This window comes from Symphalangus syndactylus, chromosome 1 (assembly GCF_028878055.3).
Source record: "Symphalangus syndactylus isolate Jambi chromosome 1, NHGRI_mSymSyn1-v2.1_pri, whole genome shotgun sequence".
NCBI lineage: Eukaryota > Metazoa > Chordata > Mammalia > Primates > Hylobatidae > Symphalangus > Symphalangus syndactylus.
Genome location: NC_072423.2, coordinates 94,102,706 through 94,242,681, shown reverse-complemented (window position 1 = coordinate 94,242,681; position 139,976 = coordinate 94,102,706). Strand labels below are relative to the sequence as shown.

At 51.5% G+C, this 139,976-nt stretch overlaps 5 protein-coding genes across 23 annotated transcripts in view; 1 reads left to right on the top strand and 4 right to left on the bottom strand.

The window, feature by feature from the left end:
- Positions 1–33,313: 33,313 nt before the first annotated feature.
- On the bottom strand, positions 33,314–61,582 carry FRMD8 (FERM domain containing 8). Of its 3 annotated transcripts, XM_055254126.2 has the most exons (11): positions 61,389–61,582; positions 61,029–61,113; positions 58,494–58,661; positions 54,340–54,441; positions 53,915–53,973; positions 53,589–53,755; positions 50,605–50,826; positions 47,792–47,915; positions 46,806–46,949; positions 42,650–42,854; positions 33,314–35,610 (listed from the first exon to the last, which is right to left on the bottom strand). In XM_055254126.2, exons 2-11 carry the CDS (start codon positions 61,111–61,113, stop codon positions 35,492–35,494), a joined length of 1,395 nt encoding a protein of 464 aa, XP_055110101.1. In that variant the 5' UTR covers positions 61,389–61,582; the 3' UTR covers positions 33,314–35,491. The 3 variants fall into 3 exon arrangements, with proteins under 3 accessions (XP_055110101.1, XP_055110183.1, XP_055110266.1); XM_055254208.2 differs by lacking the exon at positions 54,340–54,441 and having other exon boundaries at positions 61,389–61,557; XM_055254291.2 differs by lacking the exon at positions 58,494–58,661 and having other exon boundaries at positions 61,389–61,557.
- A 21-nt stretch (positions 61,583–61,603) lies between these two features.
- Positions 61,604–82,161, top strand: SLC25A45 (solute carrier family 25 member 45). Of its 15 annotated transcripts, none has more exons than XM_063643138.1 (8): positions 65,639–65,997; positions 66,147–66,232; positions 66,748–66,802; positions 68,539–68,582; positions 68,776–68,847; positions 71,631–71,889; positions 72,032–72,171; positions 73,147–73,520. In XM_063643138.1, exons 3-8 carry the CDS (start codon positions 66,766–66,768, stop codon positions 73,297–73,299), a joined length of 705 nt encoding a protein of 234 aa, XP_063499208.1. In that variant the 5' UTR covers positions 65,639–65,997; positions 66,147–66,232; positions 66,748–66,765; the 3' UTR covers positions 73,300–73,520. The 15 variants fall into 15 exon arrangements, with proteins under 15 accessions (XP_055109921.2, XP_055109348.2, XP_063499186.1 ...); XM_063643119.1 differs by lacking the exon at positions 65,639–65,997 and adding an exon at positions 69,153–69,338 and having other exon boundaries at positions 66,025–66,232; XM_063643132.1 differs by lacking the exons at positions 65,639–65,997; positions 73,147–73,520 and adding exons at positions 69,153–69,338; positions 81,884–82,161 and having other exon boundaries at positions 66,029–66,232.
- Positions 82,162–91,790: 9,629 nt separating this feature from the next.
- Positions 91,791–94,674, bottom strand: TIGD3 (tigger transposable element derived 3). The gene is made up of 2 exons (XM_055253254.2): positions 94,443–94,674; positions 91,791–93,611 (listed from the first exon to the last, which is right to left on the bottom strand). The coding sequence occupies exon 2, from the start codon at positions 93,593–93,595 to the stop codon at positions 92,180–92,182; it is 1,416 nt and encodes a 471-aa protein (XP_055109229.2). The 5' UTR covers positions 93,596–93,611; positions 94,443–94,674; the 3' UTR covers positions 91,791–92,179.
- A 1,724-nt stretch (positions 94,675–96,398) lies between these two features.
- On the bottom strand, positions 96,399–116,200 carry DPF2 (double PHD fingers 2). 3 transcript variants are annotated; one of them, XM_055252965.2, is made up of 12 exons: positions 115,963–116,116; positions 109,069–109,229; positions 108,578–108,685; positions 108,089–108,252; positions 105,825–105,917; positions 105,593–105,671; positions 105,043–105,084; positions 103,859–103,996; positions 103,604–103,732; positions 103,303–103,415; positions 100,725–100,806; positions 96,399–97,680 (listed from the first exon to the last, which is right to left on the bottom strand). In XM_055252965.2, exons 1-12 carry the CDS (start codon positions 115,992–115,994, stop codon positions 97,604–97,606), a joined length of 1,218 nt encoding a protein of 405 aa, XP_055108940.1. In that variant the 5' UTR covers positions 115,995–116,116; the 3' UTR covers positions 96,399–97,603. The 3 variants fall into 3 exon arrangements, with proteins under 3 accessions (XP_055108940.1, XP_055109102.1, XP_055109011.1); XM_055253127.2 differs by lacking the exon at positions 115,963–116,116 and adding an exon at positions 115,290–115,418; XM_055253036.2 differs by lacking the exon at positions 105,043–105,084 and having other exon boundaries at positions 115,963–116,200.
- A 17,052-nt stretch (positions 116,201–133,252) lies between these two features.
- CDC42EP2 (CDC42 effector protein 2) overlaps positions 133,253–139,976 on the bottom strand; it is a 7,100-nt gene continuing 376 nt past the window's right edge. Inside the window, exon 2 of the mRNA XM_055252847.2 lies at positions 133,253–134,802. Coding sequence (XP_055108822.1) covers positions 133,814–134,446 — 633 coding nt within the window. The 5' untranslated portion in view covers positions 134,447–134,802 and the 3' untranslated portion in view covers positions 133,253–133,813. The remainder of the gene's footprint in view (positions 134,803–139,976) is intronic.

Genomic DNA, 139,976 nt, shown 5'->3' with positions numbered 1-139,976 from the left:
CCACCCATCTCCAGCCCAGGCCTCAGGATTTCTGGCCTCTCCCCCTTGGACCTCATCTTCCCTAGCCCTCCCTGAAGAGCCACACTGGTCCTCAGATGTGGAGAGGAGGGCAGCGGTGAGTTGATCCTGGGAAGAAGAGGGCATGAGGGGCGGGGTCACTCCAGGTAGGCCCCACAGCCTTGGGTGCAGAGCCCCCAAGCTGTCCCCCTCCCCCTCCCACAGGAGTGGCTAAGGGGGCTAAGTTATCAGCTGCCTGTGGCCCCAGATCCCCTGCTGTATTCCCAGGGCCCCAGGGGATGAGGGAGGGGATAGCGGGGCAGGACAGCTTCTGGGAGAGGCCTGGGGTGCCCCACCCAATGCTACCCCTCTAGGAGACAAGATATCCCTGGTGGGGTGGGAGGAGAGGCCTGGAGCAGGGAGCTGGAAGGAAGCAGTAACACTGCAGGGACTTGAACCCCGGCCCAGCCATGGCTGGACGTGCCACCACCAGCGCCTTTTGCTTTTTCCTGCTCACTCTTTCACAGATTGGAAGGTGAAAAGCAAAACCTGAGTGCGGCCCATGGCCGCACTCAGTAAAAGAAACACCTGCGGCGGCTCCGCGCCTCCCTCCCTTCCTCCCAGGCTCACCTCCTGCCTTCCTTACTCCCCTTGCAAAGGCACAGCCAGGGGACAGTGTCCCCCAGCTTCACATCCACATGTCTCCTAGCATGCCACATACATATCCTGACCGAGGAGCATGAAGTCAGAACAGCAAACTGAACACAAGGCACAGTCCTGCATGTTCTGGGACCGAGCACTGAGGGGGCCCACAGGTGAGAAGGTGCTGGCCCTTCAGCTCTCCCTCCCTCTGCCTTCACAAGCAGAGGCACAAGCTTCTGTGTGTATACAGAAATTTCCAGAAAGAGTCTAGGAAACTTGAGAGGACATCTCTGTGTAGTAGGGTGGGATAGGTGAGGGCAGGGATTTTACTTGCATTTTATACCCATTGCTTCATTTTTTGACTCTATGCAGATCACTTTTATAATTAAAGGCACAAATCTTTTCATCTGAACAGGGAATCTAAGACCTGTGGACACTTCCGGCACCCTGGCCTAGTGGAAATGGTTCTCTGGGTCTGCTGGGCCCCAAGCACCTGAGGTCACGCAGACGCCCGCCTGCCTCACCTTCCATTCTCTGATCTGTCAGCCACCGTCAGCTGTGGATTCCTTCCTGGGAACTGCCATCACTCGAAATGAAGTCGGAAGCACAGGGCCCCACCAGCCTTTCTCCTGTCACTTGACTCTAACCTGGAGTCCAAGTTCTGGGGAGGACGGGTCCAAGTCACCAGGGCCCCAGGACCCAAGGGTACACGAAGCCCACCTGGACCCTCAGCCGGTACTTGCCCCAGGCCACCCTCAGGATCCACGGTCCACAGCACCACTGCTCTTGGCCCAGGCTCTGCCTCCCCTGGGCCCACGACGGGTCCGTGGGAGCCCCCCACGAGCTGGGCTGTCCTCATTTGAGAGTCCTGTCCTGGCTGCCATGGAGGGAGGGCCCCTGGAGCCCCTCCTGCTAGTGCTAAGGAGCTCAGAAGCCCTCCCAGCAGGGTCCAGATGAGAGGCAGAGGCTCAGAGAGGGCTATAACCTGCTCAGGGACACACATGTCAGGCCAGGGTGAGAGCTGGGTGCCTTCTACTCATCCTGATGAATCCGAGCAGAATCAGCCCCCCATTTCTCCACAACTTCTCTCTTACACACACACACACACACACACACACACACACACACACACACGGTCTGAGGACTACCAGGTGGGCCCCAAGCCAGGCCTGCAGGCCTCAGACCTCTCAAAGGAGTGGGGAACCTGCTGGGCCAACTGCCTTTGCCCCCTCCCCCACTTCGCTCATGCCCCAACCCTCCTCACACGTCCATCTCCCCTCACAGCCTCGCTTCAACTTCAGCCCCCAAACACACCATGGTGCAGGCACTTACTTACTGCAGCAGCAGAGAGGAAACGTTCACGGCCATCTAAGTCCCAACCTGCCGATGAAGCAACAAAGCTCTGGCCTTACAAAGCCTCAGAAATGGGGGCAGTCAAAACACACTCTGTAAGATGAGCAAAGAATTAATTCAGCGTGTTAGCAACAGGACCCTCGGGTGTGTGCTGTGGGATGAGCGAGCTACGCGGGTAAACGTGCCACTGGCTTCCAGGAACCACTGCACTCAGCCAATGAGCAGAAGTAAAAACAGTGGTGTTGGCAGGGCCAAGGGAAAACAGCAGCCCTAGAACTATCTGGGGCGCAGGGCAGTAAGGAGAGCCAAGTGACTGGCCCTTCCCTCTGGCCAGTGGGGTTGCAAACCAAAAGCTGCCTTGAGGTATAGAAGGGGATTTGCCCAAAGATATTTGTGACTGTACAATTCGTAACCACAAAGCGCTGGTGCCGGCCCACATGGCCCAGGTGGCAGTGACAACCTCTCACCCTGGAATGCCCCAGAGGACACCAACCAGAACAGGTGGATTGTTTCAGCCCAAGTAATTGTGTCCCCACATAGTAACTACCAATCACAACAGTGTAAAATAAACACATGTACATGGGCAGAAAGCAGAAAAGATATACAAATCATTCCAAATTCAGCAGCTGAAAATAACCCTCATAGATATTTGAGTCCAGTGCAAACAAGAAGACAGCAGAGTGTGTGTGCACATGTGTGCACACCTTTAGGTTTGCACTGTCAACACCAGACACAGTGAAGCCCAAGCAGCAAGCAGTCCACAGACGGGGGCGTTAGTCTTGGGAATACCAATGGGTTACCCTGCATCAAAACACATGGAGCAGACTGCTGAGCCAGCTCAGGGGAAGCGGAGAGACCCCAGGAGTGATGGTGAGAATGCAACTCACTTGTCATTACACAGGATATGGCAGATCTGTATTTGACCAACAAAATGGGGAGGAACTGATCCAGATGTGGAATGTGACAGAGAATCCCTTCCCACTGCCATGGAACATTTATAAAAATAATCATACGTTAATCAATGAAGAAAGGGAGCCACACATTTAAAAAAGCAGAAATCATACAGGCCACTTCCTCAGATAACCATTCTAACTAGGGTCAAATTATACATCAGGACTGAAACCACAACCATATAGGAAATAAGATAAAGTCTTCTGGTTTTTTTTGTTTTTTGAGACGGAGTCTCACTCTGTCACCCAGGCTGGAGTGTAGTGGCACGATCTTGGCTCACTGCAACCTCCGCCTCCTGGGTTCAAGTGATTCTTCTGCCTCAGCCTCCGAGTAACTGGGACTACAGGCATGTGCCACCATGCCTGGCTAATTTTTGTAGTTTCAGTAGAGACGGGGTTTTACCATATTGGCCAGGCTGGTCTTGAACTCCTGACCTCGTGATCCACCCGCCTCGGCCTCCCAAAGTGCTGAGATTACAGGCGTAAAGCCACCAAGCTCGTCTGATAAAGTCTTTTCTTAAATACAGATGGAAGGCCTTCATGTGCCCTGGGGGTCACGTCCTGAATCCTCATGGTGGCCCCCAGGCCTGGAAGTTGGCCCTGTCCCTGCCAGCCCCAGCTTGCACGACTTCAGGCTCCAGCCAGTTCCTTCACAGCCTGGCAGCTTTGTTCCTGCCTTCGTGCAGACAGGAATGCTGTCCTTCCAGCTTCTCCTACCCTTCAGGTCAGAGCCCAAAGGTCCCCACCCCTGGTTAGGGCTGTTTTCATTCTGGGGGTGGGGGGAACTACACTCCTTGGTAATTGTCACCACGACTGCCCTTAACTGATGATTTGTGCATTGCCACCTGAGGCCTGTCCCCCATGAGAACGGCAGCAGTGTGAAGGCGAGGCTGTCAGCTGAATGCCTGTGTCTCTGGGGACCAGCTCAGGCTCTGGCCATGGGGGATGTTGATGGAGTGACCATAAAAAAAAAAAAAAATCAAAACTCTGTGGAATGAGGCAACAACTGTCCACAGTTTCTCTTTGCTGGGCACCCCACATGCCTGCTAGGCTCTCGCTGCCCACACGAAACCTTACGTCTTCCTCAGATGGCATCAGTAGCCTCCCTTACAGACACTGCACACCCCAGCAGTTGAGGAACCAGCATGGCCACAGCGGGCTGAGGGCATGGTGGGGCTAGAGCAAGACTGCCTCACTTGGACTACACAGCCACCCTTCACCTCCCCTCTTCCACTGTTAAAAGTAGGCAAGCATGATCATAAGTGAATCAAACACACAATGCAAGCCTTTAGAAAAAGAGTAACACAACAAAATCCAAGGCATGCAGGAGGAAAGGATTAATGAAACAAAAGTAGAAATTAATAAATGATGAAATGAAAGCAGAACTGCTTACTTTATCTAAAGCTGCTTTTTTCAAAAGGCCAATAAAATAAATTTCTTGAAAGTCTTATTAAAAACAAAGAAAAACTAGGAATAAAAAGTGAAAAACTACGCATAAGGAAGATATCAAAATATAAAATGCTACTCTACACTAATACATATAAAAAAGGTAATTAAGATAATATAACTTTGAAAAACTGACTTATAATGAAATAGAAATATTTAATAGCCCAGTAACCCTGGAAGAACCTGAAAAAGTTTTCAAGGCTGGGCACAGTGGCTCACACCTGTAATCCCAACACTTTGGGAGGTTGAGTGGGGGAGGATCACCTGAGTCCAGAAGTTTGAGACCAGTCTGGGCAACATAGAAAGACCCCACGTCTACTAAAACAAACAAACAAACAAACAAACAAACAAACAAAAGTTTTCAGAACCACTGAAGCTCCTAAAAGAAGTGCCAGCCGCAGCTGGTGTTACACGACCCTCCGTGCCATGCAGCCTGCAGTGCAGAGGGTTGGGAACTTGTCTAGATATTTCCCATCATAAAGGGACAGGAAACAGCAGCTCCCCTTGCTCACAAGTACCTGCACGATACTACTCATTTCAGTTTCACACAAACCAACAGATAGGTTTGAACACTATTTTTATCCCCATTTCATTCATCTGGAAACTTGCTTCATGAATTTAAGAAATTTGGCCAAAGTCATGCACTACCGAGTGGCAAAGTAGGGAACAGAAACCAAGTTTTTGGGCTCAAAGCCACGCTCATGACCACTGACCCCGACTGTGTCTCTGCCTCCCCTGCTATCCTACCCCAAATCTGCCTGATGATGCCCTTAAGTCCAAGCAGAAGTTCTAATTCATTCCTTTTTTTTTTTTTTTTGAGACAGAGTCTTGTTTTGTCGCCCAGCTGGAGTGCAATGGTGCGGTCTCAGCTGACTGCAACCTCTGCCTCCTGGATTCAAGATTCCCCTGCCTCAGCCTCCCAAGTAGCTGAGACTACAGGCACCCGCCACCACACCCAGCTAATTTTTTGTATTTTTAGTAAAGACGGGGTTTCACTATGTTGGCCAGGCTGGTCTCGAACTCCTGACCTCGTGATCTGCCCACCTTGGCCTCCCAATCTTATTTGCTTTACAAGTCCTGTTTCAGGGTTACCTTTCCTGACCACTGCTGCCTCCCTCCCAGCATTTGCCAGGGACTGTCGCTGCCTTAGTTTATTTTTTTCTGTTTTTTGTTTTTTGAGACAGCGTCTTAGTCTGTTGCCAAGGCTAGAGTGCAGTGGTGCAATCAAAGCTTGCTGCAGCCTTGAACTCCTGGGCTCAAGCAATCCTCTTACCTCAGCAACTAGGACTACAGGCACATGCCACCACACTTGGCCTTCTAATTTATTTCTGTGTCAACAAAATAAAACTCAGGCCTAGGAATAGCTTGGTTCAGAAATCACAGAGGGACTTAGTATTCCATTAATACAAATGGAAAAATTAAGTTTATCATCAGATGATAAAAGGAAAAAAAAACCTGATACTCATCTCAAAAGACGCAGAAAAGACATTTGAATAAATCCGGTACCTATTATTATTTCAAATTAAAAAACTTCTTCTTTTTTAAGAGACAGGGTATCACTATGTTGCCCAGGCTGATGTTGACCTCTTGGCCTCAAATGATCCTCCTGCCTCAGCCTCCCACAGTGCTGGGACTACAGGCATGAGCCACCACACCCATCATAAATTAAAACTTCTGAACAATCTAGTAACAAATGGAAATGCTTTCCCATGATCCAGCACATCTAGCAGGGGCTGTCTGCTGACATTCCACACAAAGAGACACACTGGAGTTGTGCTCCTCATCATTTCACATTAAGAACCCAACTGTACCTTTTTCTGTGCCTCTAAACACCTGTAGTCTGATAGGGGACACCCCCCACCAGACCTTAATCATTCACATAACACCTTGAGACTTTTTGCCATATCTGACTGAATAAAGGCAGTCATTTTTTCCCTTAAATCAAGTCACTTTTTTTTTTTTTTTTAAACAAAGTCTCGTTCTGTTGCCCTGGCATGATCTCAGCTCACTGCAACCTCCTCCTCCTGGGTTCAAGTGATCCTCGTGCCTCAGCCTCCCGAGGAGCTGGTATTACAGACGTGCATCACCATGCCTGGCTAATTTTTGTATTTTTAGTAGAGACAGGTTTTCATTATGCTGGCCAGGCTGATCTCGAACTCCTAGCCTCATATAATCCACCCACCTCAGCCTCCCAAAGTGCTGGGATTACAAGTGTGAGCCACCTTGCCCAGCCAAATCAAGTCACTTTTAAAATACAAATTTATTCTATGTCTAAGGACATTATCGATAAAGTGAAAACACAACCCACAGAATGGGAGAAAATATTTGCAAACCATATATCTGATAAGGGTCTAGAATCCAGAATATATAAAGAACTCTTACAATTCAGTAATAAAAAGACAAACACCTAATTAAAAAGTGGGCCAAGACTCAGTACAGACACTTCTCCAGGGAACATACACATATGGCCAACAGCACCAGCAAAGGTGCTTGATAGCATCACTCATCAGAGAAATGCAAATCCAAATGACACCAGAGGCTATTTCACACTCATTAGAATGATTATAACCAAAAAGTTAGATAATAACTAGTGTTGGCAAGAATGTGCAGAAATTGGAACCCTCTTACATACTGGTGGGAATGTGAAATGGTGCATGGACGTGGGAAAATAGTTTGGCAGTTCCTCAAAAATATACAGTTACCATGACCCAGTAATTCTACTCCTAGGTATATACTGAGAGAATTGAAAACATGTTCACACAAAAACTTGTAGGCAACTGTTCATAGCACCATTGTTCATAATAGCCAAAATCCAGAAATAATCCAAATGTCCAAATGACTGACGTGTGAATAAACAAAATGGGGTCTATCCATACAGTGGAATATTATTCAGCCAGAAAAAGGAATGCAGTACCGTTATATGCTACAACATGAATGAACCCTGAAAACCCGCTAAGTGAAATCAGACAGACCCAAAAAGACAAATATTGTATGATTACACTTATATGAGCCCCCTAGAATAGGCAAATTCACACAGACGGAAAGGACAACAAAGTTTACCAGTATAAGAAAGGTTACCAAAGACTAGGGGAAGAGACAGGTAGGAAGTTTTTTTTTATGAATACAGGGCTTCTGGTTTGGGATGACGAAAAAGTTCTAGAAATGGATAGTGTCGACGGTTGCACAACATAGCAAATACACTAAAAGCCACTGAATAGAACATTTCAAAAGCATGAATTTTATCTCAATATTTAGAAGGAAAAATAAATATTCTTAGAAGAAACAATATTACCATCATAAATAGAAAACCGGTAATAATAAAATACATACATAAATATTAAGATTTACAATGTCTATTAGCAAGTCACCCTAACTCATCTTACAGACCACCAGCAGGACAATTACCCCTTTGGTTAACATGAAAAAGGCTGCCAGGGGGCTTATGTCCAGTGCCCAGGGTCCAGCATGGCAACATATTTTGTAAAAAGTTCTAGCAGGCTGTGGACAGCAGGAATAGGCTGTTCAGGGGTTGGGCACGGGGGTCAGGTGCTGGACACTAGAACAGGACTCCACTCCGACATTCCAGGTACACAGAACTTCTCAGTGAGAAGAGCTAGCCACACAGTGGCAGAGGCTTGGAAAACAACCCATCCCAGCCCTACTCTCTCTGAATGTGACCTTGGGTGCAAGCTGGGTTTGTATGAACTTACTGGCATTTTTAACAAGACAGTGTGTATAGGAGCATTTCAACTGCCAAGACCACTGAACTGGACACTGTCGGCGTGACAGTATCAAGTAACCATTAGGCAGAGCAAAATGTAAATAAAAGTACTCTGTGATAGGGTAGTCAGTCAGATGGGGTGGGGTCGGCCAGGGGGCAGTGAGGACAACTAGACGCCGAGGTAGACAGACGAAGACCAGCTTTCTGTGTAATGCAAAGTCAAATTAAACAGACGTGAGTGTATGGAAAGACGTACCTTATTCTTGCATAAGAAGACAACGGCATGAAGACATCACAGGGAAGGTTAAGGTAAACATGCAGCCTGGAATAGCCAGGAGAATTCTGGAAAAGGAGAATAATAAGGTAGGGCTTCCCTTTTGCTATTTTGAAGTACAGATTACACTATGTAAAACCATTAGGAACTGGCACGTGAATAGACAGATCAATAGTTAATAGCTGTATTAGCCAGAAAATGGTGTAAGGACAACAGGCTAACTAACCCTGTCACTTCTTATGCTAAAATTAAGTCCAGATAGAGTCCTCCAAAATAAAAATAAAAAGAATTAGGAGAAAACATGGGGTTTAACAACAACAACAAAATCTTCAGCTGGATTAGCCTTTTCGAACTACTCATAAAATCCAGAAACCATAAAAGAAAATTAGTGTATATACATAGAAAAACTAAAGAGCAAAATATTACAATAAAACTTAAAGATTAGTGAGAAACAAGAATGTATTTGAAAAGGGTTAATTTCCTTAATATGTAAAGAGCTCTTATTAATCAGTAAGTATACAACCCAATAGAAATACAAATCAAAACTACAATTAAATACTATTTTCCACTTCTCGCATTGACAAATAACCAAGTTTAAGAGCACAGCCTGGGTGAAGGTGTGGGGAAATGTCAATGGGACCAACCTCCTGGAGGTGGAAGCTGGGGGCGTCCATCATATTTAGAAATTTACACATGCTGTGCCCAGAATTCCTCCTGAGGAAACTTTTCCCTCACAGATGTACTTGCCCATGTACATAAAAACACATGTACACAGATACGCGGTATAGCCTTATCTACAGTAAAAATTGCTGAAACAACTTAATGGTTCCCCAAAAAGGGAATGGGTAATTCAAACACGGCTACCACACAGATGTTGAAAAGACCAAGGCAGACATGAATACAAATATGCGGTGCTCACCTAGATGTACTAGGTAACTCAACAGTCCAAAGTGCAAGACAGGCTGTGTGGTGTACCCACACCTGTACAGATTTACACATACACAGGTTCTCTGGAAAGAAACTGCAGCAACTGGCCACAACGGTGGCCTCTGTGGGAAGGGAGGCTGGGGGTTAGAGAAAGATGCCACTGGATCACCCACAGGGTTTGAAGTTCGAACATGTGCAGGTATTGCTTTGAACAGTTTTCACACATCTATTCATAGGTGAAATTAACTGGAAGGAAACTAGCAAAGCATTTGCCTTTGGGGTCAGCACAGGAGCAGAGGCCCAGGTAGGGCCTTGCTTTGACACACAGAGGATGGGTCACACAGTTGTCACCTTGACAGAAGAGTAAGAGGGACAGCACACAAGTCACTCTAGGAGCTGAGGCCAGAGGAACTCAGGTATTTCCTTCTAGAGGTAGTAAGTCCACAGGGGCAGATGCCGAGCCGGGTGGTGCCTTGCTGTGTACAATGTTCAGCTCCCTGTGCCCTTATGAGTGACTCTATGAGGTAAGAGCCAGAGCCGGGCACACATCTGAGCTCCCGGCATGTGGTGGCCCCTTAGAAGACAAAGTGTGTACTTAGCTCCTGAAGCAGCCACGCTGTGCCCAGCGGAGGGCAGGTGCAGACAGCACTCCTCCCCAGACCAGGATGCCACTTAAGATTTCAACAAACTAAACAGAGAAGTGAATAAAAGATCATTAAATACCACTTTTTACAAATGTCACAGATGCTTTCCTAGAATAGTTTGTTTTTTGTTTATTTAATCTGTGTAGGGGAAAGAATACCAGGAATTACACTCTGGGACCTGCAGGATCCACTACTGTTTTGTGCTAAGCCGGGCACCATGTTACACTTGATTCTGGTATGGACAGGCAGTTGTAGCCACTAAGCAGTTTTACCCAAATTCCACAGCACACGAGGAGAGGACCAACATTATTCTATTTTGGCAGCACATGCTTTCAACCCATCTCACAAAACAGTGTCACCAACCAGATGTGCCAAGAGCCAGAGCAGGTTAAGACGCCTACAGATGCTGCCTCCTCTGGACACTGCCTCTGGGTGCCTCAGCTCTGCACCCAGAGGAATGCAAAAGAGATCACTGCAGCACTCTTTGAGATGGCTAGGAAACTGCAAATAACCTCAAAGCCATCACTAGAAAAATGGTTAAAATAACCACACCAACACGCACAATATTACATGCCATACAGCCATAAAAATAACAGTACACCTTGTATGATTCCATTTTAGGGCAGAGAATAATAGGATACATTTTAGTACATCCACAGCCAGAAAATGTCTGAAGGAATATAAATGAAGTTGTCATTAGTAGTTATCTTAGGGGTCCAGGATTATAGAGGAACTTTTATCTTCTACATGGTCTTTTTCTGTAGTGTTTGAATTTTAATTACAAGACTAGTGATTTATAAATTCATACACTCCACAGCCCCATCCATTACAATAGCACATAATATAATAACATTAGCCATGGACTTACCTAAATCTGCATAATTTTGGTCTCTTCAAGACAGTTGCTGCAATGCAGGCATAAGCAGAGGACAAAGCCACAGTGTGATCTGGGTGCAGAGCACTGGGTTGGGCATCCCCAGCAGACACATGACAAGAGCAATTTAAAAAATTATACCTTGACAAAATTATACATGATTATATGTCTTGGACCCTGGGGGCCTTATCAGCATTAAGCCCATGAATGCTAAATTCACACACAGATGACAAGAATCTACTGTACCAATTAAAGTCTTAGTAGGTCACTGCATACATGATAGATCAAAGACGGCAACTAGCAGAAATTTAAGTTTCATATATGGAGCGTCGTAGAGGATATGAACAACAGATACTCTCATACTTAGGTATGCAAAACTGGATACCCACTATGGAGGGCAACAGGGCAGAATGGAGGAAAATGTCGGACTCATGCCCTATGACCCAGGAATTTCACTTCTTGGTACCTACCCTGAGAAACACTCATGCATTGTGCACAAGGGGTTGTGTATGACGATGATTGCACCGTACTGTTTGTAATATCAAAAGATTAGAATACTGTAAATTTCCATTAATAGCAGAATGGCTAAACTCACAGACATACAGTGCAGAAGTTGAAAACAATGAGGGCAGTTCTCTGTGTACTCCCAGGCATCTCCCTACTGTTAAATGAAAAAAAGTAATCAATAATGTACAGGATACAATAGTATTTTACCACTTCTATAGAAAAGAAACAATGCAACATGTTTTTCAGATACAAATGGAAGTGAATAAGAAGAGGTGTAGCAGGAAACACAGCAAACTGGTAACACTGGTTACCCCTCTGGAGAGTGGGGGATTGGTAGTGCCAACGTTGTTGTCGTCACCTTTCAACTCTGTGTAAGGAGAAAACACCCACATATCACTTCTACAAGGACACTGAGAAACAGTGTTGTTGAGAGGCTGAGAGTCAACCTAGTCACCATGGATGGGAGAACTGATAAACTGAGGTATAGTCACATGATGAGCTCTATCCAGTAAACAAACTAAATGAACTACCCCCTGGGCAAGGGCTGAATCTTACCATCGTATTAAATGAGAATGTTCCATAAGATTACATGCAAAATAATAGCTTTTCTATAAGTTAAGAACAACCAAAATATAAATATATACTCTGAAAAACACATTTAGATCAGATTCTTTTGCAAAGTTATATGAAAAGAAGGCAAGTGAGAGATAAACCCAGGATTCAGGATGATTATTACCTTGGCCTAGGGGGTGGCAGGGGGCGGCAGGGGAGGCGGGTGGTGTGGGACCACGTAAGTGGAAGGTGCAGTAAAATCTCAGACTTCACTACTGTAGAACTCATCTATATGACCAAAAGCCATTTGTACCCCAAAAGCCATTGAAAATACACACACACACACACACACACACACACAAAGAAAAAAAAAGAAAATTATAAGAAGTTAATATTAACAGACCTGGAACAAAAAATCAAAGACAGTATTTAGTCATTAAAATTTTGCTATTTCAACTTCATCAGTGTAAATAATTAATTTAAATGGAGAGGAGTGTTCATTGTAACCATAGGAATTACTGTCTGTATTGTCCTAGTTTTTGTATTGGATAGGAGATTCAGAAATGCTTACCACATTATTAAAAAACAATTAAAGAAAGCAAATAAAAGAGAGCCATGTTATGTCCTGCATCAAAGATTAAGATTTACCCCGTTCTGTGTATTTGAGTTCCAACAGAGAGAGAATATTCTTGCCTTAGAGGAGTGTTCTAGCCTCCATTTACTAGATTTTAAAGCATAATGAAAAGTGATGATCATTACATTCCATTGCATTTTATTAAAAACAACAACAAAAACTGGAGCCTAAAATTTCCAGAAATAGATCCAGATAGAAAATGTTAAGAACCATTTGATCCAGCCATCCCACTCCGGGGTATCTACCCAAAGGAAAAGAAGTCATTATACCAGAAAGACACTTGATGGCAGCACAATTCACAATTGCAAAGATATGGAACCAACCCATCAACCAGTGAGTGGATAAATAAAATGTGGTATCTCTACACCATGGAATATGACTTAGCAATAAAAAAGAACAAAATAATGTTTTTTTTTTTTTTTTTGCAGCAATTTGGATGGAGCTGGAGGATATTATTCTAAGTGAAGCACCTCAGGAATGGAAAACCAAATACTGTGTGTTCTCACTTATAAGTGACAGCTAACTTATGGGTACAAAAAGGTATACGGAGTGACATAATGGACACTAGAGACTCAAAGTGGGGAGGGTAATAAGGGGGCGAGGTATAAAAAACCACATATTGGGTACAATGTACACTACTTGGGTGACCGGTGCAGTAAAATCTCAGACTTCACTACTGTAGAATTCATCTATATGACCAAAAGCCATTTGTACTCCAAAAGCCATTGAAATAAAAAAAAATACACACACACACACACACACACACACACACAAAAAAGAAAATTATAAGAAGTTAATATTGACAGACCTGGAACAAAAAAACCAAGACAGTATTTAGTCATTAAAATTTTGCTATTTCATCAGTGTAAATAATTAATTTAAATGGAGAGGAGTGTTCATTGTAACCATAGGAGTGCATACATGTTTAGCTACTAAAGAAAAAGTAATCAGAAGCAAATTCAATAAACTTATCAGTTATTTTTATTTTTATTTTTTTTTATTTTTTGAGATGGAGTCTTGCTATCCCCAAGGCTGGAGTGCAGTGGCGCGATCTCGGCTCACCGCAGGCTTCGCCCCCTGGGGTTCACGCCATTCTCCTGCCTCAGCCTCCCGAGTAGCTGGGACTACAGGCGCCCGCCACCTCGCCCGGCTAATTTTTTGTATTTTTAGTAGAGACGGGGTTTCACTGTGTTATCCAGGATGGTCTCGATCTCCCGACCTTGTGATCCACCCGCCTCAGCTCCCAAAGTGCTGGGATTACAGGCGTGAGCCACCACGCCTGGCCTTATCAGTGATTATTATTAGACTTATCAAAGACTTATCGGACTGATTTTTAAAGTCCTGGTATAATAGATGCTTTTTGCACCAACAATAACAGGAAAAATGGAGGATAAGGTTTACAATCATAAGTGGCAAATGTGGCCTTCCTAATGATACTAAGAGTTCATGATCATTATAAAGGTCAATATGAGAATTTCACATGGTTAGTGGTCAAAGAGGAAAAATGCAGATAGAAACTGTGGTAAAATAGAAAATTATAAAAACCATTTGATCCAGCAATCCCACTACTGGGTATCTACCCAAAGGAGAATAAATCATTATACCAAAAAGACACCTGATCACAGCACAATTCAGAATTGCAAAGATATAGAACCAGCCTACATGCCCATCAACTGATGAGTGGATAAAGAAAGGTGAGTACAGAAATATAGACTAAGACAACTAAAATACCTTAAAAATACCTTATAACGTTGGATTTGGCAAAGATTTCTTGGATATGACACCAAAAGCACAGACCACAAAAGTAAAAACAGATAAATTAGACTATTTCAAAACTAAAAACTTCTGTACATCAAAGAATACAATCAACAAAGTGAAAAAGTAACCTTATGGAATAAGAGAACATATTTGCAAATCATATATCTGATAGGGGATTAATATCCAGAATATAGAAAGAAACTCCTACAAGTCAACAACAACAATAACTCTAATAACACAATTTTTAAAATAGTCAAAGGACTTGAATAGACGTTTTTCCAAAGACGACATACAAATGACCAGTAAGCATATGAAAAGATGCTCAGCATCACTCATCATTAGGGAAATGCAAATCAAAACCACAATGAAATGTCACCTCACACCCACCATGATGGCTGCGATCTAAAAAAAGCAGAAAATAACAACTGTTGGGGAGGATGTGGGAACCTCGGAACCCTTGTGCACTCTTGTTGAGAATGTAAAATGGTGCAGTTGCTATGAAAAACATACAGTGGTTCCTCAATAAATTAAAAATAGAAATACCGTAAGATTTAGTAATACCACTTCTGGCTATATACTCAAAAGAACTGAAGGTAGGATCTGAAAAAGATGTGTGTACATTACAGCATTATACTTGCAAATACAATAATATAGATATTTGCACATAGCACCATTATTTACAATAGCCAAAAGCAAACCAAGTGTCCACTAATGGATGAATGGATAAAAAGAATGATATAAAATATTATTCGGCTCTTTTAAAAAGGAAGGAAATTCTGACACATGCTACAACATAGACGCATCTTGAGGACACTGTGCTCAGAGAAATAAGCCAGTCAGTCACAAACAGACAAATACTTCATGATTTAACTGACATGAAGTGCTTGGAATAGTCAAACTCACAGAAACAGAAAGTAGAAAGAATGGGGTTGCTGAGGCTGGAGGGAATGGAATGTTTAATGTTATTTAATGGGTACAGAGTTTCAGTTTTGCAAGATGAAAAAGTTCTGGAGATTGGTTGTACAACAATGGCGACATACTTAACACTACTGAACGTATACTTAAAAATGATTCAGATAGTAAACATATATATTTCACCACAAAAATTTCTTAAAGTAGCAAGAAGTAAATAAAATTGTAAAAACCTGATGTTAGTGGCTATGTAGGGAAATGGGTATAATATACTCACAACAGGAAGTGTAGCTTTCTGAGTCATTTGAGTCTGTGAAGAGAGTTATAAAACCATAAGTGCTCACTGCCGAGGCAGTGCCACTCCAGGGGATACGCATGTACACTAAATTTACAGAGATGCTCACAGCTGCACGATTTAAAATAGTCAAAACAGTTTAACAACTCAAGAGATGGGCTAAATATCCCTCAGTATAAGCACAATGGCATAAAATCATGCAATCATTCGTTCGTGATCTTTTTTGAGCATGAACAAGCAGATGAAAGTTATGCTTTCCACAGAAAAATACAATTTCAGAGCATTTGCAGACTTCTAGAAACCCATCCATGGGACTTCCTTTGGGAAGATTAAGAATCCTGAGAAAAAGCCTCTTCAAATATGTTTGTGAACTGCCGGTACAGGGAAATACTACTGGAAACAAAATTAAGTGTAGAAACAAACCAGACCAGAATATACACGCTGATTCCTGTTGCATGAAAGGTCCAGCGCCAGGCAGGCAGCCAGCCAGCCACAGAACAGGGAGAGGGGCCCAGGAGGAAGTGGCTAGACCTGAGGCTAGGCACCAGGGGAGGCGGGGAAGGAGGGCAGAGGCAGGAGAGTTCACTGTGAGAGCTCAACAAGGAGTAGCTGCTGCCAAACATCTACATCCATTTACCCGCATTTCATAGATACAGGCTTGGGGAGGTTAAGTAACTTGCTCCCAGACATAAAGCTGCCAAGTAGTCCAGTCAGGATTCGAACCAGCTCCAGTGCCCTATTAGGTCCAAACCCACTCAGATGGGGAAATGGAGAGTCAGGGACGAGCAACAACCAGGGGCCCATTCAGGAAACATCAGCCTGCCCTCGAGGTCTTCTGCAGTGAACCCTGCCACTGTGACAACAACCCTCACAGGACAGGGCTCTCTGGCCACAGGAGGTGGGCTCTGAGAGCACCATGCCCCTCCTCACACAAACACACAGACTCCACAACATACACCACGGGGAATAACGTTTAAATGTGAAAAACGAAACCATACAAGTTCCACAAGAAAGTATGGATTGATATTTATGTACTCTTGGGGTGGAAAAGATCTACACATAAGAAGTTCAGAAACCACAGTGATAAACTAACCTAAGAAAATCATGTAACTTTTATCTACCTGAAACACAAAATTAAAAGGCAACCTATAAACTGGAAAAAAATATTTGCATCAAATATAACAAAGGATTATTAATATCCTTAAGATGTAAATAGCTTTTGCAAAACAACCAATAGAAAAATGACTAATTAGGAATTAGAAAATCATACACACACACACACACCCACACACACACCACAAATAGCCAATCAACACATGGTAGAGATGTTCAGTCGCCAGTAGACAAAGCAATGCTCACACCCACAGGGAAAGCAGACTCGATCGTCGGAGGAGCAAAGGTTTTCAATGTGATAAAGCCCGTTCTGAGGAAGAGGGGAAGGCATCAGGTTTGCCTCACTAGTGAGAACACTAATTGAAAAAATCCCTCCCTGGTGGGCAGTTCAGCAATATGAACCTGAAGTCTTAAGAGTTTAACAGTCATTTCCTTCTCGAAATGTATGTATTTAGCATTCCCAAAGAGATAACAACAGACGTGAAAAAGTCTGAGCTACAAGGAAAGTCATCACAAGTATTATTTTCTAAGAGGAAAAAAAACTAGAAAATACCCTATATGTCCATTGAAACAAGATTGTTTAAATTGATACAGCCATGCAAGGGAACATCCTGTCATCATTAAATAAAGGTGTTCACTATATATTAAAGTCACAAAATAGAATTTATGGCATAATCTCATTTTTGTTTAAAAATGTACTTATCCCATGCATACAAAAGAAATACTCCAAAAGCAAATGTGCCCATAACAATTGTTACTGGTAAGATTACTGAGGACTTTAAAAAAAATTTCCTTATTTGCAAACTTTACAGTAGACTTTTTTTTTACATATTAGAACTGAATGAAGAATTATTATTATTATTATTTTTTGAGACGCAGTCTTGCTCTGTCGCCCAGGCTGGAGTGCAATGGCGCAATCTCGGCTCACTGCAAGCTCCGCCTCCCGGGTTCACGCCATTCTCCTGCCTCAGCCTCTCCGAGTAGCTGGGACCACAGGCGCCTGCCACCACGCCCGGCTAATTTTCTGTATTTTTAGTAGAGACGGGGTTTCACCATGGTCTCGATCTCCTGACCTCGTGATCCGCCCGCCTCGGCCTCCCAAAGTGCTGGGATTACAAGCGTGAGCCACCATGCCCGGCAATGAAGAATTATTTAAAAGAGGAAAGGCAGTGCAGGGCTGGGGGTCCTGGAGGGTGGCAGCGGGTCGTCCTAACTAGCAGGCTGAAAGGTGCTGGAGGGGATGCCCTCACTCAAAGGAAGGTCACAGCCACCTGCCTTGGAACATGTACCTGCTCATCTTTTCGTAATGTTTGTATTCATTTTGCTGTCTTCCTGTTGCCATTTCCAAACAGCATCAGTATGTTTTTGTTAAATATGAACATTTAAAACATATCATAAATATCTGTAAGCCTATTTGGGCATGTCTTCATTTCATGCCAGCACTGTACCATAATGAGTACCACACAAAGCCAGAGAATAACACTTCCCCCAGAGGCTTCACTGCACATGGAGAGGTTAGCCCTGGTATTAAGGGTCCTTGGAATCTCTTAGCAGTCATAGTCAATAAGATGCACCAAGGGCAGCTGAGTCAATCTCCTTTTTGTAACACAGTTCTCAGTGCTGCCAACCTGGGCATACTGAGGAGCCTCAACCAATACTGGCTCTCAGGGTACTTTCCTTTTTAAAAGAACTTCAAGTTCAACTTTCGCTATTCTTATGCCCCATAACTTTTAATTTGCACAAGATCGGCCATGCCCACTCACTGAATTCCATTATATTACCCACACCTCTGGAAATTCACCAAGTCTGAATTCAGTTCTATGCATAAGGATGCAAACGGATTAGCACTAATTGCTGGCACTGCCATCAACACCTCCTGTCGATCTCACCTGATCTGAGGATAAATGGAAGGCAACGAATGTGGCCCTGGCCCCTGGATTGGAGTGGAGGCAAGGAGGGTGGTGAGCTGTCTTCAGCAGTTGGCCTCACCTCTCTGCTCCTATATCAACAAGTGCTATTTCATCCCCACTTCCAATCCCCAACACTTATACCCTGTGAATCAATTATTCTTCAGCATGCCAGTTGCTGGAGACAGCACCATTTACATAGAGGCATCTATAGCTGTTATCTTCCAGGGTGGAAGCAAGAGTTTTGTAATAATCATAAAAAAACAAGAAGTTCTGAAAAGAAGACAAAGTGGTTATAGACACGCTGGGGTAAAAAGCAAAGCAAAGGGGTAAGATAGGAAAGGAGGCCTGGATTGTTTCAGGGGCATCCAGGGAAAGGAGTGGCAAGCAGGAAGAGGGCCCTGGACCCTGCACACAGCAGTGCCCCATCTTGGCGGTGCCATGAGCACAGACAGGTTTACTAGGTGAGCGGCTCAGTGACTTCTTCCCAGCACTCCACCCGTTTGTCAGTAGCGTACACGTGGAGGGGTCACCAAGATACAACGGCACAGGCAAACAAGACACAGTTGTAAGGACGGCAACCAGTCCCGCAGCTCATGGGAAGGAAAGAATCCTTCAGGTCATGATCCCCCACCATTTGTGTCGGTCCCCCTGGCTAGTCCCAGTTCAGCCCTTATCTCCCCTTCTCAGGCAAACAGGCCCAGGTGAGTAGAACAAGCCTCCCTTGCTGCTCCCTTTGAAACAAGCACCTTCCTTCTCAGCACAGAGGCTGGCAGTGGTTTCCATTCTACACCCAAAGTTTGTCTCCTGTAAGCAAAACCTTATACCCCAAGAGGTAACACAGAACAGCAGTGCAAGGACAGAACAATCCCACCCAGGACACAGAGGCAGTTTGCAAGCCAAGATGTATCCTCCAGATTTCATGTGCTTCTGCTCACACCTTTGCACAGCCTCTGCTTGCTAAGTGTAGCATGCACACAGGGAAGCCCAGACGTTTTACTCACTCACCAAAAGGAAAAAAACAAGCCAAATTCTTTAGTGAGATAAGAATTACACATATACTTAGACCCAAATCCCAGGCACATTCCAGCCTCCCAAAGACTATGGAATATACATATTATGTGTCCATTTCTGTTTTTATTCAGGCTTTCCCCTAACCAAACAAAAGTACCATTTAGAACTCTAACCAGGTAGTTTTAAAATATTATAGCAAAGTACTCCCCACCTACATGCCCACCTTCATTGGCTTGAGTGGTTTCATCACATTTCAAACAAATGATTACCAACTCCCAACAGAGAGCAGATCCCATCCCCACCCAGCAGTCTGCAGACCACTTGGGATAATACCAGTTCTATCTGCGGTTACCATGCTGTCGTACATGGCCTTAATTACTTGGAGCTAGCAAATCTAGACCTAAATCTACAATATGAAGATACATCCAACGTCGTTATGAAGGCAATGTGATAGGGGTCGAGAAATGTAACATAGCAATACAACAATTCTAATAAGTTTAGAACTCAAACCTTTATTTGTGCTGTAAAGGGGAAGAAAAGTGATTAGTAATTATGTACATGACGTAACAGAATTAGTTCTTAGCATACAGAGCAACATACCAGTACTTTCAACCATCTACTTTTACAGTTTCAATTTCACAACAGCATACCCGAGACTATTTCCCCATACATGCATGACTAATACACTCTAAATCCCAACAACAGTAATTGTTTGCATCATCCCCAAGTCACTGGTTAAGAATTGAACTACCATGTCAACATATTTTTAAACATTTAAAAAATGGAACCCAGAAGACAGAAAGATCCCAAGGATAAAAATAACCATGATTTTTAAAATTTCAAGTGAAATTTAAAGGGAAGGAGGAAACGATAAAAAGCCATTGGTATTACTTTACCAATTCAATAGATGCAGCTCAGAACCAAGTAGGGTTTTCACATCACACATGTAGTAAAGGCACCTCGCCCACTCTCTCCCCACAATCCCCATCCCCTTCCCTTTTTAGCTCTTGTTTTCCAAACTGATTTTAGGTGATAGTTTCCCCTCTAGTCTTGGATCATTTAAAAAGCACATTCAAATTAAAAATACAATAAATTATTCATTCTAACCTTAGCAAAGGTACATGGATTTTGTCTGCTACCAAATATTAATTTTACAGTGACCACAAAAGGTTATTTGGTTCTTGTTACAAAGACTACGATTTGAAGATATTAGACAGGCAAAAATTTTGCCATTATTAGTATCGACCAAACACAGAAAAGACAACAGATGTGTTTCTAAGGCACAATTTACATACTAAATTCCCTTGAAATTCACTGCAATTTCACTTAGCTCATGATTTTCAATCACAAGATATCTGTGACAAATGAGTAACAAATCCAGAAGAGCCCATCTAATCTCGTCTTAAGCGGTCCCTTAAATATGTTAAAAGCCCACAACGTAGGCATTTACAAGGCTTTTCTAAGACTTCCAGCTCCTGAAAAATCACACCTTCAGTTTCAAATCAACCACCTAAGTTGCTAAGGGGCAGCGAAGGATGCTGATCTGCTGCGTATGCAAGTCTGACACCCATCCTTCAAGTGACTAATTCACTTGGTAACACCCACACCCCAAACAAAACAACCCTCTGAAACAGGCTGCCTTGGCCACCGGGAGGAAGCTGGTAAAGACATTTCCCCCGCCTGTGAGATGGCATCACACACCCCTCCCTTTGGTTCTCGGAAAACTGGTGACTCTGTGTCATCCGTTTTCAGTTACACTTTTTCAGTCTTCCCCACCTTGTAGCAAAGCAAAACAATTTTTGTTTCTTTGTTTGCACTTAAAGTTCTAAGCACTTTGGAAAGTTTCTAAGCAACTTCTCACTTCCAAGCAACAACTTAACCAACACTAACAACTTACTATCATTAATTAGTATTTTCTTGGCTCACCCACTGCACTAAATTCCCCAAAGCCCCAGAGAATTCCCTTCAACATGCATTTCCTACCACCCCCACCACCCACACTATATATCTAACCAACCCTCTCCCCTTCTTCACCCTCATCCCTCCCAGTACCACTGCCAAGCTGCATACCCCCATCCCCCACACTGCAACTCCCACGTGACCAGTGCCAAGCTGTCCCCTTCTCTCCGTCCCCCACAACTCCCACCTCAGGGTCCTCTTATTAGAATGCCAAAAAAGTATTATGAAATCTAACGAAGTTCAAGTTTAAAAAAACGAAGCAAGAACAAAAGAGCACTACCGGTATACCCACCATTCCCTTCTTAGTAATCTGCAATGCAATCACAACGCCCAAAGTAGACCTGCCATTTCTCACACACAGATTTAGGAATAACCAACTTGCACCCTCCCAGAGTTTAGCACAACACAATAACACCCTTAATTTGACAATCTGCTTCCTCTAATATATCCCCAGTCTACGGCATTTAAAATTAAACATCTTTCCAACACCCCAAGTTATTTAATCAGGCTAAGAACTTCTCCGAGCAACGCACAGGAAGGCAGGCAAACAGGTGGGTAGGTGAGAGGTCACGGGGCTCCATCTGCAAGCTCCATCTACAAGGCATCAATCTGCGTTGTGGCATCAACGTTAAAATGTTCTACAGCTTAGGGATCTTCTTGAAGCAAGGTTCCAAGCACAAAACTAGTATGACCGGAGGCTCAATTTAGAAGATGCAGCATCTGAAAACTTTTACCCCAGGAAAGGAGGGGTGCCTGCTGGCATTCATGGACTCTGGAACAAGCATTTATTCAAAGCTGAGGGCCCCTCGAGCCGGATGCATCTGCTGTGGACTTTTTAAGATTGCCCCCCATAAGCTCATCTGAAAACTTTAAATGGTAGCCTCCTGAATACAGGGCTTCCTGAGCAAGGCCTGGAAACAACATTGGAGAACTTCCTCCTCCTAAACCTCTGGAAGTTCAATCTGAAGGCATCAATTGAGGCAGGCTCTCTCCTCCAGGGTCTCCCCTCCTGCACTGCTAGGACTCACACTGGCCAGGGGCTCCATGTCTCCCGGTTCCATCTGCTCGCCATGAGGAACACTATAGTAACAGACCACGGTCCATGAGGCATTTTTATAACTTTCAGCTGGATGGCTGCAGGCCCACTCAAGGGTGCACATTCACTCCCCACCCTCTCTGCAGGCAAGCAACACCGATCCGCCCCACCCCAGCCTCAGCGGGAAGGCCTCTCTTCCTCCACCATTACCAACAATACCGACTCCAACAGCCACTCGGCTACTGTCCCGGGCTTACCAGATGACCAGGTAATGTTTTAAGTGAATGGATAAGTTAAAGGGAGGAAGAGGAGGGGTGGAGTGAGCTCACAGGAGAGTTTAGCGCCAACCCTAGAGAAAAATCCAAAAGGAGCACTGCCACCTGGAAAATAAAGCTTTGGTCAATGTTGTCCCCAGCACCCAAGCAGCGTTCCTCGCAGTCCCCGCCTGTCAGACATGCTAGGTGCCGGACCAGTCACCGGTGAGGATGGCGCCTTAACCCCACATCACTCCTCAGACCACCCCTCACCTCCGCCCAGGGGCCTGGCTTCGCACTCAGACCTTGAGGCTCCACCAGGCTGCGCCCGGCCTGGGCCCTGTCCCAGGCCGAGCGAAAATTACATACCACCCCGGGCAAGAGCGGTCAGCCCCGTCGAGCTAAGTTCAGTTCCACAAGACCAGGCCTCATCCCCAGTCGGGTTCACAGCCCTTGGTCTGGAAAAAAAGGGGCTGCTGGCACGGACAAGTTGAAGCTTGGCCCTCCCGGCCCTCCTGCAGCCCTGCACCCACTGCCTGCCTTCCTGATCATTTCCAGGGCCGCAGCGGCCCATTCCTCCTGACTCCTCCGCCCCTTCTACCTCTCCCTGCCTTCCTCCTTCCACATAGATCAGCGCACCCGCGCTCGCTCAGCCATGCAAGAGCGGCGCCCTCCCAAAGGTCAAGTTCCCCCTCCAGCAGGCAGTAGTGACAGCCTGGCCTGGAGCGTGGCTGTCTTCCCTGGGGACTCCTGCGGGCATTTTCCACGCAGCCTGCCCCACTGTGGCCACCCTAGACCTAGTCTCCTTGCCAAGCTTCCTTCTTGCACCCCCAGCCTCCCCCTAGTCTCATTTAACTCAGTCATCTCTCCCGTCTGTCCCCTGAGGCCCTGAACTGGCCACTTCCTCCCCCACAGCTACACCCAGGAGAGTATCCCTCCCTGTCGCTAACTCCTACTGGACCGGCCACAACTTTTGCTTTTATAGCCCTCTGCCGCATCACCGGGGTTATTGCTCAACGGGACGATTCCTCCACGGCCACCGGAAAAATAGTCCCTCCCCGACCCTGCCCGGGGAGGACGACCCGAGCGGTGCGTGGTCTCCCAGGCGGCCCCCACGCAAGGACCCCAGCTTATCCCTGTTTCTCCTTAACAGTGCTTTTTGGGATCGCGGACAGCGCTCAAAGTGACATTTGGGAGGCGGATGCCATGAGGAAGAAGACTCCTTTTCTTCCTGGGTGTTGTCGGGGTAGGGCGGGAGACGCGCTTCCCCGAGACAGGGGTTGGGGGCGAGGCGGGCGGGTGCGCCCTCCTGAGTGGGCGACGGGAGCCGCCGGGGTCGCCTGAGGTCACCACATCCCGCCGAGGCCCGAAAAAAGGGCCGGTAGGACATCTGGAAAATTCCAGGTGGCGGCGGAGGGATCTCTGCAGAGGGCGCGTCCCGCCTGGAGGCTCGCGTGACTCTCGGGCGGTGGTTCCGAGTCGGGCTCGGCCGATGACGTCGGCGCCCGGGCGCGGGTTGGGGGCGGGGCGGCCCAGAAGCCCAGCGGGGTCCTGCGAGGGGACGTGGAACGGCCCGCACCCCAACAGGCGGTTTCTCTGGCCAGGGAACCCTGCTGCGGGCTGATAGCGTCCAGGAGCTAGTGAGTGACAACATGGAGCCCCATGGAGCCGCGCGGGCGCTTCAGGGGCAGGCATCGTGGTTTTGACTCTTCCCAGGGGCCTGGCGAGGGGACGTGTTTCCTGAGAACGCGCGCATCTCTGCCGGGGTAGAACATTCAAGAAGTGTGTTCAGGATGGATTAAGTGGGAAAAGGCCGTTGCAAAATAATGTAAAACCAAGATATTGTGCGGAAAGCAGTATCTGCCATAGCCGAGGGACAGGCTGTCGGCTCGTTTTACATTTGGGTGGGGTTGGGGAGAAAGGTGATTTTTATTTATTATTATTTTTATTTGCTGCATTTGCAAGCAGGCACCCCCAGCCTGGCTCTTCTGGAAGCAAACCTGGTGAACTCCTGAGCCCTCCACCAAGGCGGGCAGGGCCCGAACGTCTGGAGAGGACTTGGAACCGTGTAGCGGGCACCTCCCTTGCTAGGGGGTGCAGGGTGATGGGGAAGCTCTGGCCCCTGAGGTAGAGGATAGAAAAAGGACCCCGGTTCAAGTAACCAGAATGGAAAATGGCATCTGACAGGAACTCCTGCCAGGAACCTCTCCCTGGTTAACACCCACACCCCGTACAAAACAACCCCTTAAAAACAGGCCCCCTTGGCAACCGGGAGGAAGCTGGTGAAGACATTTCGTCTGCGTCTGTGAGGTGGCATCAGCAGGCAGGGCTGGGCCTGACATGCACCCCTCCCTGTGCTTCTCGGAAAACTGGTGACTGTGCGTCATCTGACCTTCAGCATAGAAGGTGGTGATGTGGCAAGTCCAGGCTTGCTCCCTGGCGGCTGCTTAGCCCTGTTTCTCTGCCAGGGGAAGATTCCGGCAGTGCGGCCTCCTCCAGGATCTGCCCCATCAGTCTCGTCCTGACTATGTCTCCAGGGGTGTGTTGGGGTGGGGTGATTTGGCCTGAAAGAGCCGTGTGGAAAGAGGGAATTGTTTGTCAGAATGTTCTAGAAAGCTGGGCAGCTTATGAAACCAGTGGAGTGACTCTTTGCTGCTGCTTCACAGTACTGGGCAGTGGAGTCAGCCAGCCCTTTCTTTATCTCACCAGGCATCTGAGAGGTGGGTCGTCCCCACTGTAGTGCTGTTTCCAGGCTCCAGTTGATGTCTTAGCTTGCCTTTCTTTATCTCAGGTCTCAAAATCTCTCTGATTCACACACATCATTCCCAAATCCCAGAAACAAACTGGTAGATTTTAGTTTTCAGAAAAGAGTGGGATCCAATCGCTTTTGAAGGCCAAGGTGGGAGGATTGCCTAGAGGCCAGGAGTTCGAGACCAGCCTGGGAAACACAGCGAGACCTTGTCTCTACAAAAAATGAAAAAAAAAAAAAAAAAAAAGCAAAAAAAAAAAGCCAGGTGCACATGACTGCCTGTAGTCTCAGCTACTGGGGAGACTGAGGCAGCAGGATCCCTTGAGCCTAGGAGTTTGAGGCTGCAGTGAGCTATGATTGTGCCACTGCACTCCAGGCTGGCCAAAAGAGTGAGACCCCTTCTAATATATATATATATATATAATTTTTTTTTTTAAGTAGTGAGAATTATTGACATACAAAGGATAGGATTATGTAAAGCATAGGCTTCCCTGTCACAAAGGGAACCAAGGCTCCTTTGTGCCCTTGTGTCTGGAGCTGCCCTTGCCACCCTGGGTTTTCAAGGACAAAAGGGCACTGTTTCAGAGGGTCCTTATGTAGAAGCTTTGTTGGCCTCCAAGTTCCACACAGCTCGTTTTTTTTCGGGAAAGGAATGTATTTTTGGAGAGGTGAGCTGAGGGTAGACAACCACACGGATATCTCTGTCCTGCCTTAAGGGGCCAAAGCTGTGCCCACAGTAAGGAGGGTACACATTGGGCCTGGGTTCTGCTCTCTTCCTCTATAAATAAGTCTAAAAATACCTCTGCCCTGCTGGAGGGCGAGAGCAGGAAGGCCGGTGTCAGCAGATTTCTCTAGATCAAAACAAATTGTTCCAGAAAACAGCAGCAAACAGAGGCCTTTGGATTCCGGGGTGGGGCTGGGTGGTGAAGGGCCCGCCCTGCCCGGGTGGGTGGCCACTGCCTGCTTCTTCCCAGGCAGACAGAGAAACAGGAGGGGGCTGCTTTGGCGACATCCGGATTCCAGGGTTAGGGCCCTGTCTCCAAGCCCTTTCTTTCTTTTCTTTTTTTTTTGATGGAGTCTCACTCTGTTGCCCAGGCTGGAGTGCAGTGGTGTGATCTCGGCTCACTGCACCCTCCACCTCCCGGGTTCAAGCGATTTTCCTGCCTCAGCTTCCCGAGTAGCTGGGACTACAGGCTTACACCACCATGCTAGCTAATTTTGTTGTTGTTGTTGTTGTATTTTTAGTAGAGACAGGGTTTTACCACATTGGCCAGGCTGGTCTCAAACTCCTGGCCTCAAGTGATCCACCTGACTCGACTTCCCAAATTGCTGGGATTACAAGGGTAGCCACCGTGCCTGGCCCCTGTCTCCAAGCCCTTTCTTGCGGCTTATTGCCAGTCAGGGTCACTGGTCTCCCGGGTGCCTGGCCCCCCCACATCTTGTTCTGAAGCCAGGTCAACTCCGTGATTTCCAAACGTATAGACAGACCAGTCCCAGGAAGTACCCGGGATTTCCCACAGGAGCCCCTGGAAAAGGGGAGCAGGAGCCGGGTAAGAAAGGGTGGTGCTTCAGGATTATACCAAAGGCAGGACAATGACAGTGTTGCTACTACTGCTTGAGAATGTGCAGGGCCCCAGCCCTCCATCCTCCGCGGGTCCAGTTCTGGAGCTGTGGCCTCCAGGGCCATTTTGGGCTCCCCGCTCACCAGAGATCTGAGGCCTAGGCCCTTTCTGAGCCCTGAGGCCCCTCAGCTCAGGGCCTGGGTCTGGAAACTGCACTGTCACTATGTGCTGGCCGGCAGCCCACCTTTCATGCCTTGCAGCCAGTGCAGGAAACACAAGCTGGGCCCCACCCCCAGCTCTAACCGGCCTCTTCCTATGAGGCTCCGGCCTGCCTTGCCCCCACTTCTCATGTGACCAGGGCAGGCCACCCCTCCCAGCCTTGCTTCCCCCATTTTGAGGCTCCTCTCAGCCCTAACATCTCTTGATTCTGACAATGTAGTTTTTCCTGGAACACTTTTCCCCCAATTGCTGCCTAGTCCACTCCCACTGCTCCTTCAGGCGTCTGCCCCAAGGTCGCCACTCAGCCAGCCTCCTGACCACGGCTCTAAAGTGCCGCCCCCAACTTGATCTCCTCCAGGGAGGGGTTTCCATTTGTTTTGCTCGGGATCGCTGTGCCCTGGCACGTGACTCTGCACTTTATGTTTTGTAAAGGTCACTGAGCACCGTGAGGCTCTGGGTAAATATTTGTGGACTGACTGAGGAAGGGAGTTCCCAGGTCAGCTGTGGCCCCACAAATGTGATGACAGGCCCAGCTCTGTGGGTTCCCAGGTCAGGAGGCAGGAGAGGGAAGAAGGGCAGCGGCTGCTCTCAGTGGACTGGGACTGCCTGGGGTGGCCAAGGGGAACTGGGGCGCACTCTCAGCCACATGTTGGCAGAGGCATTTGAGGGAGAGGGCATCAGAGGGAGGGGGGACTCCCACGGCCCTGGTTTACAAAGCTGAGGTGAGGTGAGGTGAGCATGCCTCGGGGATGCTGCACCTACAGGAGCTGATGGTCCCAGCCTCAGCCCCTCGGGCCCTTCCTCCTTCCCAACTGTCCTGGGCCCTCCCTCAGCACCTCCCATCCCCCCAACACATACTGAGCCCTCCCGCTATTTTTAACACTTTGACCTAATGTGGGCTGGTCCACCACCTGTGCTGGAAAGCAGGCCGCCCACCAGGAAGGTGAGGCAGGGGAGGGACCCTCAGGAGGGGGCTTCTCACTCTTGCATTTGACCCTTGTCACCTCGGGTTGTGTGGGGTCTGTGCGCGCCCTTTCCTCACTACTGCCAAGGCAGATCTAAGGGGGGCTTCCTCTGCCCAGGGCCAAGCCCCAGGCCTTGGGCTGTGCTTTACAGGAAAGAACTTTGGGGTGTCAGCACCCTGCATCCGGATCTCCTGGGACTGTCCCCTGTTCCCTGCCATGCTAGAGTGCCTGGGCACCTGCCCCTTACCCCAGGCCCTGGTCCCCAGTCCTCCTGAGCATGCATCCACTCCTTGGAGCCTTGCCTGAGCTGGCACCCCAGAACATCCTGTCCTCCTTGCCTCCTTCTGCCTCTTCACCAGCTCACTGCTACCTCTGTCTCCTGTAGCTCCATCCTGTCACCGCGCTCACGAGACCTTCCTGTTCCCACCCGGCCACGCTGAGCGCCTGTGTCCTCACTCCTGTTCCCGCAGAGGGAAGGCCTGTGGAATGCGTGGCTGGGCCCCATAGCTGTGCCTCCCCAGGCTGCCCTGCACCTCCAGTGGCCCCTAGACCTCCTCCAACCCTCCCCACCCCCCTTGGCCAAATAAGCAAGCCCAGCTTTCCTAGGCCCCACGCTTTCGCCTGTGCCAACCTTTCCAGCCTCCTCCCCAAGCCCACCCACTGGGAATCCTGGCGCCAGCTCCTCTGAGCAGGGAGCCCCGGTGCTGACATCCCACTACCTCCACCCCTAGGTTTGCAAAGCCCTCTCTCTTCAGGACTGCCAGCAGCCCCCACTGCCAGAGCCTACCACTTCCTCTTGGGTCCCTGCTGACGGGAATGGCCTGCACTGTGCTTGTCCCGGTGGCCCCATCACAGCACCAGTTGTGAGTGTCCTTGAATCTCTGGAGCCTTTTCTGCCCCAGCCCACCTTGGTCTGACTGAGTGCCCTCTGTGAGCAAGTTGGCCATAGTGCCAGGGCTTCTGCGGGGAGTAGAACCCCCCTGCCCGGGAGGCTGCTGACCTTGACGATGCTGTATGGGAGGCCTGTGCTCTCGCCGGCTGGGAGAACTTGTCAGGGTCACTGCCACCTCCACAACAAAGTGCCAAGGTCAGATGGGCACCAGACAAAGAAGTCCTTGGGAAGAGCTGGGACTATAATTATTCTCTCTTTTGCAAATTATGTCAAATAGTTAAAAATAGCAGGAGGACTTAGTGTGTGAGGTGGGGACAGGAGGTGCTGGAAGAGGGCTCAGGGCAGCTGGGAAGGAGGAAGGGCCCAGGGGCAGAGGCCAGACAGTCAACTGCCTCAGGAGGGAGGCGACCAGTGCCAGGTTGTGCTCACTCCACCTCTTAGATGTCTCCAAATAGCCCCAGTTTAAATATTTTTACTAAGTTGTCATTTCACAGAAAAGCACACATCTACAGCAGAATCTGTTTCCAGGACATGGATCCTGATCTTTGGAAAACTCAGGACCAAAGTTTTCCTCACGAAGGTGAGGAATGCCCTCCCCCCCACCACCACCAGGGAAACAAAGCCCTTACCCTGTGTTCTTGAAAGTTGGGGACCCCCATGATGGCCCCAGTGGCAGGAAGAAGCTCAGGGCAGTCAGGAGCCAGGACTCCCACTCTGAGAGGGGGTGAGCCCGCAGCGCCAGACCCAAGACCCCCAGATTCTGTCGTGGGGCACGACTCTGGTTCCAGGTTGCCTGGGCGGGCGGTGCTGTTCACTGTCCCTGCAGCCCTGCACGAGGAAAGGGTGGGCTCAGCTGCCCCCTGCTGGCCGCAGCCGAACCAGCAACCTGCAGATAGGAGTAGGCTCCGCCCCACCCACGCTGTCCGCCCAAGGGGGCGAGAGGAGCGGGGCCACCACAGGGCATTGGACTTGCTGCTTAAAACTGAAGTCCTGGCCGGGCGCGGTGGCTCACGTTTGTAATCCCAGCACTTTGGGAGGCCGAGGCAGGCGGATCATGAGGTCAGGAGATCGAGACCACGGTGAAACTCCGTCTCTACTGAAAATACAAAAATTAGCCGGGCGTGGTGGCGGGCGCCTGTAGTCCCAGCTACTTGGAGAGGCTGAGGCAGGAGAATGGCGTGAACCCGGGAGGCGGAGCTTGCAGTGAGCCGAGATCGCGCCACTGCACTCCAGCCTGGGTGACAGAGCAAGACTCCGTCTCAAAAAAAAAACAAACAAAAAAACTGAAGTCCTCAGACCCAGGCCCAGCCCTGCACCCCCGTTCTGGGTGAAGTTGGGTAGTCTGCCTACTTTCTTTGAAATGTAGGGTGGATTTCGACAAGGAGAAAATGCCAGGTAGCTCTAAAAGTCCTCTGCACAAGGGAGAAGAATGAGCGATGAGAATCTGTCCCGAGGCCTGCACTTCCTTTGGGTCAGGACTGTCAGTGTCCCTTAGGCTCAAAGTCACAGGCTTTGGTTGACTGTCCCTGCTCCATCCCATGCCCTTTCACTTTGCTACATTTACCTGTATCCTACTGAGCCTGTCAGGCCCCCTCCTCCAGGAAGCCTTCTTTGATCACCGCTCCCCCTCCCAGTCTATTGTCTGTCTTGTGTTGGGTGGTGGCCTGCACATCTGTTGGGGCATCATGTGTGTGCAAAGTGACCCATTTTCCTGGTCTTTATGTTCTTATCCCCGGTGTCGTCTGAAAAGCTGCCTGGACTCTGGGCTGATGTCTCCATGGGTAACTCAGTTGCTGATCCTGCAACCCTGTGTGCAGGGAGCAGTTGGAACTCCTGCTCCCTGACAAGTGTCAGAGGCCCCTGGCACATCCACCCCAGCCCTCTCCTTCCCAGCTTTATCTATGCTGCTTGCACCTTTGTTTTTTCAGACTGAGCATGACAGCGTCCTGGGTTGCTTTGGTCGCTGTGGCTTTTCTGAGTCCCAGCAGCACCTCTGGCCTCCTGTGGGTCTCTCCATGCACTGCCACTTGGCTGGGGGCTGGCCACATGAAGCCTCAGCTGTGGGTCTGCGCAAGCCTCTCGCTGGGCTTTGGTTGTGGCTGGAGCCTCCTGTGTCCAGCTAGCCCTGGGTTGGGAAGTCCCCAGGAATGCCCCAGCTGCTGCTGTAAGTGGAGAATGACCTAGAAACCCCAGCCTCAGAAGGGACAGTAGGATCGCATGTGTTGACTGTTCTGGTCACCTCTGCTACCTGCATTCTGAAGAGTTAGGGAGCGTCTGGGGACTGGGGACTGTGAAGCCCTTGTCGCACTGCACTGTCCTCAGGGGCAGTCTGGGCAGAGCCTCTTCAGGTCTTCGGGCCTCTGGATCCAGGTGCTGGCTAAGCCAGGCTGTGTGTGCCAGGCTGGCAGGGGGGGAAGTCATTCCTGCTGCCCCGTGCAACCCAAGTGTAGCTAGGATTTGAAAATAACAGCCTTTGCTGCATTAAAAAACCCCAAAGAAGTCCAAGACAATCATCTGTAGGGTGGTGGTAAGGGTTAAATCGTGTTCCCCCAAAAGGATATGTCAAAGTCCTAACCCTCAGTGCCTCAGAATGTGACATGATGTGGGAATAGGATCATTGCAGGTGTTATTAGTTAAGATGAGGTCATGGTGGAGTAGAGTGGGCCCCTAGTCTAATCTGACTGGTGTCCTTGTAAGAACACAGCCATGTGAAGACACACTAAGGAAGATGCCAGGTCACCACACAGGCAGAGACTGGCTGTGCAGCCACAAGCCAGTGAATGCCTGAATGACCAGCAAGGCACCCGAAGCTAGGAGCAGGCAAGGAAGGACTCCCCTATGGGTTGCAGAGGGAGCACAGCCCTGCTGAGCTGAAACCTGGATTTTGGACTTGTAGCCCCCAGAACTGTGAAACAATCAGTTTACTTTTTTTTTTGAGACAGAGTTTTAATCTGTCACCCAGGCTGGAGTGCAGTGGCGCTATCTCGGCTCACTGCAATCTCCGCCTCCCGGGTTCAAGCGATTCTCTTGCCTCAGCCTCCCGAGTAGCTGGGATTACAGGCATGCACCACCATGACTGGCTAATATTGTATTTTTAGTAGAGACAGGGCTTCTCCAGGTTGGTCAGGCTGGTCTCAAACTCCCGACCTCAGGTTATCCGCCCACCTTGGCCTCCCAAAGTGCTGGGTTTATAGGCGTGAGCCACTGCACCTGGCCGAAGTGAGTTGTTTTTTGGGGTTTTTTTTTTTTTTTTTGGAGACAGGGTCTTGCTCTGTTGCCCAGGCTGGCATGCACAGTGGTGTGAACACAGCTCACTGTATCCTCGACCTCCTGGGCCCAGGCGATCCTCTAGTCTCAGCTTCCCAAGCAGCTGGGCATGACAGGCTTGTGCCGCCATGCCTGGCTAATTTTTTTTTTTTTTTGTAGCGATGGGGTTTCGCCATGTTGCCCAGGCTAGGCTCAAGTGACCCTCCCACCTTGGCCTCCCAAAGTGCTGGGATTACAGTAGCAAGCCACTGTGCCTGGCCTGGGCACTGTTATTCCCACGAAAGGTCACAGGTGCCCATGGCCAGGGCATTGTGCTGCCTTGCCAGGCAAAGACAATCACACAGAGGACAAGGTGCCACTCGCTGTCATGGACACCCAAGGAGACGGCCCTGTTCCCAGGACTACGCTGCCACAGGGACAGGTGGCTTACTCCTCCCATCTCTGGAAGCATTGTGAACCCCAATCCCCTAGTGGCACTCATCCTGCAGGCCCAGGTCCTGGGTGGCTGCCGCAGGGCTGAGTCCTCCAGGGGGGTCTGCTACTGTCCCTTCCCTCCCAGGTAGGTGTTGACAGCAGGATCTGTGGGAAACAAACGGCCTCCTGCCAGGCCTGGAGCATGAGGTGCCCTCAGCAAGGGCATGAGCATCTGCAGTTACCCACCTTGGTCCCCACAGGAACCCGAGTCCCTCCTGGGCAACCTGGGGCTGGGAGTACTACAAGCCACCAAGATGAGACAGCTTCACTCAGGTGCTCCGTGGGCATCAACCTGGCCGGCCTGAGGGCTGCACACCTCGACGCACGTTTCATGAAAACCAAATATGCAGCCTGTAATCAACTCCTGGACTGTCACGGACACACCCTCATTATTTCATATCATGAGCCGCCCAGAGTTTGTTAGAAACTGATTTTATTAATAAGTCACATGATACAAAAGAATGAGAACATTCAAAGAATGAGTAAAATACTGCTTTGTCCCAAAGGACAAGCAGAAAATGTTAAGGCACAATGGATGCTCAGAAAACCTAAGAAGCTGAAGGGAAAACACGTCATCTGTGTACTCAGACACACACACTCCAACCCATCACACGGACACAACCCTCGCCCGCCCATCAGAGAAGAATTCACCTGGAATCAGCTGGGGGCGGTGGCTCACGCCTATAATCTCAACACTTTGGGAGGTTAAGGCGGGTGGATCATGAGGTCAGGAGTTCAAGACCAGCCTGACCAACATGGTGAAACCGTCTCTACTAAAAATACAAAAATCAGCAGGGCGTGGTGGCACGCACCTGTAATCCCAGCTACTCAGGAGGCTGAGGCAGGAGAATCACTTGAGGCAGAGGTTGCAGTGAGCCAAAACGCGCCACTGCACTCCTGCCTGGGCGACAGAGCAAGACTCCGTCTCAAAAAAAAAATAAAAAAATAAAAAAACATAAAATCCCCTGGAATCAAAGCAGCAGGGACAACCTGCGCTGATGCCACCAGAACAGGCGGGCGGGCAGCTCGGTGAGACCCAGCAACTCCAGGACGGGAGACGAGAACTGGCAGCTGGCATGACCCTGTGGCCAGGACATTCCAAAAGACTGGAGGCCCTTCCAGGCCTCTTCTTTCTGCCTATTAACAAATAAAGTCCATGCTGCCAGAAGGCAAGCCCACCTCAAAGCGCCTGGCACATCCACAAGCTACCAAAGGGAGGAGAGTGAATGGGCTCTGATACTTGGAGTAGAGGCCCCAGCTTCCTCTCCCACGGTTTTCCACCAGGAACAGAAGACAAAGCCAAGCCCTGTGCTGCCACAGGAAGTCCCAGGAGGCACCTGTGAGACCCGCACACCCACCTCGGAGGGTCCCAGGGCTGGGAAAGCCCTCCTCTCAGGGGCTCAGCTCATCTGGGACAAGACAGAGCCCCTGCTCCCCGGAGGGCAAGCTGGGACCAGAGAAGCCAAGCACCCACATCAGTCACCTTTCCAAGTGTCCTCGAGAAAGAAGAGACTGTCCCGTGTGGTCCAGGCTTTTCCAGGCATGCACCAGCCCCCAGAGGAATCCATGGTGCCGCCTGGGAAGGAGCGCGCAGCAGAGGTTACCCAGGGCACTTCCTGGCGTTGCCCTGGCACAACTCAGATGAACAAAGACCAAACTAAAACCTGAAGACCCAGACACGGGGAGGAGAGGGCAGGCCCAGTCAGTCCCCTAGGGGAGCTGCTTGGGCTCCAGGGAGTGCCCACCAGGGGATTTTCAGTTTTTCACAGACTGTGAGTGTGGGTCTGGAGGTCAGGTGGTCCACAGGACAGCCACCTCCCAGCAGTGACATCACCAAAGGCTACCAGAAAGGCATGCTCTTTCTGGTGTCTTGTGCCTGCAAAGGAGACCAGACCGAGGGGCACAGGACCCCAGGTAGGACCCTGCCTGGCTCCCTCCATTCCTGATTCAACCAGGGAGGTGTGGTGGGGGCCCTCACCGTGTTTCTGCCCCGGTTCAATCCAGGGAGGTCCCTCCCATCCTCCTCAGAGTGGTGGCCCAGCCTGGCATTGGGGGGTGGAGCACCAGCAGGAGGAAGGCGGGAAACTGGTCATCCAAGTCCAGGGAGTGGAGCACTAGCAGGAGGAAGGCGGGGACTGGTCACCCACGTCCAGGGAAGAGGCCAAAGGCACACATTGGACCTTCAGGTCCCAAAACTCAATCCTTGGTCCTCTGCCACTGGAGCTGCCACTGGGCACTTCAGAACAGGGGACACTGCCCACCTTGAGGTGGGCACAAAGGCATGTTTCCAAGTGAGGGGGGCAGCTGCAGCTTGATCCGATGGTCCTGAGATAGCAACAGGGCCCAGCGTCCAGGGGAAGTGGGGGAAGGGAGGGCAGGCTGCAGAGGGGCCCTGCGGGAGGCCCTGGTCAGCTTTGCACAGCCCGGGCATGGCCCCGGGCCCAGGAGTCACTTCTCCGTGGTCTGAGAAATCTGCTGATGCAGCCCTCCCCATGTGGTGACCCATGAGACTGTTTCAGCCGGCCCCTGCCCCTCAGGAGGACAGTGCCGAGCCAGGGCCCCCAGTTGCCCTTCTCCTGCCGGGTGCAGCGTCCTCAGCCCTGCTCCAGGCTGTCGCCAGGCTGCACCACGGTGTAGCTCCCCTGGCCCAAGGACAGCTGCCGGCTGAAGAAGGACGTGGTGCGCTTCGGCTTCACTCGCCTGATCCCCTTGCCTGCGAGGGAATGGGAGGGCACACTGAGCAGAGGCGCTGTCATTGTGTGAGGGGGCTCAGGCCCAGGAAGCCAGGTTCTGGCTCCAGCGCTATAGCTCCTTCCAGAGCCTGGTCAGACTGAGCTCCCCTCATCCAAGCCTCAGCCCCCCTCAGCATGCTACGGTATACCCCAAGCAGCACTCCCTAACACTGCCAACCTAAGGTCATCACAAACAAGGAGGGTCCTTCATAGCCAAGAGAAGCCTGGGGAGACTCGACAACTAAATGCAGTGTGGGGTCCTGGTGGGATCCTGGCATAGAGGGACGTCTGGAAAACACTGTGGAAATGTGACTAAGGTAGGCACTTTGGCTAACAGCAATACCGGGTCATTAATTACAACAAAAGTACCATATTGCTGTAAGATGTTAGTTTTTGTGTTTTTTTGAGACGGAGTCTCGCTCTGTCGCCCAGGCTGGAGTGCAGTGTCACTATCTCGGCTCACTGCAAGCTCCGCCTCCCGGGTTCACGCCATTCTCCTGCCTCAGCCTCCCGAGTAGCTGGGACTACAGGCGCCCGCAGGCCCGGCTAATTTTTTATATTTTTAGTAGAGACGGGGTTTCACCATGTTAGCCAGGATGGTCTCGAACTCCTGACCTTGTGGTTCGCCCGCCTCGGCCTCCCAAAGTGCTGGGATTACGGGCGTGAGCCACTGCGCCCGGCCTTTTGTTTTGAGACGGAATCTTGCTCTGTCGCCCAGGCTGCAGTGCAATGGCACGATCTTGGCTCACTGCAACCTCCGCCTCCCAGGTTCAAGTGATTCTCCTGCCTCAGACTCCCGAGTAGCTGGGACTACAGGTGCACGCCACCACGCACGCTAATTTTTGTATTTTTAGTAGAGACAGGGTTTCACCATGCTGGCCAGGGTGGTCTGGATCTCTTGACCTTATGATCCACCCACCTTGGCCTCCCAAAGTGCTGGGATTACATGCGTGGGCCACTATGCCTCGCTAATTTTTGTATTTTTGGTAGAGACGGGGTTTCACCATATTGGCCAGGCTAGTCTCAAACTCCTGACCTCGTGATCCACCTGCCTTGGCCTCCCAAAGTGCTGGGATTACAGGTGTGAGCCACCATGTCCCGCCTTTGTGGCTTTTTTTTTTTTTTTTTTTGAGACAGGCTGTATTGCTCAGGCTGGAGTGCAGTGTTACAATCATGGCTCACTGCAGCCTTACCTCCTAAGCCCAAGTGATCCTCCCACTTCAGCATCCCCAGTAGCTGGGACTACAGGTGTGAGCCATGGCTAATGTTTTTTTAGTTTGTGTAGAGACCTCTGTCTCAAGCAAGACCCGATTGCCCAGGCTGGTCTCAAACTCCTGGGCTCAGGTGAGCCTCCTGCCTCTGTCTCCCAAAGTACTGAGATTACAGGTGTGAGCCACTGTGCCTGGCCAAGACGTTAATACATTTTTTTTTTTTTTTTTTTTGCGGCAGGGTCTCACTCTGTCACCCAGGCTGGACTGCAGTGTTGTGATCATAACTCACTGAAGCCTTAACCCTCTGGGCTCAGGTGATCCTCCCATCTCAGCCTCCCAACTAGCTGGGACTTCAGGCGTGAGCCATCATGCCCTGCTCATCTTTTAAATAGAGATGGGGTCTTGCTATGTTGTGCAGGCTGGTCTTGGACTCCTGGACTCAAGCAATCTGCCTGCCTCGGCCTCCCAAAGTGTTGGGATTACAGCCATCTCACCTGGCCAAGTTGTTAATTTTAAAAAGTCAAGCAACAGAAGAAAAATGAGCAAAAGAAATCATCGGTAATTCATGAAGGAAATCTAAATATGATCAAGCACATAAAAATTTGCAATCGGCCGGGCGCAGTGGCTCATGCCTGTAATCCTCGCACTTCGGGAGGCCAAGGTGGGCGGATCACCTGAGGTCAGGAGTTCGAGACCAGCCTGGCCAACATGGCGAAACCCCGCCTCTACTAAAAATACAAAAATCAGTTGAGCATAGTGGCGGGCGCCTGCAATCCCAGCTACTTGCGAGGCTGAGGCAGGGAGAATCACTTGAACCCGGGAGGCGGAGGCTGCAGTGAGCCGAGATCATGCCATTGCACTCCAGCCTGGGTGACAGAGCTAGACTGTCTCAAAAAAAAAAAAAAAAAAAAAAAATTTCCAGTCTCAAAAAAAAAAAAATTTCCAATCTCATTGTGTTCGAACACCAGCCCAGACAAGTTCCCTTTGGCTCGGAATGACTACACCCATTGTGGGTGAGGGCATGGGAGGCAGACACCATCTTTTCTGCTGGGGAGGATACACCTGGGCACAACTTCTCTGGAATGTGGCAGGTATGAAAAGCCTCTTCAAAATCAGCATATCGGCCAGGCAGGGTGCTCACATCTGTAATCCCAGCACTTTGGGAGGCTAAGGTGGGAGGATCATTTGATCCCAGGAGTTTGAGACCAGCCTGGGCAACATAGTAAGATGCTGTCTTGACAAAGAAGTTAAAAATTAGCTGGGAATGGTGGCTCATGACTGTAGTCCCACCTACTCAGGAGACTGCAGAAGGAGGATTGCTTGTGCACAGGAGGTCGAGGCTGCAGTGAGCCTTGACTAGGCCATTGCACTCCAGCCTGGGCACTAGAGTGAAACCCTGTTTAAAAAAAAAATCTGGCTGGGCACGGTGGCTCACGCATGTAATCCCAGCACTTTGGGAGGCCGAGGCGGGCAGATCACGAGGTCAGGAGATCGAGACCATTCTGGCCAACACGGTGAAACTCCGTCTCTACTAAAAATACAAAAATTAGCCAGGCGTGGTGGCGGGCGCCTGTAATCCCAGCTACTCAGGAGGCTGAGGCAGGAGAATCGCTTGAACCCGGGAGTCGGAGGTTGCAGTGAGCCAAGATCGCCACTGCACTCCAACTTGGCAACAGAACGAGACTCCGTCTCAAAAAAAAAAAAAAAAAATCTGCACACTTTTACATGAGCAAGGCCATTTCTAAGAATGTATCCTGAGGAAACATTTCAGATTCGAAGGAAGGACTTTGCTGTAGGTGTGCTGTTTAGAAGAGCTGAACGCTGAAAACTGTAATGCCCACAAGCAGAGGACTGGGTCAAAATGAGCGTGCTAAAACCATGCCAAGGAATGCCACACAGTGGTCCAAATTACATTGTAGAAAAAGTTTGCTTTTTCTGATTATAAAACTTATTCTAGGGCCAGGCACGGTGGCTCACGCCTGTAATCCCAGCACTTTGGGAGGCCAAGGCGGGCGGATCACCTGAGGTTGGGAGTTCGAGACCAGCCTGACCAACATGGAGAAACCCAGCCTCTACTAACAATATAAAATTAGCTGGGCGTGTGGTGCATGCCTGTAATCCCAGATACTTGGAAGACTGAGGCAGGAGAATCGCTTGAACCTGGGAGGTGGAGGTTGCGGTGAGCCGAGATCACGCCGCTGTACTCCAGCCTGGGCAACAAGAGTGAAACTCCGTCTCCAAAAAAACAAAGAAAAAGAAAAAACAATTATTCTAAAAATTACAAGACTATAAAAATGACATGTTCATTGTAAAAGATTTACATACTCCAATAAGTACAAATAAAAAGTCAAAGCTACGGCCGCTGACGGCCACAGCTGGGCCCACCCTCCTCATGGGCATGGCTGCGCACATGCTGTCCTGTTACTCATTTCCTTTTTTTTTTTTTGAGACAGAGTTTCGCTCTGTCACCCAGGCTGGAGTGCAGTGGCGCAATCTCGGCTCACTGCAAGCTCCGCCTCCCGGGTTCACGCCATTCTCCTGCCTCAGCCTCTCCGAGTAGCTGGGACTACAGGCACCCGCCACCACGCCCGGCTAATTTTTTTGTATTTTTAGTAGAGACAGGGTTTCACCATGGTCTCGATCTCCTGACCTCGTGATCCGCCCGTCTCGGCCTCCCAAAGTGCTGGGATTACAAGCGTGAGCCACCGCGCCTGGCTAGAGACAGGGTTTCACCGTGTTAGCCAGGATGGTCTTGATCTCCTGACCTTGTGATCCACCCGCCTCAGCCTCCCAAAGTGCTGGGATTACAGGTGTGAGCCACCGCGCCCAGCCTACTCATTTCTTTTTTTTTTTTTTTTTTGAAATGGAGTCTCGCTCTGTTGCCCAGGCTGGAGTGCAGTGGTGCAATCTCAGCTCACTGCAAGCTCCGCCTCCCGGGTTCATGCCATTCTCCTGCCTCAGCCTCTCTGAGTAGCTGGGACTACAGGCGCCCGCCACCACGCCCGGCTAATTTTTTGTATTTTTAGTAGAGACGGGGTTTCACCGTGGTCTCGATCTCCTGACCTCGTGATCCGCCCGCCTCGGCCTCCCAAAGTGCTGGGATTACAAGCGTGAGCCACCGCACCCGGCCTGTATTTTTTTTTTAGTAAAGACAGGGTTTCACCGTGTTAGTCAGGATGGTCTCAATCTCCTGACCTCATGATCTGCCCGCCTCAGCCTCCCAAAGTGCTGGGATTACAGGTGTGAGCCACCATGCCTGGCCATTTCTTTTTACTGAGTATTCGTTTGTGAACATCTTGCCATGTAAAATGTAGATCTTTGGCTGGGTGTGGTGGCTCACACTGTAATCCCAGCACTTTGGTAGTCCAAGGTGAGCAGATCACTTGAGGTCAGGAGTTTGAGACCAGCCTGGCCAACATGGCAAAACTCCGTCTCTACTAAAAATACAAAACTTAGCTGGGCGTGGTAGCTCACCCCTGTAATCCCAACTACTCAGGAGGCTGAGGCAGGAAAATTGCTTGAACCCAGGGTGTGGAGGTTGCAGTCAGCCGAGATCACGCCATTGCACTCCAGCCTGGGTGACAGAACGAGACTCCATCTCAAAATAAATAAATAAATAATAAATAAATGTAGATCTTTGTTACTGCATTAAAAAACTTTTTATCATGGGATAATTCTAGATTTCTAGGAAAGCTGTAAAGGTGTAGAGAGTCCCAGAATACCACCACAACCTCTCCCAATGACAGCATGTTCTGTCACCACATCAAAGCTAAGGAATGAACACTGACACAGTATCTGTTAACTAAAATAGTTTTGGACTTCAATAGTTTTTCCACAAATGTCCTCTGTTCCAGGATCTGATACAAGATGCATTTAGGGTATTCCTTTATATTATTTATTTATTTATTTATTTGAGACAGAGTTTCATTCTTGTTGCCCAGGCTGGAGTGCAGTGGCGTAATCTTGGCTCACCTCAACCTCTGCCTCCTTGGTTCAAGCGATTCTCCTGCTTTCAGCCTCCCAAGTAGCTGGGACTACAGGCGACCACCACCACGCCCAGCTAATTTTGGATTTTTAGTAGAGATGAGGTTTCTCCATGTTGGTCAGGCTGGTCTCGAACTCCCGACCTCAGGTGATCCTCCCGCCTTGGCCTTCCAAAGTGCTAGGATTACAGGCGTGAGCCACTGCGCCCAGCTAGGGTATTCCTTTTTAAAAATAAGGTCTTGGGCTGGGCATGGTGTTTCACGCCTGTAATCCCAGCACTTTGTGAGACCAAGGCAGGTAGATCACAAGGTCAGGAGATTGAGACCATCCTGGCTAACACGGTGAAACCCCATCTCTACTAAAAACACAAAAAATTAGGGTCGGGCGCAGTGGCTCACGCCTGTAATCCCAGCACTTTGGGAGGTCAAGGTGGGCGGACCACAAGGTCAGGAGATCGAGACCATCCTGGCTAACACGGTAAAACCCCGTCTCTACTAAAAATACGAAAAAGTAGCCAGGCGTGGTGGTGGGCGCCTGTAGTCCCAGCTACTCAGGAGGCTGAGGCAGGAGAATGGCGTGAACCCGGGAGGTGGAGCTTGCAGTGAGCCGAGATTGCGCCCACTGCACTCCAGCTTGGGCGACAGAGCGAGACTCCATCTCAAAAAAAAAAAAAAAAAAAATTTAGCCGGGTGTGGTGGCACACACCTGTAGTCCCAGCTACTCAGAAGGTTGAAGCAGGAGAATCACTAGAACCCTAGAACTAGGGAGGCAGAGGTTGCAGTGAGCCGAGATCACGCCACTGCACTCCAGCCTGGGCAACAGAGCGAGACTCCGTCTCAAAAGTAAATAAATAAATTAATTAATTAAAAAAATTATATATATATATATATATGTATATATATATATGGTCTCATCGTTGTCACCCAGGCTGGAGTACAATGGTGCAATCGTAGCTCACTGCAAACCTCCAACTCCTGGGCTCAGAGATACTCCTGCCTCATCAGCCTCCCAAGAAGGTGAGACTACAGGCATATACCACCGTGCTCAGCTAAGTTTATTTTGTAGAGACAGAGTCTCACCTCTGTTGTCCAGGCTGGTCTTGAACTCCTGGGCTCAAGCGATCCTCTTTGTCTTGGCCTCCCAAAGTACTGGGATTACAGGTGTGAGACACTGCGCCCGGCCTGGGTATTTTTACCAGCTGCACTGAACACCCCAGGATGTGGTCACAGCAGTGATTTACCCAACACTTTATTTATTTATTTATTTATTTTTGAGACGGAGTCTTACTGTCTCCCAGGCTGGAGTGCAATATGCAATCTCAGCTCACTGCAACCTCTGCCTCCCGGGTTCAAGCGTTTTTCCTGCCTCAGCCTCCCAAGTAGCTGGGATTACAGGCGCCCGCCACACACCTCGCTAATTTTTTTGTATTTTTAGTAGAGACAGGGTTTCACCATGTTGGCCAGCCTGGTCTTGAACTCCTGACCTCAGGTGATCCTCCCGCCTCGGCCTCCCAAAGTGCTGGGATTACAGGAGTGAGCCACCGTGCCCCGCCTACCCAACACTTTAATAACAGATGTTGAGTAGTTTCCCGGATCACATCCTGGACAATGCAGCAGAACACATCTGTGACGCAGCACTGAGAAGGGATAGGAAAGGCACTATGGCCAGGACCCGGGCTCGCCCTGTTCACAGCTGGGTCCTGAGATGGAGGCCAGCTCACACTGGGTCTGGAGCTGCTCTGCAATGCCCTGTCCTCAGGAACTCCCCCTGGTGTGTGCATGTGCATGTGTGTTTGTGTGTGCATGTGCACAGAAGGGCTGCTCACCGTCCTCCACGTAGTCAATAGTGGAGAGATGCTGGATCCGGCTGGACACCACACTGCCCTGCCTCCGCAGCTTGGGGCGCTGAGCAGGAGCCGGCGAGGAGCTGGGGTCTGAGGGCGAGCCAGTCGCACTGTCCTGGGGGCCTGCAGGCTCCACCGCCTGGCTCAGTTCGATGCAGTACTCAATGAGGCTGCTCATCAGTTCAGCCTGGGGAGGAGGGGGCAGCGTGAGGCCTGGCCAGGCCCCTCTTCCATGCCTGTTGCTGAGCCTGAAATGAGCTCTGCTCTCTGGTTGGGGAAGCAGGGGAGGGGACACACATCACTCAGGACAGAGGCAGTGGGGAGGCAGGGGAGGTGTCCCACTTGGGTGACTATGAAGGTGAGTCCTGGTGGATGAGGAGGGGTCCCCAGATCTGGGAGTTTGGGTGGGAAAGAAAGAACATTCTAGTCAGAAGGCACAGCCCAGGAAGGCTGACTCCATGGGCAGAAGCAGGTGGGGAGGGAGGGGGTAGGGAGCCCAGCTGCTGCAGAGTATGAAGAGTGGGGAAGCAGGGCAGGGAGGCGGGTGGTGCTGGCTGGGAGGAAAACCTGCAGCCAGGAGGAAGGGGTGCGATGTCACCGGGGCAGGGGCGGGCGGCTCCCCGCCAGCACATTCTTCAAAAGTGACTCCTACTCAACACGTGTGAAGCATGAGGCACACTGACAGAAAAGATGCAGTAGCCAGGTGCCAGCGGGCACAGCTGGGCACCAAGGACAGGGCCCTCAGGGGTCTGAGGGAGTCGCAGACAGAGGGTATCGAGGGTGGCGCCCCTTAGTCAGGACACAGGTATTTCCTGAGTGCCTCCCACGTGCCAGGCACTGCTGCAGGCCTGGGATAAGGTGAGGCCAAGTAGACAGGAATGGCCACCTGTGCTCCTGACTGGTGGGGCTGGGTCAGATGCTGGGAGTGGCCCTACGGAGACTGGCCTGGCTCCTGCCTCTCCACAGGGCAGCTACAATCCCTCTGGGTGGGGAGGGGGGGCACTGCTGCTCGGCCCAGAAGGAAGAGCAGAGGCCTGGTGGGCTCTCCACGCTCCCTGTCCTCAGCTCAGTCCACCCACACTCCTCTCCTCACTGAGTGGACTCCACCAGCCAAAGGGCAGTGGGCTGGTGAGGGGACGGCAGCCGGTGGGGACAGAGTCCTGAGCTGCAACCACAACTGGGAAGCCTACTAAGTTCCCTAGAACAAAAACTCCTGCACAGCAACATGCCTCTGAGGCTCAGGGAGCCTGCCGTTCAAATGCAGCCGAAAGAGGAAGCTCCGCTGAACATCCGTCCAAGATAAAACTCAGCAAGCCAGGGTCAGAAAGGAACTTCCTCAACCTGATGAAGCGCATCTCTGAAGAAGCCACAGCGAAATCCCACTTATTCAGTGAAAGACAATGTTGTCTCTCAGGCCGGGTGCGTCAGGGACGCCTGCGCACACCTATCCATCCTACACTGGGGGTCAGAAGCGCTGTCAGGCAAGGCAAGCAAGAGGCACACAGATTGGAAAGTGAGACCCAGCTGTCCCCACTCACAGACCACACAACTGTCCATGTAGAAAGTCCCAGGCCAGGCCGGGTGCCGTGGCTCACGCCTGTAATCCCAGCACTTTGGGAGGCCGAGGCGGGTGGATCACCTGAGGTCAGGAGTTTGAGACCAGCCTGGCCAACATGGTGAAAACCCATCTCTACTAAAAATACAAAAATTAGCTGGGCATGGTGGCGGGCTCCTGTAATCCCAGCTACTCAGGAGGCCGAGGTGAGAGAATTGCTTGAACCTAGGAGGCGGAGGTTGCAGTGAGCTGAGATCGCACCATTGCACTCCAGCCTGAGCGACAGAGCGAGACTCAGTCTCAAAACAAAAACAGCAAACAAACAAACAAAAGTCCCAGGCAGACACAGGGGCTCATGCCTGTAATCCCAGCACTTTGGGAGGCCAAGGTGGGAGAATCACTTGAGCCCAGGAGTTCAAGATTAGCCTGGGCAACACAGTGAGACCTTGTCTCTACAAATATAATAAAATAAAGTTAGCCTGGCATGGTGGTGCACACCTGTGGCTTGGGATGATAGCTTGAGCCCAGAGGTCGAGGATGCAGTGAGCTATGATTGCACCACTGCACCCCAGTCTGGGTGACAGAGCAAGAGTGTTTAAAAAAAAAAAAAACAAAAACAATTATATTTCTATATAAGGAAATGATCAATTGGAAATTGAAATTAAAAACAGTGCCATTTACAGTAGCACCAAAAGAAAAAAAAATAAATAGATAAATCTAACAAAAGATGCAGAAGCTTTGTATGCTGAAAACTACAAAATGTTAATGAAATAAATCAGAGACAAATAAATGGAGATACAGAAATAAATGGACTGGAAGACTTAGGTCAATTACCTCCAAAGCAATCAATGCAATCTCAATAAAAATCCTAGGCAGCCTTTTTTTGGGGGGTGGATGAGGAGCGTGCTACAAATCAACAAGCTGATTCTAAAACTTCTATGGAAACCATTTTAAAAAGAACAAAGTTCTGGACATCAGACTACCTGATTTCAAGACTTATTATAAAGGTTCAAAAATCAATATACAGTGTGATTCTTAGTGAAAGACACACATAGATCAGTGGTTTAGAAGAGGGAATCCAGAAACAGACCCACACATGCACAGCCAACTGATTTTCAACAAAGATGTCAGGGCAATTTAATGTCTTTTTTTCTTTTCTTTTTTTTTTTTTGAGACAGAGTCTCACTGTGTTGCCTAGGCTGGAGTGCAGTGGCACCATCTTGGCTCACCACAATCTCTGCCTCCCTGGTTCAAGTGATTCTCGTGCCTCAGTCTCCCAAGTAGTAGCTGGGATTACGGGCATGTGCCACCACACCTGGCCAATTTTTTGTATTTTTCGTAGAGATGGGGGTTTCGCCTTGTTGGCCAGGCTGGTCTTGAGCTGCGGGCCTAAAGGGATCCGCCCACCTTGGCTTCCCAAAGTGCTAGGATTACAGGCGTGATCCACCATGCCCAGCCAATTCAATGTCTTTTCAACAAACAACACCGTAACAATTGAGAATCTGTAAACACGAACACAAACATTGACCTGTATATCACACCTGATGTAAAATATCGACTTTGGGATGGCTGGGAGGCTTAAATTTATACAACTTCTACAAGAAAACGTGAGAATATCTTTGTGGTCTTGGGTTAGGCAAAATTTCTTAGGAAGCAAAGCATAAACCAGTCTTCGTCTCAAAAAAAAAAAAAAGAAACAAAATTGTGAACTTTGAACATAAAGGTGAGAATATCTTGGAGTTCAAAGCCATGAGGCAGGGAGAGGAGTGCCCTCGAGGGGGGCCAGGAAAATGGGGAGCAGCAAGGGAAGCTGGGGGAGGAGGTGGCTGGTGGGGGCGGAAAGAAGCTTTTAGGAGCATGTGGTTTAAGCTGAGAAGGGGAAGGGGGCCCTCCTGTGGCAAAGCAGAGGCCGATGGGGCTAGAAGCAGCCCCCAGCGTGGGAGGTGCAGGGGTGGGGTCTGGCTGCGAAGGGAGGGGTGAAGGTGGGGAAGGGCACCAAAAGGAAGCCGGAGAGGTGTGGGATGAAGGATCCAGAGAGACCCGAGATGAAAGGAGAAAAGGGTGGGAACAGTCCTGAAAGGGCCCTGTGGCAGGGACGGGCCTCTGATGTGACCCAAGTGGGAAAGGAAGGGGCAGGGGAGGGAGGCTGGGGTAGAAGAGGTGCTCAGTGCTGAGTAAAACACGCTGAATAGGGAAAATCAAACACAGGCTTGGAGAGGCCCAACGCTTCCACGCCCACCGCAGGCGACTGTGAATAGGGTCACAACAGCACTGGTACTGGGGACAGGAGGGGAGGGTGCAGGTTGATCTCAAAGCACTCGGCTAGCCCTCAACAAACAGCTGCCCGAACCCCACAGCTGCCACCACCGCCGGCGTGGAGTCTGCAGACCAGGCCTCCTGACCTCCCAGGGTGGCTCCGGGTCAGCAGGAGTCAAGGCACCCCTTGTGCCCAGGCCGCTTTCATCCTCAGGCCCAAGGGAGCTTCTCACCTCCTTCCCCACCAGCCTGGTGCCTCTAATTGTCTGGGACCCGGGGCACCTGGGCCCAGCCTCCCGACCCGTGTGCAGGCACCACCCGCACTACCTGCTTGGAGTAGATCTTGAGGAGCTTGTTGACAGGTGTGCCCTCGCTGTCCCCGTCGAACTCCAGCCACAGGATGGGCTCCTCCTCCTCGGGGGAGGTGTGGTCCCACGACAGCTCCTGGAAGCGCAGGCCCAGCAGGACGTGCTGGCCAGCAGGAGACACAGAGCCAGGCTTGACCCCTGGGCAGAGGTCTGCTCCCCACCCCATCCCACTCAGACACCACCAGGAGGGGACACCTGGCCAGGGCGTGTGCCTCTCCAAGGCTGGGTCTACATTTGTTCATGTGTTTCTCTAAGGAGAGAGCCTCAGCTTTCATCAGAGCCTCCCGGGGGCTGCAGTCCAGGGAGGCTGAGATCCCCTCTCCCACAACAGTCCCACCAGCGGACCAAGCCCCTGACAGCTGGGGAGGCACGTGGGGGAGGAGGCGGGTGGGGAAGTGGAGTCTCTTCTATGAGGTCGGGGGTGGCATCTAGCATGAGGCTGAGCTGGGCCCTGCCTCCCAGGACACAGATGGCAGCAGGGGCTGGGGTCCCTCTTCTGGGACAACCAGAGGCCAAAACTCTTCTGCTGGTTTAGGAGCAAATTTCCGCCCAGGGACAGGTAATCTGCCCCACGGGGCTGGCTGCTGATGCGGCTCTCTACCCGGGGCTGGCCGCCAAACGCAGGGAGAAGAGGACATGGTCAGCCCAAGAGGGCTCCCGTCGCGGGGTCTTCTGGAGCACCAGGCCCTGCTGCCCTCCCTCCACTCAGGAGTGGAAGTCCCAGCTGCGGCCTCCCCTGCCCCGGCCACCCCACAGCCTAGCATGTTGGGCAAGAGGACCCAGGATCACCCTCAGGGGCTACAAGGACATCCCAGGGAGGCAGGGTCCCTCCCAAATAGTCCACCCACCTTGCCCCCAGGCTGCCAAAGGCCCAGAGGAACCAGGAAGACCTGAGTCAGGAGCCCCCTCCCATCCTCTCCACCCTGGAGGAGCTGGGAGCAGTACCTTCTCTCTGCTGTCGATGACGTGCACGCCTTCCAGACTGATGGCCACAGAAACTGGCTTGCGCCCACCCCGGTGCAAAAAGCCTTGGGCCGGCTTGTCAACCTCACCGTGGAAGAAGGCACACCTGGGGAGGGGACTGGGGTCAGCCTCTGGCCAGCACCAGAAATGCTGAGGGAGGCTGCTCAAGGCCCCAACCTGGGCCCTGAGAAACTTCTGCTGTTTGGGTGACTGAAACCTGCCCCAGGGAAGGGAGAAGCAGAGGTGGGATGAAGGGGAGGCATTGTAGGGGAAGCAGCATCTGAGCTGGCAGTGTGCGACTGGAGGGAGAAGGGCCTGATGGCACAGAGAAGGGTGGGCGCTGCAGGCGGAGGGAAGCACGTGGCCCCAGGTGTGGACCAAAGCCAGTCATGTGGGCTTGGCACTTGGTCTGGGGGCCAGGGCTGCTGGAGGTGGCCAGGACAGCCTGCTGACCACTGTCCGGGCGGAGACCTTTCAGCAGCAGGGACCTGCTGGGAAGCATGAGGCGAGGGGAGTGGTTCCAGGGCTCAAAACTGAAAAGAGGCTGGGCGTGGTGGCTCACTCCTGTAATCTCAGCACTTTGGGAGGCTGAGGCAGGCGGATCATGAGGTCAGGAGATCGAGACCATCCTGGCTAACACAGTGAAACCCCGTCTCTACTAAAAATACAAAAAAAATTAGCCGGGTGTGGTGACGGACACCTGTAGTCCCAGCTACTCGGGAGGCTGAGGCAGGAGAATGGCGTGAACCCGGGAGGCAGAGCTCACAGTGAGCCAAGATCACGCCACTGCACTCCAGCCTGGGCGACAGGGCAAGACTCCATCTCAAAAACAAAGAAAAACACTGAGAAGAGCTGCCACCTGTCCCTCCTGCAGCCTCGCCTTCTCCCGTCCCTTGGGCTCACCCTTGCCCATACCACCCACTGAGCCAGAGCCCAAGTTAAACCCCGCTCTCTCCATGCTACGGGATGGGGCTGGAAACCAGCACGGGCCACCTTGAATTCCTGGGGCCATCCCACTCCAGCCTCCTCTAGCAGACTTCTGTCCCCCAAGCTCAGCTGATGGCAAGCCATCTGATTTCACTGAGGAAACCGAAGCAGCCAGGAGAGGGCCACCTGCCAGTCAGCACACGTGGGCTGTCACCTCCCCCTCAAAACCACTACAAGACCCATTTCTTGACCCCATTTTACAGCAGAGTTGTGACAGCCGGCCACACTCGCTGTCTCTATCCCTGCTCACGATTGCCCACCAGACTGGAGCCCACATCCATCACCAGCTTCCGGGAGGACAAGTGGGACATGCGCTAGGAGCTGCTGCGGGTAGAGCCCTCCTGCCTTGCTGGGGGGCCCAGAGCCCCTCCTCACCTGGCCCACACTTGCCTCCCAGCATCTCTCCAGGCTTCAGGTGCCATCCATATGCATAGGATTTGCCAAATACGAGCTCCAGTTCAGACTGCGCTAGACACCAGATGCCCACTCAAAGTCACCAGTGGGGCATCTAACAAGCATCTCAAAGTCAACATGTCCAAAGCAAGCTCCCAGCCAGGCACGGTGGCTCAAGCCTATGATCCCAGTGCTGTGGGAGGCTGAGGTGGGGGCATCACTTGACCCCAGGGTTCCAGACCAGCCTGGCCAACAGGCAAAACCCTGTCTCTAAAAAAATACAAAAATTAGGCCAGGCGTGGTGGCTCCCAGCACTTTGGGAAGCCGAGGCAGGCATATCACCTGAGGTGAGGAGTTCGAGATCAGCCTGGCCAACATGGTGAAACCCCATCTCTACTAAAAATACAAAAATTAGCTGGGCATGGTGGCGCATGCCTGTAGTCCCAGCTATTTGGGAGGCTAAGGCAGGAGAATCGCTTGAACCCGGGAGGCGGAGGTTGCAGTGAGACGAGATCATGGTACTGCACTCCAGCCTGGCAACAAGAGCGAAACTCCATCTCAAAAAAAAAAAAAAATTAGCCGGGCATGGTGCTGCACACCTGTGGTCCCAGCAACTCAGGAGGCTTGCTTGAGCCCAGGAGGTCGAGCCTGCAGTGAGCTATGATTGTGCCACTGCACTCCAGCCTGAGTGACAGAGCAACACCCTGTCTTAAAACAAAAACAAAAAACCAAATTCCTAAACTTTCCCTGACGGCTCCACAGCGCCGCCCCCAGCTCAGCAGATGACAACGCCATCTGCCAGGGGCTTAGGCCAGTCCTCTCTGCCTCTTCTCCTTTGCTTCATCCACTGCACATCCATCTGGCAAATCCTGTCACTCTGCCCTTAGAACGTCCTGCATCTGACCATCTCACCTGTTCTGACCACAAGGCCCAAGCCACACCCCACCCTCTGGTCTCCTGGCTGCCGCCTGTGCCCAATGACAGGCTCTCCTCAACCTCTGTGTTCTCGTCTCTCTCCACTAGAACATCAGCTTCACCAGGCAGGGGCACGGTGTCTCTGGCTCAGAGGGACCTCCAGTGCCCAGGGAGCGTGCGTGCAGTAGGTGCACAGAGCTGTTTGTTAGACACCAACTGCGTGACAGAGACAGCTGGCTGAAGGCGAGGTCAGCCGGGCCAGTGACCAGGTGACTGTGCCAGGTAGGAGAGGACCCATCCAAGGTGTCCCAGCCCGACAGGAGGAAGGGGAGGACAGGTGCCCAGCTTGGAACGGTGGGGCCTGAGGTGCTCGTGACAAGACACCATTTCATGGGAACACAGCTCAGCTGGAGCAGAGGTGGGCTCACTGGCAGCTGTGCTAGCAAAGCCCAGGGTCAGCCTGCGGAGGGGGTGGGGGACCGCGGGGCTGTGTCTCTTACCCATAGAAGGGCAGCTCGTGGCACTTGAGGAGGTAGGCATGGTAGTGGGTGCCCAGGGCGGCCTCGCACCCGCTGTCGCTGCTGACCTCCTGCACCTGGCGGTAGGCGTTCAGCAGGCCCTGCTCGCCCAGCCCGGCCCTGGCCCCACGGCCCCGGAGGGCAGCAAAGAGACCCTGGCCCCGCTTACAGAGGTGGGCAGGGAGGAAGGAGTCCAGCTTCTCCCTGTGGAGGAAGGAAGACGGGTGCTAGCGGCCCAACCAGAGGCGCCAGGCTCATGGGGGAGGGCGGGGGAAGCACAGCTGCCTGGAGGAAGCAGACACACATCTACTTCCAAGTCAGAGGCTGGGTAAGGAGCCCACGAGGGGAGACCCAGGCACCAGACAGAGGGGTTTCAGTTCTCGGCCCCTCTCCGAAGGGCAGACTCCAGGGCCAGCCTGTCTGCCTCTGCCGTGAGCAGCTGTACAGCTGGTAAGAGGCACCTCCTGTCCTGCGCCTGCTTCCTCTGCAGAGTGGGGATGGTGACACCCCCACCTGTCCCGGGTGGGCTCTCCCGGCCCTAAAACCTGACAAGCTCTCCAAGTGCAGGCCAAGGACTGTGATGCGGCTCCCTATGAGGCCCACCTGGGCTGTCCCTCTGCCCGTCTGACCCGGGGTCACCATCTGAAGCCAAAGGCTCATCCTGCGGCTCCAGATGGCTGCATCTCCCGCCAGGAACAGGAACCCGGGCCCCACCTTCCTGCACTTCCCACCAGTCCTGCCTTAGCCGGCAGCCTCTGCACTGCAGCCCCATGTGCACCAAGGGCCCCCATGGGGCCTGGTCCTGTCTCCCAACCCTTCCTGCCTCCTGCCTGGTTGGCTACCATGTACCCACCCAGGAAACTCATAGGAGCCAAAGGGACAGACACAGGGAGTCACCAGGCCCCTCTTCACCCCCAGAAGGGAAGGAACCCACCACCCTGAGCACCCGCAGTGTGCCCGGCACTGCAGACGTCCCCGACCCCCACCTGCGAGGGCACACAGACACACAGGGCAGCCAGGCGAGTGAAGGAGGCCCAGGAGGTGGGCCCAGGTCTGCAGCTCACAGCAGAGGTGAGAGGCTGAGGGAAGGTCTGGAGGCCGAGCAGAGAGCCACCACCTGCCTAGAATCAGACTGCAGCAGGAGGGTTTCAGAGCAACATCTGTGTCACCAAGTCAGGACCGTTGGGATTTCTGAACTGGTGGAACTTTTATAACCAAAACTGGTGCAGGGGTTTTAATGCCTCAATGCTTTGTTCTGCCAGATAAAAACATGAAAACGCCAACCTACAACTAGCACAGGCTCACAAAAGAAAGGGGATCTCCCACGCCCCACACGAAGCAGGAGAGGCCCTGGCATAACTGCAGTTGGTTCCCCACCTTAGGCAGCGGGTACGCTGTGGGCTGTGGACCGGCCATCAGATAAGCTGCAGTTGGAGCGCTCAGTCCTTTTTTTTCTTTTTTGAGATGGAGTTTCGCTCTTGTTGCCCAGGCTGGAGTGCAATGGCACGATCTTGGCTCACTGCAACCTCCAACTCCTAAGTTCAAGCAATTCTCCTGCCTCAGCCTCCCGAGTAGCTGGGATTACGGGCATGCACCACCATGCCTGGCTAATTTTGTATTTTTAGTAGAGACGGGGTTTCTCCATGTTGAGGCTGGTCTTGAAGTCCTGACCTCAGGTGATCTGCGTGCCTCGGCCTCCCAAAGTGTTGGGATTACAGGCATGAGCCACCACACCCGGCTTTTTTTTTTTTTTTTTTTTGAGACGGAGTCTCGCTCTGTTGCCCAGCCTGGAGTGTAGTGGCGCAATCTTGGCTCACTGCAAGCTCCGCCTCCCGGGTTCATGCCATTCTCCTGCCTCAGCCTCCCGAGTAGCTGGGACTACAGGCGCCCGCCACCACGCCCGGCTAATTTTTTGTATTTTTAGTAGAGACGGGGTTTCACCGTGGTCTCGATCTCCTGACCTCAGGCGTGAGCCACCGCGCCCGGCCTAATTTTTTTGTATTTTTAGTAGAGACGGGGTTTCACCGTGGTCTCGACCTCCTGACCTCGTGATCCGCCCGCCTCGGCCTCCCGAAGTGCTGGGATTACAAGCGTGAGCCACCGCGCCCGGCCTTTTTTTTTTTTTTAAGACAGAGTCTCACTCTGTCACCCAGACTGGAGTGCGGGGACACGCCCTTGGCTCACTGCAACCTCCACCTCCCAGGTTCAAGTGATTCCCCTGCCTCAGCCTCCCGAACAGCTGGGATTACAGGTGTGCGCCACCGCACCCGGCTACTTATTGTGTTTTTAGTAGAGATGGGGTTTCACCATGTTGGCCAGGCTGGTCTCATACTCCTGACCTTAAGTGATTTGCCTGCCTTGGCCTCCCAAAGTGTTGAGATTACAGGCGTGAGCCACCACACCCGGCCCCTTCACTGGAATTATTTCTAAACCTCAGGATAATCCTCCGTGGAGACCAGAGACCGGCCTGGGCTTTGGCAGGGCAGACTCAATCCTCGCCACCCAAGGCCCTGCTAATTTACACAGCAGAGAACTCGGCTCCTGGAGAGGGCTGGGAGGTGGACAGCCAGCTTGCCGACCGCCTGGTGAACATCCCAGGAGTCTGAAACTAAGCTGGCCTGTTACTGCTGACAAAGGATCAGTATCTGGGTGGTCTCTGGCTGTGACTCCAAAAGCCCAGCTCCTCTGACCCTGGCCGGCAGGAGGCAGGGCTCCAGATTCTTCTCCCACACTTCACTTCACCTGAGGCTCCAGCCCAGGGCAGGTGAGGAAAAGGAGGCTGAGGGGCGGAGCAACTGCCTAGGGGCGGAGCAACTGCCTAGGGCCAGAGTGAGCCTGCGGGGCTGAGGCCTCCTGACCCCAGGACCCTGCCCCCACCTTGCGAAACTGAAGACTGCTTATAAGTTCGATTCCAAGGACAAACTCCCCCACCCAGCGCCCCTGCCTCAAGTCACACAGGCCCTCACCTCAGGTCGCAGGCTGCCGGCCGGCCGGGCTGGTAGGGCCCGAGCTGCACGCGGCACACCAGGGCGCCCAGAGCCTCGCAGTCCTCCACGTCGCACGGGTACCGTGCAGCCAGCACGTTGCCCTTGGCCTCCTCATAGAGCAGCCGCAAGACCTCCTCATCGCGGATCTGCAGGCGGGTGTGGCAGGGACAGCCGCTCAGCTGGGCTGGGGCAGGGAGAGCTGCTTAGCTGGGCTGGGGCAAGGTACGAATGTCCAGGGGTCTAGGGACAGGGAGGCTGGGCACGAGCGGCCGGGCCTGGTGGGGCCACCAGGGCTCCTGCCTCACCTGGAGCTCCCGCCGCTTTGGGAAGAACACGTTCCTTCGGAACTGCAGGAAAGGCTCATCTGGGGAGAGAGGCTGGGTCACTGCCGGGCATCACCACTCTGCTTAACCCTCCCCTCTCCCGACTGGCCCAGGCCCTGGCCACCAACCTCACCCACCAGGGCTGAGAAAACCAGAGGGCCGTGCAGCGGGTGGAGTGCGCAGCTCATCCCAACGTGCCCCGGCAGCTCCCAGCCCACCCCCAACTGGGGCTTCTCTCAGGGACCCCTTCCTCCCCTGCCAGGGGTGGCTGACAGAGCCTGGGGGAGACGCAGGCCCTGCCCCTCAGCCAGGGCAGCTCCTTGCCGGCAGGGCCCTGGATGGGCTGGGAGCCAGAGCTGCAGACTCAGGTGGTCCCGAGGCAAGGACAGACAGGCAGCAGCACTGACCCATGGCCACGTCGTCGTCCGGGGCACTGGTGAAGCGCAGCAGCAGCTCCGGCCACTGGCGTCCCAGCTTGTAGGGCTGGTGCTTGGGTTTCAGCTGCACCTCTGCAGGACGAGATGGGGAGCGGCCCATGCAGCCTCCAGCTAGTCCAGCGGCTGCCCTCCCACCTATCACACTGCATAGCATGACGACAGTCGCAACCAACAGTAACTCAGCAGGTGCCAAGGGTCCAGAGCCATTTACTCTGCAATAACCCTATCCCCCATTTCACCTATAGAGCAAATAAGCCTCAGAGAGGTCAAGTTCCTTGTCCACAGTCACACAGCAAGCGACGGGGGTCTGGCTCCAGGCAGAGCCAGCCACTAACTGTTCACTGCAGCCCCAGGGCAAGCTGAAGCTGGAGGCTTGGCCGATGGAAGGTGCTGGGGCACAAAGGAACCCTCAGTGCCATCAGGAAGCAGAACCGGAAATTGGCAACTGGGGCCCAGAGGCCCAAGGGGCTGCCTTGCCCTCCCACTGCCAGAGCCTGGGCCTCCCCGTTGTCACTCCCCACCTCCGACACCTCCGAGGAGCTCCAGCTGACCTTCCACCCTGCAAGCTCTGCACCTCTGTGGCCCACATGCAACCCAGCTCCTGCCTGGCCCTCCCACCTTATCTCCTCTCTCACTGCCTCTCCTGCTCTGCTCCTGCCACCTTGGCCTTCTTAAATCTCCTTAAATCATCCCCAGCTTGCTTGTGCCAGGGCCTCTGCGCTTGCTGTTCTTCTTTTCCTGGACTCCTTTTTCCCAGATCCTCCCGTGGCTGGCTGATTCAGGTCTAAGTTCAAGGGCCACCTTCCCTGGACCCCTAACTATGGCAGCCCTTCCTCAAAATTTTCCATCACCCTGATGGCGCCACATCTGTTTGCCTTCACAGGCTGATCACTACCTGACATTCCTCGCTGCTGCCACCCACAGGGGCTGCAGACTTGTCCGTCGCTGTATCCCTGGGGCGCAGTGACCTTACCAGGGGTTGGCAGAATGACCAAGTGCAGTAGTCCAGCCCCTCAAACTCCAGGCTGCCTCATGCTACCACTGCTCTGGACCCAGGACTCAATGCCTCAGCCCAGGAGGGACAAAGGCTTTCAGCTCACACACCAGCGCCCACCAAAAAACAGTGGCCACCGGGGTCTCTGCCTTTGAAGGTGTGAGACTACTTCCAAGTTCATCCAGAGATGTATGGGGATGTCTGTCACCGGGGTGCAGGAGCCAGCGCTTGCTCCAAGCTTCCCGAGCCCTGCCTGATCCACATCTCCCTGCTCTACCCTTCCGCAGTCCCCACTGATGGCCGATCGCCCCTCCTGCTGGCCTGAGGCCAGGGGTCCTTGTCTCTGCTCTTTGGGCCATCTGGGCCTTCCACCTGGAAGAGCAGCCACAGCCTCCAAATGGGCCCCCTTGCCCACAGCCCTTCCACCCACCCCTGCATCCAGCCTCTGCAGCCCTTTCTCGTCCCAACATTTCCGGTCCAGATTTCCCAGAAGCTCCACAGCCCTCCTTTACAACCTAGACCCTGGGCCCCACCCATCTGTCACCACCTCCAGTAGGGAAACACAATTTACTCCCAATAGTCGCCTCCCCACTCCCTCCAGAAAGGGCTCCATCAACTCCCCTCACTTGGCCACTGAGCCCCTCATGGAGTCCTCATGCTCTTTCTGTCTGGGAACTGAAAGGGCTGGAGGACATGGAGATCACCCACTTCACAGGGGTGAAACTGAAGCTCGGGAAGGCACAGTGCCTGAGGCCACATGGGGCTACTGGCTAAACCAGGAACAGAGCTCTGCTTCCTAAACCCCCCTTCACCATACTTTAGGCTCTAAAATTCCAATGGTGGCCGGGCACGGTGGTTCATGTCTGTAATCCCAGCACTTTGGGAGGCTGAGGCGGGTGGATCACTTGAGGTCAGAAGTTCGAGACCAGCCTGGTCAACGTGGGAAAACCCCATCTCTACTAAAAATACAAAAATTAGCCGGGCGTGGTGTCGCTTGCTTGTAATCCCAGCTACTCGGGAGGCTGAGGCAGAAGAATCGCTTGAACCCAGGAGGCGGAGGTTGCAGTGAGTCGGGATTGCACCACTGCACTCCAACCTGGGTAACAGAGTGAGACTCTGTCTCAAAAAAATAAAAAATAAATAAAATAAAGTTACATTAAGTTCCACCAGGGTCTTCCCTCCTGTATTCCCAGCATCTAGGATACCACGTGGCCTGAGAGAGGCTTTGCACGTCCTTGTGGAACAAGCACAGTAACTGACAAGATGGGGCCTAGGGACACCCTGGAGACAAGGATGTCCTTCCTGCTGCCTACAGCCCAGCCCTGACCAGCCTTAACCCCAAGCCCCAGCAGCTCAAAAGACTCCTTCCTGTCTTCAGAAATCCCGCAGTCCCAGACACTTCCAGATGGGGCCTTCCTGCCTGGAGGCTGTTATCCAAATGGGACAGAAGGTCCCTGGAGCCCTGTTCCATGCAGAGTAACAATGGCATTGAGAAGGCTAAGCCCTGCCGAAACATCCGGCATGAAGGGCAGCTCCAGAAGACAGTGCCCCTCCCTGCCCTTGCAGGGCACTCACGGCCCTGGGGCATCTGTCACCGGTTCACCCCATCAGGGGTGCAGGGGCCAGGGGAAAAGGGTTCTAGGGGGCCCAAGTCCCAGCTGAAGTGGCTTTTCAGCCTCCATGAACCCAGCCTGGGAACAGAGTGGGTGCTGACTTTGTGCCGGGGTCTTCTGCCACCATCCTCCTGTGTGGGCCGGGCAACAAAGCAGCCCATTCACGGCCTCCGGCTGTGGGAGAGCCAGAATGTGATGAGGAGGGAGTGGAGATGGAGGAGGTGAGAGGAGGAGGCAGGCTGCCCAGCAGGCTCTGGGAGCTTCCCGAGGCAGGGCAGGGGCCAACCCATGCAGAACTATACCCCCAGCTTTCAGACACAAACCAACGGGCCCACAGTCCTGACTCGAGGACCGGAGGTGAAGGAGAGGTGACTGGGCTGGGCATGAGGTGGCCGAGGAGCCGGGGCAGCAGGAAGAGGGTGGGCGAGAACCTCCCAGCAGCAGCTGAGCAGGAAGCTCCTACTGGCAGCGGAGAGGGGGTGGAGAGAAGGATGAGGGTGGGGAGCAGGGGTGCCGAATGTTCCCTCTCCCCCAACCAGCAGCCTCAGGAGAAGACATAACTGCTGGGGGCCCCTTGGGCCTAACCCAGGCTGTCCTGCGCGCTCCCTCAATGGCACTGGCCACCCCCTTCTTGCCTGCGTTCCTCTACAACAAAGGGAATGTGCAAGCTAAGAAAACTCGCCCGGCCCATGGCACCAATTTACTAAACAACATGGGGCAGCCTCTCCCTTGGACCCCTCCTGTGCGAACCAGCAGGCTCAGAGACCCTGTTCACTGAGGGACCCCGGGCTGAGGGTCTAGAAAGCCACCGCCCCCAAGTCCCTCCATCTTGCAATCTCAGCTTGAAAGGGCAGGATGTGGGTGGTCATGAGGCCAGCCAGGCAGGGCTGGAGGCTGAAGGCCCCCCTCCCAGAGAAGTCAAGTCTCTACTCTTCCCACCCTCACCCTCCCCACCCTCACTAAGAGCCTCAGGGTCAGAGGGGCCTACTTCCTGGGCCATGTCCCTTCTCCTCCCTGTCCCCAAGGAACAGGAACAGTTCAAAGAGGCCGACCGATCGGGAAGCCACTCAGGCCTGGGTCTGTCTTGCTCCTGCCACACAGTGGTCTCACCACCCTAACCACTACTTCCTCATCTAGGCCTGAGGATAAGGTGAAATCATGGCTCCCAAACACCACCCAGGTTGTGGCAAAGGTTATGCTCGGCAGACAAGGCCCCCTTCCTCCCTCCCTCCTGCGGTACTGTTCCTGGACCACCCAGCCCCAGCACGACCTGGGGGGCAGGCGTGGCCACTCCTCCACCACCAGCAGAAAGACAGACAGCAGGGCCAAGAGCAGGGGCCTTCTCAGGGCTCTAGGTGCTCAGACGGGTGGACAGCTCAGGATAAACCCAAGTCCCACCTTACCCCATGGGCAGTGGCCAGCAGCTCCCTAGCAGCTCCAAACACTGCCCCCTCCCTCCTGTACTGGTCAGTGCCCTTCCAACCCTCCAGCCTGGGCTCTTCACTGCCAAGCCTTACCCAGCAGAGGGGAGACCAGCCAGAGCGCAAAGACATCCAGGGCGATGTCCGGAAGCTGCAGGACCTCGCGGACGGCGCGGTGCAGCTCATGGGCACTGAGTGAGGGCAGGTTCTCCACAGCCAGGGGCACCACCGTGTCATCCGCCAGGTATACCAGCACGTCAGCCGCTGTGATGGAGGCCAGGTAGGCTCAGCTGAGGCCTCTGCCTGGCACAGCCAGGCCAGGCCAACCAGGCACCCTCTACCACCCACTGGGGCTGCAGCCCCCACCCTACACCCCTCGGGGGTGACCAGGGCTACACTCCTGAGACAGAGTCCTCGCCAGAGGCAGAGCCCCAGCAGCCCCAAAAGACCCTATCACAAGTGCTATCTATTAGTGCTTTCTTGACACCCTCAAACCACCCAGAAACCCAGTAACTCCTGCCCAGAGACCAGCCCCACCCCAATCCCCCAAGATTCAAATTCAGCCTGGCCATTGCAAACCTGCCCCTCACCACCATAGCTGCCCCAAGGATTCAGTCTCGCTCTGTCGCCCAGGCGTGGAGTGCAGTGGTGCGATCTCCACCTGAACAAGAACATTCCATAGATGTGAAACTACAGCACAGAGAGGCTGAAACCATCCTGAGGCTATGGCGGTTAGTCTGTCTGGCTGGCAGGGGCGAGAGCTGGTAACCCACTGCTGTCCTTAGGCAAGTCTCTCTCTGACTGAGGCTAAGATGGGAAGAGAGGATTCTTTAGGTCACCCAGGTTAACGCAAGTTCCAGGTCTCAGCTTCCTTAGGACTCTTTAAGTCTGAGGACTCTTTAAGCCTCAGGAGTCAATACGAAGCAGGCTAGGGAAGAACAGCCCAAATAGCTGAGAGTTCCCTTGTGACAACTTGTGGGTTCCAGAGGCAAATGGAGACACCTGGAAGAGCAACCAGATTCAAATCCCCATCCCTGGGACTGCAGGCTTGGTGAAGGAACACTGGACTTTGGGGCCGACATACTCGGGTTCCCATCCTTGCCTGGTTGCTGGCCAACTTCAGCGAGTCAATTTAAGTGTCAGTTGCCTCATCTGTAAAAGTAGAGCTAATACTCCTCCCTCCAAGAGTGTGTGGAAGGGAAGGGCACGGTTTCTCATCTACACAAGGGAAGGTGCTTCTTGGACCCCCAGTCTGTTATGCTCCAGCAGCTACTCTCAGAGATCAGAAAATCACTTCGAGGAGGCTCAGGTTCAGATCCACTTCTCAGGCAAGAACTGAGGCACTAGAAGCTGCAGTACGTAATCACCTGGAGAGCTTCCGCAGCCTGCCTGGGACTTAACCTCCCTAGGGACCCAGTTTCCTCCCTATCAAATGAAGACCATATGATCCCTGCTTTTTTTTCTTTTTTTTTTTGAGACAGCGTTTCACTCTCGTTGCCCAGGCTGGAGTGCAATGGTGCGATCTCAACTCACTGCAACCTCCACCTCTCAGGTTCAAGCGATTCTCCTGCCTCAGCCTCCTGAGTAGCTGGGATTACAGGCATGTGCCACCACGCCCGGCTAATTTTGCATTTTTAGTAGAGACGGGGGTTTCTCCATGTTGGTCAGGCTGGTCTTGGAACTCTCGACCTCAAGTGATCTGCCCGCCTCGGCCTCCCAAAGTGCCGGGATTACAGGCTTGAGCTACTGTGCCCAGCCTGATCCCTGCTTTCAAAAGGCCGTTTGGGAGAAAGAAATGACACAGCCAGGTGCGGTGGCTCACGCCTGTAATCCCAGCACTTTGCGAGGCTGAGGCAGGCAGATCACGAGGTCAGGAGATCGAGACCATCCTGGCTAACACAGTGAAACCCCGTCTCTACTAAAAATACAAAAAATTAGTCAGGCGTGGTGGCGGGCGCTTGTAGTCCCAGCTACTCCGGAGACTGAGGCAGGAGAATGGTGTGATCCAGAAGGCAGAGCTTGCAGTGAGCTGAGATCGCACCACTGCACTCCAGCCTGGGCGACAGAGCGAGACTCTGTCTCAAAAAGAAAGACGAAAGAAGAAAAGAAAGAAGAAAAGAAAGAAAGAAAGAAAAGAAAGAAAAGAAAGAAAAGAAAGAAAAGAAAGAAAAGAAAGAAAAGAAAGAAAGAAAGAAAGAAAGAAAGGAAAGAAAGAAAGAAAGAAATGACACAAAGAAAGTGAATGTGTCACTTTCTTTTTTGTCTATGTTGCCCAGGCTGGTCTCGAACTCCTGGGCACATGTGGTCTGCCCACCATGGCCTCCTAAAGTTCTGGGATTACAGGCGTGAACCACATCAGCCTTCACTTTTCATTCATAGAATCTCATTTGAATTTCACAGCTATGTTAAGCTCATTTTACAAATGAGAGCGAAATTCAGGAGGACACAACCTGGCCAGTAAACTAGTGACAGAGCCTCTGACTTCTGTGAGTTTTCCACATCTGAATGTACCTTATTATTTCTTAGTTGATACATAAATTATCTTTAATGAAAAAGAAGACAAGCCAGAGCCACTTCTCCAGGGCTGGGGTCCCAGAAGGGTGTGGAAGAGGAGATGCGGGCGGCACCCACCTCGGGCTCCCACGGAGGACACGCTGCTTCGGTGGGACCGCTCAGCGGGGCCGGGCTGCCCGGCACTGCCTTCCGTCCCGTCCATCTGCAAAGGCAAAGAGAAACAACAGTTACCGGGAGCCAGGGATGGGGGTGCTGGAGGTCTCCTCAAGCTCTCAGTGAGGACGGTAAGGGATCCCGGGCTGGGTCCGCAAGGTTGAGCGGCGCTGCCTGGAGGGGCCAAGAGTGCAGACCGGGCGTTGGTGGGAGGGGTGCGGGTTGCTATGGTCAAGAACGGAGGTCGACCGGGATGCCCAGGCAGGGCAAGGCGCCCCCCGAGCCGGGGACGGAGGCCCGGGCCAGACGTCGCTGTGCTCTCACCTCGCAGGGTCGCAGAGCCCGCCACCTGAGAGGCAAGGCTCCTGCCCGGAATCCTGCCCCGCCGCCAAGCCCGCCACCGCCCGCACTCGGACTCCCGCTAAGGACCCAGCTGACCGGGAAGCGACGCGGAAGCAGCGGTGGGAGGAAGCGCGGCGTGCGAGGCCCCGCCCCTTCGGCCCACGAGAGCCAATGGGAGACCAGGGCCGCCCCGCGCGGCCCGCGCATGCCCGGACGCCCGCCTAGCGTGTGTCGTCACGCCCGTGGGGTGGCCGCGTCACCTACCAGCCCCGCCACCACCCGAGTAATCCAGGGTGTCTCCCTTCACAAAGGCCCCGACTGTTGGCCTGTAAGAGGGTTTGGCGAAGATTCGAGAATCAGGCTAGGGGCGTTGGCATGCCCACGCTGGGTCTCCGGGCTAGTTCCCTGCCTGTGAAATGGACACTTCCTGGCATGTGCCAGGGATCCACGCGGCGCTGGCAGCGTCCTGTACCTTAGCGCTCTCGGCAGTGGTCAGGAGAATGGGTCCTGGCCCAGGCTTATCCTGGACAAGTCCCTTCTCCTCTGGGCCTCAGTTTTCCTCATCTGTAAAATGAGGAGGTTGAACTCAATGACCCCCAAGGACTATCCCTACTCTCAAATGATTATTAATATATGTCTACGTCAGAAAACCAGGACAGACACTCTGTTTTTCCAGGGAGCAGTCACATGAGCCCTTGCTATCTTACACAACAGCCTGGGAGACCTTGAGGTTTTCCCAGGCTGGGAGGAGACTTGGGGCCTCAAAGAGGCAGGTGTGAAACCACTTACCCTCAGGGCCATGTCCCTGACATGTCCTGGTAATGCAGCGTGTGTGCATCTGAGATGTGGAACTCAGGGAGAAAAATAAGTCCATGGGGCACCTTCTAGGGCCAGAGGAACCAGAAGTTGTCCCAAGTGACAGCAGTGGGCTTGGTGATCAGGAACGGAGGGCAGTGGGTTCACTTTGCCCTGGTTCCCTGGGATTGGAAAGCAGCTCTAGCTCCTGACCCAATCCAGCCTTCTTCGGTATGTGAACCAGCTCTGCCTGCCCTCCTATGATCCACACTGCCCCACAGCTGAGCCCATGACATCACATCTGCCTTGCTGATGTGACCTAAGGACTTGAGGAAGCTCAGATGTGGGCTGCAGGGAAGGGTGTCCAGTGGGGGTAGGCATCTTCTTCCTGGTTCTCAGCTCTGGGACCCTCAGACCAGGACACACTGTATCTCCATGGCCTCTCCACCCAGCCAGAGTGAAGCAGGAGCAGAAGAGTTCAGTGTTGTTTTGAATGCTTACTAGATGCGGGGCTTGTGCTAGGTCAGGGGATGGAGACTGAGGGGAGACATGGCCCTGCCGTCAGAAAGTGTCTGTTGTGGTTTAATTGGTGAGTTAAGGAAGAGGGGAAAGAGAAAGAAGCCCAGGAGAACAGCACATTTAAAACTACAGCACTTTGGGAGGCCGAGGCAGGAGGATCGCCTGAGGCCAGGAGTTCAAGACCAGCTTGGGGAACATAGTGAGACGCCATCTGTAAAAAAAACAAAAATTAGCCAGGTGTGGTGGCACACATCTGTGGTCCTAGCCATTCAGAAGCCTGAGGTAGGAGGATCGCTGGAGCCCAGGAGTTTGAGATCACAGTGAGCTCTGATAGCGCCATCCTGCCGCTGTATTCCAGCCTGGACAACAGTGAGACTTGGTCTCCAAAAAAATAAATAAAACCACAGAAGATGACAGCATTGCCTTAAGAACTATGAAATGCTACAGGCAGGAAAAGTCTCTTCTCACTTGCTGTGTGCAGGGCACTGGGCCAGGTTCTTTCCCCTGTTTCCTGTGTCATTCTCATGCGTCCTGAGAGTGGAAATAAGTATTAGCAGTTGCCATTTACGTGCCAGCCACTTTTTAAAGTGCTTTAATCCTTAGAACTCACTAAGAAGTGAGTATCATATCTTGTTTTATGTCAAAGACTGACACCTGGCAGTTTCTGTGGTGGTGGTGGGGAGGCTAGAACCCGGGTCTAGTCAAGGAGGGGCACTGGGAGAGAGTCCAGGAGGCTGATGGTGGGGAAGGAAAGGCATTCCAGGTAGTGGGAACTGCATGAGCATGGTTAGGACCCCAGGAAAGACCCCCGCTGGGTGAGAGCATAGCAGGTGGGTGGCACCATGGGGGAGGCCTTGAACCCCAGGATGACAGATACGGGGCAGGCGTGTCAGACAATAAGAACATTTTGGAGGTCGTGAGCTAGAGATTCATAAGATGACGCCATGCGTAGGTGGGCTTCCCTTCAGGAAGGCCGTAGGGAAGTGGGAATGAGGGTCTTTCTTGAACTGGGGTGAGGCGGTGAGATTGGAAAAGAGAATGAGACCCATTCTGAAGTGAGGGAGGAGGCAGCCTCCAGCCTTTAGAGCCGAGAGGCTTAGACATCAATTAGCCTGACTGCCGTCCTACTTTGGCAAACAATAATAGACCCCAAGGCCCACAGAAGAGGTTGCTCAACATCACTGAGGGACATAATGTAACCGCCCATTGGGTTCACCTTACCCTCTGTCTAGACAGAGCCAATTTGTCAAGACAAGGGAATTGCAATAAGGAGAGTTTAATTCATGCAGAGCTGGCTGTACGAGAGACTGGAGTGTTTTGTTTTTTGTTTTGTTTTGTTTTGTTTTTTTGAGACAGAGTCTCCCTCTGTCGCCCAGGCTGGAGTGCAGTGGCATGATCTCGGCTTACTGCAGGCTCTGCCCGCCGGGTTCACGCCGTTCTCCTGCCTCAGCCTCTGGAGTAGCTGGGACTACAGGCGCCCGCCACCTCTCCCAGCTAATTTTTTGTACTTTCAGTGGAGACAGGGTTTCACCATGTTAGCCAGGATGGTCTCGATCTCCTGACATTGTGATCCGCCCGTCTCAGCCTCCTAAAGTGCTGGGATTACAGGCGTGAGCCACCGTGCGTGGCCTGGAGTTTTATTATTACTCAAATCAGTCTCCCTGAGAATTCCAGGATCAGAGTTTTTAAGGATAATTTGGTGGGTAGGGGGCCAGTGAGTTGGGAGTGCTGATTGGTTGGATCTCAGATGAAATCATAGGGAGTTGAAGCTGTCCTCTTGTGCTGAGTCAGGTCCTGGGTGGGGACCACAAGACCAGATGAGCCAGTTTATGGATCTGAGTGGTGCCAGGTGATCCATCAAGTTCAGGGTCTGCAAAATATCTCAGGCCCTGATCTGAGGTTTTACAATAGTGATGTTATCCCCAGGAGCAATTTGGGGAGGGTCAGAATCTTGCAGTCTCCAGCTGCATGACTCCTAAACCATACTTTCTAATCTTGTGGCTAATTTGTTAGTTCTACAAAGGCAGTCTAGTCCCCAGGCAGGAACAGGATTTGTTTTGGGAAAGAGCTGTTATCATCTTTGTTTCAAAGCTAAACTATAGACTGAGTTCCTCCCAAAGTTAGTTCAGCCTATGGCCAGGAGAGAGCAAGGACAGCTTGGAGGTTAGAAGCAAGATGGAGTCAGTTAGGTCAGATCTCTTTCACTGTCATAAATGTATCAGTTGTAGTTTTTTTTTTTGTTTTTCGTTTTTCCTGAGACAGAGTCTCGCTCTGTCGCCCAGGCTGGAGTATAGTGGCATGATCTTGGCTCACTGCAACAGCCGCCTCTCGGATTCAAGTGATTCTCCTGCCTCAGCCTCCCAAGTAGCTGGGAATACAGGCGCCCGCCACCACACCCAGCTAATTTTTGTATTTTTGGTAGAGATGGGGTTTCACTATGTTGGTCAGGCTGGTCTCAAACTCCTGACCTCAGGTGGTCCTCCCGCCTCGGCCTCCCAAAGTGCTGGGATTACAGGCGTGAGCCACTGCGCCCGGCCTGTATCAGTTATAGTTTTTGCAAAGGCAGTTTCAGGAATAAGAAGCAGAACCAGGACTGCAGCCCAAGCCACCACAAGAGGCCAGTCTTTGGGGATGGTCTTTCAGGATGATCTTTGGGGGTGGCCCAAAGATCCCCAGGCAGCTCCAGAGGCAGGAGGTGGGAGGTCCTGTTTCCAGAATCTGTCCACACACGAGAAAGCAGCAGGGATGGCTGGGTTCTGCCTTGGCCGCAGTGAAGGGAGAAGGGTGAGCAGGACTGGGCCTTGGGTGTCTCCCATAGGAGACTAGGAGCTGTGGGGAGATCTGGAGGGGAGGGTGCAGGTGTCACTGGGCCTTGATGTTCCCCAGGGCCGTTTGGCGGTGGGAAGAGGGAACTGGAGCCCCAGGCTGCCGCTGATGCTGCTGGCTGACATTTCCGTTCATTCAGTCACTCAGGATTTATTGAGAGCCCACCCCGTGGCTCTCACCCACAGTGAACAGAACACCCAGAGATAACCTGCCCAGACACACAAGTTCTTCCCATCACATGTAGGGGTGATAACTGTGATGGAGAAAGAGAAGAAGAGCCAGCGGTGCCTCCGGCTGGGGAGGCGGGGCAGACCTCACCGAGGTGGTGACATTTGAGCCCCAGCTGGAGGGGTGCCAGGGCAAGAGTGTCCAGGAAGAGGGAAAAGCCAGTCTGCAGGCCTGGAGGCAGAAGGCTGACTGAAGAAGAGTCTGCAGCAGAGAAAGCAAGGGGGTGGGTGGCAGGACGTGAGGTCAGAGGAGAATGGGCGGCACCCTGTGGCTCACAGATCCTTGAAAGGGTTTTGGTTTTGACTGAGCAGAACGGGGCCATCGCAGATCAACACGCACTTTAATCAAAACCCCTATCTTTCCCCTGGGAAGGAGGAGGCCGAGGAAGGCTGTGTTTCTGACTCACACGGGGGAGTTGGGGGAGTCGTAAACAACCCTGGAGAGAACAGCCAGGCCTGGTGAGTCACTCCTGGGAGTGGCTCCTCCCCACCCTGCCACGCAGCGGCAACTGCGGGCTGGGCCTACCCCCTGGTGGCCACGATCCCTCCGCACCCGGCCTCTCTCTGTGGCATGAGGGTGGCCGTGCCCCTTGGTGGAGATGAATGGGAGTGGAGCTGGGCTGTCTGGGCACGCAGGGGCTTGCCTCTTGCTGACTAAGGCAGACCTGGAGGGGCACGACCATGGGGCAGGGACCCAGTTGCCATCCCCAGAGCGAGGATCATTGGCCGGGCTCGGGGATCAGGGCCCCTGTGGCCCGGCACGCCTGGCCCGTGAGACTGTACTCTGCACGACTCCTCCAGGTGGCCAGGGTCACCGGAACTGGCTGGCTCCCCTCTGCCAGTTGCCGGAGGTCCAGGCACCAGGCCAATTCTCACCTTCCCACCAGGGTTAAACATTAGTGGGAGGTTATCAGCGTGGGCCAGGGGAGGGAGAGGGGGGAATTCAACTCTGTCTCCTCTGCTGGAGCCGCCAGTTCCCGAAAGCCCAGACAATGCCGGTGGAGGAATTTGTGGCTGGCTGGATCTCTGGTGAGACATTTTTCTTCCTTCTGTCACATCACACCCAATGGTAGGTCACTCCCTGGGGAAGATGGGTGACATGGAAGGAGCGGAAACCAAAGGCTGAGTTCCAACCTGGTGGGAGGATCACTTGAGCCCAGGAATTTGAGATCAGTCTGGGCAACATAGGGAGGCCCATGTCTCTACAAAAAATCAAAAAAATTAGCTGGGCATGATGGCTCACACCTGTCATCCCAGCTACTCAGGAGGATTGCTTGAGCTCGGGAGTTCAAGGCTGCAGTGAGCTATGACTGCACCGCTGCACTCCAGCCTGGGTGACAGAATGAGACCCTGCCACAAAAAAAAAAAAAAAAAAAGCAGGGCATGGTGACTCACACCTGTAATCCCAGCACTTTGGGAGGCTGAGGCAGGAGGATCACTTGGGGCCAGGAGTTTGCGACCAGCCTGGGCAACATAGGAAGACCCTGTCTCTATAAGAAATGAGAGGCCAGGAGCAGTGAGTGGCTCATGCCTGTAAGCCCAGCACTTTGGCAGGCTGAGGTGGGTGGATCATGAGGTCAAGAGTTTGAGACCAGCCTGGCCAATGTGGTGAAACCCTGTCTCTACTAAAAGTACAAAAATTATCCAGGCTTGGTGGTGCATGCCTGTGATCCCAACTACTCCAGAGGCTGAGGTGGGAGGGGCCCTTGAGCCCAGGAGGTTGAAGCTGCAATGAGCCATGATCATGCCACTGCACTCCAGCCTGGACAACAGAGCAAGACCCTGTGTCAAAAAAAAAAAAAAAAGTCTGGGTTCCATGGAGCACCCCAGAGCCAGCTGTCCCCAGTCCTCCAGGGAGTGGCCGATGGGGAGAAGAGAGGAAGGCACAGGTGGGAGGGTGCTGCCTCTGCCTTCCAAGGCCACTCTGCCTGACACCTGTAGAGGGCGGGAGAGCCAGGTGAGCACCCTATACCTTCAGCCCTGCTCTCCAGGCCCACCCTGTGGGGCTTACAAAGAAGTTCACCTTTGACCTCACCTGCTGTCTTGAGTTCCCTCTGGGCCTCTGCCCCACCTGGCTGTGGGCCGCAGTCCCAGGCCCTGAGGCCTGTTGTGCTGTGGTCCCAGCCCAGCTTCTGGGTGGCATTCCTCTTAGGAGAAAGAGAGGGACGTTCTGAACCTGCCTCCTGGGGGTGCGACCTCCCCCAAGCTCCAGAACCAGCCTCTGCTGTGGAGGGCAGGGCTAGGCAGTGGGCAGGTGGAGGGGAGGGTAGAAGCTCTTCCGCAGGTGCCCAGGCATGACCCCCATCAGGGCCCTGCAGTTCTGCGTGGCCAGCTGGCAGCAGGGCCTGCTCTGGATCCCGGCGACAACATTATGAGTTGAAGAAAGAAGAGTAAAGCTCTCGGAGAGGCGGGAACCTGGGTGATTAACCCAGAGTCCCGCGGCTCATATGCAGTGGGATACCCGGGTATGGGCTCCAGCGAGGACACGTGCGTCTTTGGCTGGCTCTTCCCTCCTGGGTGTGCATCCTCAGGTGGGGCCTGGGGTCTTACTCCCTTGTCTCAGTGCCTTCCTGGCCAAGTGCCTGTGTGGAGGGGGTGTCAGGGGCAGCTGGAGACTCTAGAGCATGGCAGGAAGGTGGCTACACGTGTCTGAGATGGCCCTGCTCTCCTTCCTCCTGCCTGAACCCCTCTTTCCTCTTGGCACGGACTTGCTTCCTGGGCCTGGTACGAGGGCCCTCACTCATAGCACCTTCTTGTCACCACAGGAGCTCTGGGCTTGGTCCTGGGACACCCGTTTGACACTGTAAAGGTGAGTTTAGGAGAGGCACCAGAGGAATGAACAATCTCACCTGACCCAAATGTCAGGGTGCCCTGAGATCAGGCCTGGCTAATCTTGCCTTTCCTGCCTCTCCTGCTGGTTGGCATCCTGCTTGAGGGGGCAGAGGGAAAGGTTGGCCCACCTGCCCATCCCGCCACCCTACCTGCTCTGTCCTCCCACCCAGGTGCGGCTGCAGACCCAGACCACCTACCGGGGCATCGTTGATTGCATGGTCAAGATTTACCGCCATGAGTCCGTGAGTGGCCCACTCCTTTGGGGTCCTCCCTCTTTGGGGGAGGCATCTGGGGCCATTGGTACCAGCTTCCCTCTCCAGCAGGGTTCTGCCCCTGGAGGAGAGAAGACCAAGTCTAGGATCCTTGGGGGGCCTGGGCGGTAGCCTAGCACCCCAGCGGCGCAGCCTCAGCCTGTCCCCGCCTGTCCCCACCTCCCTGTGGCAGGACTTGGGAGCAGTTTCCAGCCAGAGGCTGCCTTGCCCGGGCTGGAGAGGACAAAGGGGAGGCCCCACGGTGCCTACTCCACTGCCACTGTGTCTCTCTGCAGCTCCTGGGCTTCTTCAAGGGAATGAGCTTCCCCATTGCCAGCATAGCTGTGGTCAACTCTGTCCTGTTTGGGGTCTATAGCAACACCCTACTGGTGCTCACGGCCACCTCCCACCGGGAGCGGCGGGCCCAACCGCCCAGCTACACGCACATCTTCCTAGCGGGCTGCACCGGGGGGTTCCTGCAGGTGAGGGGGCAGTGAGTGGGCACACACAGGTGTCATAGGGATGGTCATCTCGCTCTGTCCTCTCCCACCCTGCTCTGGCGACCCACAGCTGTGGAGGCACGGCCTCCTGGAGGGGAACAAGAGGCCTGTGCTGTGGCCTTCCAGGCTGCAGGCCTTTGGGGGAGGGCTGTGGGGAACTGAGGGGGCAAAAGGCAGAGAGAGCTGGTGGACAGTGCCAGGAGGGTGCCAGGAGAAGCAGCCTGGGCCACTCGCTCCAGCTGATGGGGCTTGCCCCTCTCCAGAGGGATCTGCCAGCCTCAGAGCTGTGGGGAGCCCACTCCCCAAGGAGACCTTTGACCCTGGAGAACTGCCAGTCCCCCGCAGAGCTGTGAGCCCAGCCCCTCTGGCCGGGTCCTGATGAGGTCCTGACACTCCCCTGGCCCTGCCCGGCTCTACCCTTCACCTGCAGTGCTTGGGTGGCCACGACCTGGGAGCCTCACTTGAGGCCCGGCCCAGCAGGGCATTAACCATTCAGTCACTGCCGTCATCTGGGCTTTGGGCTTTAGAGGGGCAGATGGAGGGAAGAGGGACCAGCCGCCTCCAGTGGGAGCTGGTGCTGAATGGGTCCTGTGAGCATAAGCAGGGAGAGGGTGCACCCAGCACCCACTCACACCCCAGCCGCAAGCCAGGGCCGCCCTCTCCTGGGCAGCTGCCCCCAGTTCCTTGTCACACTTCATGGGGCAGAGAGCAAGGACAAAGGACAAAGTCAGGCTGCTCCTTCAAATGAATTAATGATTAATGAGACCCCCGGAGGCCCCAGCTTTTCTTCTGCCCCTTCTTGTGCGAGGCGTCACCTATAGGTTTCCTGAGCCTCGCCAGCCATATCCCACAAACACAAGGAAGAGAACCGAAGCCCTCAGCTAAGTGGCCGGGCCTGGCTTCTAAGTCACCCTGCCCCCTCCAGCTCTTTGGAAAGCAGAAGTGGGGACTGTGAGGGCCGCTGATGGAGTCTGGGTTTACAGTCAAACCTGTGGCTTTAGTTTAACAGAGTCTTAGAGGAAAAATGTGTTTTAGTGTGGAGTGGGAAGAAGAGGCAGGGATTGACAGCCTCTGATGGGCACAGACGTTGCCCTGGGCTTGGCCTAAGCTGACCTTCTGAAATGGCATCTGACACTCCACCACCCCTGTGGGGGTGTCTGTCACCTGGTGTCAGCCTAGCCATGTCCTCAGCCCCCAGGACCTCAGGGCTCAGAACACCTCCCGAAGCCCTGAGCTCAGCCCTGCCAGCACGCTCTGGAGGGCGGCACAAGGCCCCATCTCCCAAGGGATGGTCCCTAACCTACGACCCTTACTCCTGGGGCCAAAGTAAACAAACGAAAACTTGGCCTGCCACACTCTAAGTACTACCACCGGAGGCGACCGCCAGCCCCCATCGCCATCAGCCATCTCCAGGGCTGGGGAACTGAGCCCATGTACCTGTCACAAAACAAACAAGCAAAAAACAGATAAATCCCTCAGAGACAGGCGAGCCTTGACATGGACCCCGATTCTCACCTGGACTCCAAAAGCTATCCTGACCTAGTGGCATCTCTGACCCAAACCTTAACTGCCCCCATCGCCCTCTACATCCCCCCAGCACTGACCCTCACCAGGACCCCAGCCCCAATTCCATCCCAAATCTGTGTAGCGTCTGCTTCCGCCGATGCTAAGAGCCCTAGCACCTGCCAAGTCCCCCCATTACCCACCTTCCCACACTCAGAAACCTCTTTGGTGGGATGCTAATGGGAAGGAGTCTTGCCTCTCCGGAGGCAGGAGGGGCTGGCCTTGTGCCCCCCGGGCCTCTGAGAGGTGGGCGCAGGAGAACAACACTCACGAGGGTACCTCCTCCACCCTGGGAAAGGGTGATTTCTTTGCTATTTCACAGTCACAGGCTGAATCCTTCACTTGGCCCTGCTCACCGTACAGGTATGCTCACTGCCGGCTTTGGGGAGGCCAGAAACCAACCTGCTCCTGCAAAAAGAATCCAGGCTTGTTCTGAGTGCCTGCTGCAGGCCAGGCAAGTTGGTCACTGTTGCATGAGGGGGCAGTGCCTCTCACTCTTGGGCCTGATGCCAAGGGAGGTGGCCTGTCCCCGTCGCATGCAGACATCCTGGCCATCCCAGCCACACATGCACGTGAGAGGCTGGGCGCTGGCAGGGTTCCTGAGGGACTGAAAGATGCGGCCCCCTGCCTGCCTCCTTCCTCTTGTGAATATAAGGGGCCAGTTCCCAGCCCAAAGCCCCACCCGGGGCCCTCATGTTTCATCACCAACAGGCCTACTGTCTGGCTCCTTTTGACCTCATCAAAGTCCGGCTACAAAACCAGACAGAGCCAAGGGCCCAGCCAGGGAGCCCCCCACCCCGGTACCAGGGGCCGGTGCACTGTGCAGCCTCCATCTTCCGGGAGGAGGGGCCCCGGGGGCTGTTCCGAGGAGCCTGGGCCTTGACGCTGAGGGACACCCCCACGATGGGGATCTACTTCATCACCTATGAAGGGCTCTGTCGCCAGTACACACCAGAAGGCCAGAATCCCAGTAAGTAAAGTGGCGTGAGAGGATGGGGGACAGAGGTGTGAGTAGCAGGCAGGGTCCAGTGGGGACTGGGGAGGGAGATTAGGGTCTGGGGAGGATGCTGTGCTCTGGGTCTGACCCCTGCTCTGGGCTTCCTCTGCCCCAGGCTCAGCCACAGTGCTGGTGGCAGGGGGCTTTGCAGGCATTGCTTCCTGGGTGGCAGCCACGCCCTTAGACGTGATCAAGTCCCGGATGCAGATGGATGGACTGAGACGCAGAGTGTACCAAGGGATGCTGGACTGCATGGTGAGCAGCGTCCGGCAGGAAGGACTGGGGGTCTTCTTCCGGGGGGTCACCATCAACAGTGCCCGCGCCTTTCCCGTCAATGCTGTCACCTTCCTCAGCTACGAATATCTCCTCCGCTGGTGGGGATGAGCCCTGTGGCAATGCCAGCAGCTCCCCATCAGGCCCATGGCCCAGAGGCCAGTTTGAGATTGGAGGCCAGGTTGAAAGCTTGCAAATCAGTGCAAGGGGCTCAGCCCTTCTAACCAAGGTGCCTCCCACCCGTGCAGATCTGGGCTGGGCAGACACCTGTGGGAGCCGGAAGCCAGGGGCCTGTGCAGCCTCCCTGTGTAGCTGGCCTTGACTCCTTTGCCTCCCACATCTGTGAAACAGGGAGCATGAGGCACAAGTGAGCTGGCAAGTGGTGCTGGTGACATCCCAGCCCCTGTCCTGTGCCTTCACCTCTTTTTTTTTTTTTTTTTTTTTTTTTTTTTTGAGATGGAGTCTTGCTCTGTCACCCAGGCTGGAGTGCAGTGGTGTGATCTCAGCTCACTGCAACCTCCGCCTTTCCACCTTCTGGGTTCAAGCAACTGTCCTGCCTCAGCTTCCCAAGTAGCTGGGACTATAGGCGCTCACCACCACGCCTGGCTAATTGTTTGTATTTTTAGTAGAGACAGGGTTTCACCATGTTAGCCAGAATGATCTCGATCTTCTGACTTCGTGATCTGCCCGCATCGGCCTCCCAAAGTGCTGGGATTACAGGCATGAGCCACCGCACCCGGCCACCTTCACCTCTTAAGGAGCTCTGAGACTCCGCTTCTGAGAGTCCCTGCTGCCTCCCACCTCCCTGCCTTTCAAAGCTCTCTCTCCCCCATGACCCAGGATAACCCTAGGTCTCCTCTCCCAGAATCCTTCAGTGGCTCTCATCACCTTCAGGAAAAGCCCAAACTCCTTCCACCCTCCAGGTTCCTCCCTCCCCACGAGGCTTTGTTCTCCTAGGGTTGCTTCCTGGACGCTGAACAAGTTGTGCTCTCATTGCCCGGGCCTGGCCAGCAGTGCACAGTGGCCGGCAGGGTGACTCCACCATCCCCCGGGCTGGCCCCGCTCTCCTCTGAGACCCAGGCTGAGCCCGGTCTCCTCGCCCTTCCTTGACTTACCTCCCCACCTGAGGCTGACTGGGGTTCCCAGACACCCCACCCGCACACATGCCTTGATCATAGCACTTGCCTGCGCTTCTTCTGAGTCGTTAATTTGCTTCTCGGCTTCCCCACTGGACTGTGAGCTCCCTGAGGTCAGGGATTGCGCTTTGGGTGGTTTCCAGCCTGAGCCTGGTGCTTGAACAGACGTGTGCAATAAATGCTTGTTAAATGATACGACTGTACTCCTGACCTGTCTCTTCCACGCCAGCTGCCACACCTGCTTCCCTGGTCTTGCCACACAGCTTTCCGTTGAACCCCCCAGCCCCCATTTGCCTGCTCTGACCCTTCTCGAGGTCACCTGCAGTGGAGGATGCTGGGAGCTGGGGGTCTGTGTGCTTTGCCCACTCCCAGCCAATGGCGCTTGTTTTCTTTTGCTTTTTCTTTTCTCTATTTTTTCTTTTATTAGATACAGAGTCTCACTCTGTTGCCCAGGCTGGAGTGCAGTGGTGCCATTATAGCTCAGTGTGGCCTTGAACTCCTGGGCTCAAGCCATCTTCCCACCCTAGTCCGAGTAGCTGGGACTACAGGTGTGTGCCACCGCACCTGGCTTTTTAATTTTTTTGTAGAGAGGAGGTCTCACTCTGTTGCCCAGCCTGTCTTGAACTCCTGAGCACAGATAGCCCTCCCACCCTGGCCTCCCAAAGAGCTGCAGTTACAGGAGTGGGCCACTGTTCTTTTCTTTACCCATCTCACTTGCTCAGTGGGAATTAAAAACTGGCTGAGAGGGTTCTTTTAACTGACAACAAAATTGAGCATCAAGGGCCATTTGTACCCACTAATGTCCCTATCTGGTCTGAGATCAACGTGAGTCCACCTCATGGTGACTGGAATTCCTGCCATTTACTGGGGCCTCCCTATAGAAACAATCGCAGTGTTCTGATCACAGTTGATAGAGAGGCAGCCTCGGCTCAGAGACATTATGTAATTTGTCCTAGGTCACACCGCGGGTAAGTCATACAACTTGCTTAGATGCCTCTGAACTTCCAGCCCCAGTGTCCAGTTACTTAGCTACCCTGCTCCACCTGGGCACATGGGGGTCTTCCGCGAGTCACCTAAGTTCAGCTCCCCCCACACCACCCTGGGCTAGACCTGCTGGGACCATACTCCGTCACGTGCTCATCAGAGCTCTCCTTCACCGGATCATGTGCTGCAGATAGAGGCCATCTGCAACTAGTTTTTGTATTTTTAGTAGAGACAGGGTTTCACCATGTTGGCCAGGCTGGCCTCGAACTCCTGGTCTTTTTTTTTTTTTTTTTTTTTTTTTGAGACGGAGTCTCGCTCTGTCGCCCAGGCTGGAGTGCAGTGGTGCAATCTCGGCTCACTGCAAGCTCCGCCTCCCGGGTTCACGCCATTCTCCTGCCTCAGCCTCTCCGAGTAGCTGGGACTACAGGCGCCCGCCACCACGCCCGGCTAATTTTTTGTATTTTTAGTAGAGACGGGGTTTCACCGTGGTCTCGATCTCCTGACCTCGTGATCCGCCCGCCTTGGCCTCCCAAAGTGCTGGGATTACAAGCGTGAGCCACCGCGCCCGGCGAACTCCTGGTCTTATGTGATCCACCCGCCTTGGCCTCCCAAAGTGCTGGGATTACAGACCTGAGGCTCCTGGCTCTGCCCTTGTTGCAACAGTTTAGGCCCTTGTTGCAACAGTTTAGCAAGCTTCCCCCTAACTCAGTGGGTAAGGTGCTGTGAGTTTCTTTTTTTTTTTTTTTTTTTTTTTTAGACAGAGTCTCGCTCTGTTGCCCAGGCTGGAGTGCAGTGGCGCAATCTCGGCTCACTGCAAACTCCACCTCCTGGGTTCAGGCCATTCTCCTGCCTCAGCCTCTCCGAGTAGCTGGGACTACAGGCGCCCGCCACCACGCCCGGCTAATTTTTTGTTTTTTTTTTTTTTTTTAGTAGAGACGGGGTTTCACCGTGGTCTCGATCTCCTGACCTCGTGATCCGCCCTCCTCGGCCTCCCAAAGTGCTGGGATTACAAGCGTGAGCCACCGCGCCCAGGCTGGTGCTGTGAGTTTCTAAGTCAGTGGTAATCAAGTGTGGTCTGTGGAGCAAAGCTTATTAGAAATGCAGCATCTGGCCAGACACAGTGGTTCATATCTGTAATCCCAGCACTTTGGGAGGCTGAGGCAGGAGGACCACTTGAGGCTAGGAGTTCAAGACCAGCCTGGGCAACATAGTGAGACCTTGTATCTACCAAAAATTTAAACATTAGCCAGGTGTGATGGCACTGTGCCTGTAGACAGAGCTGCTTGGGAGACTGAGGTGGGAGGACTGTTTGAACCCGGGAGGTTGAGGCTGCAGTGAGTCTTGATTGTGCCACTGCACTCCAGCGTGGGTGATGGAGCAAGACTGTCTCAAATAGTAATAATGATGATAATTTTTAAAAAGAGATGCAGCATCTCAGGCCCCACCCCAGACCTACCAAATCAGAATCTCTGAGGATGGGGCCCAGGAATCTGTGTTGTGAAAAGGTCTCCCAGGGATTTCTACACATGCTAAAGTTTAAGAATCGGTGTTCTGGGGGCTCCTGATCATGGGAATGTGCTGCCGTTTCGGGCTGAGAAAGGTGTATGGTGGAAGAGACTCGAACTCCTAGTTTCTAGCAGTCTCTGCTCCTCCTATGGAAAACACAAGGTCCACCTGAGGCCGGTTCCCAGGTGCCTTGAGGCAGGCACTGCCCTTTCTGTGCCTCAGTTTCCTCTGTGATCCCCTTTTTTTTTTCTTTTGAAATGGTGTGTTGCTCTGTCACCCAGGCTGGGGTGCAGTGGCACGATCTCGGCTCACTGCAACTTCTGCTTCCTGGGTTCAAGTGATCCTCCTGCCTGGGACTACAGGTGCATGCCACCATGCCCGGCTAATTTTTTGCATTTTTAGTAGAGACGGGGTTTTGCCATGTTGGCCAGCCTGGTCTGGAACTCCTGACCTCAAGTGATCCTCCCGCCTCAGCCCCCCAAAGTGCTGGGATTAACAGGCGTGAGCCACCACCCCCAGCTTTCCTCTGTGATCCCTTCTGATCGGACAATCTCTGAGCCCATCCAGCACCACCACAGTGCCAGGGATTCCAGGCTGGACACTGCAGCGATGGTACAGCAGTTGTCAGAATACTGGGCAGCCAGTGGCTTGAAGGAAGCAAACAGGACGCATGAGGAGGAGGTGGTGGGCTCCTATAAACAGTGCAGGAAGTAGGCAGGAGGGCAGGTCAGAGTGGTCCTCTGTCGTTTGCTATTTCTCATCAAATTACCAGTTAGCGGGAATTCCCCTTTGGGTGCCCCTCTGTCTGAGAGAGAGAGAGCTGTTCTCCTTTTTCCTTTGCCTATTAAACCTCTGCTCCCAAACTCAAAAAAAAAAAAAAAAAAAAAAAAAGCAGTTAGCAAGGGAGTAAAATGAAAAAAATTTATTTTTTTGGCTTTAGTTAAATGCGCTCCCGTTCTCCCTCTCTGGTTCTATCTACAGGCGTCTCCTAAAGAGCCTGGAGTGCCCCTCCTCTAAACTCTACCTTTACAGCCAGACTCAGGTGGGACCAGGGAGTTCCAGGCCCAAGTTCTTTCCACCAACTCATAGCAAAGGCTACCCACTCGGCTGGCAGAACAGTCCTGGAGTGAGTTTAGGGTTTAGTATGGTGTGATTAGTGAGCAAATAACTCACTCCTCCTGCACAGAGGCCCCAGGAGGAGATGCCACTATTGGAGGGGAGGGCAGAAAGACACAGATGGGGCAGGAAGGGGCCAGAGAGATTCTAAAAATCTAGATGTTGGCGGGCACGGTGGTTCTCATCTGTAATCCTAGCACTTTGGGACGCCAAGGTGGGCAGATCACCTGAGGTCAGGAGATCGAGACCAGCCTGGCCAATATGGTGAAACCCCATCTCTACTAAAAATACAAAAATTAGCCAGGCATGGTGGCACATGCCTGTAATCCCAAATACTAAGGAGGCTAGGCAGGAGAATCTCTTGAACCCGGGTGGTGGAGGTTGAAGTGAGCTGAGATTGCCCCACTGCACTCCAGACTAGGTGACAGAGAGAGACTCCAGCTCAAAAAAAACACAAAATTTAGCCGGGTGTGGTGGCTCATGCCTGTAATCTCAGCACTTTGGGAAGCCAAGGTGGGCAGATCACGAGGTCAGGAGATCGAGACCATCCTGGCTAACACAGTGAAATGCCGTCTCTACTAAAAATACAAAAAATTAGCCGGGCATAGTGGCACGCACCTGTAGTCCCAGTTACTTGGGAGGCTGAGGCAGGAGAATCACCCGAACCAGAGAGGCGGAGGTTGCAGTGAGCCAAAATCGCACCATTGCACTCCAGGCTGGATGACAGAGCGAGACTTCGTCTCAGAAAAAAAAAAAAAAAAATCTAGATGTTTTTAATCAGCAGGGTCTCATAAGATGCATGTGATATTGCTTAAGGATTTAACAGATGGTATCTCAGGTTGCTGTTATTTTTGAGAACTCTTTTAGACAGAAGAAATCCCTAAGAACTGGGAGATAGTCTGTCAACCTGCTTTGAGGTTACAAAGGAGGTGGTGTCTGTCGGTCACTTGCAAAGAGCTGATAACTTGAGCAAACATGTTAAATAAAGTCCCATTGGACTCCTGTTGTCCAGCGTCATACTTCTTTTTTTAGCAGTGACCACAGCTGAAGAAATTCCAGGAGACTAACTTATGTGTATAGTGACACTCCCTGTGGCTTTCCCCACCGCACTCCAGCCTGGGGAAAGCTACATGCACAGGGAAAGGGGGAGATGACACAACCACGAGATGACTCTGGCTTAAATAACTTTGACCAGACTCAGGAAACAGCTGAGCCAAGGGGGTCCATGCTGTGAATGTGACTTAACTGGTGTCTCCAGCCTGCTTAGGCTCCTGAGTGCCAGGCCCACACTGCTGTCTCTGGTCACATATCCTCGGATGTCCCAAAGGCACTTCGAGTTCCCCCAGCCTGCCCTGCTGCCCTCAGCTCCCAGCCCGGGCCAATGCCCCAGAGGAGCTCTCCCTCTTCCCCGCCGCCATGCCAAAATAGTTCCTAACTCCTCTTAACCCTTTGAAAGGTTTCTACTCCTTCCCAATTTTTTAGAGAGGGGGGTCTCACTATGCTGCCCAGGCTGGTCTCGAATTCCTGGGCTCAAGTGATCCCCCTGTCTCAGCCCCCCAAAGTGCTGGGGTTACAGGCGTGAGCCACCGCATCTGGCCTCCACTCCCTCTTTACCAATCCTAACAGCACAGCCCTGGTCCTGTCTCAGATCTGAACATGTACTTTAACTTTTTTTTTTTTTTTTTTGAGACAGAGTCTTGCTGTATCGCCCAGGCTGGAGTGCAGTGGCAAGATCTCGGGTCACTGCAACCTCCGCCTCCCGGGTTTAAGCAATTCTCTGCCTCAGCCCCCCGAGTAGCTGGGATTACAGGCACCCGCCACCACGCCCGGCTAATTTTTTGTATTTTCAGTAGAGATGGGGTTTCACCATCTTGGCCAGGCTGGTCTTGAACTCCTGATCTTGTGATCTGCCCCCCTTGGCCTCCCAAAGTGCTGGGATTACAGGTGTGAGCCACCACGCCTGGCCCACGTACTTTAACTTTTGGCAGTACAATTCTCCCCAAGTCTCCCTGCTCCTCGGTGGCTTCCCAGTCCTCTGCAGAACCAGGGCAAGCTCCCTCCCGCAGCCTGCAAGGCTTGCAAGCGTGCACCTTCTCTTGGTTCCTTAAGCACATCAGGCTCCCTCCCACCACAAGACGTTTGCACATGCCCTTCTTCTTTTTTTTTTTTTTTTTGAGACAGTCTCGCTCTGTTGCTCAGGCTGTAGTGCAGTGGCACGATCAAAGCTCGCTGCAGCCTCAACCTCTCAGGCTCAAGTGATCCTCCCACCTTGGCCCCCCAAGTAGCTGGGATTACAAGTGTGTGCCACCTTGCCCAGCTAATTTTTATTTATATTTTATTATTATTATTTTTTTTTGGAGCTTCGCTCTTGTTGCCCAGGCTGGAATGCAATGGTGCGATCTTGGCTCACCGCAACCTCCACCTCCCGAGTTCAAGTGACTCTCCTGTGTCACCTCCCGAGTAGCTGGGATTACAGGTATGTGCCACCATACCTGGCTCATTTTGTTTTCTTAGTAGAGACGGGGTTTCTCCATGTTGGTCAGGCTGGTCTCAAACTCCTGACCTCAGGTGATCTGCCTGCCTCGGCCTCCCAAAGTGCTGGGATTACAGGCGTGAGCCACTATGCCCAGGCTAATTTTATTTATTTATTTATTTATTTTTGAGAGTTTTGCTCGTCGACCAGGCTGGAGTGCAGTGGCATGATCTCGGCTCATGCAACCTCCACCTCCCTGGTTCAAGCGATTCTCCCGCCTCAAGCGATTCTCCCGCCTCAGCCTCATCAATAGCTGGGATTACAGGTGCCCACCACCACACCCAGCTAATTTTTTGTATTTTTAGTAGAGACGGGGTTTCGCCATGTCGGCCAGGATGGTCTCAAACTCCTGACCTCAGGTGATCTGCCTGCCTCGGCCTCCCAAAGTGCTGGGATTACAGGCATGAGCCACTGCCCCCAGCCTAATTTTTATTTTTATTTTTTGTAAAAATGGGGTCTCAATATGTTGCCCAGGCTGTTTTTTTTTTTTTTTTTTTTTTTTGAGACAGAGTCTCGCTCTGTCGCCCGGGCTGGAGTGCAGTGGCGCAATCTCGGCTCACTGCAAGCTCCGCCTCCCGGGTTCACGCCATTCTCCTGCCTCAGCCTCCGAGTAGCTGGGACTACAGGCGCCCGCCACCACGCCCGGCTAATTTTTTTGTATTTTTTAGTAGAGACGGGGTTTCACCGTGGTCTCGATCTCCTGACCTCGTGATCCGCCCGCCTCGGCCTCCCAAAGTGCTGGGATTACAGGCATGAGCCACTGTGCCCGGCCGCATATGCCCTCTGCCTACCTGTGTGCCTCCCACCCAGCCTTCAGCTCTCAGCTCAGCCACACTTCCTTAGGGAAACCTTGATCACATTCCTTTGACTTATGCCTGTTGTTTGGAATCACCTGGGGAGTTTGTGAAAATACAAATTGCTGGGTCCCACCCTCGCGTTTCTGGTTCAGTAGGCTTGGGGCAGGTCCAAGATTTGCCTTCCGTTATGTTAGAGATAGGGTCTCACTATGTTGCCCAGATGCTGCTCCTGCTGCTGAGAGTGACGCCTTGAGAACCACTGGCCCGTGTTCTCACAGTGTCCCCCTTCATCAGTCTATAATGACACACTCTCATTCGTGTAACCCTTGGGTTACATCTGTCTCTCCTCTAAACTATGAGGTCTGGGAAGCAGAGACCCCTGTGTTAGCTCTTGTCAAAACTCTAGCTGGCATATAGAGGTGCTCAGTAAATAGTTGTTGGCTGGGTGCGATGGCTCACACCTGTGATCCCAGCACTTTGGGAGGCCGGGATAGGAGGATCACTTGAGCCTAGGGGTTTGAGACCAGCCTAGACAACATAGCGAGACCCCCGTCTCTGCAAAAATACAAAAAAATGGCCAGGCGCAGTGGCTCCTGCCTGTAATCCCAGCACTTTGTGAGGCCGAGGTGGGCGGATAACCTGAGGTCAGGAGTTTGAGACCAGCCTGGCCAACAGAGTGAAACCCCGTCTCTACTAAAGATATAAAAATTAGCCAGGTATGGTGGTGCATGCCTGTAGTCTCAGTCACTTGGGAGGCTGAGGCAGGAGAATCGCTTGAACCTGGGAACTGGCGGTTGCAGTGAGTCAAGATAGTGCCACTGCACTCCAGCCTGGGTGACGGAGTGAGACTCCGTCTCAAAAAAAAAAAAAACAACACCAAAAAAACCCAAAAAATTACCTGGGTATGGTGGCGTGCGCCTGTGGTCTCAGCTCCTCAGGAGCCTGAGATGGGAGGATCGCTTGTGCCTGGGAGGTTGAGGCTGCAGTGAGCCATGATGACATATTGCACTCCAGCCTGGGCAACAGAGCAAGACACTGTCTCAAAAATAAGTAAATAGATAAATATTTATTGAACAAATGAGTGAATGAATAAACAAAAGGAAGCAAGCTGGTCTTCTTCCCCACTTCCCCTGTGGCAGGCTGGTGCTCCAGAATTTATGTAGTGCCTTCCTACTGGAAAGCAATTAGATTCTCTATCAGTGATAATAAATATAATTTTTAACTTTGGGAAGCTGAGATGAACAAGAATTAAAAGAAATTTAAAAATGTGTAGGCAGGCCGGGCGTAGTGGCTCACACCTGTAATCCCAGCATTTTGGGAGGCCGAGGTGGGCAGATCACCTGAGGTCAGAGTTGGAGACCATCCTGGCTAACACGGTGAAACCCCATCTCTACTAAAAATACAAAAAATTAGCTGAGTGTGGCAGTGGGCACCTGTAGTCCCAGCTACTCAGGAGGCTGAGGCAGGAGAATGGTGTGAACCCAGGAGGCAGAGCTTGCAGTGAGCCGAGATCGCGCCACTGCACTCTAGCCTGGGCCATAGAGCAAGACTCCACCTCAAAAAAAAAAAAAAAATTTGACTGTTTTTCTGTGGCTAGTGAGCCTTATCTCTCCCTTTCCCAGGCATTGTGAACCCTGTTTCTCTAGCTGTGCAGCTGCAAGGTCACTAAACAGATAATCTCAAGTCATAAAACATGTTGTTCCTTGAAAAGTAAGAAATAATGTAATGCATGTCTTAAATAACTGTCTTTGTTTCTCGTTTCTGTAATGTTTCCCCCTGCACAAATCTCCCCCGATCCCACTAAATGCTTAAAAGGTAACCGGATTCCTTGTTCGGGGCTCAGTCCTTTGGATGTTAATCCGACTGGGTGGGTGCATCTAAATAATTAAATAATTCCTCCTCAACCCCTCGGTCTCTCTGATTCCTTAATTATCCCGCTGCAGAGGCAGGAAGATTGCTTAAGGCCAGGAGTTTGAGACTGCAGTGAGTCATGGTCTTGCCGCTGCACTCCAGCCTGGGCAACAGAAGGAGACCCTGTCTCAATAAACAAACAAAGATAGTTTCAAAACCATTGCTAACTTTGCAAAAAGTAAGGGAACTTCCCAAGGATCCCTTCAAAACAAGAAAGGGTGTAAATCAAGGTGTTGGAACTGGGGCCGCCCCTGGGCCAAATGCTGATAACTCCATGACCTTGGACATTAAGGAACTGCGGAGAACAGATTAGACCTTGAGTCCACATGTGGTGGGGCAGCTGAAACCAAGGCTCATAGTAGATTCCTATGGATCCTGGAAGGGGCTACCCATGCAGTGAAAGGTAGACCAGAAAACCTCCACCCACCAGTAAAGGGAGTTGATAAACAAACCCTGCCCCTTTCCTTTGTGGTGGAAAAAACTTAGGAATATCTGGACCCATGAATTCAGAACCACGTGTATGCTCCCTGTACTCCCTTCGGTCTGGGATGCCTGCCTCTAGGAAATGAATGTATCATGCTAGTAGTGTCCCCTTGTGTCTCGTGGAAGTAACTACACATTTTTCTTTTTCTTTTCTTTTTTTTTTTTTCCAAGGAGTCTTGCTCTGTCACCCAGGCTGGAGTGCAATGGTGCTATGTTGGCTTACTGTAAACTCTGCCTCCCAGGTTCAAGCAATTCTCCTGCCTCAGCCTCCCGAGTGGCTGGGAGTACAGGCGCCTGCCACCATGCCTGGCTAATTTGTATATTTTAGTAAACAGGGTTTCACCATGTTGCTCAGGCTGGTCTCGAACTCCTGACCTCAGGTAATCCACCTGCCTCGGCCTCCCAAAGTGCTGGGATTACAGGCGTGAGCCACCCTGCCCGGCAACTACACATTTTTCAAACAGGGGGCATTCTAAATCAGGATCTTCAGGTTTTCCAGAGATTAAGTCCAACTAATAAAAAATTCCCTCACACAACTCAATAGCAAAAACCAAATCACTCAGTTTAAAAATGGGCAGCCAGCTGGCTCACGCCTGTAATCCCAGCACTTGAGGAGGCCGAGGTAGGCAGATCACCTGAGGTCAGGAGTTCAAGACCAGCCTGGCTAACATGGTGAAACCCCATTTCTACTAAAAATACAAAAAATCAGCTGAGCATGGTGACACGCACCTGTAATCCCAGCTACTCGGGCGGCTGAGGCAGGAGAATCACTTAAACCCGGGAGGTGGAAGTTGCGGTGAGCCGAGATCGCCATTGCATTACAGCTTGGGCAACAAGAACAAATCTCCGTCTCAAAAAAAAAAAAAAAAAAAAAAAGGCAAAGGAACTACACAGATATTTTTTGAAAGAAGACATACAAATGGCCAACAAGTTTACAAAAAGGTGCGCAACATCACTGATCATCAGAGAAATGGAAATCAGAACCACAATATCACCTTCCATCAGCCTAGAAAAGAAAAGATAGGCCGGGCGCAGTGGCTCACACCTGTAATCCCAGCACTTTGGGAGGCTGAGGCAGGCGGATCACAAGGTCAGCAGATCCAGACCATCCTAGTTAACACGGTGAAACCCCGTCTCTCCTAAAAGTACAAAAAAAAAATTAGCGGCCAGGCGCGGTGGCTCACACCTGTAATCCCAGCACTTTGGAAGGCCGAGGCGGGCGGATCACGAGGGCAGGAGATCGAGACCATCCTGGCTAACACAGTGAAACCCCATCTCTACTAAAAATACAAAAAATTAGCCAGGTGCGGTGGCGGGCGCCTGTAGTCCCAGCTACTCGGGGGCGGGGGGGGGGCGCTGAGGCAGGAGAATGGCATGAACCCGGGAGGTGGAGCTTGCAGTGAGCTGAGATCGCACCACTGCACTCCAGCCTGGGCGACAGGGCGAGACTCTGTCTCAAAAAAAAAGAAAAAAAAAAAGATAACAAGTGTTGGTGAAGGTGTGAAGAAAAAGGAACCCTTGCACGCTGTTGGTGGGGACATACTTGGTTCAATTGTTATGGAAAACAGCATAGAATTTCCTCAAAAAATGCAACATAGAACTACCATATGATCCAGCCATTCCATTTCTGGGTATATATTTAAAGGGACTGGGTCAGGCTCGGTGGCTCATGCCTGTAATCTCAGCACGCTGGGAGGAGGAGGCAGGTGGATCACCTGAGGTCAGGAGTTTGAGACCAGCCTGGCCAACATGGTGAAACCCCGTTTCTACTAAAAATACAAAAATTAGCCGGGCGTGGTGGTGGGCAGCTGTAATTCCAGTTATTTAGGAGGCTGAGGCAGGCGAATTGCCTGAACCTGGGAAGCAGAGGTTGCAGTGAGCCAAGATCGCATCATTGCACTCCAGCCTGGGGGACAGAGCAAGACTCTGTTTCAAAAAAAAAAAAAAAAAAAGACAGGCATGGTGGCTCATGCCTGTAATCCCAGCACTTTGGGAGGCCGAGGCTGGTGGGGATCACGTGAGGTCAGGAGTTCAAGACCAGCCTGGCTAACATGGTCAAACACCGTCTCTACTAAAAATACAAAAATCAGCTGGGCGTGGTTGTGTGCACCTGTAATCCCAGCTACTAGAGAGGCTGAGGCAGGAGAATCACTTGAACCTGGGAGGCAGAGGTTGCAGTGAGCCAAGATCGCGCCATTGCACTCCAGCCTGGGCAACAAGAGGGAAAACACCATCTAAAAAAAAATAATAAAATAAATAAGTAAGTAAATAAATAAAACAGTGCCTGGCCAGTAGTAAGCACTTTAGAAATATTGATTTGTTTAAAGGGCCTTAAGAGGAGTGATCCTGTCTGTCTTGTTCTCTGACCTATATTACAGGTAATTTTCTATTTCTCTCTCTAGTTTGAGGGCAGCTTAGGAACAAGACTGTGTCTTCCTTATCTTTGTTGCCTGGGAGCCTTAGGTGCCATCTGAACATAGAGGGTGTTCATTACAGGCTTGGAAATACACTGAAATAACATAACGTCTTTGTCCTTCCCTCCCCTGCCTTGCTCTGCATGTGGCAACACTTGCATAATTGGATAGGATTGCCTGGCCTTGATAAAAGATGAGGTCTGTTGGGAATAGTAGATGCTGCCTTTGCTGCCTCTCTTTCCTTTCTATCCTACCTCTTAGGATGTCCAAGCAACCGTGGGAGCTTCCTAACTTACTTGGTCTTGAATTTCCACATTTGCTCCCCATCTCCTGATCTGTTCTTCATGCAGCAACTAGAATGAGACTTTTTAAAAACATAAAACATAGGCCAGGTGTGGTGGCTCGCGCCTGTAATCCCAGCACTTTGGGAGGTGAGGCAAGTGGATCACCTGAGGTCAGGAGTTCGAGACCAGCCTGGCCAACATGATGAAACCCCGTCTCTACTAAAAATACAAAAAATTAACCAAGCTAGGTGACATGTCCCTGTAATCCCAGCTACTCGGGAGGCTGAAGCAGGATAATCGCTTGAACCAGGGAGGCGGTGGTTGCAGTGAGCCGAGATCAGACCACTACACTCCACCCTGGGTGGCAGAGTGAAACTCCGTCTCAAAAACAAAACAAAACAAAAACATAGGCTGGGCGCAATGGCTCACAGCTGTAATCCCGGCACTTTGGGAGGCCGAGGGATTGCTTGAGACCAGGAGTTTGAGATCAGCCTGGCCAAGATGGAGAGACACCCTCTCTACCAAAAAAAAAATTTTTTAATTAGCCAGGTATGGTGGTGCACACTTGTATATTTGTAGTCTCAGCCACCACTCAGGAGACTGAGAAGTGAGGGTTGCTTGAGCTCAGGAATTTGAGGTGGCAGTGGGCCGTGATTGTGCCACTGTACTCCAGCCTGGGCACCCAAGTGAGACCCTGTCTCTAAAGAAAAAACAAAAAACCAAAAACACACACATAAAACATATCTCGCGGCTGGGCGCTATCGCTCACGCCTGTAATCCCAGCACTTTTGGAGCCCAAGGTGGACGAATCATGAGGTCAGGAGTTTGAGACCAGCCTGACCAACATGGTGAAACCCTGTCTCCCCTAAAAATACACACACAAAAAAATAGCTGGGCGTAGTGGCGGGCACTTGTAATCCCAGCTACTCAGGAGGCTGAGGCAGGAGAATCGCTTAAACCCAGGAGGCAGAAGTTGCAGTGAGCTGAGACTGCGCCACTACACTCCAGTCCTGGAGACAGAGTGAGACTTTGTCTCAAAAAAACAAAAAACAAAACAAAACATATCTTGTTCCTCCTTTATCTAAACCACACAGCCCCAACCCACCCTGAAAAAAAAAAAAAAAAAAAAAAAAAAAAAAAAGCGAACCAACTTCCTATTTTGCTTAGAATGCAAGCTAAACACTCCCTGGTGAAAGGCCCCTGTCCACCTCTGTGACCTCCTCCCCTCCTTGGCCTCCCTCACTTGCGGCCACAGGCACTGCTTTCTGTTTCTTAACCCTGTGAAGCTGTTTCTAACCATCTGGATCAGTACCCATAGTTCCCTTTGCAGAGAAATCATTCACAGCGCAGCTCACAGGTCATTTTCCTGACTACGCACCCTGTCACTCTCTCTGACATCATTATTTTATTTTCATCTTGACACCTTTCGTTGTCTAAAATGACTGTGCTCATGGGTTTAATATCTATTCTTGCTCTCCCTCTTCTAAAAAGTAAGGGCCTTGGCTGGGCCTGGTGGCTCACGCCTGTAATCCCAGCACTTTGGAAGGCAGAGTCAGGCCGATCGCCTGAGGTTGGGAGTTCAAGACCAGACTGATCAACATTGGAGAAACCCTGTCTCCACTAAAAATACAAAATTAGCCAGGCGTGGTGGTGCATGCCTGCAATCCCAGCTACTTAGGAGGCTGAGGCAGGAAAATCACTTGAACCTGGGAGGCGGAGGTTGTGGTGAGCAGAGATGGCACCACTGCACTCCAGCCTGGGCAACGAGAGCAAAACTCTGTCTGAAAAAACACAGCAAAACAAAACAAGACAAAAAACAAACAACAACAAAAAAAGTAAGGACCCTGACAGATGGGATCCTCTCTGTCTTGTTCACCGTTGACTTTAAGGTCCCAGAACAGGGCCTGAGCCACAAGTTAAGTGTTTGGGGAATACTGCTTGCATGAGCAGATGAAGTTACCTGCAATTGGGAAATGTCTGCCATATGATAGAGATTCAAGGAAGGAAGAGGTTAACTATGGCTCTTTTTAAAAAGCTCTGGGAAGAGGCCAGCTGCATTGTGTTACATTCTGCTACTCTGACAGGAGTGGGACACCTGAGGACAGAGAGCTAATCTATCTGCTCTCTGTTGCTTTGGTAAGACCTGTAGAGATTGTGTATTTTTTTATTTATTATTTTTTTATTTTTTATTTATTATTATTATTATTTTTTTTTTGAGACGGAGTCTCGCTCTGTCACCCAGGCTGGAGTGCAGTGGCGCAATCTCGGCTCACTGCAAGCTCCGCCTCCCGGGTTCACGCCATTCTCCTGCCTCAGCCTCTCCGAGTAGCTGGGACTACAGGCACCCGCCACCACGCCCGGCTAATTTTTTTTTTTTGTATTTTTAGTAGAGACGGGGTTTCACCGTGGTCTCGATCTCCTGACCTCGTGATCCGCCCGCCTCGGCCTCCCAAAGTGCTGGGATTACGAGCGTGAGCCACCGCTCCCGGCCTTATTTTTTTAAATGGAGTTTTGCTCTTGTTGCCTAGGCTGGAGCGCAATGGCGCCATCTCGACGCACCACAACTTCCACCTCTCGGGTTCAAGCGATTCTCCTGCCTCAGCCTCCCGAGTAGCTGGGATTACAGGCAAGCACCACCAAGCCCGGCTAATTTTGTATTTTCAGTAGAGACGGGGTTTCTCCATGTTGGTCAGGCTGATCTCAAACTCCTGACCTCAGGTGATCTTCCCGCCTCGGCCTCCCAAAGTGCTGGGATTACAGGCGTGAGCCACCATGCCCAGCCTGTAATTTTGATTTCAACATTTAAAAAGCGATATAGGGCCAGGCTCACGCCTGTAATCCCAGCACTTGGGAGGCTGAGGGCAGATCACCTGAGGTCAGGGGTTCGAGACCAGCCTGACCAACATGGAGAAACGCCATCTCTACTAAAAACACAAAATTAGCTGGGCATGGTGGCGCATATGCCTGTAATCCCAGCTACTCTGGAGGCTGAGGCAGGAGAATTGCTTGAACTTGGGGGCAGAGGTTACAGTGAGCCAAGATTGTGCCACTGCACTCCAGCCTGGGCAACAAGAGCAAAACTCCGTCTCAAAAAATAAATAAATAAAATAAAATAAAATAAAAAGAGACATGGGCCGGGCGTGGTGGCTAACGCCTGTAATTCCCAGCACTTCAGAATGCCAAGGCAGGCAGATCACCTGAGGTTGGGAGTTTGAGATCAGTCTGACCAACATGGAGAAACCCTGTCTCCGCTAAAAATATAAAATTAGCCCGGCGTGGTGGCGGGTGCCTGTAATTCCAGCTACTCTGGAGGCTGAGGCAGGAGAATTGCTTGAACTCGGGAGGTGGAGGTTGCGGTGAGCCAAGATCGTGCCATTGCACTCCATCCTAGGCAAAAAAAGCAAAACTCCATTTCAAAAACAAACAAACAAACAATAAATAAATAAATAGGCCGGGCACAGTGGCTCACACCTGGGTAATCCCAGCATTTTGGGAGGCCGAGGCAGGCGGGTCACCTGAGGTCAGAAGTTTGAGACCAGCCTGACCAACATGGTGAAACCCTGTCTCTACTAAAAATACAAAAATTAGCTGGGCATGTTGGCAGACACCTGTAATCCCAGCTACTCAGAAGGCTAAGGCAGGAGAATCGCTTGAACCCGAGAGGCGGAGGTTACAGTGAGCCAAGATTGCGCCACTGCACTCCAGCCTAGGCAACAGAGTGAGACTCCGTCTCAAAAATAAATAAAATAAAATAAAATAAAAAGAGATATGTCAGAACTGGAAAGTTTTCAGAAAAGAACAATTTATATAATTCAGGGTAGAAAAAACAGACTTCTGTGGGGAAAGACTAAATGATTTGGGATCTCAGCCTAGAAAATGGAAGGCCCGCAGGTGGCTTCATAAGTGTTTGAAAGGGAATTGTTAGTTCGAGCTTCCAGGTGTGGAGTTGGTCAATTAGGACAACAAAGCAAGCTGAAAGTAACACAAAAGCTTCTTTTCATTCACTTAAACCTACAAGCAAGAGGCAAAAACAGGCCCCAGCTCCCCAGCATTCCATTTTACAGAGCAGCACGGGACGAGGGTCAGACAGGAAGTCTCACCGTCAAAGAGTTTCAGAATAAAAAGAATAAAAGCTCCTGCCTCTTTACAGACCTGACCTGAAGTGGGCTGTAGGGAGGCAGGGGAGAAAGGATGGAATGAGAGGTACTGAGTTGAAGTGGAGAAAGGATCTCAGTCATTGCTCCCAGTAAGGAGGTCTTGTTAGAGGCTGTTGGAAACTGCCTCAGCCCAGGTCCCCGAATGGAGGTGCCCGGCTAGGAATGCAGGTGAGCTTAGGAGCAGGGCAGTCTAGGGGCCTGGAGTCCTTGACTGCCACTCTCTCCGGAAACCTGCAATGCACCAAGCTGGGGTGAGAGGGCAGCTTCCCTCCATGAGACCTGCCAGGCAAAAGTCTTATGACTGCCAATGGTGGAGCCTGAAAGGTCACCCTTAGGATTTTGGCCTGGAGCCCGTATTTTTATTTTATTTATTCTTTTTTCGAGAGGGAGTCTCGCTCTCTCGCCCAGGCTGGAGTGCAGTGGCACGATCTTGGCTCAGTGCAACCCCCACCTCCCAGTTCAAGCAATTATCTTGCCTTAGCCTCCTGAGTAGCTGGGACTATAGGCGCTCGCCACCACACCCGGCTAATTTTTGTATTTTTGACAGAGACAGGGTTTCACTATGTTGGCCAGGCTGGTCTCGAACTCCCGACCTCAGGTGATCCACCCGCCTCGGCCTCCCAAAATGGTGGGATTACAGGCGTGAGCCACCGTGCCCAGCCAGTATTTTTATTTTATTTTTTTATTTTTGAGATGGAGTCTCATTCTGTCATCCAGGCTGGAGTGCAGTGGTGCGATCTCCGCTCACTGCAACCTCCACCTTGTGGGTTCAAGCGATTCTACTGCCTCAGTCTTCCAAGTAGCTGGGATTACAGGTGCATGCCACCACACCTGGTTAATTTTTGTATTTTTAGTAGAGACAGAGTTTCATCATGTTGGCCAAGCTGCTCTTGAACTCCTAACCTAAAGTGATCCACCAGCCTCGGCCTCCCAAAGTGCTGGGATTACAGGCATGAGCCACTGTGCCCGGCCTGCAGCTTGTATTTTTACCAGCTAGAGTCTATCTGCGTCCAAAGCCCATATCCTTTCCAGGTAAAACCATTTTCTTTTCTTTTCTTTTCTTTTTTTTTTTTTTGAGTGAGTTTCACTCTTGTTGCCCAGGCTGGAGTGCAGTGGCACCATCCTGGCTCACTGCACCCTCCACCTCCCAGGTTCAAGCAATTCTCCTGCCTCAGCCTCCTGAGTAGCTGGAATTACAGGCATGTGCCACCATGCCCGGCTAATTTTTATATTTTTAGTAGAAACGGGATTTCACCATGTTGGCCAGGCAGGTCTTAAACTCTTGACCTCAGGTCATCCACTCACCTCGGCCTCCCAAAGTGCTGGGATTACAGGCGTGAGCCACCTCGCCCGGCCGGTAAACCATTTTCTTTACATCCTACTCCCAGGATCTGGCTCAGGCTTCACCTTCTCTCACCTGGATCAGTCAGAGGCTCTCTGCCTCTAGGTTTCACATCTTTGACCCACCCTACACAGACTCTGTTATTCTAGAACCCCAAGAATGATTTGTTCCTGCCTACCTAAAACCCTCTGTTGGTGTCCTACCCCTAAGCCTGGTTGGCTAAAGGCCCTTCCTACTCTCCAGGTCTCTCCTTGTTCTCTGCCCCTACCTCCGCAAGTATGCTATGCTCTGGCAGAACTGCCTGCCCCCGCCCCCAGCACACTGTGCTCCTTCACTCCAATCAGACTCTGCGCATGCTGTCCCTTGGCCTGGGACACCCTTCAAACTGTAGCTCAAAGCTCACCTCCCCCTGGAGTCTCCCTAGCTCTATGGGGCCAGGCACTTTGCACAGCCGTTATCACAGCCTTAATCACACTCTACTGTCATTGGCTGCAAGGTTCTGCCCAGCAGAGACGTCATCTTTGCAACCTTGTTCACATAGGAGGCCTTGCTGAAGTGATGTTGTGAAATGAGCAAATGAAAAAAAAAAAAAAAGAATGAATGACTATTCCATTCCAATTCCGGCTCCTGTCTGTTTCCCTGACATGTCCATAGCCTGCCCAACCCCAAACACACACAATCTGAGAGCAAAACTATTGGAGCTGCAGCTTATCTGGGGCAGTAGCTGGGATCTGTCTGTCCCGGAGCTTCCTTCTCAGGAGGGTAGCCCACAAGCAAGGCCCACGCCCTGAGAGTCCTTGCTGCTGAATATCTGGAAGAGGAGGATCCCTACTGGTCATGGACAGACAGCTGCACCGCAGCGACCATCAGCACTTAATTTTCCAAATCTGAATGGAAAAATGTTTACCCTTCTCCCATGAAAATAACACCCTGGCCTCTTTTCTGATTAGAAACTTTATTTTCAGAAGCAGAACTGTTTTTAACACGGAGTTCAAGGAAGCAGTCTGTCCAAAAAGCCCAAATTCCACCTTTCTAAGTGCCTGCCTCTAGACTAACTCCCTTTCAAAGGTTCTAGAACTTTCAAGCAGGGTTTAGAAACTAAGTATCCTGGATTCCTACCCCCGAAGCCTCATCTTTAGAGCTCTCTTCCTGGGGTTTGGACGACTGCCACTCCAAGCTCAGACTTGGTGTCCCAACTTCTTTCCCTTCTACACCTTTATGACAGTTCTATTTCCACAGGAAAGAGACAGCCCGATCTGCCTTCTGAAGAGGCCGTTTCCATGGGAAACAAGAGAGGACGGGGCTCTGGCAAGCAGCGAAGGCGCCTTCAGAGGCAGCAAAGCCGCTCCACCTCCTCCTCACAGTCGTAGAATTTTTCAAATAGCTCAGGAGAAGTGCTGTTGCATTCAAACCACCTCCTCAAGGTGCCCAGGGCCCGGAGGGCATCAGCTTTGGTGGGCAGGGGCTCAAAGGCACCCTCTCTGTCCCCCTCCTCGTCTTCAGTGCCTGTCTCCTCTTTACATACTCCAGGCCCTGGCTCCTCACCCTCCAGGTCCACAAAGCGGGAAAACTCCTCTAGGCTCAGCCCGCCGGGGACTGGTGGCATCTCAGAGGCTTTGTGCGAGGAAGGGGGCGTTTTGCCGGGAGCCAGCCCTTCCTGAATGAAGCTGCTGAAAATGAGCTGAGCAGGCACCTTGGCCCAGGCGGCAGATGCCACATGCAGGGCGTCCAGCACCGTGATGCCTGCCCCGGCCTCGGCCAGCGAGGTGCCATCCCTCTCGCTTTGGATGGCAGCCAGTTTGCCCAACAGCCGGTGTCGGTAATGGGCCTTAAAGGCCCGGACCACTGAGCTGGGCAGGGGAGGCGTGGTGCTAGAGGTGGCCAGAGGCAAGAGCTTCACGTGGTAGAGCCCAGGCAGGCCTGCCAGCTCCTCCACCACTCGGGCAGCCAGCAGCAAAGCCACCTGTCGGCCCTGCTGTCCCATGTCCCGGTCAAACTGTGCCAACCACTCTAACCAGGGGATGCCCAGGTCAGGGTGGTAGGAGGCAGGCAGAGCCTCACTGCGGATCCCAAAGAAGCATCTCGGGGCAGCCTGGAGCCCACCCAGCAGTACCCGCCGCTTCTCGGTGCCCCTGCTGTTGGCACACAGCAGCACCTGTACTTGATCACATAGACCCAAGCTGCCGGGCACTGCCCGATACAGCAAGGGCAATTCAGCACAGCCAAACACGTCTTCTGGAGAGAAGTCTTTTAGGGAAAGAGGCAGCTGAGCCTGGGATGTGAGCCCCGGAGGAGGTGGCTCAGGGCGGAAAGAAGGCGCAAGAACATGGCGGGCCCCAAAGCCGACGTTGTTTCGGCGTTTCCAGCGGACCAGCCAGCCGATGCTGGGCACGAAGTCCTGGCCCATGATATCGGCCAGCTCCTTGGCTTTGTGGAGCAGCATGGGCCCCGTCACGTCCCAGGCCTTGGCCCGGGCAATGTGGTACCAGCAGAGCAGAGCCTCGTCGATCCCGCTGTACTTGGACTCCCGCTTGCGCTTGCGTTCTCGGTTGGCTGTGCCGCTGCACCAGTCCGCCAGCAGCTTCTCCTTATTCTTGCAGATGCGCGAGATCTGGGGCTGGGAAACCTGGAAGCGCCGGGCCACCTCCGACTGGGACATCTTGGACTCATCCAGAAGTTCCAGCACCTGGATCTTCTCGGCCAGGGACAGGGCGTGAAGCTTCTTCTTGCTGCTCAGCTCCATGGCCTCTCCGGGGCACCTGTGCGGGGAGGAAAGAATGAGCGGGTAGAGTAAGCTGAGGCCAGGAGAGCTAGGAAAGGAGCGCAGGAGGGAAAAGAGATTAGATGAGGACGTGCGCAGGCACCAGGGGAGACTGGATCCGCCGAAAGAGGAAGTGGCTAGGCCGAGTGGAAGCCGGCTGGCCCTGTCCCCAGGATACCAGGGCAGAGCTGGGGAGGGGGCGTCTCTCCACTCAGAAGGACAGGGGAGTCTGGGCTGGGGTCTGGCCTCACTGGGGAAGAAGGATGAAGAGTGGAGGGGACAGCTGCAGAGATAACAAAGGCGTACGGACGGGGGAGGGCCTGGGACTGGGGCCGAGGGGGCAGATGTGGGCCTACGGGGCTGCGGGGGAGGAGCCCCCGGGAGGGGGTGGGAGGCGGCCTGGGCTGGATTCAGATGACGCCGCTGGGGGCGGGGAGGTGGGTGGATGCAGAGTTGAGGTGACAGGTGTACAGATGACAAAGGGGACAGAGGAGGTCTGAAGGAGCGAGGCTAATTTGGTGCGGGGTCCTGAGAGGGAGGCTAGGCGAGGGTCCGTCCTGAGGGGAGCGAGAGGGCAGGGCCGAGGGCGCAGGTGCACGAGCGACAAAGGGCGGGAGGCCTGAGGAGGCTGAGGGCAGCGGAGGGGCGGGGTGTCCCCGCGGAGAGGATGGTGGCCTGAGAGGGTCCCAGGGCTCGGGGACGAACGCCCGGACCCAGGCAGGCCGGCAGCTGGGCTCCGTGCCCTGGCCGGTCACTCCCCCTCGACCCGGAGTATGTCGGCGGGGCGGCCCCAGGCGCCCGCCTGCCCGGCCTCCCGCTCCGCACCCACCTCAGGCGCTGGTCCCGCGGCTCCAGCCCCTGCCCCTAGCCCGGCTCCCGAGCCCCTGTCCGGGCGGCGACAGGAGAACAGGGGAGGGATGGGGGACACGACCCCGAGGGCAGAGCGGACCGAAGGGCTGCGCGGGCGGCGGGCGGGCGCGCGCACAGCAGGGCCCCGTGCGCGCCGCCCGCGCCGGGCTCTCTCCCGGCAGCGAAGTCCGCGGTGCGGCCCCTCTGCACCCACCCGCTGCAGCCCCGCCCCGGCCCAAGCAGATTGGTCCTCAGTGGCGCCCCGTCCCTCCCCCGGCTAAGTTTCATTGGACTCTGCGGAAGTGGCGGTTCGTCGAGCCCCTCTGGGGGCGGGGCTTCTAGCGCGAAGGGGCGGGAGGCGGAGCCAGGAACCTGCAGGACTACCCTGGGCGCCTCCAAGAGCCGCGGACCTCGAGGGCCCGACGAGCCCTGTAGGCGGTGTGGGGACCGCCGAGCTGACTTGGCATCCCAAAGGCTCCCTGGCCGTGACCCTAGGCCGCATCGGCTTCTTGGTCTACCAAGCAGGGCTAACGGCCCTCACGGAGTTGTTTTGGGAAACGATGAAAGGAGAAAATGGATGCAAGCTTTAAGCCACACAAAAGCTGGTTACCATGGACAGCGCTGGCTCGAGTCTGTCGGCCACGGAAACACTGCATGCCTGGGCCGGTAATGATTTAGGATGAGTATTTTATTAGATTTGGTACTTTACAAGATTCAAGTTCTTAAACTCAAGATCTGGTATCATTCCCTTCCCTGCTAACCTTCAGTCCCGAATTAAACGCAGACGTCTTGACCCGCAGCCCAGCTGCTCTCCAGCCTCGCTGCTCTCTCCGCTCACAGCTCCGTATCCTCTGCCTTCCTCACAGGCTTCCATCCGCACCCCCATCCTACCGGCTGACACTGTCGAACTCTCCAAGACCCATCTCAAATCCCACCTCCCGCAAACCCTTCCTAAATTTCCTCACCTAGGACTGCTACAGCGTTCTTATTTTGCACATTCTTTTCTGGCTCTCGGACTACTCAGCCGCCAAAGAGCATTCATTGCTGTACTCCCTCTCCGCCTGGCCTACTTCAGTGGAAAAGCATGAGGACGGGCTGTGCTCTGCTCCTCACACAATCCCCAAACCAAAGCACCCTCCTTATTTATTGAACATAACAGTGCAGGCAGGCCTAGGCTTCCCCTAGGCAAGGATGACTTTCAGAATGTTCTAGAAAAAAGGATACTTCAGGGGGCCCGTAACTGCTTGATTCAAATCTTTCCTTTAAAAACATAAAAACAACAGTTGGACTTCTAAAACACACACTGAAGACATACGCGCTGCCACGTAAGCTGTCGACATGTTCACTTTGCCTTCAGGGAAACTTTGTGCACATCAACGTGCCTGGGAAAGGCTGCAGGGCTGCACTGCGGGCAGTTCAGATCCTAGAGCACTTGCTCTGGCCTGGGAGCGCTGCAGGCAAGTGAAGCCGCATAGACCCTGCTCCTGCAAGAACTTTTGTGTGTGTCCCATGGTGATGTCATTAGTTTGCTTATTAATTATATTTATATAAACTTCTGGTCCTGTTTTAAATGTCTGAGACTGCAAGGTCAACTGTTATAAACCTGTCATGACTTCCACCTATGTATCCAACTGAAACACAAAAATAGATTGTTAAAGTTGATTTTAACCCAAATTTTGTATTGATCAAAACAGCTTCATTGTTCTTTATAACAAAGAATTGTTATAAACTTGAATTTATGTAACAAATTAAAACAAAATAACCAATTTTATATTCGCTTTACATATTGGGGTTCCACAAAAAAAATTTTAATTTGGAGGGAAAAAAGCTGTATTTCAAAACATTAAAAAAAAAAAAAACCACCATCATGGAAATCTTAGGATGAAATGGCCTTCTTAATGGAAAGAGGCAGGAGATAAACCATCCAGCAGAGGGCTCTGTGTAAAAACATTTATTTTTACTAATGTTTAGAATACAGGAACTAAAGAAAGAAAAAAAAAAAGACACCTCAACACCAAAGCGACAGTGAGTTAGGGCCTGCCTGCGGCCACGGGGGAAGACTACTCCAGGGTGTCCTGGCATGGACTGTCCCCCCACTACTTAATGTCAGTGCCACTAAGCAGAAAACTTGAGGAATCAGGGTGTGAAGACCTTACCAGCTGCTAGCGAGCGTGCAAGGGAAGAAAGGGATGTCTATGTGGCTTCCCCATGAGCTGAGAGCCAGGATACATGGGGCAGGTGGCAGAGGCTCCCAATTCAGTTAAGAGCAGGAGGCTGAATGCCCAGGTCCAGGAAGAACAAAAAGGGGATTTTGGAGGTAGGCTTTTTTGTCGTGTTAAAAAACAGGCACATTATCCATCTCCCTGTGGCCCCCGAGCTGCTGGCCTGGCCCCCTGATCCTTCCCCTCTCCCCACAAAACCAAAAGGAATAAGAAGGGAGGCAGAAGATGAGAAATTCCAAGGGTGGGGAATGCTTCAGTCACTGGAGACCGCCCGTAAGAGTGAGCCAGGAGAGCAATAGGAATAACAAGGTGAAGCTGCTGTTCCCCCTGGGGTGGGGTGGAGTGGGACAGAGCAGAGCCAGGAGGTGACCGAGAACATCCTGACTCCAGCAAAGAACCCTCTGTAGCAGGAACACAGGGCCGCAGAGAGCCACTCTGGAGGAAAGAGGTGAGGCTATGCGGCACAGGGGCATGAAAAGCTCCAGCTTGCTCGCTCCCAGCTCCCTGGCCTGGCTTGCCTCTAGAGGACAGAAAAACTCTGGAGACCAGAGTGGAGGCAGAACACAGAGAAGTGAGCTGCTCTCCCACTCTTTCTAGGAGGACACTGTTTGAACCCTGTGATCACCAGGGCCTGGGCCCAAGGCAAGCAGAGTGAATGCACTTAATGGAGAGCAGAGAGAAACTGAGCCACACATACGCCTAGAGGCAGTGTGTTGCTCCTTTCTCCCTGAGGGCCTGGGGCCAGAGGTGGTCAGAGCTGCCACCTCAGCTTGCAGCTGCCAAAGGCAGGCTGGCACAACCACCCCAAGGTTCTCTGGACTTGTGAAGGAGAGGAGGAAGAAGGGAAAGATGGGTATGAAATATGAAGTGGAGGAGAGAAACAGCCTTAGATATGTCGGGGAGCAGGGGGGTGGCCACATCAAGAGGAGTTCTGGTTCTGGTAGATGGAGGCTTTCTCTTTCAACAGGTCCAGACACAGGTGGCAGCTCCAACTTCCTGCAGAGAAGCAAAATGGGGTCAGGATGGGTCCCACACAATCCCCACCTGCTTGCAATTCCTCTGCTCTTGATACCCCATCTCTATAGCAGGATCAGCTACAGGTAGGACGAGGGATGCTCTGCAGCAGGAAGGTTCCATGGTTTCCTGAGCCGGGATAAACCTCTAAGTCTTCAAATATTGTGAAATATCATCCTCTATGGAGATGAAAGAAATCATCATCCACAGGACTTCAGAATACCGATGCCCAGGCCCTCTTGGCCCTATTAAATCAGAAGTTCTGGGAGTAGGAAGAGAGCCTGGGAAGACAGAAGTTTGTCAAGCACCTCAGTGTTAAGACTTGTGTAGTTTCACTAAAAAACACAAAATAATTGTCCCTTATACGAAAAACAATTGGGTCATTCCTTGTTTATTAATATTGACTATGGCTGAATTCTTCTAATTTTTTTGAATAAAATTACTCCTTAATGCCTTGAAATGATAAGCAAAATTATACATATGCACATTTGGACATTATTCTAGGGGAAAGGATCCACAGCTTTTATCAGCTCTTCAGAAACATGTGACTCAAAAATGTTAAGTCCTTTCTAACCCAAAGGTCAATAAGGTTGGCAAACTTTTCTGTAAAGAGCCAGAAAAGCCAGAGTGTTAAATATTTTAGGGTGTGTGAGCCACATACAGTGTCATGCACATCTTTCTTTTTTTTTGAGACGGAGTCTTTCTCTGTCCCCCAGGCTGGAGTGCAGTGGCGCGATCTCGGCTCAGTGCAAGCTCCGCCTCCCGGGTTCACGCCATTCTCCTGCCTCAGCCTCCCGAGTAGCTGGGACTACAGGTGCCCGCCAACATGCCCGGCTAATTTTTTTTTTGTATTTTTAGTAGAGACGGGGTTTCACCGTGTTAGCCAGGATGGTCTCGATCTCCTGACCTCGTGATCCGCCCACCTCGGCCTCCCAAAGTGCTGGGATTACAGGCTTCAGCCACCGCACCCGGCCTTTTTTTTTTTTTAAACTCCCTTTATTTCTTTTTTTTTTCGAGACAAGAGTTTCTGCTCTGTTGCTCAGGCTGGAGTGCAGTAGTGTGATCTCAGCTTACTCCAACCTCTGCCTCCCAGGTTCAAACAATTCTCTTGCCTCAGCCTCTCTAGTAGCTGAGATTACAAGCGCACAGCACCACGCCCAGCTATTTCTGTATTTTTAGTAGAGACGGGGTTTTGCCACGCTGCCCAGGACGGTCTTGAAGTCCTGGGCTCAAGAGATCCCCAAGTGCTGGGATTACAGATGAGAGCCACAGTGCCCAGCCAGTTTTTACATTTTTAAGGGGATTTTCTTCAGGCTAGATGCAGTGGTTCACACCTGTAATCCCAGCACTTTGGGAGGCTGAGGTGGATGGATCACTTGAGCCCGGGAGTTCGAGACCAGCCTGGGCACCACGGCAAAACCCCGTCTCTACTAAAAATACAAAAATTAGCCGGGTGTGGTGGCGTGCTGCTAGTCCCAGGTACTCAGGAGGCTGAGGTGGAGGATTACCAGATTACCTCAGCCCGGGGGAGCGGAGGTTGCAGTGAGCTGAGATCATGCCACTCCAGTCCAACATGGGTAACAGAACAAGACACTGTCTCAAAAAAAAAGAAAAAGAAAAAGAAAAGAAAAGAAATAGCTTGCAAGCTATTTAAGCTGGCTGTGGCTAGATGTGGTCCATAGGTTTTAGCTTGTAGCTTGCTGACCCTCACCTACAACCTAGAACATCTGATACTTCCAGGGGTTGCCCCTCAGCTGCCTTAACACTACAGTGAGGACACTCGGGCCGGCAGCTCTCCACTACCTCAATGTCCCACAGAACTTTAATAGGAAAGCCATTCTGTAATATAGATCGTCTGTTTGATGGTTTAAAAAAACAAAACAAAACATAAACATGCAACTTCTCCCCAAAGCAGATTCATAAACTGGGCCTGACAGAAGCTGAGTACTCCCCTACAGCTGCTAAAGGACTCTTAGACGTTGTCAGTGGCCTCATTCTCTAGAGGGGTGACAGCAGTTTGACCAATATGTTACAAGTCAGCTTACATCACACAATTACACACTTTCTCTTGCCTGTAATGCTGGCCCACATCCTTTGTGCACAGTAACAGCTCCTGGGCATTTGTGTTCTGAGTAAGCTACTGAATTTCTGTTGGCTTGTCTTTTTTTTTTTTCTGAGATGGAGTCTCGCTCTGTCGCCCAGGCTGGAGTGCAGTGGCGCGATCTCGGTTCACTGCAAGCTCCGCCTCCCAGGTTCACGCCATTCTCCTGCCTCAGCCTCCTGAGTAGCTGGGACTACAGGCGCCCGCCACCACGCCTGGCTATTTTTTTTTGTATTTTTAGGAGAGATAGGGTTTCACCGTGTTAGCCAGGATGGTCTCGATCTCCTGACTTCGTGATCCGCCCGCCTCGGCCTCCCAAAGTGCTGGGATTACAGGCTTGAGCCACCGCACCCAGCTGCTACTGAATTTCTGTACAGGAGGTGTTTATGTACACAAATCCAGCTGGAAGGGGACTTGTGGAGATGCAACCAATTCTTAGTGCCACCACTGGTTTCATAAACTTGGACCATTATTACAGTAAGTTATGGGAGAAGCAGACTGACCCATTCAGGCTCCAAAGTCAAGTCCCTTCCCAATTCAGAAGGGGAAGGGATAGGAAATAAATGCTCAAATCTATCAAATTTCAAGAGCTGACTGTAGAAGCTTCACATCAGATCATCTACCACTTGAGTTTCCTGGACTGGTTGGAAGAAAATAAATCATTCCTTCTGGGTGACTGATCTCGGCTCAGCATCTGCTTTCTTCTGGGCTGTTGATTTTCTGTTGTAAATGTAGCTGATAATGTGCAAACACTAAACCCTTTAAGTTGAAATGTTAGGAAGGCATTCTAAACTGAGCCAAGGCAAGGTGCTTTACTCCCTAATTTGGAAGAATATGTAAGTGATAACATAAAGAACATAGAACTCAGTATTTTCCAAGTAACTAATAAAATAATTGTTCTGAGTAAAAGATCTGGGCAACTTACCTTCAGGGGGCTCAGACATGGACGGGGTGAGACAGTACATGTGGTAGCCACGATCGCAGTCATCACAGAAGAGCAGCTGGTCCTGAAGTAGGCAAGAGGGAAGAGGATGGGGATTGAATAACTGATGTGCCTCAGGCCACTACAGGACACTGCTATTTCCAAGAGGGGTAGGTAGCAGGTAAGAACAGATGTAAGAATCTTATGTAGCAAACCATGCTGTCCCTCTCCACCGCAGATCCAGTCACTGTCATCTCTCACTTGGGTCCTTTCAGAGCTCCTAACTGATCAAATCGCCTCCACTTTTTTTTTTTTTTTTCCCTGAAGCCCAAGCTCTATCGTATATTTTTTTGAGACAGGGTATTGCTGTCACTCAGGCTGGAGTGCAGTGGTGCAATCACAGCTCACTGCAGCCTTGACCTCCTGGGCCCAAGTGATCCTCCTACGTCAGCCTCTCAAGTAGCTGGGACCATAGGCAAACACCACCACACCCAGCTAATTTTTGAATTTTTTTGGAGAGACAAGATCTCCTTATGTTGCCCAGGCTGGTCCTGAATTCCCAGGCTCAAGCAATCTTCCCACCTCAGCCTCCCAAAGTGCTTGGATTACAGGTGTGAGACGCCGTGCCCAGTGACTATTTCTTTTTGAGACAAGGTCTCGCTTTGTTGCCCAGGCTAGAGTGCGGTGGTGTGATCATGGCTCACTGCGGCCTCAAACTCCTGGGTTCAAGTGATCCTCCCTCCTCGCCCTGCCAAGTAGCTGGGACTAACATGTGTGCCACCACACCTGGCTAAGTTTTAATTTTTTTTGTGGAGACAGGGTCTCCCTATGTTGCTCAGGCTGGTCTTGAATTCTTGGGCTCAAATGATCCTCCTGCCTCAACCTTTCAAGTGTTAGGATTACAGGCATGAGCCTCCATCCTTGTCCCTAGTCTACCCTCCACACAGCAGCCAAAGTCATCTTTTTAAAATACAAGACAAAGGCCAAGCGCGGTGGCTCACACCTGTAATACCAGCATTTTGGGAGGCTGAGGCAGGTGGATCACCTGAGGTCAGGAGTTCAAAACCAGCTTGGCCAACATGGTGAAACCCCATCTCTACTAAAAATTAGCCAGGCATAGTGGTGGGCGCCTGTAATCCCAGCTACCTGGGAGGCTGAGACAGGAGAATTGCTTGAACCTGGGAGGCAGAGGTTGCAGTGAGCCGAGATTGCGCCATTGTACTCCAGCCTGGGTGACAAGAGTAAAACTCCATCTTAAAATAAATAAATAAATATAAAATAAAAGACAAGGCCAGACATGGTGGGTTCATGCCTGTAATCCCAGCACTTTGAGAGGCCAAGGTGGGAGGACTGCTTGAGCTCAGGAGTTTGAGACCAGCTCAGCAATATGGCAAGACCCTGTCTCTACCAAAAATATAAAAAAATAGCCAGGCATGGTGGTGTGCATCTGTGGTCCCAGCTACCTGGGAGGCTGAGGTGGGAGGATTGGACTGCTTGAGCCTGAAGGGAGAGGTTGTAGTGAGCTAAGATCGCATCACTGCACTCTAGCCTGGGTGACAGAGAGACTCTGTCTCAAAATAAATAAATAAATAAATACATAAAGAATAAATAAATAGCTGGGTGTGGTGGCTCATGCCTATAATCCCAGCACTTTGGGAGGCTGAGGCAGGTGGATCACCGGAGGTCAGGAGTTCGATACCAGCCTGGCCAACATGGAGAAATCCCATCTCTACTAAAAATACAAAATTAGCCAGGTGTGGTGGCACGTGTCTGTAATCCCAGCTACTTGGGAGGCTGAGGCAGGAGAATCGCTTGAACCCAGGAGGCAGAGGTTGCAGTGGGCCGAGATTGTGCCACTGTACTCCAGCCTGGGCGACACAGCAAGACTCCGTCTCAAAAAAAAAAAAAAAAAAAAAAAGTAAATAAATAAATACATAAATAACCACGTCACTTCCCTGATTAAAACCCTTCGACAGTGTCCTGTTGTACCTAGAATAAAACCCAAGGCCCCACAGATCTGGCAGTGCTTGCCCCTCTCATCTCATCCCCTGCCATACTCTCCCATGCCCTGTCATCTGGCTTGTCCACCATAAGGCCTTGGTGCTGGCTGCTCCTTTCCTGGGATTGCTCTACCTCCAAATCTTCTTGACTGGCTCCTTGGTATCACCAAAATTTCAACACCAGCATCACCCTCCCAGAAGAGCCATACCTGACCATCAGAATAAATCACTTATGCAATTATTCTCTGCCACAGTACTGGTTTCATTCTTTTCATGGCACATTATACAAATCTCACTTACATCCTTGCTTATTGTTGTTCCTGTAAGAATGTAAATCTTACGAGGCAGGGACCTTGTTTGTCGTTAGTATCTTTGGTGCCCAGAACAGTGTCTGACATAAAATCAGCACTCAACATATACCTGGCAACAAATCAGAGTTCTGACTGAGATGCTAGGGAGGGGCGTGTGGCATGTGGGAGGGATCCTGCTCCCTTTTTAAAAGAAAGCTCACTTTAGAGGGAACTGTGCAAACAGCAGTAAAAGCCCAGGAGCCATGCTGAGGAGGGGGCAGGGATACACACGTCATTCTCGGAGGTGCCGCAGATGTTGCAACATTTGCACTCGATGCACTGCCAGCGGTATGTCTTCACTGCCGCCATCATCACGGGGGTAAACTGGAGGCAAGATGGATGCCCTGTAGTGGGGGAAGTGAATGAGACAGACAGTCGGAAATGCAGGGGGAAGAGAGGAGCTCCTGCCTGTGGCTATATCTTCTCTTGGTTAGGAAAAGCGAGGTGGGCTGGTTATGACAGCCCTAGAGGCCAGCAAGCCAAGAGCCCCTTGGGGACTGGGCACAGCAGCAGCCTTCATGGGAGGCAGTACCTGAGCGGCCACAGTCAGAACAGGAAACCAGCTCCTCGGGTTGTCCCGTCTTCTTGTTAATCTTTGAGTCCCCCAGGCAGAAGTCACAGTAGTTGTTGGGCAAGGCCAATCCATCAGGACCCTTTTTGGCTACAGAGAGAAAGAGTTTTGATGACACCCATGGGGGTCCCTGAGCCACTCAACACCCATGCAAGGAGTGGTTTTCATAACCAGGCCAACTTCTGCTTGCCCACCACTTCTGACACCTCAGCTTACATTTCTGCTCCTCAGACCTCTGGGAAACAGGAGTGGGTGGTTGGGAGTCTTCCTTGTCCTCGCCCTCCTCCTCAGCCAAGTGGGAGTGGGCATAGTGGTAACTGAGGCCTGGTCGGTTCTTGTAACGTTTTCCACAAACTGAGTGGGGAGAAGATTGCAGAGAAAGGTGTTAAGATACAAGAGTGCCATGTCCCCACCCCTGCAAGCTGTGGGGGCTCCACCTGAGGTAGAGGGCAACCATCCTTTCCCCCAGCAGCTCCACTCTGGGACAGGCCTTGAGTGATGGCCCCTTCCCCTCAGCCAGGAGCATCAGGCCCTGGGGCTCTCTAGCTTCTGGGGCTCTTTTCCCTCCTGAACTCCAACCCCATGGCCACCACTGCTCTTCCATGTTGACTTTTGGGGGGCTTAGCCCTCGCCCCATCACCAGTTAGTTGCTCTGGGATATACTAACAGTCTGGGACGCTCCAGGTCAGGAAAGGGAAGGATATTCCTATATCTTTGGTGTGGCAGGAAGGGGGAGAAGTGGATAAGACTCCAAACTTTTTTACCCCTCAGTAAATGTGGGAGGCTCATGCTACCCCACACAGACCATGGAGCCCATCTCCTCTGAATGTGGGTAAACAAGCAGGGGATGGGTTTCTTGGGGATATCCTATCAATGACGCCAGTTGGGCAGTTGGTCCCCAAAGAAATTCAAGCACACTCCCACATAACTGCCCTGTCCAGGTCTGCCAATCAGCAAGGAAAGCAGATCCCCACAAGGCATTTTTTCATCTTGAGAAGTAATACTAAGAAGGGCAAGGGGGCCAGGAGGAAAGGAGTGGGGAGACAGGATGGCAGGAGGAGGTGGTGGGGTGGTGGGGAACATGAGCTGACCACCAGGTGCCTGGTCTGCGGAGGGAGCGGAAGGGTCTGATTGTAATGGGCTCCTGATAATGCTTCTGAAGCCACCCCATGCACTGGGCCGAGCAGCTCTAGGAGCAGGTTTGTGGGAGACAAGCAGTGGTAAAGGCAGCCTCCAGGACTTTGAGGAGTAGAGCACATCAGAAGTTCCACTGCTCCTACCCCCATGCCATTCCAGAGATTTTAAAGCTAGCATCCCAGGAAATGAGAAAGGCAGGAGGAACAAGGGAAGAGGGAAAAAGGGAAAGGAAAACCACAAGTCTGAAAAGTTGAGAGAGCTACCTCTCTGGGGCGCTTTCGAGGTATGCTTTTGTTTGAAACTATCTGAAAGACAGAAAGAAAAGTCATGAGAAGAAGGCCTTGATACACTTGAGACAGGAGCAGCAGCAGCAGGAAAGCGGAGCAAACGAGAGAGAAACCCCAGCGGCGATGGTGCTCCCAGGGTGGAGGGACAGAAGTGGGGCAAGGCAGAGAGAAAGAAAAAGAACAGACGTTGAAAAACTCAGTGTCAGACCCCTGGGGCCCTGGCTTAACTGAGGCCAGGAGACCTGCAGGCCGTCTGTTGAGAGGCCAACCCTGCCTGCTGTGGCCCCCACAAGCAACCCCACCCCAGAGGACGGCAGAAATCTTTCCCAGAGCATGCAGGTCCCACCCGTCATATAGCAAGGACCCAGGCCTCCCAGGGGTCTCAGAGGGAAGCAGTCAGCAGGCAGGACAAGAGCCCAGGTTTGTTTTAATACTCTGGGCAAAAACACAACCCTCCCTCCTCTCATATCCTGAGCAGGAGCTGGGTCCAAGGCAAGGTCTACCCACCCACTTGTGAGGCACTCACTGTCACAGGCATAGGGCTTATCCCGGTCCTCCAGGATGGAAGCATCCAGCTTCTTACGGGCACTGCCCACACCCTTACCCTGCCAAGAAGAGCAAAGAGACACCCTTATTTTGGTAGCTGGGCCTGAGGAGTTAGACTCTTTTGGAAGTGGCTGCTAATCTCACTTGAAATAAAATAAGGAATTCCCTAGGCCACCCTGTCCCAAGATGCAGGCAGCACGCTGGCCCCTCACCTTGGATTTCCCCTTTCCCCGACGCTTGGGAGTATCTTCTTCATAGTCTTCATCATCGAGGTCATCCAGGAAGTCATCTGGTTCTAGGATCCGCTGAGTGGACAGGAGGGTTAGCATGGGTAGAAATATGTGCATCTAAAAGCTCCCCTATGATGAGATTGGCCAAGGCCACCCAGAACCTCCTCTGTGACCTGGTCCCACCCAGCCTCATTCCTCACCAATGCCTTTCAGGCATGCTATAATCCTGCTCCTGCTCCCTTCCATACTTGGGATTTCTTTCCCCTGTGCTTCACGTTATTTCCTTAGCCTGAAATGCTTTCCCCACCATGCCACATGGCCAAATCAAATAGCATGCTTCCAAAAGGTTGCCCTGATGCCGCAAGCAGCCATGCCCTCTCCTGCCTCTGACTGGCCGCCCTGGGAGCACACTATTGGTGGTTCTGTCCTGACACTCGCCTCCTAGTTTAAATGAAAATGTTGTTGCTTATTTGTGTGACCTTGTGGGAAGTTTTTTTTTTTTTTTGAGACAGAGTTTCGCTCTTGTTGCCCAGGCTGGAGTGCAATGGCAAGATACTGGCTTACCACAACCTCCGTCTCCTGGGTTCAAGTGATCCTCCTGCCTCAGCCTCCCAAGTAGCTGGGATTACAGGCATGCGCCACCACGCCCGATTAATTTTGTATTTTTAGTAGAGACGGGGTTTCTCCATGTTGGTCAAGCTGGTCTCGAACTCCCAACTTCAGGTGATCCACCTGCCTCGGCCTCCCAAAGTGCTGGGATTACAGGCGTGAGCCACCGTGGCCGGCCATGGGAAGTTTTTTTTTTTTTTTTTTTTGAGATGGAGTCTCGTTCTGTCGCCCAGGCTGGAGCGCAGTGGCGCAATCTCAGCTCACTGCAAGCTCTGCCTCCCGGGTTCACACCTGAGTAGCTGGGACTGCAGGTGCCCGCCACCATGCCTGGCTAATTTTTTTGTATTTTTAGTAGAGATGGGGTTTCACCATGTTAGCCAGGACGGTCTCGATCTCCTGACCTCGTGATCCCCCTGCCTCAGCCTCCCAAAGTGCTGGGATTACAGGCATGAGCCACCGTGCCCAGCTGATGGGAAGTTTTTAAACTGCTTTGTTTCAGCCTGTGTGTGAAATGGGGAACACAGGACCTACCCTATAAGGTTGTACAGACTAAAGGAGAAAGGGCACGAAAAAGCACTTAGCCCAATGCTGGCATATTTATAGCTGTTATTTTTATATGTATTCTTATCTTCTCTGTTGGCAGAGACCAAGTGTGCTTCACTGTGTAACCTCAGGGACCAAAAGACTGTGACACAAACTTTTGTGATAAAAGAGTAAAGTACTTAGGGATAAATGTTTGTTTCCCTACCTCCCCAGACAGGGTCTCCCTCTGTTACCCAGGCTGGAGTGCAGTGGCATGAGCAGAGCTACAGCCTCAACCTCCTGGGCTCAAGCAATCCTCCCACCCCAGCCTCCTGAGTAGCTGCGACTGCAGGCATGTGCCACCATGCCCAGCTAATTTTTTATTTTTATTTTTAGCAGAGACAAGGTCCTGCTATGTTGCCTAGACTGAAAAGTTTTTGAAAAGTTTCCTCTCAAATAGTTTAGCAAAGACAGATAAGGCAAATGTGGCAAAATGTGGAATTGATAAATCCAGGTAAAGAGTATGTGGTATTTCATTGTACTACTCTTGCATCTTCTGGTTTTATTTTTTTTTTTTTTTGTTGCCCAGGCTGGAGTGCAGTGGCATGATCCTGGCTCACTGCAGTCTCCAAATCCTAGGCTCAAGTGATTCTCCCACCTCAGCTTCCCTAGTAGCTGGGACAACAGGCGCATGCCACTATGCCTATTTTTTTTTATTTATTATTTTTTGTAGAGATGGGGGTCTCACTTTGTTGCCCAGGCTGGTCTCGAACTCCTGGGCTCAAGCAATCCTCCTGCCTTGGCCTCCCAAAGTGCTGGGATTACAGGCATGAGCCGCTGCACCTGGCCTATTTTAATTTTTTTAATGAAAATTATATATGTGTATAATAATAACCTTCTGTGATAAAAGTGAATGAATGAGAGTCTATAGTTAGAAGCAACAGAGAAGCCAGTCAGTACCTGACAATAATCAGAGATTGAAGAAAGAACAGAACTGCAGGGCGCCTGCTTCCTGGACCCCAGCTTCTGTTTCAGTTCTAGAAACTGGGTGGCCCCCAGTGAAGAGGAGGCTGATTTCCATCAAAGCTCCCTCAGCCACAGGGATAATCTTGTACCTTTCGTGCTCGACTGTTGGTCACAGGAAACTCGCCGAGGCTGTCATCATCAACTCGGGGATCTGGGGCACCTCGCTTCTCCAGGGGGTCAGTGCGCAACAGAGCCTCTAAACTACTGCCATCCTGAGAGATCAGCCCCTCCTTCTTCAGGGTCTGGTCTGTGTCTGCAAGCAAGGTCAGGATAAAGCAAGGCTCAGAAGAGCTGAAAGCAGACTGCTCTGAGTCCACATAATGCTGGGGCTTACCAAAGGTCTGTCACTGTCTTTTGTTCTCTGCACGCCCGGGAATTAAGACACCCTAGCTCACTTGGCACCATAACTTATCTGTTTACCTGTCTCCCCTTCTAGACTAAGGTCCTTAAAGGAAAGAATCACAACATATTCATTTGAGTGTATTTGGGATCTAGTACTGGGCCTGGTATATCACAGTGATTAGCAGGCTCTCACCATGCAGCAGGCCACGCCTCTGCTCAGGAAGTATGTGCCTTACCTGGCTTAATAGATGGGAAGGAAAGTCGTGGATCTTCAGGGGGATGGGCTCGCCGCTTTTTCCGCCAGCGCCGGGCAGGGTAGGAGTACAGCTGTCCAGAGGCCAATCCTGTGGCAGGAAGAAAGAAGTCAGGCCCTAACCCACTTAATCAGAAAAACACTTTCTAATTAAGTAGGCCCCCCTTTGAGTTCTAGAGCAAGGGAGGAATTCTGACAGTAAGGGCCTAGGCGGTTAGGTGGAATAGTCTGTGGAAAAGAAAAATAGATATATAAGGTTAGGGGCCTTGGCTAACACATAGTTCTCCAGACACACAATGGCCTCAGCAGGGCAGAAAACAAAGATGCTGGTATCAAACGATCTGCTTCATCCTCCCTGTTTCTAATCGCAGGAAGACCATATTCATCCATAAGTGGAAGGCAGTAGGGAAAACCCTATCAACTGTCTCATCACCTAAGATGAGGGGTCCCCTTCTCCCAAGTCTGGACCCTCACCTGGACCCCGGTGTCGCTTTTCCATCCAGATGTAACAATTGCTCTGGGCTACTCCAGTCTGTGAGTCCAAGAAAGGCAGGCGCACGCTGCGCTCAGCACAGAGGCGAGCATTGTAATTGTGGCACTGCTCCATGGCATCTTTGTAGTACTGCTCCCCAAGGCTGCAGGGAAGATAGAAACCAGGCGTGTGTGTTGGAGCGGGGGGCATAGGGTGCTGAGCTATTCCTCTCCCCTGCCATCTGCTTCTCTAGAAGGCTCAAGGGACTGGGAGGCTGTCTCTTCCATTCTATTTGCCTCCACTTCTGCCTCGTGGGACACCAAGCCCCTTTTCTAGGCCATCATGAGGAATTACTTGATAAATAAATTACCATCAGGAACACGTGATTTCATCATATGTCTAATCAGACTTAAGTTTAACCCCCAAAGAGGTGAAAGAACTAATGTTCACTCCATGTGTCTCACAAGCCCAGTCCTGTGCTAGTTAAGATGCTATTTCTCTTAACCCTTATGAGGCTAAGAAGCAGATGATAGTCCCTCCTAAGTTCCTCCTCATTCCCTCCTTCCTACAATCACCTCCCAAATAAACTACATGCTCCCACATCCTTGCCCCAGGGTCTGCTCCAGAGGGAAAGAGTTCAAAGTCTAGGCGACTTATTAAAATGTATTTGGCAAACTATGGCAAATCCATACAATGAAATTCTATTTAGCCATAAGAAGGAAGCTCTTCACATATTGATATTAAACAATTTCAAGTTAACTAGGGACAAAAAGCAAAGCAATGTACACTGCTGAGAAGTGCCAAATAAAGCTATCATTTATGTAACAAAATGGAAAAGAAACTGCAGGTCAGCGGGGAGAAAAAGTGGGTGACTAGGCCACTTCCTTCCATATGCCTTTTTATATCTTTTGAATTTTGAACTAGGTTTTTAACCAACTAATTAATTTTACATTTATGGAAGATGTCTACAAGTACCTGAAGTTCCTTGAAGCTTTTATTGAGCACCATTACCGATAAGAAACTTGTTTGCTCTAAGGCCCATCTTAGGGTTCTTCTCCATTCTCACAAAATAAAATTATATAGGAAAAAATCTTCTTGGTCTCAAAAGACTCAATTTGAAATCTGAATCAAGGGTAAACCTTTAAGTGGAAAACTGGAAAACTGCACAGTGCCAGGAGTTATCTGGTTCTAAGAAGCGTGTATATAGAACCTATCTTGTTCTCATCTTGCAGGGTTTAACAAGGACTTTGGTAATGAAGGTTAACAAACTCTATCAATTCATATTTACATGCAATCAATTTTTTTTTTTTTTTTTTTTTTAAAGAGACAAGGGCTCACTATGTTGCCCAAGCTGGACACAAACTCCTGGCTCAAGTGATCCTCCTGCCTTAGCCTCCCAAGTATCTGGGAATAGAGGCATGTGTCACAGTACCTGGCGTCAATCAATCTTAAATCGAGGGCAGAATTGATTTCTTTCTCATAGTATCCGTAATACTCATGAAGATGTTTGAGATACAGTCAGACTTGACTTGAGAGTAAAAAGACCTGGCTTGCCTGCAAGTCACCACATGAACATGGACATTTAGTCAACCCAGGTGGACCTTGGTTACTCTTCTATAGATTGAGGAGGTTGGACCAAATGAGCTTTGACATATCAGGATTTTACAAGAAACAGCCTGGGGATGAGACAGCAAACAGATTAAGTCTCTGTGGTTTCTGTCCGTAACTCGGGCTACACCAACAAACCCTGCTCTAGAATGTGACAGGGTCTTTCAGTGAGCAGCCACGATAGACCACTGCATAACTTAGCACGTGCCCAGCAAGTAAAAAAGACACATACCACACACAGAGATGGCAATGCCACAAATAGAGCCTGGCGTGATTCAATGAGCTGTAATGACTGTAATCTGAGGTAGGCACGAATCTCACACTGGAGAGCAGAATGGAGAAGGCAGCCTTGCCTCTGTGGGCTCGCCTTTAGGAGGCAGCCACGTCTTCACCACACAGAATAAAATTGGATAAACAAGGCTGAGTGCGGCAGCTCCTTTGTTTCTGCTGATGGGAATTGATACTGACACTGGAAGTCAAATGGAAGGCAGGGCCAGGCTGGCGAGTGCTGCAAAGTCAGAGCAAGGAGGCTGGAAACAGTTTTGGGGGGAATGAATGAGAGATGTTCTGTCAGGGCTCTTGTGAGCTACGTGAGGCAGGCAAACAGTCTTGGGGGTAAAAGGGCTGGGAATGAAACACTGAAGTGTGGGGGCTGAATCTCATGAAGAGAGAACAAGACAGGATGACAGTGAGCTCTTAAGAACTTAAGGGAGGCTGGGCACAGTAGCTCATGTTTATAATCCCAACACTTTGGGAGGCCAAGGCCGGTGGATCTCTTGAGACCAAGAGTTAGAGACCAGCTTGGGCAACATAGTGAGATCCCATCTCTACAAAATGTTAAAAAAAAAACATAAAAAAGGCCCGGCGTGGTGGCTCACGCCTGTAATCCCAGCACTTTAGGAGGCTGAGGCGGACGGATCACCTGAGGCCAGGAGTTCGAGACCAGCCTCAACATGGAGAAACCCTGTCTCTACTAAAAATACAAAATTAGCCAGGCGTGGTAGTGCATGCCCGTAATCCCAGCTACTCGGGAGGCTGAGGCAGGAGAATTGCTTGAACCTGGGAGGCGGAGGTTGCAGTGAGCTGAGATCGCGCCACTACACTCCAGCCTAGGCAACAAGAGCGAAACTCTGTCTCAAAAAATAAAATAAAAGTAAAAAAAAAAAAAAAAAACCATCAGCTAGGCTTGGTGATGCATGCCTGTGGTCCCATGTAGCCCCTGGGGCGGATGAGGTGAGGAGTCATTTGAGCCTAGGAAGTTGAGGGTGCAGTAAACCAAGGTTATACCACTGCACTTCAGCCTGGGGGACAGAGGGAGGCTCTGCCTCTTAAAACAAAACAACAACAAAAACTTAAGGCTCCGGTACCAAGAAATGTCAAGTTAACATTAACACTGTTCTCTCTCTCTCTATATATATATATGTATATACATACATATATATATATATATATTTCTTTTTTTTGAGGTAAGAGTCTTGCTTTGCCGCCCAGGCTGGAATGCAGTGGCGCAATCTCGGCTCGCTGCAGCTTCTGCCTCTCGGGTTCCAACGATTCTCTTGCCTCAGGCTCCCGAGTGGCGTGTGCCACCACACCCAGCTAATTTTTGTATTCTTAGTAGAGACAGGGTTTCACCATGTTGGCCAAGCTGGTCTTGAACTCCTGACCTCATGATCCGCCCACCTTGGCCTCCCAAAGTTCTGGGATTACAGGCGTAAGCCACCGTGCCCTGCCTCTAGATTTTGCCTAGAAAGTTTCAAAACCAATCAGCAGCTACACCTATACTATTATTTTACTTTCCTAGTAAGAACCCGTAAAGACTTTCTTTCTCTCTTTTTTTGAGATGAAGTCTCGCTCTGTTGCCTAGGCTGGAGTGCAGTGGTGTGATCTCTCCTGGGTTCAAGCGATTCTTCTGCCTCAGCCTCCCGAGTAGCTGGGACTACAGGTGCACGCCACCATGCCCAGCTAATTTGTGTATTTTTACTAGAGACGGAGGTTTCACCATCTTGGCCAGGCTGGTCTCAAACTCCTGATCTTGTGATCCGCCTGCTTCAGCCTCCCAAAGTGCTGGGATTACAGGCATGAGCCACTGTGCCCAGCTTCATTTTTTTTTTTTTTTTGAGATAGAGTCTCGCTATGTTGCCAGGCTGGAGAGCAGTGGCGCGATCTCGGCTCACTGCAACCTCTGCCTCCTGGATTCAAGTGATTCCCTTCCCTCAGCATCCTGAGTAGCTGGGATTACAGGCACGCGCCACCATGCCCAGCTAATTTTTGTATTTTTACTAGAGACGGGGGTTTCACCATCTTGGCCGGGCTGGTCTCAAACTCCTGACCTTGTGATCCGCCCGCCTCAGCCTCCCAAAGTGCTGGGATTACAGGCATGAGCCACCGTGCCCAGCTTCATTTTTTTTTTTTTTTTTTTTTTTTTTGAGATGGAGTCTCATGCTGTTGCCAGGCTGGAGTGCAGTGGCGCGATCTCGGTTCACTGCAACCCCTGCCTCCTGGATTCAAGTGATTCCCTTCCCTCAGCATCCTGAGTAGCTGGGATTACAGGCACGCGCCACCACGCCCAGCTAATTTTTGTATTTTTATTAAAGTGGGGTTTCGCCATGTTGGCCAGGATGGTCTCAATCTCCTGACCTTGTGATCTGCCCGCCTCGGCCTCCCAAAGTGCTGGGATTACAGATGTGAGCCACTGCGCCCAGCCGCCTCTTTCTTTTTTTTTAAGAAAGAGTCTTAAAAGTGTCACTCAGGCTAGAGGGCAGTGGTGTGATATCAGCTCACTGAAACTTCTGCCTCCTGGGTTCAGGCGATTCTTGTGCCGCAGCCTCTTGAGTAGCTGGGACTACAGGTGTGCGCCACCACACCTGACTAATTTTTATAGTTTTAGTAGAGATGAGGTTTCACCATGTTGGCCAGGCTGGTTTCGAACTCCTGACTTCAAGCAATCCGCCTGCCTCAACCTCCTAAAGTGTTGGGATTATAGGTGTGAGCCACTGCATCCAGCCAAGACTTTCATTTCTGACATCACATTTGGAAGGGACGGAAATTTACAAATAAGAAAATTCTTTTCCCAGGACAAGATGCAAGTTATACAAGATGAGGAGCCGGGTGTGGTGGCTCACGCCTGTAATCCCAGCACTTTAGGAGGCCGAGGCGGGTGAACTCCTGAGGTCAGGAGTTCAAGACCAGCCTGGCCAACATGGTGAAACCCCATCTCTACTAAAAACACAAAAATTAGCCAGATGTGGTGGTGGGCACCTGTAATCTCAGCTACCCGGGAGGCTGAGGCAGGAGAATTGCTGGAACCCGGGAGGCAGAGGTTGCAGTGAGCCAAGATCATGCCACTGCATTCCAGCCCGGGCTGACAACAGTGAGACTCTGTCTAAAAAAAAGAAAAAAAAAAAAGAAAAGATGAGCTAGTGGTCCTGACCTCAATGTACTCAATGTATAATATCAGCTGTCAGAAGACTAGGCACACTATAATCAAGAGAAGTGCCATATCTCCAAATGAACTGGAAGAATGGAAGCCCCTTCTTAAAGGGATAATTCTGCGGGAGTACGTATTAATTGTGATCTGAGGCCCTGTGCAGCTAGAAATGAGGAGGAGAGAGTTGGTTTCTCATGACTGGCATTCAGAAATTAGTGGCTGGTGATGCTCACAATCTCTACAGTTTTTCAAAGAGAAACAAGATGTCACGCTCTGTTTAAATGGGCAACCCCTCACTTATGACACAACTTGAAAGCACTGGCAACCCTATTTCCCTAAGGAAAATCTCCCAACACGAAGAGCCTCACTACGTTTAACTCTCAAAACCTAGGCAAGTCTAATACTCCTCCAGTACAATGAGAATCTTTCTTTTTATTTTTGGAGACAGCTATGTAAAACATCCCCTTACAATGGGATGAGGGAAGTCAACAAAGACGCAGGGAAACAAAGAACATCTGAGTCAGGAAGGATAACTGGATAAATGGTAGATCAACAGTGTCATTTCTAAATTGAGAAAAATGTCAGCCTGAAGAAAGAGCTGGGGAAACTGGAGTGGGTAGATCGGAGAGAAAGACAATAGTGTTGGGAGGAGGGGTGGCTGAGAGAGACAGCAGGATAGAGCAGAAAACAACTTAAAAAAAAAAAAACCACAAGAGGAGGAAAGGCACTTAGCTTAATGGAAGTGGGAAAGCATTCTCAAAGGAAAGGCTTCAGGCAGGAGGGAGAAGCAACTTACTCTTTAAAAAGGCTCTTAGGAAGAGTGGGGCTCAGGCCACCACAAAGACAGATGAGAAGCTGTGAGTCCCTTAGAAGAGTTACCGAAGCTTTACCTCTTCATCCAGTCAAAATCCAAAAACTCTTGACTGGACAGCTAGACACCACTCAATTTTCCCACCCTTGCACCAAGCCCAACATACCCATTAAAAGAAACTCTATTCGCCCACCGGGCATTAACCCAATCTAAAACTCATTCTGATTCTTCTGTAGGAATAAATCAAGTCCCAAAGCATCTTTAACTCACAGGAAGCAGTTCATAGGCCAGTGTCCATGGCCCCAACAGCTAGTAACTTTAACTTTGCTTGAAATCTGACCAGCACAATGGTATCGTATAATAGGAAGAATGCCCACCTAGATGCCCCTTTAGGCTAAGCTGTCCTGAACGGCTTCGGTCCAGTTGCAGGTTTTTGATGGCTGCTACTGGACGGGGCCAAGGCCCACTCCCCTGAAGTTCCTTCCCTTCTGGATCCGGTCCTCGACAAATTCTTCCCAAGAATATTTGTAGTCTTAGGTACCTGCCACCCAAGATCCTCCCAAACATCACGGGGCTGCTTGGAACTGAAACAACCAGCCCCGCAGTGCACTCCGCAGGGGCCGCCGAGCCTGTTGCTGCAGCGGACGGGACGGGACGGGGCGGGGTGGGCGGCGGGCCAGCCGAGGGGCCGCCCGGGCCTCGGCCCCGCTCCTCCGGACTGAGGCGTCTCGGGAGAGCACCGGGACGGTGAGTCTTGCGCGCAGGCAGGGCGCCATGCTCTGGAAACCGTCAGCACCGAGGAACGCTGAGGCCACACAGCCCCGCAGGAAGGCCGCCCGTCGGGGCTCCAGTGTGCCCCCATCAGGGCCTCCACAAGTTTCCAAAGAAGCGCAACGTCTTCTCCGGAGTCTCCTGTTGCCCTCCCCGGAGTCGCAACATGGCCTTCCCGGGGATGTCCCTCTCTCCGCCTAGTCCCTTCCCCCACCGCCCCCTACTCCCAGGCCGTTTACAAAACCTGCCGCCCTAGGAGAGAAAGAAAAGAGCACTCACAGCTTCACTACATTCTCCACCACAGCCGCCATCTTCCCTGCTCCTCTCCCTCGGGCCAGGAGGCCCCAAAGCCCGCAGCACGCAGGCGCCGGGACCGCACCGGGGTACTGGGTTCCTCGCCCTCTGCGCAGGCGCCGTCCGGGCGCGCGCACGAGAGCGAGCACTGAAGAAATAGCTTTACGTCTGTTTGCTGGGGCCGAGTAGGAAATGCGTGGACCCCATGGGAGCCCGACGCGCAGGCGCAACCGGAGATTGGCGTGCGTCCCGGAGCTCCTGTTCGAGGCTTGCCTCTAATATTTAGAGGAGCAGGAGCCGGGGCCGGGCGCGGTGGCTCACGCCTGTAATCCCAGCACTTTGGGAGGCCGAGGCGGGCGGATCACGAAGTCAGGACATGGAGACCATCCTGGCTAACACGGTGAAACCGCGACCGCGTTTCTACTAAAAATACAAAAAATTATCCGGGTGTGGTGGCGGGCGCCTGTAGTCCCAGCTACTCGGGAGGCTGAGGCAGGAGAATGGCGTGAACCCGGGAGGCGGAGCTTGCAGTGAGCCGAGATTGCGCCACTGCACTCCAGCCTGGGCGACACAGCCAGACTCCGTCTCAAAAAAATAATAATAATAATAAATAAATAAATAAATAATAGGAAAAGCAGTAGCCGGGCGCGGTGGCTCACGCCTGTAATCCCAGCACTTTGGGAGGCCGAGGCAGGTGGATCACCTGAGGTCAGGAGTGCGAGACCAGCCTGGCCAACGTGGTGAAACCCCCGCTTCTACTAAAAATACGAAAATTAGCCCAGCATGATGGCAGGTATCTGTAATCCCAGCTACTCGGAAGGCTTAAGGGGGAGAATCGCTTGAACCCGGGAGGCGGTGGTTGCAGTGAGCTGAGATCGCGCCATTGCACTCCAGCCTGGGCGACAGAGTGAGACTCCGTCTCAAAAAAAAAAAAAAAAAAAAAAAGGAAAGCCGGGCGCGGTGGCTCGCGCCTGTAATCCCAGCACTTTGGAAGGCCGAGGCTAGTGGATCGTGAGGTCAGGAGATCGAGACCATTCTGGCTAACACTTTGCAAGCCCGTCTCTACTAAAAAAAAATACAAAAAATTAGCTGGGCGTGGTGGCGGGCGCCTGTAGTCCCAGCTACTCGGGAGGCTGAGGCAGGAGAATGGTGTGAACCCCGGAGGCGGAGCTTGCAGTGAGCCGAGATCGCGCCACTGCACTCTAGCCTGGGCGACAGAACGAGACTCCGTCTCCAAAAAAAAGACCAGGAGGAGGCCGGTCACGGTGGCTCCCAGGACTCTGGGAGGCAGAGGCAGGAGGATTACTTTGAGCCCAAGAGTTCGAGACCAGCCTGGGCAACATAGCGAGGCCTCATCTCTACTAAAAATTTAAAAATTACCCGGATGTGGTGGCGCTTGCCTGTGGTCCCAGCTACTGTAGAAGCTGAAGTGACGGGATCCCTTGAGCACAGGAGGGTCGAAGCTGAGTGAGCCATGATTGCGCCACTGCACTCCAGCCTGGGCAACAAAGCCAACCCTGTCTCAAAACAAAAAACAAAAAACAAAACAGCCCAAGTCGACCTTCAACTATCACCCCTTTTCACTCTTTAAAAGCAAATAGTACTCCCTATCTCTGTTGCCTTGTTTCTAGGTCCCTCTTCCAGCCAGTTTAATGGGAACTTTGTCCCCACCTGTTCACTTGAAACAGCTCCTGTCACCACGACCTCCCTTTCAGCAGATTTAGAGATCTATTTTCTGTCCTCATGGGCCTATCAACCCCCATTACACCGTTGGCCACTCTCTGCTTTTCAAACTCTTCTCCAGATCTTTGAGATGCCGTTCCCTCCTGGCTGCCCTTCCCCACTGGCAGTTCCTTTCACCCTCTTCCTCTGTTCAGCCTCTAACTATCAGAGTCCTCAGGGCTTGGTCCTTGGTACTTGTCATTTTTCTTTTCTTTTCTTTTTTTTTTTTGAGACGGAGTTTGCTCTTGTTGCCCAGGCTGCAGTGCAGTGGCGCATTCTCAGCTCACTGCAACCTCTGCCTTCCAGGTTCAAGTGATTCTCCTGCCTCAGCCTCCCAAGTAGCTGGGATTACAGGCACCCGCCACTATGCCCGGCTAATTTTTGTATTTTTAGTAGAGATGGGGTCTCACCACGTTGGCCAGGCTGGTCTCAACCTCCTGACCTCAAGTGATCCGCCTCCCAAAGTGCTGGGATTGCAGGCGTGAGCCACCTCACTGGCCATCATTTTTCTAATATACCTTATTTCACCAATTCCAAGATGCACATATTCTCCCCCCTCATTTTAATACTTCAGAAGCAGGACACATTTACCATTGCTGTGTCTTAAAATCATATTTAGCAGATGAGAGTTGTGAGGTATTTGTCATTGCTAACCCTGCACCAGTTTCAAAACATGCAGAATAGGTGTTAGCAGCTTGGAAGAAAAACCCAGAGATGATGCTGGTGTATTCCCTTCTTTTTTTTTCAAGACAAAGTCTTGCTCTGTTGCCCAGGCTGAACTGCAGCAGTGCGATCTTGGCTCACTACAACCTCTGTCTCCCGGATTCAAGCAATTCTCCTGCCTCAGCCTCCCAAGTAGCTGTGACTACAGGCATGTGCCACCACACCTGGTTAATTTTTCTATTTTCAGTAGAGAGGGGTTTTCACCATGTTGGCCAGGCTGGTCTTGAACTCCTGACCTCGTTATCTGCCTTCCTTGTCCACCCAAAATACTGGGATTACAGGCGTGAGCCACTGCACCTGGCCTATAAAAAATTTTTTTAAAATTAGCTGGACAAGCCAGGCGCGGTGGCTCACACTTGTAATCCCAGCACTTTGGGAGGCTGAGGCAGGTGGATCACAAGATCAAGAGATTGAGACCATCCTGGCCAACATGGTGAAACCCCGTCTCTACTAAAAATACAAAAATTAGCCGGGCATGGTGGCACATGCCTGTAGTCCCAGCTACTTCGGAGACTGAAGCAGGAGAATACCTTGAACCCGGGAGGTGAAGGTTGCAGTGAGTCAAGATCATGCCACTGCACTCCAGCCTGGCTATACAGCGAGACTCCATCTCAAAAAAAAAAAAAAAACTAAAAATTAGCTGGACAGCCAGACACCGTGGCTCATGCCTGTAATCCCAGCACTTTGGGAGGCCAAGGCGGGTGGATCACTTGGGGTCAGGAGTTCAACACCAACGTGGCCAACATAGTGAAACCCCTTCTCTACTAAAAATACAAAAATTAGCCACGCATGGTGGCACAGGCCTGTAATCGCAGCTACTTGGGAGGCTCAGGCAGGAGAATCGCTTGAACCCAGGAGGTGGAGGTTGAAGTGAGCCAAGATCATGCCATTGCACTCGAGCCTGGGCAACGAGCAAAACTCCATCTTAAAAAAAAAAAAGATGCCCGGCACGGTGGCTCACGCCTGTAATCCCAGCACTTTGGGAGGCTGAGACGGGCAGATCACAAGGTCAGGAGATCGAGACCATCCTGGCTAACACGGTGAAACCCCATCTCTACTAAAAATACAAAAAAATTAGCCTGGCGTGGTGGCGGGCGCCTGTAGTCCCAGCTACTCGGGAGGCTGAGGCAGGAGAATGGCGTGAACCTGGGAGGCGGAGCTTGCAGTGAGCCCAGATCACACCACTGCACTCCAGCCTGGGCGACACAGCAAGACTCCTTCTCAAAAAAAAAAAAAAGAGAAAAAGATTAGCTGGGCATGGTGGTGCATGCCTGTAATCGCAGCTACTAGGGAGGCTGAGGTGGGAGGATCACTTGAGCCCAGGAGTTTGAGGCTCCAGTGAGCCACCGGAGCCACATCACTGCACTCCAGCCTGGGCAACAGAGCGAGACTCCATCTCAAGAAAAAAAAAAGTATATATATATATATAATCACTAAAGCTAAACATACACATACCCTATGACCCTGCAAAGTCCACTCCTGGATATACACACAAGAAAGCTGTACAAGAAGCTGAGTGCAATCCTCATGCCTGAAATCCTAGCTACTTGAGAGGGTGAGGTGGGAGAATCACTTGAGCCCAGGGGTTTGAGACCAACCTGGGGAACATAGCAAGACCCTGTCTCTTAAAAAAAAAAAACAAAAAAAACAGACCGGGATCATTGGCTCACGCTTGTAATCCCAGCACTTTGGGAGGCCACAGTGGGATCACGAGGTCAGGAGATCGGGACCATCCTGGGTAACATGGTGAAACCCCATCTCTACTAAAAATACAAAAACAAAATTAGCCAGGCATGGTGGCGGACACCTGTAATCCCAGCTACTGGAGAGGCTGAGGTGGGAGAATGGCGTGAGCCTGGGAGGCGGAGTTTGCAGTGATCCAAGATCGCGCCACTGCACTCCAGCCTGGGCGACAGAGCGAGACTCCGTCTCAAAAAAAAAAAAAAAAAAAAGCTGTATAAGAATGTTTGTAACAACATTATTTGTTTATATTTATTTATTTATTTATTTTGAGATGGAGTTTCACTCTTGTCGCTCCTTGACAAATTCTTCCTTCCAGCCCAGGCTAGAGTGCAGTGGCACTATCTCAGATCACTGCAACCTCCACCTCCCAGGTTCAAGCGATTCTCCTGCCTTGGCTTCCCGAGCAGCTGGGATTACAGGTGCCCCCGGCAAATTTTTGTATTTTTTGTAGAGACAGGGTTTTACCACGTTGGCCAGGCTGGTCTCGAACTCCTGACCTCATGTGTTCCACCCGTCTAGGCTTTCAAGTGCTGGGATTACAGGCATGAGCTACCACGCCTGGCCAGCTGATGTAACCTTTTTTTAAACAATCCTAAAAGAACTGAAAGCTATTGATGCTGGGTTCATAAGCTGCCTTTCCAATTATATGGAACTAGCCTATTTATTATTAGTACTATTTTTAAATTCAAACTTTTAATTGAAATATACATAAAGAGAAGCACATAGATTTTACGTAGCTTGACTAATTTTTTTCAATTTTTAAATTTTTGTGGGTACATAGTAGTTGTATATATTTATGGGTACACGAGATGGTTTGATGCAGGTATGCCATGCATAATAATTGCAGCTTGATTGATCTTTACAAAATAGACAAACCTGTGTAACCACTACCCAGATGAAGAAAAAGACATCACTAGCACCTCGGTAGCCATGTCATGCTTCTAGCCCTAAAGATTAGTGTGTCTGTGTAGCGGTACATCAATGGAATCCTACAATATGTCCTATTTTGAATTTGGCTTCTTTTGTTCAATATTAATTTTTTCCTTTTTTTTCAGCCCCTGCAATGCTTTGTCCACAGTATTACATTTTTGAGATTTTTTTTTTTTTTTAAGACAGGGTCTTACTCTGTCATCCAGGCTGAGTGCAGTGGTGTAATCATGGCTCATTGCAGCTTCGACCTCCCAGGCTTAAGTAATCCTCCCACCTCAGCTTCTCAAGTAGCTGAGACTACAGGCGCACCACTACACCCTGACTAGTTTTTTTTTTTTTTTTTTTTTTGAGACAGTGTCTCAAAAAAAAAAGAAAGATCTCAGTGGCATGATCTTGGCTCACTGCAACCTCTACCCCCCTGATTCAAGCAATCCTCCCACCTCAGCCTCTCTGGGACTATAGGCACATGTCACCATGCCCAGCTAATTTTTGATTTTTTTTATAGAGACAGGTCTCACTATGTTGCCCAGGCTGGCCTTGATCATTCCTTGCATTCTGGCCTCCTGAAGTGTTGGGATTACAGGCACGAACACCATGCCTGGCTGAGATTCATTCATGTCGTTTTGTGGTAATAGTTCTCACATTGCTGTTTAATCCATATCACTGCTGATGGGCATTTGGGTTATTTCCAATTTGGAGCTATTACACATAATGCTGTTACAGGCTGGGCGTGGTGTCTCACGCCTGTAATTCCAGCATTTTGGGAGGCTGAGTCTGGCAGATCACTTGAGACCAGGAGTTCGAGACCAGCCAGGTCAACATAGTGAAACCCCGTCTCTACAAAAAATACCAAAATTAGCCGGGCGTGGTGGTGGTGCCTGTAATCCCACCTACTTGGGAGGCTAAGGCATGAGAATCGCTTGAACCCAGGAGGTGGAGTTTGCAGTGAGCCAAGATGGCTCCACTGTACTCTAGCCTGGGCGACAGAGCAAGACCCTGTCTCAAAAAGAAAGAAAAGAAAAGAAAAGAAAGACATGTTACGTCACCGAACAACAGGTACTCTCTATATATAGAAACCAGTATATATAGCGTTTCTCTGACAGACAGGAATCACGAAGTAGGAATTTGACATGCACATTCTTGGAATCTCAACTCTGCACTCTGGCTGATTTAGAGCTTTTAAGACCCAAGGGAATAATGCTTCCACCAGGGGGCACAGTAAGTTTCTCTAAATCACGATCAGATCGTCAGTAGGCCCTATTTCTCTCCACATGCCACTGGGCGAGAAAATAAAAAGCGGGTCCCACTGTTGGTTGGGGTGATCAATTCCAATTGTAAAGCTTAAGATTGCTATTACCCAGTGGGGGCAGGGAGAAAACTCCAAGGAACTCCCCTGGGATGGCTCTTCTTAATATTTTATTTGGGTAGGTAAGGGGAGATAGGCTCCTGATTAGATACTTGATTCCAACCCTCCCTCTGAAGACAAATTAAAAAAAGAAGAGGAAGTGAAAAAAAATCTTAAAAGCATTGAAAAGCTAATAGTACAGTGAAGAATTATTGTGCCAACATTGAGGAAGCTAAAACCCAGAGAGGTAAGTTCAGCTTTTGAAGCAGTTTTTGTCCTGGAGGCATTTACTGATCTGGAAGATATAACCATGAAGTTAAACTGTTGGTTGGCAGTCTTTGTGGGGAGGGACAAAAATAAAAACCCAGAGCTTGCTCAAAGTAGGAAGTCAGATACCCCACCACTGACATATACGTGCTATAAGATACAAATCAACTTCCATGGACTTATAGTTTAGAATCCTATTATCTGTTTGGTCCAGGAAAGGGGGAAAGGAAAGCTCAGCGTTGAACTTGGATTAAGGTGGACCCATTTTTTTTTCTTTTTTTTTTTTTTTCTGAGATGGAGTCTCTGTCGCCCAGGCTGAGTGCAGTGGCACGATCTCGGCTCACTGAAGCCTCTGCCTCCCAGGTTCAAGCACAATTCTCCTGCCTCAGCCTCCTGAGTAGCTGGAACTACAGGCGCCCGCCACCATGCCCAGCTAATTTTTTATATTTTTAGTAGAGACAGGGTTTCACCGTGTTAGCCAGGATGGTCTCGAACTCCTGACCTCATGATCCACCTGCCTTGGCCTCCCAAAATGTTGGGATTACAGGCGTGAGCCACCCCTCCTGTCCTAAGATGGACCCATTTTTAAAATGTCCCCAGTTACCTGACAAAAGCAAGCATATTTGGTACCAAGTAACATCCTTTCTGAAAGAATGTACTGTAATCCTAGGCCTCAAATTATTTCTTTTTGTTGTTGTTGTTGTTGTTGTTGTTTGTTTTTTGAGACGGAGTCTTGCTCTGTTGCCCAGGATGGAGTTCAATGGCATGATCTCGGCTCACTGTAACTTCCGCCTCCCGGGTTCAAGCTATTCTCATGTCTCAGCCTCCCGAGTAGCTGGGATTACAGGTGCCCGCCACCGAGCCCGGCTAATTTTTGTATTTTTAGTAGAGATGGGGTTTTGCTGTGTTGGTCAGGTTGGTCTCGAACTCCTGACCTCAGGTGATCCACCTGCCTCGGCCTCCCAAAGTGTTGGGATTACAGGTGTGAGCCACTACTCCAGAACTTTTTCTTTTTTTCCCTCGAGATGGAGTTTTGCTCTTGCTGCCCAGGCTGGAGTGCAATGGCGCAATCTCGGCTCACTGCAACCTCCGCCTCCTGGGTTCAAGCTATTCTCAAGACTCAGCCTCCTGAGTAGCTGGGATTACAGGCATGCGCCACCATGCCCAGCTAATTTTGTATTTTTAGTAGAGACAGGGTTTCTCCGTGTTGGTCAGGCTGGTCTCGAACTCCCGACCTCAGGTGATCCACCCGCCTCGGCCTCCCAAAGTGCTGGGATTACAGGCACTGTGCCCCGACAAAAAAAAAAAGTTTTTAGAAATAATTTGAGGCTGGCCAGGTGAGGTGAACTGAGATCACACCATTGCACTCTAGCCTGGACAACAAGAGCAAAACTCTGTCTCTAATAATAATAATAATACAGTAACCAAAATTCACATAAATGAATGGGTTAAGAGCAGATTAGACTGAAGAGAGAACGAGTGAACTGGAAGATATGGCCTTTAATACAGCACAGAAAGACAAAAGAACAGAAAATACAAAATTAAAGTAGAGACATATAGGATATAATGAGAGGTCTAACACATTAACTGGAGTCCCAGAGACTAAGAAGAAAAAAAGAGACAGAGGCAATATTTAAACAGAAAATGATAATTTTTCACAAACAACAAAAGACACCAATCCACAGATTGAAGAAACCCAACAGAGCCCACACAAGCTAAATAAAGACTTAATGAAGGCTGAGTACAGTGGCTCACACCTGTAATCCCAGCACTTTGGGAGTCCAAGGCAGTTGGATCACCTGAGGCCAGGAGTTCGAGACCAGCCTAGCCAAGACGGTGAAACCCTGTCTCTACTAAAAATACAAAAACTAGCCATGTGTGGTGATGGGTGCCTGTAATCCCAGCTACTGGGGAGCCTGAGGCAGGAGAATTGCTTGAACCCAGGAGGCAGAGATTGCAGTGAGCAGAGGTGGCACCACTGCACTCCAGCCTAGGTGACAGAGTGAGATTCCGTTTCAAAAAAAAAAAAGGCTGGGCACGATGGCTCACGCCTGTAATCCTAGCACTTTGGGAGGCCAAGGCAGGTGGATCACTTGAGGTCAGGAGTTCAAGACCAGCCTGGCCAACATAGTGAAACTCTGTCTCTATAAAAATACAAAAATTAGCCGGGCATGATGGCGGGTGCCTGTAATCCCAGCTACTCGGGAGGCTGAGGCGGAAGAATCGCTTGAACCTGGAAAGCAGAGGTTGCAATGAGCCGAGATCGTGCCATTGCACTCCAGCCTGAGCAACACAGTGAGACTCCCTCTCAAAAAAAAAAAAAAAAAAGACTTAATGGAAATAAATACTAAAGTATGCAGCACAAAGTGTCATGATGTCTGCAACTTAACTTTCAAAAGGTCAGGAAAAAAATTGCGTATGCAAAGAGATAAAGCAAAGAGGCAAGATGTAGACTGGGCGAGGTGGCTCACGCCTGTAATCCCAGCACTTTGGGAGGCCGAGGCAGGAGGATCACCAGGTCAGAAGATCGAGACCATCCTGGCTAACATGGTGAAAACCCGTCTCTACTAAAAATACAAAAAATTAGCTGGGCGTTGTGGCGGGCACCTGTAGTCCCAGCTACTCGGGGGCTGAGGCAGGAGAATTGCTTGAATCTGGGAAGTGGAGGTTGCAGTGAGCCCAGGTTGTGCCACTGCACTCCAGCCTGTGAAATAGAGCAAGATTCTGTCTCAAAAAAAAAAAAAAAAAAAAAAAAAAAAAGAGGAAGAAGATAATAATTGGTAAATCTAGATGAAGGTATATGGAGGGTTGCTGTGTTATTATTTGAATAGTTCTGTAAGTTTGAAATGTTTCAAAATAAAAAGTTTGAGGAAAAAGGAAACTCTATGTAAGGAGAACCACCAAGGGCTCAGATTCCTTAAAAATGAAGGTCTGGGACACATCACCTTCTAAACAACCCTGAACAGCCAAGACGCAGGCTGAAAGTAAAGGGAGCATGAGCTGGGTAGTGAAGGAGGGAAGTTATTCGTACCAGGGTTGAATGTTTATTGTAGAAAAAGTCTGTAGCTTTTTTTTTTTTTGAGACGGAGTCTCGCTCTGTCGCCCAAGCTGGAGTGCAGTGGCACAATCTCAGCTTACTGAAACCTCTGCCTCCCAGGTTCAAGCGATTCTCCTGCTTCAGCCTCCCAAGTAGCTGGGACTACAGGTGCGTGCCACCATGCCCAGCTGATTTTTGTATTTTTAGTAGAGATGAGGTTTCACCATGTTGGTCAAGCTGGTCTCAAACTCCTGATCTCAGGTGATCTGCCCACCTCGGCCTCCCAAAGTGCTGGTATTACAGGCGTGAGCCACCGCGCCTGGCCTGTAGCTTCCCCATATATTATTGCTCTTCTTGCTGTGGTCTCTCTCTGTTGCCCAGTCCAGAATGCAGTGGTGCGATCTTGGCTCACCGCAGACTTGACCTCCTGAGCTCAAGCGATCCTTCTATCTCAGCCTCCCAAGCAGCTGAGACTATGTGCATGTACCACAACACCCAGCTGAATTAAAAAAACAAATTTTTTTTTTTTTTTAGGAGACAGAGTCTTGCTCTGTTACCCACGCTGGAGTGCAGTGGTGCAACCTCTGCCTCCTGGGATCCTTGCCACCTCAGCCTCTGGAGTAGCTGGGACCACTGTTGCACACCCACGCTCAGCTATTTTTTTTTTGTATTTTTAGTAGAGATGGGGTCTTGCTGTGTTGCTCAGGCTGTCTCGAACTCCTAAGCTCAAGCGGTCTGCTTGCCTTGGCCTCCCAGAGTGTTAGGATTACAGGCGTGAGCTACTGCACTCGGTTAGTATATTTTTAATAGTTTTTTTTTTGTTGTTGTTTGAGAAGGAATTTTGCTCTTGTTGTCCAGGCTAGAGTGCAATGGCATGATCTCGGCTCACTGCAACCTCTGCCTCCCAGATTCTCCTGCCTCAGCTTCCCGAGTAGCTGGGATTACAGGCACATGCCACCACGCCTGGCTAATTTTTTTTTTATTAATTTTTTTTGCACACAAAAACAATAAACATTTTCTAAAAATACATACAAACAAAAAGATGCGCATCAAACATACTAGGAAGGTTGCACATGGGAAGACGGGGAATAGAAATGGGGAGTGGGAATTAAAATAAATGAGAGAGGGACTTTATATGGATCAGTGATAATAACTCAATCCTCTATTTGACGAAGAGGGAGAAGGAAGAGGGAGAAGGAAGAGGAAGAAAAAGAAAGTGGGATAAAGGATCAGAAAGGGAGGAAAATAGAAAAAATTAGAGTATGACTCCAGGGTAGACCTGTTTTGCTGTCACTGAGTTGGTTGGCTGGTTTGTCTGTTGTATCTTTCATATGTTTCGCCCTGTTGGCCAGACTGGTCTCGAACTCCCAGCCCGAAGCGATCAACCCGCCTCGGCCCCCCAGAGTGCCGGGACCACAGGCGTGAGCCACCACGTCCAGCCCCCACATTGCTTCTGGCCTCCGTGGTAGACCTCCCAGACGGGGCGGTCGGGCAGAGGCGCTCCCCACATCCCAGACAGGGCGGCCGGGCAGAGGCGCTCCTCACTTCCCAGACTGGGCAGGCCTGGCTAATTTTTGTATTATTAGTAGGGATGGGGTTTCACCATGTTGGCCAGGCCAGTCTCAAACTCCTGATCTCAGGTGATCCACCCACCTCGGCCTCCCAAAGTGTTGGGATTACAGGTGTGAGCCACTCTCCCAGCCTTTAATAGATTTTAATTCTTCATTCTTCTTTTTTTTCCCTCTGCTCTTGTATATAGGGTGTATTGGTAGTAATTAACTTTACGATACAGTTCATAGGTTGCAAAATGTTGAGATGGATGATAAGGGAATTGCAGGAGGAATGGACACCATCCAGAAACCCTGGACTTGGGAGTGGATATCATAATTAACAAGACTTTGAGTTGTCTCCCTTCGGAGAGAGTGAATGTATTTTTTTTTTTTTTTTTGAGACGGAGTCTTGCTCTATTGCCTGGGCTGGAGTGCAATAGCATGATCTCTGCTCACTACAACCTCCACATCCCAGGTTCAAGCGATTCTCCTGCCTCAGCCTCCTGAGTAGCTGGGATTACAGGCACCCACCACCACGCCCAGCTAATTTTTGCATTTTTAGTAGACATGGAGTTTCACCATCTTGGCCAGGCTGGTCTTGAACTCCTGGCCTGACCTCAGGTGATCCAGCCACCTCGGCCTCCCAAAGTGCTGGAATTACAGGCGTGAGCCACCGTGCCCGGCCGAGTGAATGTATTTTTGACAGGAAGAGGGATAGATTCATTATACTACATAGGCCAGATATGTTGTTGCTGTTTTTTGAAGACAGAGAATAGGATATAGATGACTGTTGGGCATGTAAAACAGTGCACTGCAGGGGCATTTGTCATTTTGTTGATTGTCCAACAACTTCTCTGTCTATTTTGGGGAATTCCTTTGTAGATGTATTTGTGCAGTATAGTGTCTAGATAAGCCAAAGTGGGAAGGTCCTTCTCTCTACCTTAGCTACTTGTTTTTTTAGGGTGGAGGGAAGGTTTGGGTTTTTTTTGTTTTTTTTTGTTTGTTTGTTTTTTGAGACGGAGTCTTGCTCTTGTCGCCCAGGCTGGAGTGTAGTGGTGCGATCTTGGCTTACTGCAACCTTCACCTCCCGGGTTCAAGTGATTCTCCTGCTTCAGCCTCCCAAGTAGCTGGGATTACAGGCGCACACCACCACACCTGGCTGATTTTTGTATTTTTAATAGAGAGGGAGTTTCATCATGTTAGCCAGGCTGGTCTCGAACTCCTGACCTCAGGTGATCCACCTGCCTCGACCTCCCAAAGTGCTGGGATTACAGGTGTGAGCCACCGCACCCGGCCAGCTACCTTGTTTGAAGGAGGTATCCTGAGCTGCTAATCCAATACTTCAGTTCGGCTACCTAGTTCCCTTTCTGCACCCCAACAGGGCAGACCAGCCCCGAGTGGTTTCCCAGGGCCCTGTGGCTGATGCCTGATGCAGGGTGAGTTGAGAGCACTTTGAGGACCCAGGACAAGAATCTCCTCCTTCAATGGCTACTCCGGCCTCAGCGCAGGTCCAGGGTGAGTTGCTGCCTTCCACTGGGTGAAGCTCTAAGGATGGTGTCCTTTTTTCTTGTCTTCCCCTCCCCAGAAAGCAGGAGATAAGCCACTCAAGTGCTGAGGGGCCCCGCAGGTAAGGAAGTGCTGGCCCTTCAGTTCCCCGACCCTCTGCCTTCACAAATGTTACCAGGGCCTGAAGCTGAACCCCTGTGGGGACAGAGAGATGCAGTCAAGTACAGGTTGTGGGGTCCCACAGACCTGGGTTTAAATCCCATTCCTGATAGTATGTCAAATCTCCAGTCTCTATATGATGGCAGAAAAACAAAAAGTTGGCCGGGAGTGATGGCTCATGACTGTAATCCCAGCACTTTGGGAGGCCAAGATGGATGGATCACCTGAGGTCAGGAGTTCAAGACCAGCCTGGCCAACATGAATGAAACCCTGTCTCTACTAAAAATGCAAAAAATTAGCCGGGCATGGTGGCGGGCACCTGTAATCCCAGCTACTGGGGAGGCTGAGGCAGAAGAATCGCTTGAACCCAGGAAGCGGAGGTTGCAATGAGTGGAGATTGTAACATAGAGCTCCAGCCTGGGCAACAAGAGCGAAACTCTGTCTCGAAAAAAGAAAAAAAAGAGAAACAAAAACATAAAGTTTGGTGGGAATGTAAATTGGTATAGACACAATGGAAAACAATATGGCAGTTCCTCAAAAAATTAAAAATGTGATCCGGCCATTCCACTTCTGGGTATTTACCCAAAGGAACTGAAAGCAAGGTCTTGAACAGATATTTGCGCACCCTTGTTTATAGCAGCACTGTTTCACCATAGCTAAACGGTAGATCCAACCTGAGTGTCCATGGACGAACAAATGGATACACAAAGTGTAGTATATACATGTATACAATGGAATATTATTCAGTCTTAAAAAGGAAGGCCATTGGGACATATGTAACAACATGGATGAACCTTGAGGACATGATGCTAACAATGAGGTACTTAGAGTAGTCAAATTTATAGAGACAGAAAGTAGCATGGTGGTTGCAGGGACTAGGGGGTGGGGAGAATGGGAGCTAATGTTTAATGGAGACACAGCTTCAGTTTGGAAACATGAAAACAATTCTGGAGATGGATGGTGGTGATTGTTACAAAACGTAAATGTAGTTAATGCCACTGAAATGTATACTTAAAATGGTAAATTTTATATATATTTTACCACAATAAAAAAAAATGCGGGCTGAGTGCAGTGGCTTATACGTGTAATTCCAGCATTTTGGGAGGCCGAGGCAGGACGATCACTTGAGCCTAGGAGTTTGAGACCAGCCAGGGCAACATAGCCAAATCGCATCTCTACAAAAAATAAAAATAAAAGGCTGGGCGCGGTGGCTCATGCCAGCACTTTGGGAAGCCGAGGCAGGTGGATCAGGTCAGGAGATCGAGACCATCCTGGCTAACACAGTGAAAACCCATCTCTACTAAAAATACAAAAATTAGCCAAGCATGGTGGCATGCGCCTGTAATCCCAGCTACTCAGGAGGCTAAGGGAGGAGAATCGCTTGAACCCAGGAGGTAGAGGTTGTAGTGAGCCGAGATCGTGCCACTGTACTCCAGCCTGGGCGACAGAGCCAGACTCTGTATAATAATAATAATAATAATAATAATAATAATAATAATAATAATAAAATAAGGCTGGGCACAGTGGCTCACGCCCATAATCCCAGCACTTTGGGAGGCCAAGGTGGGCAGATCACCTGAGGTCAGGAGTTTGAGACCAACAAGATGAAATTCTGTCTCTACTAAAAACACAAAAATTGGCCTACAAAAATTAGCTAGGCACCGGGCGTGGTGGCTCACACCTGTAATGCCAGCACTTTGGGGGGCTGAGGCAGGAGGATCACAACATGGCCAAGATGGTGAAACTCCGTCTCTACTAAAATACAAAAAATTAGCTGGGCGTGGTGGTGCACGCCTGTAGTCTCAACTACTCGGGAGGCTGAGGCAGGGGAATCGCTTGAACCCGGGAGGCGGAGATTGCAGTGAGCTGAGATCGTGCCACTGCAGTAAGCTGAGATCGTGCCACTGCACTCCAACCTGGCACCAGAGCAAGACTCCATCTCAAAACAAAAACAAAAATAATTAGCCGGGTATGGTGGCAGACGCCTGTAATCTCAGCTACTCAGGAGGCTGAGGCAGGAGAATCGCTTGAACCTGGGAGGCGGAGGTTGCAGTGAGCTGAGATCGTTCCACCGCACTCTAGCCTGGGCGACAGAGCGAGACTCCGTCTTGAAATAAATAAATAAATAATAATAAAATGTCCAGAAATAATAAGAAAAAAATGCGTTCACACACACACACACACACACACTGTGTAATGTTTGTGAAAGGCTGGGAGAGTGGTGGGTGTCTGGGATTCCAAGGTCACACAGGTAGAAAACTGGCTGAGGGTGGAAGAAGGGGCCACCGGGCCCCACCTTAGGCCACTCCCCTCCTCTGTCCCCACCATCCTCACCTGGTCCAGTCCTCCTGCTCATGCCTGCCCTGGCCACCTCCATCCCCGACATGGCGTGGGTGATGTCCTTCCTCAGGTCTAGATCTGACCACCTATCTCTTCTGCTTTCATGTCCTTCAGCAGCACCCCATCACCTCAGCATCAGCCTGGCCAGAGAAACTCTTCCCTGCTGACGCCAGCCTGTGTTCCAGCTTCACAGTCCCACCCTTCCCAGTTCCTTCCTTCATCACACACTGCAACCATTTGTAACACCTTTCCTGGACGGGCATGGTGGCTCATGCCTGTAATACCAGCACTTTGGGAGGCCAAGGCGGGTGGATCAACTGAGGTCAGGAGTTCAAGACCAGCCTGGCCAACATGGTGAAACCCCATCTCTACTCAAAATACAAAAAATTGGCCGGGCGCAGTGGCAGGCATCTGTAATCCCAGCTACTCAGGAGGCTGAGGCAGAAGAATTGCTTGAATCCGGGAAGTGGAGGTTGCAGTGAGCCGAGATTGTGCCACTGCACTCTAGCCCAGGTGACACTCTGTCACACACACAAAAATAAACAAATAAACAACAAAACAAAAAATTAGCCAGGCGTGGTGATGTGCACCTGTAATCCCAGCTACTTGGGAGGCTGAGGCAGGAGAGTAGCTTGAACCCAGGAGGCAGAGGTTAGTTAGCTGAGATTGTGCCATTGCACTCCAGCCTGAGCAACAGAGTGAGACTCTGTCTCAAAAGAAAAAAACAAAACAACAACAACGAAAACCCTTCCCTGTGGCTAGTATAAATGTTATCCCTAGTTTCCTCAATAACCCTGTGAGGTAGCTATCAGTGGCTCCATTTTTTTTTTTTTTTTTTTTTTTTTTTTTGAGGTAGAGTCTCACTCTGTCACCAAGGCTGGAGTGGTGTGGCGCAGTCTCGGCTCACTGCAACCTCCAGCTCCCGGGTTCAAGTGATTCTCCTGCCTCAGCCTCCCTAGTAGCTGAGATTACAGGCACGTGCCACCACGCCCAGCTAATTTTTGTATTTTTAGTAGAGACGGGATTTCACCATGTTGGCCAGGATGGTCTCGATCTCCTGATCTCGTGATCTGCCCACCTTGGCCTCCCAAAGTGCCGGGGTTACAGGTGTGAGCCACCGTGCCTGGCCTGCTCCATTTTAGAGATGGGGAAACTGCGTCTCAGGCTAGGTGCAACTCGGAGGTCCACGCTCTTTTGCTGTGTGGTGGCTGCTCTGTCTTCACTCTGGTTCCTCAGTGCCTGTGCTTACATATGAGTTATCTGGCTGGTAGCTCTGATTTGGCTCAGAATCATATCTGATCACATTAATGAGCCCTGACACCCCCGACCTCCCTGCTAGGCATTCCTGATCACATTGTTTTCTTCGTAGCCTTTACCACTGCTGGAAATCATCTCTTATTTGTTTACCAATTTAATATCCCCCTTCCAACTAGAATTTAAACTCCCAGAGAGCAGGGATGGCGTCTGCCTTGTATCTCCAGAACCCGGAGCCATGCCTTGTATACTGGAGATGTTCAGTAAACAGCCATAGATCGAATGAATCTTGAAGCAGCACTGTCAGACCCTCCCAGCTCCAAGCATCCCTCCCACATGCTCCCTTGGTGCTCTGAGGCTGGAGAAGCTGTTGGTCCCTTGCACACTTTGTGGTTATTCTTCTATTCTTGGGTGTCCCCCACCAGACCCCAGCTGACTGGGCAGGGATTGGCCCTGTGCCAAGCCTACCCGAGTGCTCAGCTACCTCTTGCCAAATATCTGAATCAATGTCACAGCAACACTTGGTTTGCTCCTGTTGCATTCTCACGATAGGCTCAGCGTCAGGTACGACCTTCTTGAGGGCAAGGCCTGTCCTCCACAAAGCCCTCTGGGGCTGGGGTCTCCAGAGGTGAGACCTCAGCTCTGGGAGACTGCCTGCCTCCGGGAGGAAACCTGGGGCAAAGGGACAGGGAGCTCAGCCACCAGCAGCAGCATGTTTTATTGCAACCAGAATCCCCTGTCAACGTGGGGAAGGGATGGAGCCGGGGATGAGGCAGGACACATCTGGTCCCTGACAGGACACTCCCCGTCCAGCATGCAAAGCCAAAGGCCCAGAACAGCCTGCCCAGTGGCTGAGCCCTGTGGCCAGCTGTGCCCTGTCTGTTCCCCTGCCCCCAGTCAGGGCATCCAACAGGGCTGAGGCAGAAGGGAGGTGAAAAGTGGGGTCGGTTTCAGCAAAGCCTTCACCCAGGGACCTGAGGGAAGAAGGAGTATTGTGATGGGGTCCAGGTGCCCCAAGATGCTCAGGGCGCCTGGGCTGACTTCAGGACGTGTCCATGTGGTTATCAGAGGAAAGTGATGGGGCCTGCCCTGCCCACATGGAGAGGGAGGGAGAGGGGAAACACGGCTCAGAAAGAGAATCACTGGCCAGTGACCACACAGGTGGGGTCTTGGGACCCTGACTCTGCCGCCAGGGCTGTGTCCACACCCCACCTCCTGGCTGGGCCCCACCTGGGACCCCAGCCTAGGCAGCCTCGTGTCCTATGTGGGGATCTGCATGCTGTCCAGGTCCTGATCCATGATCTGCAGGACATCGTCCAGGATGGAAGGCCCCAGGTCCACGTGCAGGGACAGCAGGGAGCTGGCATGGGACAGGAAGGGCTCCTCGGCCCCTGACTCCGGGGACAGCCCACTGTGCGGGGAGCCAGCCTCTGGAATCCTCCAGATGTCCACACTCCCTCCCTCCTGTGGGGAAGGCTGAGGGGTCTCCAGGTGCAGGCGAGGGGGCTTGGGTGGAGCCTGGGCTGTGGGCAGGGTGAGAGCCTGGGGTCCACCAATAACAGGGAGGGAGACAGCATTCTTGAGCAGGGGGGATGGGCCGTCCGGGAGCTCCCGCCCACACACGGTGGCAGTGCGGGTGAACTGGAAGGGGAGGTCGAAGGTGCCATCTTCTTCAGGCCCCTCCACCACGGTCCCCGGCAGGAGGTGGAACTTGCCCTGCAGGAAGGAGATGTCGCCAAACATGTCGCTGCTGCCGCCACTGCCGATATGAATGGTGTGGCGGAAGTCCCCCAGCGGCGGGCTGATCATGTCCGAGGACAGCAGGTCCCGAAGCTTCTCCTTCTTGCCCTTGCGACTGCCACGCTTCAGATAGATGGGCACCTTGGTGGACATGGTGACCTCACCACCAGGCCTGGCTGTGAGGCTACAGGCTGCCTGCTGAGACCACACCTCCTCTCCAACCCTCAGCCAGAGGAAACACTCGTTCCAAGGGGTGGTTTGCAGGTGCCCAAAGCTCGCCAAAGGGGTCCTGGCTACAGTGTGGGGCACGAACAAAGTTGGCCCAAGGAATTAAAAAAAGATTAGAGATCAATGAAGTCAGTGGGCTGAGATAACGAAAATCACGTTCTCCCCAAAGGACGGCAAACTCTTCTGAAGAATTGAAGCCAGAAAGGTAGGAGCTGTGTGGGCAGCAGTGCACTTTGGTCTTGTCACCGAGGGTTACTTGTCCCCGGTCCAGGGCTGAGGAGCTGAAACACAAAGGGTGCACACCTGTCAGAGACAGCAGGACCAAAGTCAGATGCAAATGTCTTTTTTATTTTTAAGATGGAGTCTCACTGTGTCACTCAGGCTGGAGTGCAGTGGCACAATCTCAGCTCACTGTAGCTTCCGCCTCCCAGGTTCAAGCAATTCTTCTGCCTCAGCCTCCTGAGTAGCTGGGACTACAGGCATGTGTCACCATGCCCGGCTAATTTTTGCATTTTTTTTTTAGTAGAGACAGGGTTTCAACATGTTGGCCAGGCTGGTCTTGAACTCCTGACCTCAAATGATCCACCCGCCTCGGCCTCCCAAAGTGCTGGGATCACAGGTGTGAGCCACCGTGCCTGGCCAGAAACATCTGTCTTGTTTCTGGGCCTCTTGTGGTAGCCATGGGAGCCTGAGGGGGTGGGGCACTCCCCTTGCAGGGAATTGTACAGCCTCCAAGACCCACTGCATCTTAGAGACTCGCCACCAGGGCCAAGCCCTCCCCTTACAGGTGGGAAACTGAGGTGGGAACATGAATGACAGGTCCAATGTCACACAGAAAGTCCTGCTTTAGTCTCTTGCCCTGGGTCCCTGGCAAGGTAGGTCTCATCACCCTTATCCAGGTACTCATGCCATACCCCCCACCTCCATTGCACATCACCTGTGCCCCACATGTAAGTGCCAGATTGTGCCTCACAAATGGCCTTGACTCCCTACTTGACCAAGGACAGAGAGCTTTGTGATCACTGTCTCTCCTGCCCAGGCCTGGCGGGGACCTGGAGCACAGCAGGCGTTTGGCCAAGGGTGCTGGGTGGCTGGCACTTCCCATTTGACTCAATCATGTCCCACCTGGAGGCGGGGTTGCGTTTTTCTCCTCTGCCTATTAGGAGTTCCTTATGGGCAGGAGCTGAGTCTAGGATAGTTGCTGGCCCTCCTCCCTACCCTGGCACCTAAAGAGAAGGTGGAGTGGGGAGTACGTATATTTTTTAGTTGAGGGGGGCTCTGCTCTGTACCTGACATTCTTCTGCGCTCTTTGCAGACACATCTTAATTAATCAACACAACCACCCTATTATCAACCCCATTTAAAAATCAGAGGTGTTGGGGTTGGGCATGGTGGCTCATGCCTGTAATCGCGGCACTTTGGGAGGCCAAGGCGGGTGGATCACGAGGTCAGGAGATCGAGACCATCCTGGCTAACATGGTGAAACCCTGTCTCTACTAAAAATACAAAAAATTAGCTGGGCGTGGTGGTGCATGCCTGTGATGCCAGCTACTTGGGAGGCTGAGGCAGGAGAATCATTTGAACCCAGGAGGTGGAGGTTGCAGTGGGCCGAGATTGCCCCACCACACTCCAGCCTTGGCTACAGAGCAAGACTCTGTCAAAAAAAAAAAAAAAAAATCAGAGGTGTCAAAATTCAAAATTGAACCTGAGGTGAACATAGAGGTGAAAAATTTTGGAGGATTCCCACAGGGCATTGCAGAGAGAGAGAGAAGCAAAATGCAAAAACATAATATAGATCATCCATTTATTGAAAGCATTGACTGCCTACCTGCCTCCCCGCTCTGACACATATGCATGTTATGTAACTGCATGTGTACAGGTCTGTGTAGAATTCTGTCCTATATAAAAAAAAAAAAAAGAGGCTGGGCGCGGTGGCTCACGTCTGTAATCCCAGCACTTTGGGAGGCCGAGGCAGGCGGATCACCTGAGATTAGGAGTTCGAGACCAGCCTGGCCAACATGTGGAGACCCTGTCTCTACTAAAAATAAAAAATTAGCCAGGTGTGGTGGTGCACGTCTGTAGTCCCAGCTACTTGAGAGGCTGAGGCAGAAGAATTGCTTGAACCCAGGAGGCAGAGGTTGCAGCGGGCCGAGATCTCACCACTGCACTCCAGCCTGGGTGACAGAGTGAGACTCCGCCTCAAAAAAACAAAAAAAAAAAAACAAAAAAAAAACAAAAAAACACCCAGAAAACTCTAGAAGGCCAGCCCCAGGTTGTCATATGGGCTACCTTGACTAGGGTACACAGCAGGGATAGGGGGTGGCATCACTGATATAGGAGGAAAGGAGTCATCAATAAAAATAACCTGTAATATTTTGGTCCCATGACTATGACATGATAAATGTGTGTAATATATATAAATATGAAAAGATGGTCATCCAGATGTTAACAGTGGTTATCTCAAAGTGGTAGAATTTCAGGTTGACGTTTCCTTTCTCGTTCAGACCTCTATGAATTCAAATTCTTACTAATAAGCAATGTATTATTTATATGCACATAATGTTTATGTAGTCAGAAAAAAATTAAGCTATTTTTTTTTTTTTTTTTTTTGAGACGGAGTCTTGCTGTGTCACCCAGGCTGGAGTGCAGTGGCGCGATCTCGGCTCACTGCAAGCTCCACCTCCCGGGTTCAGGCCATTCTCCTGCCTCAGCCTCCCGAGGAGCTGGGACTACAGGCGCCCGCCAACACGCCCGGCTAATTTTTTGTATTTTTAGTAGAGACAGGGTTTCACCGTGTTAGCCAGGATGGTCTCGATCTCCTGACCTTGTGATCCGCCCGCCTCAGCCTCCCAAAGTGCTGGGATTACAGGCTTGAGCCACCGCACCCGGCCTAAAAATTAGGCTATTTTTAATGTGGAAAAGTAAATAGCTATGAAGGGGTGTCATACTGATTTAACAGAAAAAAGAAATGAAGCAAGCACTCCCTCTGCTTGAGGGTGGGGGATGCACGTGGGACCTGATTGGTCCAGTACACATGAGCCCAGATGTAGACTCAGCATAAAAGGCAAAGAGAGAAACTTGCCCAAGGTCACCCAGTGAGTAAGGGCAAGGTGGGAATTCAAGCCAGATGAGCCCACCCTCCTGTACTACCCCCTCCCCAGGCCCAGTCAGGGGCTCACCAAAGGTGGCTCTTGACAGTTCTTTGCCTCAGTTTTCATTCTGGGCAGGGTGAGAGTGGGGGTGAGGGGGTTGGGAGGAGGGAGCAGGAAGGAGGAAGGAGGATGCAGGAGAAGCAGAGTCCAACTACCCCACCACCAGCAGCTGAGGCCCTTGCTCAGGAAACCCCACCCCAGGACCGGACACCCGGGTCAGTCGTACTGAGCCACAGAAGCCGGACATCTTGCCCCTCCCAGAGCACCTGGAGCTTAACAGGAAACAAAGGAATGACTCTCCCGTGGTGGAAATCCAGCTCAGCTTGCAAGGAGCTGGGGGAAGGGTGGGGACGCATGGGCACCCTGAGGTCTTGGAATCCCGTCATGCATTCGTCGTGTGTCAACCATGCCAGGCCTGGGGGCCATGCTGACAAACATGCAATTTGTCACTCGTCAGGAGAGAAGTCCTGAGGGGGGCTTGTCTTCCTTTTCACTCATGGAGCGTGGGGCTGACTGGTGGGATGTGCCCAGAGCCTGGGCCAGGTCCTCCCCGCATCCCCAACCCCATCACACGGCGGCGCCAAGACAGCCTGAGTGTTTCCACAACAAATTGGGTGTCCCTGACAGCCGTCTCACTCACAGCCAGATGTACACACCCAATTCCAGATGTGGGGAGAATCGAGGGTGAGGCCAGCATCAGCGGCCCAGGGGAGAGCTGGGAATTACAACCCTCACGCCCCAAGAATTTAGATTTGGCAACTGCAACACCCGAGGATCCAGCCTGCCACGCACAGTCTCTCATCTTAATGCTCCCGGTCACAGCATGGTGGGGTCATTACGGCCCTTTACAGAAGTCGAAGCTGAACCTCAGAGATGTTAAGTAACATTGGCGAGGTCATCCAGTTAGGAAGTGGAAGAGTGGGTACCCAGCCTGGTCCATGTGGTTCCCATGCAGTGGGCCACACCTACCTCCATAATATGGTTGGGGAGCAGTAGAGAAACGGGCTCACAGCTAGGCTGGGAACAGTGGGTCCCCAGACCTCCTCCATCTACATCCTGACCTTTGGCTGCCCCCGTCTGCCCAACTTTCATGTGTCCAGAGATATGAGAATGAGGTCTCCATTAGGACAGGGCTGTGGGGGGCTGGGAGGTGAGCTCCCTGCAGCAGTCGGGGAGCAGATAGGAGCATCCTAGCTCTCTGGGATTGCCCTGGACAGGAGCCCTGGACCTCCCAATGACAAAATGACTTCCGGCAGGCAGGGATCCTCCTATCATGAGGAATATTAGGCCACCTCACACCCCCTCTTCTCCTAAATCAGGAGACTGTCCTTAGATCCAGCTCCACCTGGGACTTCCTCTGTAACCTTCAGCAAGACGCCTCTCGTCTCTGGGTCTCACCTTTCCCATCTATAAAATGGGCTGACAACGAAGCCACCACTAGAGGGCCACTGGAGATCCCACTGCAATATTGCAAGTGAGAGCGCCAAAGTACAATAGCGGGGTTCGGCGGGTCACTGTAGGTTATATCATTCATTCAGCAAATATCTACAAGGCCTTCCTTCCTCAAGCACTTCGATCCCCCCGGGTCAGTGCTTTGAACAATATCAAAAACGAACGGCTCCTGACCCCAGGCGTTCACCTCCTCCCGCCCTCCTAGACCTCGCGGATGCAGAGACCCTCTAGCCGGCCGCGGGGTCTCCCGGGGTCCCTGTGCCTCCGGAGAGGTGCCCGGCTCCGCGACCGCCAGGTGGTGCGCGTGCTCCCTTGATCGCCTCGTGTCCCGGAGGACTCCGAGAGCTCACCGGGGTCTCCAGCGCCCCTCCCCCCGGGCTCCAGGCAGGCGGTCCCCAAGGAGCTGCGCGTTCAAGTACCAGATGGAGATTACCTGCGACATCTTTTTGCTTCGGGGTTTCTGGTCCCACAATCGGGGAAAAAGTGGGCGATTGGGGACCCTGCCCTAGTCTCCAAGCTCTGGGAGGAGCCTCCCCCCGTGCTTTCCGGCCTGGGCGATGTCCTAGTGTCCGCTCGGCGCAGGGCCAGAGCTCGGGCGTGCGGGCCCCCGCCCCTCCCACGGGTCCGGCTCCTTAGCTCCGGCTCGGGTTCCGGCGCCGACCCCTCCCCACTCCTACCCGGGCGCAGCCCAGCCCAGCCCGGATCCGTTTCAGGACATTCGCGGCCGCAGCTAATGATAGGAGAACACCTCACCATCGGCTAAAAATACGGCCCCCAGGCCCGGTGGGGACGCTGGGCGGCGGGGCACCCCTGGGTCTCGGGAGGGGGGCGGGGGCCCGGGTACAGAATGG

Bases quoted from the DNA above. Each gene is read 5' to 3' on its own strand.
- TIGD3 (XM_055253254.2), bottom strand. From the start codon at position 93,595: ATGGAGCTGAGCAGCAAGAAGAAGCTTCACGCCCTGTCCCTGGCCGAG.
- FRMD8 (XM_055254126.2), bottom strand. From the start codon at position 61,113: ATGGACGGGACGGAAGGCAGTGCCGGGCAGCCCGGCCCCGCTGAGCGG. The intron at 58,662-61,028 runs GTGGGTGCCGCC...CCTCCATCACAG, and splicing joins GTCCTCCGTGGGAGCCCGAG to CGGCTGACGTGCTGGTATAC. The intron at 42,855-46,805 runs GTAGTGCGGGTG...CCTCCTCCCCAG, and splicing joins TCAAGATCTACTCCAAGCAG to GCTGAACTGATGAGCAGCCT.
- SLC25A45 (XM_055253373.2), top strand. From the start codon at position 61,612: ATGCCCGGACGCCCGCCTAGCGTGTGTCGTCACGCCCGTGGGGTGGCC. The intron at 68,848-69,152 runs GTGAGTGGCCCA...GTCTCTCTGCAG, and splicing joins AGATTTACCGCCATGAGTCC to CTCCTGGGCTTCTTCAAGGG. The intron at 71,890-72,031 runs GTAAGTAAAGTG...CCTCTGCCCCAG, and splicing joins ACCAGAAGGCCAGAATCCCA to GCTCAGCCACAGTGCTGGTG.
- DPF2 (XM_055252965.2), bottom strand. From the start codon at position 115,994: ATGGCGGCTGTGGTGGAGAATGTAGTGAAGCT. The intron at 105,672-105,824 runs GTGAGGGGCCAG...TCTTCTTGGCAG, and splicing joins GGGGAAAGGGGAAATCCAAG to GGTAAGGGTGTGGGCAGTGC. The intron at 100,807-103,302 runs GTGTGTATCCCT...TGCCTACTTCAG, and splicing joins GCGGCACCTCCGAGAATGAC to GACCAGCTGCTCTTCTGTGA.